The 144,179-nt window shown below is 44.5% G+C and overlaps 4 long non-coding RNA genes across 6 annotated transcripts in view; 1 reads left to right on the top strand and 3 right to left on the bottom strand.

Annotated features, from left to right (window-relative positions):
• Positions 1-30,196: 30,196 nt before the first annotated feature.
• LOC132207978 (uncharacterized) lies at positions 30,197-35,650 on the top strand. The gene is made up of 2 exons (XR_009444063.1): positions 30,197-32,809; positions 34,079-35,650. It is a non-coding gene; the product is annotated as an uncharacterized LOC132207978 (long non-coding RNA).
• Positions 35,651-35,946: 296 nt separating this feature from the next.
• LOC132207977 (uncharacterized) lies at positions 35,947-41,711 on the bottom strand. The gene is made up of 3 exons (XR_009444062.1): positions 41,630-41,711; positions 41,159-41,268; positions 35,947-38,148 (listed from the first exon to the last, which is right to left on the bottom strand). It is a non-coding gene; the product is annotated as an uncharacterized LOC132207977 (long non-coding RNA).
• An 18,989-nt stretch (positions 41,712-60,700) lies between these two features.
• LOC132207981 (uncharacterized) lies at positions 60,701-124,150 on the bottom strand. 3 transcript variants are annotated; one of them, XR_009444071.1, is made up of 5 exons: positions 123,963-124,150; positions 122,725-122,856; positions 115,353-115,564; positions 113,708-113,821; positions 60,701-61,649 (listed from the first exon to the last, which is right to left on the bottom strand). It is a non-coding gene; the product is annotated as an uncharacterized LOC132207981 (long non-coding RNA). The 3 variants fall into 3 exon arrangements; XR_009444069.1 differs by lacking the exon at positions 115,353-115,564 and having other exon boundaries at positions 123,963-124,136; XR_009444070.1 differs by lacking the exons at positions 60,701-61,649; positions 115,353-115,564 and adding an exon at positions 111,149-111,424 and having other exon boundaries at positions 123,963-124,138.
• A 16,204-nt stretch (positions 124,151-140,354) lies between these two features.
• Positions 140,355-144,179, bottom strand: part of LOC132207980 (uncharacterized) — a 13,379-nt gene continuing 9,554 nt past the window's right edge. The window contains exon 3 of the long non-coding RNA XR_009444068.1: positions 140,355-141,964. This is a non-coding gene — a long non-coding RNA (uncharacterized LOC132207980). The remainder of the gene's footprint in view (positions 141,965-144,179) is intronic.

The raw sequence follows: 144,179 nt of genomic DNA, 5'->3' as shown, positions 1-144,179 counted from the left end.
ACAGGCATTGGTGACACTACACCTAGAATATTGAGTGCAGTTTTGGTCTCCTTTTCTTAAGAAGCGTTCTCTTGCTCTCAATGGAGTGCAATGAAGGTTTACCAGGCCAACTGACATATGAGGCGATATTGACTAGGTTAGGATTGTTTTCGCTGAAGCTCAGATGAATGAGGGGCAATTTCATGCAGACATATAAATTTCTAACAGGACTGGACAGGATAATTGCAGGGAGGGTGTTCCTGATGGTAGGTGTGTTCAATCAGGGGCCACAGTCTGAGGATTCTCCTATGTCTTATGGTCTTATGACGTTAGATGCCTTCAAGGCAGAGATCAACAAATTATTGATTTCACAAGGAGTCAAGGACTGTGGGGAGAGTACAGGGAAGTGGAGTTGAAATGCCCATCAGCCATGATTTAAATGGCGGAGTGGACATGATGGGCCGAATGGCCTTACTTCTACTCCTATGTCTTATGGTCTTATGGATTCGGGGTAGACGGAGATGGGGAGACATTTCTTCACCCAAAAAGTCGTGAGCCTGCGGAATTCGTTGCCACTTGAAGTAGTTGATGCTAAAACATTGAACATATTCAAGAGGCAGCTAGATATAGCACTTGGCGTAAATGGCATGAAAGATTATGGGGAGAAAGCAGGATTAGGCTATTGATTGGAATGATCAGCCATGCTTGTGATGAATGGCGGGGCAAGCTCAAAGGGCTGAATGCCATCCTCACGCTCCTATCTTCTATGTTTCTATCTTCTGAATAGTTACAATTTATTTTGACTGAAGTAAGGTAATAAAATTAATTATGCGCCAAACATTTAATTGAAGATGACATCCTGTAATTAATCAAATGTGTTAGTTAGTCTCCAATTTGAAATAGATGATTCAACAATGACGCTTGCAAATTTGGCCTACAACAGTGAAAGACATGATGCATTTCCAAGTCAGAATGGTGTGTGGCTTGGAGGGGAAATTGTAGACACCGTTATTTCCTAACTATCTGGTGCCCTTGACTTTCTGGGTGATCAAATTATGGTTTTGGAATGTGCTGACTCAGCACCCTTGGTCAGTTGCTTTGCTGCATTAAGTTGATGGTGTTGTACGGCTGGTCCTGGGTACCAGGTGACAAAGTCCTTACTGCCAACCTGCAAACATACATACTAGGAAAAGTAGGCCATTCAGCCCCTTGAGCCTGCTCTGCCATTCAATAAGATCGTGTCTGTTCCTCTATTCTCCAAATAACCTTTGATTCCATTCACAAAAATCTCTGATCCCTACAGTTGACAATTCTAAGGTGACCTCAGATTACTTCTGCTTCACAGCGATGACTGTGATCAACATGGGATGATCAATGACATGGCTAAAGTTGTTTGTGGCCAGGAATTGAATCACACATTGTTGATCGCTGCATGGGTTTCACATGCAGGACACATGATTACAGATTTCTTTAACCCAGTCTCTGAGTGTCTGATTAGTGTAGTTTGACCCCAGAAGGCTCTCACATTACTCACTGAGCCTGTGTCCTCAGACATGAACAACCAGTTACTCTGCCCACTCCAAGTTTGGGAGAAACTGTTTCCTCAATTGCCGTTTGAGCCATATCTCAGCCCTTTAATCAAGATGATTCTCCCAAACCTTCATTCCTTTTTGTTCCTTGTGATACTGTCGACCCTATCAGTTCTGAGCTTCCACACATTCTCACCCAGTTCATTCTGTATGCTCCATATTGAAGTGGTGAACAGTTCTCTAAGTGATTCAGCAATGTGCCAGGAGGTGATGGGAGGCTCGTGCATTTCCAATGTCAACCTCAGAAGAAGGAAGATGCAGGAAATCACTGCTCATGGAGCATGAATCCTGAGATGTTGGGGAACGCTGCCGAGATGGAGGATGCAGAAGCAGGCGAGGATGACTAATTACCTGGTCAGACTTTCATGCTGGAAATCATCAGCACCAAGTTTCTCACTGTCACACGGGAGAATATCAAATTGCAAATAAATCAGGTGGGAATAGATAATAATGAGGTGTAAGTGCATGCAAACAGGAGTCTCACTACTTACCACCAAGCTCTTTGTCTCTGCTAAAATCTTGAGTGGAAAATTTGACTTTTCAGTCTTTGACATTGAGAATTTCATTTTTGAAGTCGCACCATATTTTCCCAACAGCTTTACAAAATGTTTGCTGAGGGACACATATGAGGTCTTGACGCTGAAAGTGACGGAAAGATTGGGTTTTGTTTTTAAGTGATCACAGGACCTTTGCTGGATACCAAGATGAAGGGAGACACTCCCTGGTCAACAGGAGTAACCGAAGTTTGGGGACAGAAAGAATCCAGAGTTTGAAAAGAGAAGAGGCCTAAACATGCAGCAGTCATCAACAGGACATCATTTATTCTCACCGTATCTTCCAGAAATTGAGGATACACTGTTTCAAATTACGTTCATACATTTTGATTCAATAGAGTACGTACGTTCCAGTCCAGATTTGGGATTAACAACATCAGCATAAATAAAACACAACTCAGCATGAACTCTGTTGAAATTAACAGCAGCAACAACACAATCCATCCCCTAAAGTCGCTTTTGAACTCACTGATACGTCTGTAAGTGACATGACTGAGTGAGTTGCTTCCCACTCATGAAGCAAATGAACACCCTCTTCCCCGATGTGTCTTCACTGGTGTCTCAGCAGTGTCCTCTGCTTTTACATTCAGAGTATATTCAGAACATTCAAAATGGCTGTTATCCATGTGAACAGGCTGATAGGAATTTAGGTCAGATTGGCAAGTGAATGCTTTCCTACACAGGGAGCACGGAAGCGGCCTCTCCCCAGTCTGAATCTAATGATATTTAATGAGGATCCTTGAGTGTCTAAATGACCTCCAGCAGTGAGAGCACAAAGCTGTTTCTTGGTGTGAAAAAGCTGGTGTTTGACCCAGTTTATCTTTTAAAGCTCTTCTCACAATCAGAGCAGTTAAACAGCCTCTCATCAATGTGAGACCTAAACCCCATCTCTTCTTCCACAACATTGATGACTGTATCAGCACTGCCTTGTGCTCCCACGAGGAGCTCAAACAGTTCATCCACTTCACCAGCACCTTACACCCCAAACTTAAGCTCATCTGGACCATCTCTGACACCTCTCTCTCCTTCCTGGGCCTCTCTGTTTTCATCTCTGGCAACCACCTGGAAACCGATTTCCATTTCAAGCCCACTGACTCCCACAGCTACCTAGAATATACCTCCTCCCACCCACCTTCCTACAAAAGCACCATCCCTAATTCCCAATTCCTTCGGCTCCTACGCTTCTGCTCCCAGGATGAGGCATTCCACTCCCGTACATCTCAGATGTCCTTGTTTTTCAAGGACCTCAACTTCCCCCCTTCAGTGGTGGAGAATGCCCTCGACCGTGTCTCCCTCATTTCCCGCAACTCATCCCTCACATCCCCTCCCGGCAATAACAATCAAAACAGAATCCCCCTCGTCCTCATGTACCACCCCACCAACCTCCAATCCAACGCATCATCCTCTGACACTTCCGCCATCAGCAATCTGACCCCACCACTGAAGACATATAATCCCTCCTTACCCTTATCTGCTTTCCAGAGGCACCGCTCTCTCCGGGACTGCCCTGTCCACTCCACACTCCCCCCAGCCCCGCCACACCCAGAACTTTTCCCTGCAACAGCAGGAAGTGCTACCCCTATCCTTACACTTCCCCCATCACCTCCATCCCAGGCCCAAAGAAGACTTTCCACCTCAATCAGATGTTCACCTGCACATCTGCCAATGTGGTATACTGGATCCGCTGTTCCCGTTGTGGCCTCCTCTACATTGGGGAAACCAAGCGGAGGCTTGGGGACTGCTTTGCAGAACACCTATGCTCGGTTCACACTAAACAACTGCACCTCCCAGTCGCGAACCATTTCAACTCCCCCTCCCATTCCTCAGATGATATGTCCATCCTGGGCCTCCTGCAGTGCCAGAACGATGCCACCCGAAGGTTGCAGGAACAGCACTTCATATTCCGCTTGGGAACCCAGCAACCCAATGGTATTAATGTGGATTTCACAAGCTTCAAAACCTCCCTTCCCCCTACTGCATCCCAAAACCAGCCCAGCTCTCTAACCTGTCCTTCCTCCCACCTATCCCCTCCTCCCACCTCACGACGCACCTCCATCTCCTACCTACTAACCTCATCCTGCCCCCTTGACCTGTCCGTCCTCCCCAGACTGACCTATCTCCTCCCTACCTCCCCACCTACATTCACCGCTACTGTCTCCATCCCGGCCTCTTTAACTATTTATTTCGGATCCCCCTTCCCCTCCCCCATTTCTGAAGAAGGGTCTAGATCCGAAATGTCAGCTTTCCTGCTCCTCTGATGCTGCTTGGCCTGCTGTGTTCATCCAGCTCTTTGCCTTGTTATCTCTCATCAATGTGAACCAGCTAGTGCCCCAACAGCTGGGACAGAGAATTAATCCCTTTCCCACTCACAGAGCAGGTTAATGGCTTCTCCCCAGTGTGACACCTTTGATGGGAATGTAACGTTGAATGTAATGTAAATCCCTTCCCAAACATGGGGCAGCGGAACAGCTTCTCCCTGGTGTGACTGAATGAGTGAATCTCCAATTGAGATGGGTAATTGAGTCCCTTCCCACATTTCCCACAATTCCACTGTTTCTCCATGGTGACCGTGTCCTTGTCTTTCTCCACGTTGAGCAATCAATTTAAACCTTGTCTACACACAGAACACATCTGAGTTCACTGACTGGAGCACTGTCATTCGGGAACTGAGACTGGATAAAGCTCTTTTCATCATCAGTTTACTGTCTCCCATTCATGTTGCATCTGTCCCAGTGCTTTCCCAGTTATTTCGTTTTCCACATTCCACAGATGATACACAGGTCCTGATAAATTGAGAAATCCTGTCAGATTTTGAAGTGATGATTGGCTTGATTTGCCATTTAGAAATTTTCCCCAAAAAGTCTCCTTCAGAAAGAAAAGCCTTCCTGCAGCCAGCACAAACTCCTGTTACACCCCTTCCTGACCAATAAATGTTACACACGGTTATTGAAAATGAAAATTAACATTTTTGAACCCTTCCTGTATACTCACTGTTGGTGAAGTATAATGTCTAACCCAGGCCCTTCTCTCACGTCACCCTGGTGCATACTGTGTGGTTACAGCAGAGGCAGAGACAGGCTGCTCATAAACCTGCTCCCCTTGCTCATGTCCTTTTGATCTCTATGTTATACATTTACCAAATATTGTTTTACCTTTAACAGTGTAGCAGAAACACAAACCTGCAGATTCACTTCCAGTCAGGAACAGGTCATTGATTTACGCTAATCTCTAATTTGAAGCACATTTCCAGCATTCACCGTTGTACTTCCCCTGACTCTAAACCCAGTTGGAATGAAATTCTGTTCCGTGTCTGGGAGCTGTGAGCCATGGAAGACAGTAGCTGGGACACATTTCTTACACACAGCAAGATTAACCCATACCGTGGCTTGGCTGTCAGTGAAGAGAGACGTGAAAGAGTAAAGTGCCATCTGACCCCCTCAGTGAGACCCTGAAGGATGTGTCCCGGCTGAAGCTCTGTTGCTGCCATTCGAATGCCCCCACTCGGCATTCTGCCCCCACCACCACCCCCCATCCCCACCCCCACAACCCTGAGATTGTCCTTTCTGAGCTCCAGGTGCTGTTCAACCCTCAGGACAAATACAACAAGGTACAGTGATGTATTTGAAGCAAAGCTGATTTATTTTACATTTCCCTAGAATGTTAAATTTTAGCCCAATTTGAGAGGTTATAAACATCGTCAGAAACAAACTCCAAATTTCAAAACGAAAGCATCAGAAAATTCCAGCGCAGACCAAGACCATTTTTAAAAATTTATTTGTGAGATGTGGGTATTGCTGACTGGCCAGTATTATTTGGCCCATCATGTTTGTGTTGGTTGAGACTGAAACACACAGGTTTGCAGCTTTCTGGATTCACCATTGAGAAGAGCAATTTCAGGCTGTGAACTCTGCCCCTATTTGTTTGCATTTCTTGTTTCAATTTGTTTCTGTGTCTTCGACACACCCGGCTCCAGGCACATCTTTTGTGGTTTTTTCTAGCCCTAACTCCATTCTTTGTGGCCATGAAAAACTAATAACATTTCTGCAATTTAATCTCTCCTGTCTTCCCCCGTGACAGACAGCCTTTTTGCCCCTCTCTCACCCCCACCTTGCTCAACACTTTTTACATTTCTACGTCCCAGCCCTCTGTGACCTCACTGTGCCCTCGGATCAGTGGCGCGAGTTTTGAATTCTCTTCCTCCAGAGAAAATCTGAAATCTTTGTGGCAGCAGCTTTCCCTAGATTTTATTTTTAAAACAAAAACAGTGAAATTGTTTCAACATTGAGTTTTTTTATCCTTCATTCACAAATTTGCGACATTATAGGTAAGCTGTGATCCTTTCAGAGTCCAAAAATGTGCAGGTTAGGTGGACTAGCCACGCTAGATTGTCCCCTAGTGTGCGGGTTCGGTGGTTGGGTTAACCCTGGTAAATGCTGAGTTATGGGAGTACAGGGTCAGTGCAGTGATGGGCCGAATGACCTTCTTCTGCACTGTAGGGATGTGATTCTAACCAGTTGTGATCATGGTCATGTTTTCCCCATGACAGCTCACACATCACCAGGTTCATTCAGCTCAGGCTGTCATGCTGCCTTCTTGTTTTTGTGGGTTTGTACTCAGACCTTTTATGGTTTACACAGTCTATTTGAGGATAAGAGTGAATTTGTAACTAGAGATTTCCCAACCAAAATCACTTGCAGATGAGGAAATATTTCTGCTGCTGGCATCACTCACAAGGATCGGGAAAATAAAGGTCATTCACAAATCTTACACAACGCAGGTTGTAATTACCAGGCCAGACTGAATAGCATAAAACTCTTTTCTAAAGAAAAGAGGAGGCCAAGAGTTAACCTGATACAAATTGGCAGCTTTGTCCCTGTGAAATGAAGTCATTGGATCTGAAACAAAAAATGGGAATCAGTTCTGAGGAAGAGCAACACGACCTGAAACTCTAAACATTAATTAATGTGCTGAAATATCCCTTTACCCAAATTCATCAATCAATCAAATTCATTCATTAATCAACTCATCCAGGATTTTCCCATTTCAGCAAATTACGGAAATGTGAACCTTAGGTCAGTAGTTGGGAAATTATTGGAGAAGATTCTTTGGGACAAAATTTACTTATTTTTGGAAAACATGTTCCGTGATTGTTGGACTAAAAAAGAGCAAAATGTGAACAGTTTTTGATATCACTTATGAATTACTTGACATTCACGTTACATATGTATAGAGTTAAAAAGTGTAATGTAATTATTTCAGTGAAATTAATGTGATCGTACAGTGAAAAAAATCATTAGAGTCTAACTACAATTAATGAGCTGAATAATATGTGATTATTTGTACCAGTTTTTGCATTGATAATTCAATCTTATTTGATACCTTTAATATTTTATGCTATTAAGTGTAACTCAACAACAAAGTAATGAAATGATGTCAGAAAAAGAGCTGTAGTTTCAGCTTTATGGACCTAAGGGATACTTGTACACAGAGCTGGATGATTGCACTGGAAACTGTTAAAATACATAATGTCTGTGTGGACATGAAAAATAATTTTCTTTGCAAGGTGTTCCTCACTCAGAATAATTAGAAATTTATAGTGATTATGAATCTACCATTTAAAAGATAGTTACTGTGATTGACCAAAAAAAATTATATTTTACTTAGAAAATTAGACTAAGCAATATACAGGTTGTAAATGTGTTTATTCAACAGAATATCTAGATTGTCCCAGGAACTAATTATACATACACAACTCATAATAGCTTGAAAAATACATAGAAACAGTGATTATTGAATTGAGAAAGACATGATAGTTGTATCGGGCAGTTCAAATGTCTAACTACATTGGCAACATGTTTATGGTGTTCAAACAGGCAGCATATTTGTCAAAGCAGCAGATTTTCATTTTGGGATGTGCGTCTCATTAACTAGAATCTGTTCTGTTCTCAGCGTAAGAAGCTGTTATTATTGTGTGCGATGGACTGTCACTAACAGTGTAATTTATCCGATCAGCTTTCCTTTGTCTGTAAATCAGGCGGCCAGTAAACTATACACCTGCTTTTCATAGTTGAAGGACAAAATCATGTCTGAGCGAGTAAGTCACAGATCACAAAGTTATTTCACTGAGAAAAATTTCGAGCATATCATCATCAGCATTTTCTGGTAAGATTTTCTGAACAGTTCTGATCTCTCGCTGTAAAACTGATGATATCTATGTTGCTTGTCAGTGAGGATTCAGCTCCTTTGTTCTGAGCTGTTTTTATACAGGTGGTTGTTTCATTAGGTATCTGCCAAGTTTACATTCTCCTTTGACTGTAATTCTGTGAGATTACCGATTCACACAATATTTTAATCTTAAGAAAGTAACGTTCAGTCACTGAATATTAAATAATTTTTGACTCTAACTGAGCAATGGACTTCTTTTCAGCTAATTATTCAATTTTCATTTTATGGCTGTATTAAATGTTGCAGAAACAAACTCTGGGCAGTGTTTCCATTCACTTGTGTTGGATTCACTAACCGCTACGTGGTCAGTCAGTTTCTGGCTGATGGATCAGTTTCTTTGCCCTATTGGATGATGGCCATTTGCTCAGTTTTCACTGGCTCGCCTTGGCCTCAGTCCATCAGCTGCTGAAACCCTCCACCTCGCATTTGTTCCCTTTCACCATGACAATTCCAAAACAGTCCAAGTTTGTCTTCCACATTCTCCCTTAATATACTCATGATCATCACAGATTCTACTGTCTATGTCCTTACAGGTCCTCTAAAATATCCACCACAATTTCACCGTGATCTTCATTATGTTCAATCTAAACATTCTTACAAAGTTTGGTTCGCTGCTTTCAGATCTAACCATGACCTCGCCCTATCTTATTTCTACAGTTTCACCCCTTCTCACAGTATCTGCACTTATCCAATTCTGGCTGCTGGAGAATTCCTGATATTATTTTCCGCACTCACTATTGGTGCATTTACCCTCAGCTGGCTTGGGTCTAAGCTGGGAAATTCTCTTCATCTGGTCTGTTGGACCTCTTTCCATCTTTTAGGCTCCTGGAAAACCTGCCTATTTGGTCAAGACTTTGGCTTCCATCATTTTAAATCTCCCTTTCCAGATCACAGTCCTGTGACCATGTGTAGACCATTCAGCCCTTCGAACCTGTTCCATCATTCAATACATTGATGACTGATCTGTTTGTGTTTGAAATACCATATTTACTTCAACGCAAATGAACGCTGACACTTCTGCCAAAGAACAATCTATTAACCCATGTGTTAAAAATATTCAATGACCCCACCTTCTGAGGTAGAGAGTTTCAAAATAGCACGGTCCTCTGAGAGGAAACAAACTTCCTCATCTCTGTCCTGAAAGGGTGAACCCAATTTTAAAACAGTGCCCTCTCGTTGAGGAATGACCCACCAGAGGAAACCCCTTTTCCACATCTACCTTGTCAGGACACCCCTCATTCTTCCAAACTCCAGTGAAAATAAAGCCAGCCTGTCCAACCAATCTGCATTTATTTATATCACGCCAAGTGTGAATGATGTTGAAGTGTTTTGTTGTCAGTTTTGCAGTGAAAATGTTGATTCACAATTCAATATGAGCCAGTTCTACCTGTTACCCACACTAGCTTAGCTGTCTGACTAGATTGTATTTGTTTTTGAGTTATCTTGTCAGGAAGGTCATGTATTAAAGTGACAAGGAGTGGGTGCTTATGTGACATTTTCTGCTTGATATAACATTTTAAATATAAGACTATAGCTTCTGTATTTGAGACTGTCATGTTGCTGTGTTCAACAGACTGTGTCTAATAGGATTGTGCTCCCTAGAACACAGATTTCCTTTGTCTACAAATTACACATGAAGTGACTTGAACACCTGGAAAAGTGATATGTTCCTTGCAATGTGATTTCCATGAATGCACTTTGTGGAACCTCCCAAAGCCAGAGGAACACAAGTGTGTGCAGATTTGTTTTCCTCACTGAAGGAAGCACACATTGGCATTCCTCCTCAGGGACTGAATCACTGACTATATTCCAGAAAATGAGTAGCAACGTTTGCAATATGAAGGGGATCGAAAAGATGTCGCAGAAACTGGATGGGTGGAGAAGTCAGCTAGAATGATACTAAAATAGAAACATCTACTGTGGATCCTCGAAATTAAAAAAAAAGACAGGGAGGGACCTAGCAAATCTGACAGCATCTGTGGAGAGAGAAACAGTAAGTTTTTTGTGTCTGATGTGACTCTCATTTCAAACAAACAGCATTATTAAACTGCTAATCAGGCTCCAGATGCTGAATGGTGTAATTCTGCCACTATCATGAAGGTTTATGTTGGAGAAGCAATCTCCCCATTTGTTGATTGTGGCACTGAAGTTGTGCCCTTGAAACAGAAAAGGCACTTTCTGTGTCTTGTTGATTCTGGGTAGAAATTAATGCCCATTGTGCATCACGGAGGCTGGAGAGAGTTCTGATACTTGAGAATATTCAATTCAAGATGCTATCTTTGGAAAACAAGAATGTTTTCACCAAGGTAGGGAATCACTGATCCTCACTGTCCATGGTGCAGAATGAGCCTAGAGATTTGTTTTTGTAACTAATACAGTCAGCTGTGGTATACTGTAGTGCTCTCAGTCCTGCCTTTCCTCACAACCCAGCTTCATGTTTCAGCCAGAGGATCGCAATGTAGAAATATTTCCTGCAGATGGGACAATCTAGGACAGATCCACATCCACATTTTCCCATAGGATGTGTTCCTGACTCGTGATGGAAATTAATGTAATATTTAGTTAGACTGAATTGCTGCAACAAGTAGAACTGCCAGAGATCTAGATTGTTGAAAGTGTTGCAAAGTTGGATAGAGTACTATTGGCCTGGAAAGCAGGATGTTAGAATTTTGTTTGTAAAATTTTGATGTTTGTTAAATGAGAAGGAGGAAAGAAGTGAGTGGTCCCTTTAAAAGATGATGTGTTTTTTTTCGGCTTGGAGATTTAAAGAAATAGTTCCGTGACCAGCTTGCTGGTTAGTAGGTTCAAAGAGCACTTGAATTTTAACATTTGTATCAAAAGGCTGCATAGTTAGCAGGCCAATCCGCAGTTTCATTTTGTTCTCAAGGCAACAGTTTTGATTTTAGCCAATTAATTTAAACCAGGGACTTAAATACCAAAACAAAAACAATTAAATTTAAATCTAATCATTTGACAAAATGGGATCAATTCTATTGTAAGAAATTGATATGTCACTAAGGGTGTAAAAGATGAGGGAAGTCAGGACAGCAAACTGCCACCTGTTCGAGTTAACGACAATCATCTCTAAAGAAAGATTCATTGGCTCTCACAGATTTCGAAAAGCCGTGGAGTAAGGGCCATCGAAAGCAAAGGTACCTACAGCACAACTAGTTAATGTTGCTGACACAAGAATTCCACAGAGAAGGCATTCCTGACAGAAGAATTCAGCGGAGAAGATACAGGACATTCCAGAAGATGTGACCTGCTGTAATTTTGAGAGACTAAGTTCTTTTTTTTATTTTGCTTTATATAAGTGGGACTTGAATTTATAATGACAGCATACTATTAGAATCTTATTTTATTCAGGAATAGTTAACAGTTAGAGGGGAAATGTTCAGTTTGTTGCTGGCTTACCTAGTTTGATCTCTGTTAGAATTATATAAATATATTGTTACTTGTTGATTACAGAGTGCATATAAGGGGTATATTTTGTTTGATCACTCCTTATTAACAGGTTAGGGTGAGAGGCAAGTTACACCACTTTTCACACTTCTTTTACCAGATTATAGGGTGAGGTGTGCTTCTCTTGGATGTTTCAGATTTAGTTATTGGGGGTGAGGCTGGTTCAATTTCACCTGCAAGAGGCACAACATCCTGATGGTGAGCAAGATGGGTTGCTCATTCCCTGGCACTGTGTCCCATCCAAGAACTCTCTCCTGAATCATACTGTGGCCTCTCCTAAACCAGATGGACAGCAGTGCGTCAACAAAGCAGACCACCATCACCTTCTTGATGGCAGGCAATGAAGGGGAATGACTACTGGCCCATTTATTGAGCCTCAGATTCCATGGAGCAACTTCAGACCCATTCTGTGGTTCTTTCCCTCACTCTCTCTTTGGCTGTATCTTCGAGGCTCCCTTTGTTCGTGTGTGTTTGTGTGTCTGTCCCTCTTCTCGTCCCCAGTATTCCACCAGGTCCTTCATGGGATCTGATTGGCCATCAGTCAGTGAGTGACCCCTTTGTCATCTGTAAGGTAGAGCTCACTTACAGTATTGTGAGGGTGGCACTTGCTGGATTGGGAGCCAGTGACAGTGTCGGAATGGGAATATCATTCGGAGTCACTGTGCTCTGGGTCTGGGAGTAAAGACTCAAGATGGGGACATTCCAGGCATGGACTCCTCTTGTCCCTTCATGGATAGTGGGTGCTGTTTGGGAAGAACATTTTGGAAGGAGATGCTGAATAGAAGGGCGGCACAATGGCTCAGTGGATAGCACTGCTGCCTCACAGTGCCAGGGACCTGGGTTTGATTCCAACCTTGGGCAACTGTCTGTGTGGAGTTGGCATGTTCTCCCTGTGGCTGCATGGGTTTCCTCCGGGTGCTCCAGTTTCCTCCCACATGCTGGCGAGGTTGATTGGCCAAGCTGAGTTGCCCATAGTGCTCAGGGATGTGTAGATTGAGTGGGTTGCAGGGAGATGTGTCTGGGTGAGGTGCTCTGAGGGTCAGAGTGGAGTTCTTGGGCCGAAGGGCCTGTTTCCATACTGTAAGAATATCTGAATTCTATGAAAACAGTGCTGAGTGATCTCTGATGGGAATATTGGAAATAATGCACAGCTCGGTCCCTCTGAACAGATGGTGGAGGGGTGGGGTTATAAAGGTGTTACACACAGTGTTAGTCTTATTCTCCATTTCTCCCCGTCTAAGGCTGTCATTGTCTTCATCCTACATTTGTGACACTGTCTCTATCTCGTGTTCTCGCTCTGTCCTTCTGTACTCTCTGTGCACCCGCCCATGCTCTCTGTCCCTGTGTGTTCCTGTGTATGCCTCTCCATAATCCCTAAATGCAGTTGTGAATCATTCTCGATCTCACTTAAGTGTGTGATGATCTCTCTCTATTCTTGCCTATCTGTGACTCTGTCACTGTTTCTATCTGTCTCTGTTTGTCTGTCGTTCCGAATGACTATCTGCATCTCTCTCTTTCTCTGTCACAGAGTCACATATAGATAAGGACAGAGAGAGAGATCATCACACATATAAAGTGAGATCGAGAAAGATTCACAACTGCATTTAGGGATTATGGAGACGCATACACAGGAACACACAGGGACAGAGAGCATGGGCGGGTGCACAGAGAATACAGAAGGACAGAGTGAGAACACGAGTTAGGGACAGTGTCACAAATGTAAGATGAAGACAATGACAGCCTTAGACAGGCAGAAATGGAGAATAAGACTAACACTATGTGTAACACCTTTATAACTCTACCCCTTCACCGTCTGTTCAGAGGGACAGAGCTGTGCATTATTTCCAATCCCATCAGAGATCGCTGAGCACTGTTTTCATAGAATTCAGATATTCCTATTGTATGGAAACAGGCCCTTCAGCCCAAGATCTCCACTCCGACCCTCAGAGCATCTCACTCAGGCACATCTCCCTGCAACCCACCTAATCTACACATCCCTGAACACTATGGACAACTTAGCTTGGCCAATCAACCTCGCCAGCATGTGGGAGGAAACTGGAGCACCTGGAGGAAACCCACGCAGCCACAGGGAGAACATGCCACCTCCACACAGACAGTGTCTCTTTCTCTCTCTGCCCCTATGTGTAGCTGTCTCTATCTCGAGTGTTGTGTCCAGCAGTGACTCTCTCTGTTTCTGTACCTGTGTCTATCTGTCACTCTTTGTCTGTCTCTCGCTCTGTCTACATGTGACGCTATCTCTCCCCACACTCCAGGGCCTGTGTCTGTGTTGGTTCTGATGTTAATCTGTGACTGTCTGTCTCTGTCCCAGTGCCTATCCTTGTCTCTGTCTCTCTTTGTCTATTTGTGAGTCTACATCTCTCTCTCTCTCTCTCTCTCTGTGTTTCTCCCATTTGCTATGTGCGTATCTCTCTCTCTCTATCCCTGGATCAGAGTCTTCCTCTCACCCTGTGACTATCTGTGTGTGTCTCTTCCTCCGTCACTACAAAAACGGTCTCATTGATATAACGATTACAAGTATAATCATCCTCTCTCTCTCTCTTTTCCTTCAGAGCAGAGGGTCAGATATGCGTTCCACAGCAACAACAATGGAAGCTACACTACAAAACTCAGTCCCAGCAACAATGTGACCTTCCCCCACCCCCTGCCCACTCCACCCAACCCGAGAATGACCAGTGCAACAGAAGCGCAGAGAAAGGACCCACCTCACAAATAAATGTGCCCCTGCAAGAGGCACAACATGCTGCCTGTGAACAAGATGGATCGCTCCTTTCCTGGCACTGTGCCCCATCCAGGAACTACCTCCTAAATCACACTGTGGCATTCCCTCAAATAGATGGACTGCACTGGCTCAGCAAAGCAGAGTGCCATCACCTTCTCGAGGGCAGGTGGGAAAGGGAAATGATAGCTGGCTCATCGAGTGTCTCTTAGATCCCATGGAGCAACTTCAGACCCGGTCTGTGATTCGCTCCCTCGCTCGCGCTCTTTGTCTTTGTGTGTATCTTTGAACCTCCCCTTGTCCTTGTGTGTTTCTCTCTCTCTCTCTCTTTCTCTCTCTCTCTGTCCCCCTCTTCCAGTGTCCAATATTCTTCCAGTTCCTTCATGGGATGTGAGTGGCCATTAGCCAGTGATTGAACCCTTTGCAGCCCATGCGGTGTAGCTCACCCACAGCATTGTGAGGGTGGCACTTCCTGGACTCAGACCAAGTGACAGTGTCAGAATGGGAATATCATTCGGGCCAGTGTGCACTGTGTCTGGGAGCAGAGATTGGAGATGGTCATGTTCCAGGCATGGACTGCTCTTGTCCAATCAGGAATAGTGGGTGCTGTTTTGGAAGACCATTTCTGGAAGGGGATGCTGAATAATCCAAAGTGATCTCTGTAGGTGCTTGGAAATGGAGCACAACTCTGTCTCTCTGAATTGATGGTGAAGGGTGTTGCTCTCATTCCCCATTTGTCCCTGTGTAAATCTGTCATTATCTTCACCTTACATTTATGACTCTTGCTCTCTATCTTGTGCTCTCTCTCTCTCTCTCTGTCCCTCTGTGAATCTTTTTGGTCTCTCTCTGACCCTGTGTGTTCCTGCACATTTCTCTCCATATCCCTGAATGCAGCTGTGAATCTGTCTCTGTCTCAGTTTATGTGTGATGATCTCTCTCTGTCACTGTGTCTATCAATTTCCCTCTGTTTCTGTATCTCTCTGTCTCTCACTCAATTGTTGTGTGTGTGTGTGTCTGTCTGTCTGTGTGTGTCTGTGCGTGTGTTTCACTCTTTCTGTCCCTATTTCTCTCTCTCTCTCTCACCACACCCCGCCCCCGCCTCCAAATATCTACATCTATCTCTCCCACCCTCACGACATTAACTCTCTAACTGTATACTTATCCTCTCTCCCTCTCTCCTTCAATGCAGAGGGTCAGGCATGAGTCCCACAGCAACAACAATAGGAGCAACATTCCAACACTTGTTCCCATTGACTATATGACCCCTCACCACCGAGAATGACCAGGGTGACAGAAGCACTTGGAGTTCATCTGCCACCCACCTGCATGTGTCCTGCAAGAGGCACGATGTCCTGGCTGTGATCAAGATGGTTGCTCCTTCCCTGGCACTGTGTCTCACCCAGGAACTCCTTCCTAACTCACGCTCTGGCCTTCCCTAAATCAGGTGGATTGCTTTGGGTCAGCGAAACCAACCACCATCGCCTTTCTGAGGGCAGGTAGTGAAGGGGAATGACAGCTGGCCCATCGAGTATCCCTCAGATCCCACAGAGCAACTTCAGACCAAATCTGTGCTAATTTCCCTGCTCTGTCTCTGGGTGTATCTTTGAGCCTCCCTTTGTTCCTGCATGCTTCTATTTCTCTCCTTCTTCCAGATTCTTCATGGGATATGAGTGTCTATCGGTCAGTGAGGGAACCCTCTGCAATCCATGTGGTGTAGCTCACCCACAGTATTGTGAAGATGGGATTCGAACCCAGTGACAGGGTCAGAACGGGGATATCATTTGAAGTCATTGTGCTCTGTGTCTGGAAGCAGACTTTGGACGTGGGGATGTTCCAGGCATGGACTGCTGTTGTCCATATGGGAATAGTGGTTCTGTTTTGGGAAATCATTTTTGGAAGGAGGTGCTGAATAACCCTGAATGATACTTGCAGAGGATGTTGCAAATGATGCATAGATCTGTCCTTCTGAACTGATGGTAAAGGGCTAGAGTCATTAAGGTTTTACACACTGTCTCTAATATTCTCCATCTTCCCCTGAGTAGAGCTGTCATTGTCTTCATCTTACGTTTGTTTCTTGTGCTCTCTGTCTCTCTCTCTCTCTCTCTCTGTCACTCCGTGTTCTTTGTGAATCTCTCGACAACTCTCTGTCCCTGTGTATTCCTGTAAATTTCTCTCTGTGGCCAGAATGTAGCTGTGTCTCATTTCATATCCGTCACAATTTCTCTGCCCCTGTGTCTATCTGTGACACTCCGTCTCCCCCGTGTCTATCTGTGACTCGCTCTCGCTGTGCCTCTGTGTCTGTTTGTCCCTCTCTCTCTCTCTCTCTCTCTCTCTCTCTCTCTCTCTCTGTGTCCCAGTGTCTCTCTCTCTGTCTCTCTCTCTTTATGTGTCCCGGTGTCTATTTCACTCTCTCTCTCTGTGTCCTGGTGTCGATCTGTCTCTCTCTCTCTCTCTCTCTCTCTCACTCTGTGTCCCAGAGTCTATGAGTCTCTCTCTCTCTCTGTGTCCTGGTGTCTGTCTGTCTGTCTGTCTCTCTCTTTCTGTCCCAGTGTCTATCTGTCTCTCTCTGTGTCCTGGTGTCTATCTATGACTCTCTCTGTCAAGCCTGTGTTGATCTGTGTGTGTGTGTTTCTATGTGTGCATGTCTATCTCTCTCTCTCTCTCTCTCTCTTCCTGAGTAGAGCTGTGTCTCTCTCTGTCCCTGTGTGCATTTGTGATCCTCAGTTTCTGACATGACCTGTGCTGTGTTTCTCTCTTTCTATCCCCATGTATACATTTCTCTTGTCTCTCTCACTACCGTGTCTCTGATTCTCTCTGCCCCAATGTTTATTTATTTTAATCACATCTGGGATGGAAACATTTCTGGCCAGGCCTGCATTTCTTGCCTATCACTGACTGTGCAGAGAGCTGTGGGCCTGGACTCCATGACAGGCCAAACCAGACAACGAGCATTACTGAATCAAGTGTTTTCTTTTTCCCAAACATTGACAATGGGTTCAACATCATTGTTGCATTCTCAGCTCTGAATTCTTTATTGAACTTAAATTCCACCCTCAGTCGTGGCTGGATTTGAACCTTGGTGCCCTGGACTTCGGCTGAGTTTGTGTGTGAGCAGTATTGATCATACGATGAGGCCTATTTCTCGGTCCTTTCGGATTTCATGGTTTGCCTCTTATGTACCTGTGTGTTTCTGTGACTGTCTCTGTCCCTGTGATTATAATGTTGTGATTGTGTTGAAGGATCTGCTGGAGACTGTGTGCTGAGAGTTCCCCTACGATTATCCAGGATTGCAGTAAATGAGGTCTTTCACTGGATTGAGGCTGCGCTTGTTATTCTGACTATTCCCCAGCATTCCTGAAAAGTGGGAACTGGGCACAGTGAGACTGTGGGGGAGATGCACTCAGACGGCGTAGCAGTGAGTCATTGGTAAGGTTTCTGCATCTGTGTCTCCTTGTCTTTGTGTCTTTCTCCTTCTCCAGTGTCCAATATTCTTCTACTTCCTTCATGGGATATGAGTGACAATCAGTCAGGATGTGAACCCTTCACAGTCCATGAGATGTAGCTCACCCACAGTGTTGTGAGGGTGGCACTTCATGGATTCAGACCCAGTGACAGCATTGCAATGGGAATATCGTTCGGAGTCAGTGTGCTCTGTGTCTGGGAGCAGAGAACGGGGATGTGCATGTTCCCAAAAGGGTGAAAGCAGTCAATCTTGGAATAGTGGGTGTTGTTGTGGAAGATCATTTTTGGGAGGAGATGCTGTATAATCCTGAGTGATCCCTGTAGGGACCTTTAAATGATGTACAACTCTGTCCCCCTGTACTCATGGTAAAGGAGAGAGAGTGTCTGTCTCAGTCTCCATTTCTCCTTGTGATAACAGTGTCATCGTTTTCATCTTAGCTTTGTCTCTTTCTCTATCTGTCTCATGCCGTTTCTCTGTGAATCTGTTTGTCTGTCTCTCTTTCTGTGAATAATCTCACTCCATGTTGCTGAATGTAGCTGCGATGTCTCTTTGTTCGGTTCATAAGTGTGATAATCTCTCTCTGCTCCATGTGTCTACCTGTGGTTCTGTTTGTGTCCCTATATATATCAGTAATCTCTCTATGTCCCTGTGAATATCTGTTTCTTTCATTCATGGATTCCCTACAGTGTGAAAACAGGCCATTCAGCCCAATAAGGCTGTACTATCCTTCAGAGCCTCCCACCAAAACACACACCCCCATAACCCACTTGTTATGTACATTGCTGAACAATTTAGCGTGGTCAATCCACTTACCCTGTACACCTTTGGACCGTGGAAGGAAAACTGAGCACCCGGAGGAAAGTCACACAGACTTGGAGACCATGTGCAAACTTCACACAGTCACCCAAGGATGGGAGAGAACTTGGGTCCCTGGTGCTGTGAGGCAGCAGTGCTAGCCACTGAGCCATGGTGCCTCTCTATCTATCTCTCTGACCCTGTTTCTATCTGGTTCTCTCGCTCTATCTGAGTCTGTGTCTATCTATGTCTCTCCCTCTCTCTCTCTCTCTCTCTCTTTCTCTCTTTCTCTCTCTCTCTCTCTCTCTCTCTCCATGCGTCTATCTGTGATTCTCTCTGCCCTGTCACTGTGTCTATTTGTGATTCTCTCTGTCACTGCACCTATCTGTGTCATCGTCTCTCTGTCTCTCTCAAAACCTATGAAAATTTGTGTCTCTCCCACCCTCGCTGTATAAATTGTCGAATTGCTGATACATTTACAAGTGTAATCATTCTCTGTCTCACCAGCTCTGTGTCTTTCTGTGTGTCTCTCTCTTTCTTTTTGTCCCTGTGAATATATGTGAGTGTGTGCGTGTGTGTATGTACAAGACTGTATGTGAGAGCGTCTGCACACACGAGAGTGTGTGTGATTGAGCGTAAGGGACTGTTTGAGAGTCTTCACTGTGGCAGGGGAAGAAACACAGGGGAAGACAGTTACTTAATGAAATTACAGGATGGAATCATTGACACAGACTTTGCAGTCCACTAGACACACTCACATACATGGTCTTTCTTTCTTATGCATGCACACACACAGAGCCTCTCTTTGGGTCTCTCTCTCACGCGCGCAAACACACAGAGACACACGTGTGCGCAGACACACAGAGACTCACACGTGCACAGACACAGAGACATGCGCACGCAGACACACAGAGACACGCGCGTGCGCAGACACACAGAGACACACGCGCACACGCACACGCTATTTACCTGGATGATGCTGATTATGGATGATTTGAGGGACAAAGAAAGGCTGGATATAGAACATAGAACATAGAACATAGAACATTACAGCACAGTACAGGCCCTTCAGCCCTCGATGTTGTGCCGACCTTTTTTTGTGAAAGAGAGAAGAAAGGGGTAATAAATAGCATAACATCCTCCATGGTTCTTCCATGGCATATGAGCATAGTGAGCAAGGCCAGCTACTGTTAAACATCTCTGATTGCTCTTTAAAAGGTAGCAATGAGCTGCTTTCTCAAACCACAGCAGTCTATCTGCTTTAGATGCACCCAGGGTCCTGCTAGGGAGGATGTTCAAAGGTGTTGACTCAGTGATGGAACAGTATTTCCGCATCAGGACAGTGAGTGAGTTGCAGGGGAACTTGCAAATAATGGTGCTCCAAAGTATCTGCTGCTCTCGTACTTGCTGGCAGAGATTGTAGATTTGGAAGGTACTGTCAAAAGGGCTTCATAGAACATAGAACGTAGAACATAGAACATTACAGCACAGTACAGGTCCTTCGGCCCTCGATGTAGTGCTGACCTGTCATACCAATCTGAAGCCCATCTAACCTACACTATTCCATGTAGGTCCATATGCTCGTCCAATGACGACTTAAATATACTTAAAGTTGGCGAATCTACTACCGTTGCAAGCAAAGAGTTCCATTCCCTTACTACTCTCTGAGTAAAGAAACTGCCTCTGACATCTGTCCAATATCTTTCACCCCTCAATTTAAAGCTATGCCCCCTCATGCTCGCCGTCACCATCCTAGGAAAAAGGTTCTCGCTATCCACCCTATCTAACTCTCTGACTATCTTGTATGTCTCAATTAACTCACCTCTCAATCTTCTTCTCTCTAACGAAAACAGCCTCAAGTCCCTCAGCCTTTCCTCATAAGACCTTCCCTTCATACGGATGTTTTTCACTGAAGCGTAGGAGCGTTAAAGGTGACCTGATAAGGAGTTTATAAAATAATGAGAGGTATGGATAGAGGTAATAGTAGCTGTCATTTCCCTAGGATGGGACATTTCAAGACTAGGGGACACAATTTTAAAGGTGAGAGGAGAAAGATTTAGATAAGACATGAGGGCAAAGTTTTTACACAGAGGGTGGTAGGTGTGTGGAATAAATATCCTGAGTAAGAGGTGTATGTGAGTACAATTATATCACTTAAAATACATTTGGGCCAGGGGCAGACAGATAAGACTAGTTTATTTTTTGATTATGTTCGGCATGCACTGGTTGGACCAAAGAATCTGTTTTTGTGCTGTCAGACTGTATGACATGCAGATACACACATGCACATATACACACACACACACACACACACACACACACACATGCACACACACACACGTGCACACACCCACAAACGCACATGCTCACAAGCACACGCTCACAGGCACATGCTCACACATGCACATGCACATACACATACACACACGCACACACACATACATACATGCGCACACACACACACACGCACGTGCACTCACACACACACAAACATGCATGCTCTCACACACACACACGTGCACACTTACACACACATGCACACATGTGAGCACCCGCACACACATGAGCACACATACACACATGCGTGGTCACACAACGTGCGTGCTCATACACACATGCATGTGCTCTCAAACACGTGCACATTCACATGCATGCGCACACTCACACACCTGCACGCTCACACACACATGCACACATGTACATGCACATACGTGCACACTCACACAAACTCACGCTCACACGTACATGCACAGACTTGCACGCTCACATACACACACACACACACACACACACACACACATGCGCGCGCGCTCACACACACACAACATGCTGACACCTTGAGCTCTGAACCTCACTGACTACACCCCCTGACAAAACCTGTATAAAGTGCTCCATGTTCTCCACAGTCCTGTGCTGGGGGCAAAGTGGGAGCAGAGACGGGAAAATGTGGGTGTTTGAGGGGCAGAGATATGATAAATGCTTTAAATTCTCAAACTCTACTGACATTTTCAGGAGGAGGAGAAGAAACAAAGCTTTGAAAGTCAAGTTTGAAATGGCTGCATGTAGTGCAGGCCAGGGAGAGACAGGGGCAGAAGAGAGAGAGAGTGAGAAAGAGATAACAAAGTGTGAAGCTGGATGAACACAGCAGGCTAAGCAGCATCTCAGGAGTTTGATTCTGGGAGCCACACTGACAGCAGGAAAATACTAAGAGATCCTCAGCAAATATCCCCATTATCTTTCTGTTCCTGTCTCTTGGGGTGTCTGCAGTCAGGCTCTTCGGTGCTATTATGAGACCAATGTTAAATATTTTCAAGCTGCACTGACAGAGATAACATGGCTTTAAAAAGGTTTCAAAGAACAAGGAATAGTAAAGCTTTGCTGCCCGAGAATTAACATCTCAATGGCCTGGAAAATCCAACAAAAGACTCCAATCCTGGGAATTACCATCTCTATCACACAGAGGCCTCCTTAATGAGCAGACTGAGTGACATTGCACTGCGTCCGAGGTGGAGTCTGAAAACCACTCACTGAGAAATGTGTCAGATTTATCCCGACACACTGAGAGTGAGCAGCTCTCCCTGTTTGATTGAGATTGTGTGTGTGTATGTGTGTTTATTAATATTTTAAACCTGTTATATTACCAGCTTATGATTTATTTGGTAGTTTGACGTTGCTATGATGTATTGTAATGCTGTGGAGGTGGGATAGTAGATAGGCCTGGCCTCTTGCTGTGTAATTTTGCTGCAAAATGCTCTAGCTCCCCCTTTCAACTAATCATTTCTCTTTTATCCCCAGGAATTTCTGATTGGGAAAGCTACAGTGTGAAGATCCAAAATGTCTGGGGCCAGGAAAGCTTTGAAAAAGAACAACTTCCAGAGGGGGAAAACATTGGCCTGATGCCTGTTCCCACTGCATCCCATGAGGGCCCCATATGAGTTGTGTCTCTGTCTGACCCTGAGGTTCAATGTGGGTTATGGAGGAGGGCAGCGTGATAAAATGTGACAGTGAGAGAAAGATTAGAAGAATTGAAAGAGCAGGACAAACAGGAGAGCCAGAGAGAGTATCAGAGATAATGGGAACTGCAGATGCTGGAGAATCCAAGATAATAAAATGTGAGGCTGGATGAACACAGCAGGCCAAGCAGCATCTCAGGAGCACAAAAGCTGACGTTTCGGGCCTAGACCCTTCATCAGAGAGGGGGATGAGGAGAGGGAACTAGAATAAATAGGGAGAGAGGGGGAGGCGGACCGAAGATGGAGCGAAAAGAAGATAGGTGGAGAGAGTGTAGGTGGCGAGGTAGGGAGGGGATATGTCAGTCCAGGGAAGACGGACAGGTCAAGGAGGTGGGATGAGGTTAGTAGGTAGATGGGGGTGCGGCTTGGGGTCGGAGGAAGGGATGGGTGAGAGGAAGAACAGGTTAGGGAGGCAGAGACAGGTTGGCCTGGTTTTGGGATGCAGTTCGTGGAGGGGAAGAGCTGGGCTGGTTGTGTGGTGCAGTGGGGGGAGGGGACGAACTGGGCTGGTTTAGGGATGCAGTGGGGGAAGGGGAGATTTTGAAACTGGTGAAGTCCACATTGATACCATTAGGCTGCAGGGTTCCCAGGCGGAATATGAGTTGCTGTTCCTGCAACCTTCGGGTGGCATCATTGTGGCACTGCAGGAGGCCCATGATGGACATGTCATCTAAAGAATGGGAGGGGGAGTGGAAATGGTTTGCGACTGGGAGGTGCAGTTGTTTGTTGCGAACTGAGCGGAGGTGTTCTGCAAAGCAGTCCCCAAGCCTCCACTTGGTTTCCCCAATGTAGAGGAAGCCGCACCGGGTACAGTGGATACAGTATACCACATTGGCAGATGTGCAGGTGAACCTCTGCTTAATGTGGAATGTCATCTTGGGGCCTGCGATAGGGGTGAGGGAGGAGGTGTGGGGGCAAGTGTAGCATTTCCTGCGGTTTCAGGGGAAGGTGCCGGGTGTGGTGGGGTTGGAGGGCAGTGCGGAGCGAACAAGGGAGTCATGGAGATGGTGGTCTCTCCGGAAAGCAGACAGGGGTGGGGATGGAAAAATGTCTTGGGTGGTGGGGTCGGATTGTAGATGGCTGAAGCGTTGGAGGATGATGCGTTGTATCCGGAGGTTGGTGGGGTGGTGTGTGAGAACGAGGGGGATCCTCTTTGGGCGGTTGTGGCGGGGGCGGGGTGTGAGGGATGTGTTGCGGGAAATACAGGAGACGCGGTCAAGGGCGTTCTCGATCACTGTGGGGGGAAAGTTGCGGTCCTTGAAGAACTTGGACATCTGGGATGTGCGGGAGTGGAATGTCTTATCGTGGGAGCGGATGCGGCGGAGGCGGAGGAATTGGGAATAGGGGATGGAATTTTTGCAGGAGGGTGGGTGGGAGGAGGTGTATTCTAGGTAGCTGTGGGAGTCGGTGGGCTTGAAATGGACATCAGTTACAAGCTGGTTGCCTGAGATGGAGACTGAGAGGTCCAGGAAGGTGAGGGATGTGCTGGAGATGGCCCAGGTGAACTGAAGGTTGGGGTGGAAGTTGTTGGTGAAGTGGATGAACTGTTCGAGCTCCTCTGGGGAGCAAGAGGCGGCCCCGATACAGTCATCAATGTACCGGCGGAAGAGGTGGGGTTTGGGGCCTGTGTAGGTGCGGAAGAGGGATTGTTCCACGTAACCTACAAAGAGGCAGGCATAGCTGGGGCCCATGCGGGTGCCCATGGCCACCCCCTTGGTCTGTAGAAAGTGGGAGGAGTCAAAAGAGAAGTTGTTGAGGGTGAGGACGAGTTCGGCTAGGCGGATGAGGGTGTCGGTGGAGGGGGACTGGTCGGGCCTGCGGGACAGGAAGAAGTGGAGAGCCTTGAGGCCATCTGCATGCGGAATGCAGGTGTATAGGGACTGGACGGAGAGAGCCAGGGAGAGTATTTCAGATTGTGAATTAACTGTAATGTCAGATTCTGGGGCCACAGGAAATAATTAAAATGAGCCAGCATCACAGAAGGGAAAAAAAATCAGATTATCTGGCTGCTGGTACACTGCTGCATGTGGGATCTTGCTGTGTATTAATTGTCCCAGTGCCATTGTTACAGGCTGTGACTGTTTTAATCAGGTAACCCACCATTTCAAAGCTTTACAAAGGGACTGGCATGGAAACTCAACTCATCACCCAATATGTTTGTGTTCAGATGTTGCCGAGAGATTGTCCGTGTGACAGAGAGGAAATCCCAGGATCTTGCTGCACTATCTCTGCTATGCCTTGCAACTCATGCTGTCTCTTTTTTTTCTCCAAAGGGGAAGCGTTTGGGGCCCATAAGGCATAGAACAAGGGCTTTCTCCAAAGGGGACATCATCTGAGGCTTATTGGACAGGCTGCACCCCGGGGTTTGAAGCTTGGGGTTAAAGTAATTGGGGCCTTGGGATTTGACATAAACATGTGTCAGGACTCCCCAAGGAGGAAATTAAAACTGTAAATGGGAAATCTCACAAAAGACTTGTTCTGATGTCAGAGTAATAATGTGAGAATGTGAAGTCGACATTGGGAGTGAGAGACAGACTTGCAACAGGGAGAGGGGCAGGAGAAAGGGGAGAGGGTGGGAGAAAGGGGAGAGATATTTGAGATTCTTAAGTATCCGTCATGGTAGTGCCTGGGGATACAGAAAACATTTTCCGTTTAACCAGTATTCCATCACAAAGATTGAGTTTATCTTGTTCTTGACACATTGCTGGCAGTGGGAGCTTGCTGTGCCTCATTGGCTGGCAGCAATGCGACTGTCTCGATAATCTCCTCCTTTTAACCTTGCCTCATTGGTCTGGGATTGAAATTTCCCTAAGTTTTCACCAATTCAATCAGAGCCTGGCATTGATAAGGGATGACTTGTGTGAATCAGAGACATCAAACCCTAGCCTCTTGCTGTGCGATTTCTTCAACAATGTCCTTCCTTTCCAGTTCCAGTAAATTTCCCCCTCTTGCTCTATCCATTTCTTTTGAAACCACAATGGGACAAGAAATCCTTTCCACGGACCCAGGTTTTCTCCACAGTGAGGACGGGTGGGGTTCAGGCATTGGCCAGAGGCCTGTTCAACAGGCTGCACACCGCGGGGCCCATGTGAGTTGTATTTGTTTATTAACTCAAGATTTGAATTCCTCTGGTGTACCCTGGTTTTCTTTTAAGAGCCTCCAGGTAACTTTTAAAACCTTTTGAATCCTGGGGTTAAAGAAAGAAGCCTGGGATTTGACACAAACATGTTAATTCTCCTCCAAGTGAGTGTCTGACAGACAGGATTCCCCACGGAGGAAATTAAAACCATAAATGTGAAACTCTCTCCTAAGACTCATTCTCACTTCAGAGTAATGTGTGATGTGTGGAGGCCAGGATGAAAAAAAATTGATAACCACATAACTAAAACATTATTTGGCCATTTTACTTCAATGCCCTGAGTATCTGCAAGGGCATCTCTGTCTTTCTCTCCATGTCTCCTCTCCTGAACCCCCTCCAGCTTCCTCTCATTGTCTTTTTTTTCAAACAAACAGAAACAGTGGGGGAGTTAGAAATAATTTGCAATAGAAAGTTTTTTTTTAGCAAAAAAACACAGATGTATACAAGAAGGGTGTGTGGAAGGGAGCGAGGTAATGGGGCAAGATATATTTTTGTATCTGTGCTGGGAAAGGGAGACAGGATCTGGGGGAGGAGGCATGTTGTTGGGGAGAGAACTGGGGTCTCCAATATCTCTTCACTGCCCAGCTCCAATCACTTTGTTCCAGAAAGTGCCATCCACCAAATTACATCTTGGGATGGAGGGGGTGTTTTTTGTCCCAAAGAAACTGATAGCCTCTTCCCTGAATGGAAATTGTGATTTCAACACATTTTGGAGCAGGAATCAATGACCTGCAGCATTACTGGCACAGAATGCTGGGAAACAGAGCCCCAGTTTAGAAAAACAGAATATCCTCAAATATCAATGTCACAGACTTTTTAAAAGATAAAGATTACAATGCTCAAGATTAAATCTGGGAGAGCGAGAGAAAAAGATCAGGGGAGGGAAGTGAGAGAGGAACAAAGACAGAACGATAAAAGAGTTAGAAGGGAGAGAGAGAACGGCACACAAAGAGGTGGGAAAGAGAGAGAGTGAGAGAGAGATATCAGAGGGGCAGGGGAGACGCAGAGAGAAAGAAAGAAATATGTTGAACTTCATAAATGGCAAGATTGGTCCCTCTTTGTCAGCCTGGAGCCAGAATTGAGCCCTTACCCAGCATCAGTGAGACACACAATCTGTCTGCAGTCACACTGCTGCTTGTGGGATCTTGCTGTGTGTCAAATTACCTGCAGTGTGGCCTACATTGCAACAAGATGCCCAGTGTCCAAATGTTGTTTACAGAGCCTTTGCTATTACATTTTCTTTGTCTCTCTGTCTCACTCCGTCCATCTCCTTCTCCACGCACCTTCCTCAGGCTGGGGTCTTCCTCCCTTTCTCTCTGACCATATTCTGGCTCTTTCTTTCTCTCTTACTTTATCTCTTCCCCCTTTCCCTCTCTCCATTGCCATTCCTCAGTTTAGGCCTTCCCCACTCCCACCACTCTGTCCAGACCGTCCCACCATTTTAGACAGTCAATGCCGCAGTGTGACAGGTCAGGGTTACTAAATGGCAGGGGTGACAACATTTCAGACACAGAGGTATAATTCAGAGACAGTGTTGGGGGGAAAGGGAGATGGAGACAGAGTGAAAAAGCTTAGAAAGGCGGGGATGGGAGTGAGTTCGGAGGGCAGTGGGAGTGGGGAGGTGGGGATGTATAGGAGGCGGGGAATAGATACAAGGGCTGGGGGAGGTGGGGGTGGGGTTTCCAGTCATTGAATATTTAAAATGCAGAGAAAATTGTTCACAACACCTGAGTAAGATGGCAGCCTGAGATAGACAGAATGAGACAGAGACAAGTCGGAGAGATACACAGACATGAGGGGAGGGGGATGACTGTCTCAGCCTTTGCAGCCTCTGGTTTCGAACTGTGTTTGTGATGTGTTTCTACTGGAATGCAGTGAGACTGTGTTGGGATCTTGCTGTGTGGTTGCTCGTTCATTCCAATTTTAGCCACTTCTGGGTGTTGTGTATGGGGATGGGGAGAGGGGAGGGCGGGGGGGGGGGGGGGGGGGGGGGGCAGATCAGGAATCCTAACCCTATGTGAAGCTTTGTGAGTCATATCTGTGTTTCAGATGGGGCCATGAGGCAGCAAGCAAAACATGGAAGGTACAGGCACCACTTGAATGAAGTGTATTGGCGAGCTGAAGGCAATAGGGGAGGGGAGGGGAGGGGTGAGCTGGATACTCCTGTCCATCCATCAAACTGCTTTCTCTTCTGCATTTCATCTTGGAATATCTGGGAGAAACTGTGCTGGGACATATTGTCATTTTAGTGGAGAGTTTGGGGTAGGATGGGGATGCCAGGATGTGGGAAAGGAAGAGTAGGATCCCACGACCTCCCCCAACTATCCCATGGCCCAATCCCACCTCTTGGCCCGTCTTGGCCTGTCTGCGAGGTTTGGGGGTGAATGGAGGGAACTGTTCCCATTGACTGGGACCTTATTCTGATATGTGGGAGGGGTGGGGGTGAGGGAGTGGGGGTCACTGCAGGCTCCGGGACAGGGGAAGGGCTCAGCGTTACAAGGGTGTAGAAACGGCAGGGTATGACATCCCACCCCCACTCTCTCTATGCCAGTGTTCAGAACGAGTTTAACCTTCTCCATCAACGTGTGGCCATTTTCACATTTTGCTCTTCGTGGGACCCTGCACAGCGAGGAGTGTGGGGGTGGGGTTGGGGTGAAGATGGGAGTGTTGGGGGGAAAAGGAATACAGCTGAACCAGGTAGAGGTGGGCATGTTTAGGGGGGCTAGGTACAAGATCTAGGGAGGTGGTGGTGAGTGGTTAACTCCCGTGTTCAGTCCGAGCCAGCTCCAAGTTGAAATGGGGGAGTGTAATATTTGCTGGCAGGCTCAGTGGGGGAGAGGCATGCTTTCACATTGCAGCCCGTGGAGGGGGTGGGCCGGGCTCCGACAAGGTGTTGAGGGAATCCCTCAGCGGTCCCACACACAGCTGCCGGCGGGATCTTACTGTGCACCACTGCAGCCTGTAGGTCACCCTCACATGTGATGCAATGCTGTCCACAGGGCCCTGGCCTGAGTCTGCTGATAGCCTGATAGTGAGTGTCGTGAGAGGGTGTGTTGTCCCTCTATCACCCCCACTACCTCAGCCGAGACCCACCCCACCTCCCATCACCCCCTCAACCTCCAAAATGTGACATTGACATTGCAAATACCCACGAGACACAGCGGGGAGATGGGAACACATGGCAAACGTGAGGCAGGAGAGGGCATTTCTATTGAAACATCGAGGAAATGGGGGGAGTGAGGGACATTGATCATTCTCGAGCAGGAGAAAGTCAACAGAGATGGATCCATGGATAGGGGCAGAGACAGAGACAGGGAGGGAGAGAGACAGGCGACTGGACACTTTGGAAGGTTCATCGTTAATATTTCATGTAGAAACAGCACCAATCCCAGGTGGAACGGGCATGGGGTTTGTGCCTGGTTAATGGGAGTGGCCAGAGGGGAGCATTGGTCATTTCTTCGTGTTTTTTTACCACATCGCCAGAGTGTCAGAGAACAAGCTGTGGGGGGGGACAGGTTAAACACTGAGTGGGGAGATGGAGATGGACAGAGACACAGGCTCCGGGGAGTGACTCCCCACCACTGAGTTTCTGCCCAGCCTCTCAGGAAATAAACCCTGGGGGCAGTCAGAAAGCATCTGCCCCTTGATCTCAGTTGAAATCTCTTCAATTTCTCTGGGTTTAAAACCAGGGGAAAGTGCTGATAAAATGGGGAAATGTTGGAGGTCAGTCAGTGGCGGGATTGCCTTTGTTTCTGTTTATTTTTATTTCCATTTAATTTGCTCAATTTCTGTCTGTCTGTTTTTCTCTCTCTCTTCCCCCACATCCCCTCCCAAAAAAACAGGGCACCTCTGTCTCTCTCTCTGTCTTTCTGTGCTGGGGCAGGCGGGGAGATATCTGACACTGAAGCTTGCAGACAGAGTAAGGCACACAGATTCTGGGATTGGGGGTGTGGGATGTGTGAGGGGGTGTGAATCCCAGCCCTGGAGTAAATATCTCTCCTGCCCTTCCCCTCAAACAGAAACACTGGGACAGCCCTGAGGCAGTTTGAGACATCTTCCTGTTCCCCGCTCTCTGGGTTTAAAATCAGGAGCTGTGCTGATGTTTGGGTGGGGAGGGCGGGGTGGGGTGGGGTGAGGAGAGTGTGAGACTGTGGGTGTTCAGGCATGTTCAGCAGTGGGATCTTGCTGTGCTGGGTGGGGAATGTCTCAGATTGCTGAAGCAGCAAGCGGTGAGATTTTGCTGTGCTTTCGGTGCTTTTTAAAAATTTTAATCCATTTTCATTTCTCTCTGTCTTACTTCCACCCCCAAGGAGATTTTATTCAGGAGCTGAAACTCGGGATGATGCAGAGTCAGAGAGAAGCAAATCATTCTGCAGTGAGGAATCGTCAGACAGGAGCTGGGACCAGAGAGAGAGAGACCGAGAGAATTATAATCAACCATCTCGTGTCCTTGTCGTTCAATTCCACACTCACATGCTCATGGGGGAATGAATTATGGGGCTCAGGCAGTCTCTGGAGTTTGGACCACAAGGGCGTGAGACCTGGGCTGGCGCTTGGGGGAGACAAAGGGACAAAAATGGGGCTGCTGCACAGTCTGATCCCACAGATTTTACTGCCTTCCTCTGCCTTCATACTCCCAGCTTCTTGTCTCTCTCACAGCTTTCTATAAATCCCCATCTCCCCTCCATCCTTCAAATCTCCCCCTATCTACTGCACACAGGCTGTTAAAAGCAGAACAGAGTGGGGATGAATTCACAGGTTGATGCTAGGGTAATAGAATGGGGATGGGTTCAGAGGGCAGTGCTAGGGTAACAGAATGAAGATGGGTTCACAGGCCAAGGCAAGGAAAACAGAGTGGGAATGCATCACTAGATCATTGCTAAAGCAACAGTGTGGGGCGGTGTTCAAAGGCCATAGCTGGTAGAACAGAGGCGGGGTGCGAGGAGAACAGAGGATGCATTCACAGGCTGCTGCACAGGGACATACTAAGGAAGGGTTCTCTGGCCTATGCTAGCACAACAGAATGGGGATGGGCTCACCGGCCATTCCTAGGTATAATAGTGTGGGAATGAGTTAACAGGCCATTTTCTATGAGAACAGTTTCAGCATACGTTCACACATCGCTGTTAGGAGAACAGAGTGTGGGATGGGTTTATAGTCTATGGCTAGAGTAACATTGTTAGGATGGGTTCATAGGCCATTGCAAGGAGAACACAGTGGGAGTGGGTTAACAGATCATTGCGAGGGGAACAAGATTAAGATGGGCTCACAGGCCATTGCTAGAGGAACAGAATGGGGATGGGATCATAGACTATTGCTATAAAACTAAATTGGGATTGGGTTCCCAAGTCACTGCTAGGAGAACAGTGTGGAGATGGTTGAACAGTCTGGTGCTAAGGCAAAAGCGTGAGGATTGGTTCACAGGCTGGTGCAAGTGATACAGTATTGATGGTTTCACAGACTGTTTCTAGCAGAGCAGATTGGGAATGGGGTCACAGGCAGTTGTCAGTGCAGCAGAGTGGAGGTGGTTTCACAGGCCGTTGCTAGGGGAAGAGAGTAGGGATTGGCTGACAGGCTGTTACTAAGAGAACAGAGGCAGGATCAGTTCACACGTTGTTGCTACGAGAACATTTTGTGGATGTTCAACAGGTTGTTGCTTGGGGTACATTGGAGATGTGGTCACAGTCTTTTGCAATGAAATTGGGGATGGGTATGAGCCTGTTTCAAGGGGATCAGAGTGGGGATGGATTCATAGGCCTTTCCAAGGGCAACCGTCTAAGGATCTGCTCATAGGCCTTGACTCGGGCAAGACAGTGGCAATGGGCTCACAGATTGTTGCTGGGGGAACAGATTGGGAATGTTTCACATGCTGTAGCTACAAGAAAAGACTGGTCGTGTGTTAATAAGTTGTTGCAAGAAGAAGGGAATGCAGACGTGTTCACAGGTCATTGGTAGAACAGTGGAGATGTGTTGACAGGCCATTGCTAGCTTAACAGAATGGTGATGGGCTTACAGGCTTTTGCTCTTGGAGAAGAGTGCGGATGGTACACAGGGAGAGAAAAAGTGTAGAACCGACACAGAGAGAGATCAACAGACAGACCGAGAGGGAAACAGAGGGATGCACAGATTGATTTGTTGTCACATGTACTGAAATACAGTAAAATGTTTTGTTTATGAGTGGTCCAGATCAGATCGGAGCCAGGCAGAGTCAGCATGGTTTACAAAAAGGAAGTCACGCTTGAGGAAAACGTTCAATTAAAAAAAACACTAGCCCAATCACTGTAACTCCTGGGAAACTCGGGCTGCAAATCACAGCACTCGGTCCCCACTGAAATCAACTGATTCACAACACCCCGATTTTGCATCTCTTTTTGCTTCTGGCCCTGTCTCACCTTCACCTCCCTCAGCCCAGCCAGATCCAATGTCAATTAGTGTTCAATGCCAATGCAGGCCAATGGCAAATCCAATGTTTACCTGGAAAGCGAGCTGGAGGAACATAAGACACAAGGTGTTACAATGTGATGGGGTTGTCGATGACAGGTTAGAGAGGCACAAGGATCTCATCTTTATGCTCCCATGTACTAGTTAGATGAATATGCTCAGTGCACATTACCCCTTCTACATTCATCAGTCTTGTGCTTGTGTTTAAGTTTTGAAAATGGCTTTGAATGTGAGACAAGTGGAGCTGTAACAATCCCGTGGTATTCAGCAGCAAAAAAAACCAATCAGGCTTTTCCAAAATGGGTATCTTCTGAGATCGTGAGCCACATGGAAGAATGAGAACTGTCTCACTGGGGCTCGCCATGTCTACTTTCAAAGTCTGCTCGAAGTGATCAGAAACTTTGCTGAATTTGTAAGTTTATCGAGAGTAGTGCTGGAATACAGGGAAATTGCAAAGTTTAGTCATTTGTTAAACAGAAGTTGCAAGAATATATCCAACTGTTACAGACAAGCCAATTTACTTTGGTTGCTTGGAAACTTGTAGACGCAACGGTGAAGGCAAAATGAAGAGTTACATGGGCAAAGATCAGTCAATTCATGGGAAGTTGCCATATATTTCTCCAGGAGACATGATGTTAGTTAACTTGCTGTTAATGACCTACGTTTTCTTTTCAACGTGTGAAATATGGGGTTGATCAGAGGAATACAGTTCATGTTTGTCCAAGACTTCCAGAAAGTATGTGATTCAATGTTATTGAGCTGACCCGTGAGCTTATGTATTTGGGGAAAATAACTACAATAACAATACATGTACAAAATTGGCTGAGAGAAAGGAAATACAACAGTGGCTTTGGATATTTTTTGGGATAGTTGAATGAATCTATTGAAATTCCCTCGGTGGCAATGTTGAGACCCTTGTGTTTTCCAAATCTATATTAATGCTCTAAACATAGGACTACAGGGAACAGGATCAATATTTGTGCATACGTTAGGATTTGGAAACAGAGAAAAATGTGAGCAGAATGGTACAAAGAAGAACAACACAGCAAAGGAACAGGTGCTTTGGGCCACCAAGACTGTGCTGATACATGATGCCTTTCGAAACTAAAAATCTTTTGTTTCTGTGCAATCCATATCACTCTATTCTCTGCCTATTCACCTATCTCTCATATCCACCTTTACCACCCCCTCTACTAGTGTATTCCAAGCACTTACAACCCACTGTCTAAACGCTTGCCTCTTACATCTCCTTTAAACATACACCCTTTTGCCTTAAACTTAGATCCCATAGTAATCGACATTTTCACCTGAGAAAATACTTCACTCTCCATTCAATCAATGCCTCTCGTAATTTTCTGGAAACTTGTGTAAAGTTAGTGGGGTGTGTGGATCAGAGGTGGATGAATTTCAATGTGGAGAAGTGTCAGGTCATACATTTTAATGGGATGAATGTACATCAGCAATATAAAATAAAGGGTACATCTCTAAAGGGGTTGCAAGGATAGAATGACCTGGGTATATATGTGCATAAGTAATTGAACATAGAAGGACAGATTAGAAGAGAACTTAATAGAATCTACAATATTATATTATTTAATTATTTATTAATTACATGGTTTATTAATTTACTTATTTTTTCTCAACGGCAATGACCTGGGTTTTGTTTCTCGGTTTCATTCAGGCACATTAGGATTGCAGCACGAGCAAGTGGCCAATTTCTGGTTGGGTGGATGGAGAAGCCTGATTCATTCATATGAAAACCTAGGATAGAAACTTATGGCCCTGAGGAGACGCTATCCTCAAATTGAGTGACTGCTGGCCACGCTGAGGGATATTGTACAGCAGGGAGAATAGTCAGTCATCCTGAGCTATGAAGAGGGGATGTTGTGAACATCTGTACTGGACTGATGGATGGATTTTTGAAACTCCTTTTATCAGAGCTCAGAGTGGCTGGTACACACAGCAAAACCCAAATCAATTGAAATGATTATCTCTTCTGAATGGCTCGCTCTGGCTGATGGAGATTGATTTTACAAACTAACTCATAGAATTTCCACGGAGTAACCTCAGTTACATCACCCGATTCCAAGGGATTTCCTTAATTTTGAAACTATTCTCTGACATGGAACTTTTGAAATCTTTCCAGCTACAGGTTCCAGCAGATTGTAATATTGTAATCAATAAGACTGTTTCAGGGCTAAATATTTTTTAATGAGTCATTAATAATTTAAGGATTTTATTGTTGTCCTGTGTTATTTGGGAGAGGTTCAATGTCTCTGCATCTGGAGTGACACCTTTGCTGTGGGATCTGAATCCATGTTCATCTATTGCTCTCTTTCACTGATGTTTGATGACTAGCATCGGAATGGTGGGCAGACGGCACACTCTGTGCTGTAAATCTGTATAACTCTGTCCATCTGTATGGTTTTATGACCCTTGCTTTCCTTGATCACCTCTCTGCCATTGTCGAACTTCCACTGCCTCCAATCCTGCATGTATTTTAGATTCTGTTTCAGGCTATACATTTACTGTGTCTTCTCCCACTGCCCATCCCCTCACTATGTGCGACTGGCTTACCAGCATGATGTTCCCACATTATCTTTCACAGGAATTGTTTCTTAAGTGCAACAGTTCACCTGTTTTCCACTTCGGAGACAATATTAACAATCACATTCTGCAGCATTCCTCACCTCCACCTAAAGGTTGGGAGATTTTGGCAAACAGCATTTTCTTTTGTCTCTTCACAATAGATAACGCATTAGCCACAGCCAACCAGTTTGTGCTTACAGTGCTCAAATATTAATAGTGCCCAATTAATATTAATAACACCTCCTTCAACTCAACCAGACAGGGGCCAGCCCTTCTTTAGTTGAGGTCTCCAGTGATGCTTTGAAAAATCAGAGTCAATCTGTCTGCGTGAAATTTAAACAAAGTTTGGTCATCATCTAACTGGTGCATTTTCCTTTGCAATGCCTTGACCAATCAGAGTCTATTATTCGCCCAGGTCAGTACAGTATAAAACGTTTGCTCCCTTTCCATTGGTGCTTATTGTGAATGAACCGAAGTGTGCAAGACAAAAAGCTTTGATGAAACTTGCCTTTTTTGCATACAGTTGGACATTATTGAACTGTTGTACATTGTTGTGGCTCGGCCTCTCTCACAATGCCACCACACAAGGCCTTATAGATGATTATGGAGGAACAATGTGTATTGTGGTTGATTAATTATTTCAATAAATAAAGAGAGGACAGAACTGTGAGCATCGGCCCCTTATAAAATGAGCTTTGTAAAGGGTAACATTGAGGAGCTAGGAAAGGGCAGGAGAGTTAAACAAATACTTTTCAACAATATTCACATTAGGGCATTCTTGCAACTTTAAAATACACAAATATAGTCAAGCAGCAAAAAGGGGAGGAAATAACCATAACAGGAGAAAACATACTGTGGTCAATGAAGTATTTCAAAAGATAAAAAGAGAAGAGAGCTGTGAACATCGGCCCCTTAGAGAATGAGATTTGTCAGTGATAATGAGGAGCCAGGAAAGAGCAGGGGAGTTAAACAAATAATTTTAATCAATCTTCACAGTAGGGAACACTTACAACATTACAAAAAAATTAAGTAGTTCAGCAGCACAAAAGGGGAGGAAAGAACCATAATATTGATCAGAAGAGAAAAAGTATTTGTGAAAATAATAACCATTGACAAAGAAAATAGTGGTCGGCCGTTTGGTCATTCAAACCTGCTCCAACATTTAACACGATCATGGCTGATCATCCATCTGTTCCTGCTTTCTCTCCATACTCTGATCCCTTTCACCCCAAGGATTATATCCAAATCCTTCTTAAATACATTCAATGTTTTGGCTTCAGGTGCTTTCTGTGGCAGATAATTCCAGAGGTGAGGAAATTTCTTCTTATCTCAGTCCTAAATAGCTTGTCGATGACAGGTTAAAGAGACACTAGGATCCCATCTTTATGCTCCCATGTATGCCCATATCCTAAAAGTCATGGTTCTGGACACCCTGTTTATTGAGAACAGCCTTCCTCTGTTTATCCTGTGTAGCCCTGTCAGAATTCTTTTGTTTCTATGAAAGACCACTCTTCTGAACTCGAGTGAATATAGTCCTAACTGATCCAGTCTTTCTTCACATGTCAGTCCTGTCATCCCAGGAATCATTCTGGTCAACCTTCATTGTACTCCCTTCACAGCCAAAGCATTCTTCCACAAGAATAATGAGACCAAAATTGCACACAAGAATCCAGCTATGGGCTCACTGAGACCTGTGGAATCACAGAAGGACGTTCCTGCTCCTGAATCTGAATCCTCTCGTTAAGAAGGCCAAAAGAAACTAACTTGTGCTTGGGACATTTGAAAACAAAGTGTAAGTTTTGTGTTAAATACAAAGCTAATTTATTTGCCTTTTACTCAGAAAATAAAAACCTATATTTTCAGGAAAGTCAATTTAACATCAGTAGAAACAGACAACAATGAAATGTGTTCATTACCGAACATAATTAATAGCAAAATGCAACCACTGTGGTTATTTGTGAATTCACTCATGTTTTTTTTGGGGGGGGGGGCAGCAGGGGGGGTTGTCGGGTGTTTGAGTGAATCCCTTCCCACATTCAATGCAGGCGAACGACCTCCCTCCAGTCTGAACATCACTGGCATACAATGAGGTGAAATGATCACCTGAACCCAGTTTGAAAGTGAAAGCACTGGAACGGTCTCTCACCTGTGTCAACACATTGATGGATCATCAATTGTTGAGGACTTTTAAAGCATTTTCTGCAATCTGAACATTCAAAGTTATTTCAATAATGTGAGCAAGTTCATGGAGGCTAATTGTTCAGAATCTTTATACCATTTCCCACATTCTCTGGTCAGAATGAACTTGCTCGTGTTTCAGCAGGTACAATGATCTGACGAATCTCTTCCTGCACATGAAGCAAGTGAACGGTATCTCCCCTGTGTGGATGCATTGGTGTACAGCGAGGTTACATATTCATCTGTACCCAGTCCCATCATGAGAGTATCTTATTGGGCTCTCAACAGTGTGAACATGTTGATGGGACATCAGTTCTCCAGAACATTTACAGCATTTCCTGCAGTCTGAACATTGAAAAAGGTCTCTCATTAGAATGAACTTTCTGGTGTTTCACCAGGTCAGATGAGTGAATGAAACACTTCCTACATATGGAATAGATGAACGGTCTCTCCCCAGTGTGAATGTGCTGGTGTATTGGGAGTTTAGATGATCGCTTGAACCGAGTCGCACAGTGAGAGCACCTGAATGGTTTCTCACTAATGTGAGATATTAGTTCTCTCGAACTTTTCTCGCAATTCCTAGAGTGTGGATATTTTAAAGGTCTCTCCCCAGTGTGAACGTGCCGGTGAGTCAGCAGATGGGATGAGTGAGTGAATCCTTTCGCACACTCAGAGGAGATGAACTGCCTCTCTCTTATATGAACTTGCTGGTGTGTCAGCAGACTGGATGATCAAATGAATCCCTTTCCACAGTCAGGGCTGGTGAACGGTCTCTCTCCAGTGTGACCACACTGATGACTTTCCAGGGAAGATGGATATTTGAATTCCTTCTCACAGTCCTCACGTTTCCATGGTTTCTCAGTGTGAACACTGGTTTTGGCTTCCATGATCAAAGCCTGATGATATTCAAGACATGATGAATTCAACATTTCGTTAGAATCTGCAGCGAGATTTGAGTTCACTGACTGCAAATGCTCCAACTTCCTGTAAAATGAATAACAGACAGTAAGAAGAAAATATGACCCACAGGGAAAAAGGCAGAACTTTAAAACTGGACTGAATACATCTGATCATTTGTGCAATAGACAGTGGACAATGCGACCATGAAAGCTCTTGGATTGTTATAACAATAGAACTGGTTCAGTATTGAGCTTCAGTGAAAGGAACTGGCTGCCAAATCTGGGGCTGCATAAAGGTGTTCTTTGTGGGAAAACTGAGAAATAGGGAGAGCATTAATGGAGATGGGCTTCATATGGGCAGCACGGTGGATCGGTCGTTAGCACTGCAGCCTCACAGCACCAGGGACCTGGGTTCGATTCCAGCCTTGAGCGACTGAGTTTGCACATTCTCCCTCTGTCTGTGTCGGTTTCCTCCCACAGTCAAAAGATGTGCAGGCTCGGTGGATTGGCCATGCTAAACTGCCCATAGTGTTCAGGGGGGTGTGGGTTATTGGGGGATGGGTCTGGATCTGGGTGGGATGCTTCAAGGGGCGGTGTGGACTTGTTGGACCGAAGGACCTGTTTCCACACTGTAGGTAATCTAATTCATCTGCCAGTAATTCTAACAACCTCCCAAACTCACCAGACAGAAACACAAGATCAGGTGGTGCATGGAAAAACCATCACTTCCAGGACTCTGAGCAGCAGATTCAGACTGGAAAAGATTATTGACTTGCTCAATATGTCAGAATGCATTTTATTAAAAATTAAACCTGCTGAAAAAATAGGGATTCTGACAGTCAGAGTTTATTTTAGCCTCTAGTTCAGTTAGAATGTAATACTTTGCCAATGATTTTCTGTATCATATAACCTACTCTGCAAATAACATCTTTCTTCAGGCTATTTTCAAGTTTTTGCAAGAAGAAAATAAATGATGAATCATTTGTACCTTACACATTTTAATTACTGTCCTCACTGCTTATGACGGGGACTGTACCACATAGTGAATAGAAAATACAGATTGGGCTATTATTCTGCAGAAAAAAAATCCATTCCGTTTGCAAGCTGCGCCATGACTTTCATTTTAGCTTCCCAACCCAGACAAAATCCTCTGTTAAGAACAAAGAACAACATAGCACAGGAACCAGCCCTTTAGCACTCCAAGCCTGTGCCTGCACATTCTAACCCTCCATGCTAAAAATGCCTTGATTCACAGGATCCGCATTCCTCTCTTCCCTTCCTGTTCATGTATTCAGCCAGGTGCTTCTTGACTGCTGCTGCTGCGTCTGCTTCCATTGCCTCCTGTGGCAACACATTTCAGGAACTCAGCAACCTTTGTGTGAAAAGCTTGCCTTGCTTATCTCTTTCACACATTCCCCCTGCAGCTTGAACTTGTGTCCTCTAGTAATTTATCCCTCTGCCCTGGGGGGAAAAAAGTCTCATACATTCCGCTCTATCCATGCCATTCACGATCTTATAAACTTCTCTCAGGCCACCCTCTCAACCTGCTGCGTCCCAGTGTAAACAAACCAAGTCTTTCCAACCTTTCTTCAATGCTGAACTCCCCCATAACCATGCAACATCCTGGGAAACCTATTCTATACCCTCTCCAAAGCATCCACATCCACATGTGGTGTCCAGAACTGAATGCAATATTCTAAGTGTGGCCTAACTAGAGTTCTACAAAGCAGCAGCATAACTTGCCTGTCCATATCGCCATTGCACCTTCCAATGAAGGCAGTCATCCCAAAGGCCTTTTATACTAAATTATCTACCTGCACCATCACTTTCAGTAGCCTGTGGACCTGCACACCCAGATCCTTCTGCATATCAATGTTCCTAAGAGTTCTGCCATTTACTCTATAATTTAAACCTGTACCTGACTTTCCAAATTACATCCCCTCATATCTGTCCAGATTAAACTACATGTCATCTTTCTGCCCATAACTCCAATTTATCTATACTCTGCTGTATCATCTGACAATCCTTCTCACTATCTGCAACTCTACCAACCTTTGTATTGTCCGCAAACTTATTGATTAGACCAGCCACGTGTTCTTCCAAGTTATTTATATAGACCAGAAACAGCAGAGGTCCCAGCACTGATTCCTGTGGAACACCACTAATCAAAACCCTCCATTCTGAAAAGTATCTTTCCACTGCTACACCCTGTCTTCGATGTAGCTATCTCTCCAGCTCATGTGACATCATCCTTTGTACCAGTTTGCCCTGATAGACTACTGCGCCATTCTAATGAAGCTCGCACGACTTGAACGCACAGCAGCTTTCTTTCAATTTGGCACTTTCCAATCTTCCAGATTGAATGTGGAATTCTGCAGTCCCTGAACCATCAAACAGTTATAAGGATCTGGAAAACTTGACCTGGAAATATGCTGGTACTGATGTCATGTTCAGTCTGTTACTGCTCGTCGTCAATTCCCCACTCAGTGGAAATAGTTTCTCTGTAACTCCGCTAACAGTCACTAATCATATTCCCAAGACTTTGATCAAAAATATTTCTTATTAATCAATTTCCAGGGATACCTCTCACAGAATGAAGTGATGTGTTTTAGCAGAAGGGATAGGTAGAGGCAATAACACAACACTAAAGAGTGTGCAGATTCTGAGGGATTCACATGCACAGATATTTGAAAGTAATAAATAGATTAATTCATCAAAGCAAATTTGATGTTAATTGATTTCAAAAAAATACTGAATCAGCATTTGAGAGAAAAATGCAAAGGTGCAGGGATAAAACAAGGGAATAGGACTGACTGGATTGCTCCAGACATTTGGCATGGGCTAAATGGTTTGCACTTTTTGATTTTTTTTAATATGGGCCTTCTTGTATTCCAAACCTACAGATTCAGTTATCAATCAGGTGAATCTGTGCTACATCCACTCCATAGTTGTTAGACCGTTCCTGACAGCAAGTCCGAGAACTAAAAACAGCTAATCAACTGTAATCTAACCACAGATAGTGTATCTCATTTTCTGATATCTCAAATCTTTTCCCACTGGCGCGCACACACACACACACATACATACATACATACCTGAAAGCTACCACATTCAGATGCTGATAACATTCAGATACTCATCAATCGAGTTACTCTTTCACTCTTTCTGAGGTTCAAGTCGGCCAAATTCCTCTGCTGACATTGATCTGTAAGAGTGTAAAATCCATCACGATCAATCCAGGACAGAGATTCAGAACAGAAAAAGAAAAGCATTTCTCTTGGTTTGAAGTTGCTGTTCGTAAATCCTGCTCGCCTTCCCCTCGCCCCGTTCCCAACAAGTAAAGGACATGCGCACTCTCCGGTTCCAGTTGGCCCCGGATAAAGATGGCGGGCTCACACGGCTCAGAAAACATTCGCGGCGCCCAGCCCTGCCTCGGCTAACAAAGGAATTCAGCAATTCCAGTCTATTCGTGACAAAACCGGGATCGGTATTTTTCAATTCAGTGACGGTGGCTACTGTCAGATTTTAAAAAGCCTCTCCGCCCACTTCGTGGAATACTCACTCACTCGATTTCTAATTTTCACCTTTCAAATCCTTATCGCGCCTGCTCCTCATTCGATTCCTCCGGCTCTCCTTTGCCTCCGGTACTGCGCATGTTTGAAACGCGTCAGATTGCGCGCGCACAAGTGGGCGTATACATTCAGAGATAATGGGGACTGCAGATGCTGGCGAACCTGAGATAACTCGTGTGGGTCTGAAACATCAGCTCTTGTGCTCCTCAGATGCTTCTTGGCCTGCTGTGTTCATCCAGCTTCACACTTTGTTACCTGGGCAAATGCATTCCCGCCCAGAATGCTGGGAAAAACACGCTGCCATTGAGCAGCAATATTGATATAACGAAGATATGAAGGAATATGCCAGGACGAAAGATGCAGGAATCCATTGATACAAGTGCATGGTCCCTGTCTGTCCTGGTTCTAATAAACAACAGAACAAAGAGATATGAACACACACTCAACGGATAAAGTGAACAAAATATACACCTTTCCTGTGTAGAATATTTGAATTTCGCCGCAAGTAGAATGCAATTATTGGTGATAAAATCATTTCAAATTTCAAAGCTGAACGATGTCAGGTAGGAAAACTAAATAAATCCGTTCTCACACTGAAGTGTGAAGAGTCTTCCTGTGCGGTGACTGTGCTGATATGTCAGTAGTTTAAGATGTTCAGGCAAGCGTGAAATGTTACACACGAGCTTCAGAAGAGACTGAGATGTCAATCACTTCCTGTCATGAGTTTCATTGCCTCAGCACTCTTTGAATAAACAAAAGCAGACTCAATCAACTCGAAATATTCAGCAACAGTTGAGAGAGAAATGCACTTTATATTACATGACTTCTCTGCATCAGTCCACAGAAAGGGAAAATTAACTCTTCTTCTCAAGCCAGAGACTTATCATCGAGACTGAATATTTCCAATATCTTCTTGTTTTATACTCAGTCAAAGAACTGATTTCTGAATTGCACAATCAATTCATTTGTGACTCGTATCTGTTTTTTCTGTGTCCACACATTAGTGGAAACATCTTCCGTGATTAGTCTGTCTGTCAGGCTCAGCACAGGAGTTAGATGACAGCTCCAAGAACAAATCAAGTCAGCACTTCTATCCTTTGTTTTAAGATGTTACTTTTCTTTTCTCTGCAAAGAGAAAGAGCGTCCAGAAATGCTGCTTGCCTTGTGGAGAGAGAAGATTTTGGAGACACAGTAAAGGAGTACAAGTCCAAAGAACTGGACACTATCGTGGCTTGGGCTAACAAGTGACAGGTATCATTTGCTCCATATAAATGGCAAGCAATGACATTCTCAAATAAGACAAAATATAATCACAATTCGTTGACATTCAATGGCATTACCGTCACTAAATGCCCCACTGTTAACATGCAGGTGGATTCCATTTACCAGAAACTCAACTAGACTTACCACAGATACACAGTGAATACAAGTGTAGGTCAAAACCGATGAAATACTGCCGTCAGTAACTCACCTGCTGACTTCCCAAAGCCTGTCCATCTTCCATAAAAGTGAAATGGAATAACTTCCCACTGGATGGGTGCAACTCCATTAAGACTGAAGAAGCTTGAGACCATCCAGGACAATGCAAACCACATCACTGGCACTACATCCATAAACATCCACTCCCTCCACCACCAACCTTCAGTTCCACCAATGGGTTTTGGGTCACCTGATACACAGGAAAACCAATGACCACCATTCCCCCTGCTGATCGCTCAGTATCCTGACTTGGAAATGTATCGCAATTCTTTCACAGTTGCTGTGTCAAAATTCTGGAATTCCCTCCCAAACAACATAGTGGGGCGAATTATAAAACTAAGACCGCTGCAGTTCAAGAAGCCATCTCACCACCACTCCCTCAAGGACAATAAGGGATGGGCAATAAATGCTGGCTAGCTACCAACATTCACATCCCACAAACAAATGAACAAAAAAAAATGGTGGGCTGCTATCTAAGATGGAGGAGGTAGTTTTTTTATATTAATGCTAAATATATTGATGGTCAACAAGAGAGTCAAAACGTTATTATGATAAATAGCTTGTGGAGTTGAAGCTACACTCAGTTCAGACATGATTTTATTTAATGACCAAGCAGGCGAGAGTGGCTAAATGGCACATATCTGCTCCTAGTGCTGACATGTACATGTATAGTCATATTGATGCTATTCACAGACATTCGGGTGTAAGCTCAAAAGATCAAAATTTAAGTAAAAGCTGAGACATTTGACTGAATGAAATGAGACGTCTGTTATCTGCTTGGGATGCTTTTCCTAAATGTGTCCCTGTTAAGCCAGTGTGGTATCAGGAAGAGACCGTGAAAACAAGAGATGGAGATCAATTTATTTTGAAAGGGGGAGAAAAAAGGAATGCACTTCCAGGCATTCTCCAGGTGATGGTGTTTCTCCTCATCTCAGTCCTAAAATATTTACCCCATATCCTTAAACTGTGGCCCCTTGTTCTGTAATTCCCCACCATTGGAACATCCTTCCTGTATCTAACTTGTCCAGTACTGTTTGGAATTTGGAGATTTCAATGTGATCCCCTCATTCTTCTATACTCCGGTGAATACAATTTTAACCGACTCAATCTCTCTTCATACGTTATTCCTACCATCCCAGGAGTCAAGTTGGTAAACACGTGCTGAACGCCGTCAAAAGGAAGAACACTTTTTTTCAGATAGGCATGCCAAAACTGTACACAATATAACAGGTGTGGACTTACTTAGGCCCTGTGTAACTGCAGCAAAGCATTCTTGTTCCTTTATTTGGATCCTCACTCTGTGAAGGCCAACAGATAATTTGTTTCCTTACTGCCTGCTGCACTTGTGCACTTACTGTCAGCAACTGGTGCGCAAGGATCCTCTGGTCTCATTGACACTCCCATGTGCCATTGAAACGATAATCTGCCTTGTTTTTTTATTGCTACAAACTAGATAAGCTTACATTTATCCAAATATAACGTAACCAATATTAATTTTCACTTACAAAGCTTCTCCAAATCACACTTCAACATGTATGCACCCAGCTTTGTGCCATCTAAAAAGTTTGAAAAATTATATTTAGTTTCCTCATCTAAATCAGCAACATACATTGTGAACAGCTGGGGTTCAAGAACAGATCCCTGTTATACCCCACTAGTTACTGTCTGACATTGTGAACAGCTGGGGTTCAAGAACAGACCCCTGTTATACCCCACTAGTTACTGTCTGACATTGTGAACAGGTGGGTTTCAAGAACAGATCCCTGTTATACCCCACTAGTTACTGTCTGACATTGTGAACAGCTGGGGTTCAAGAACAGACCCCTGTTATACCCCACTCGTTACTGTCTGACATTGTGAACAGCTGGGGTTCAAGAACAGACCCCTGTTATACCCCACTAGTTACTGTCTGACATTGTGAACAGCTGGGGTTCAAGAACAGACCCCTGTTATACCCCACTAGTTACTGTCTGACATTGTGAACAGCTGGGGTTCAAGAACAGACCCCTGTTATACCCCACTAGTTACTGTCTGACATTGTGAACAGCTGGGGTTCAAGAACAGACCCCTGTTATACCCCACTAGTTACTGTCTGCCATTGGGCAAAAGACACATTTACTTTGAATCCACGTTGACTACGTGCTGACCAGTTTCGTAACCAACTCATTACACTCACCCCAATCCCCTGCATTTCAACCGTACACATTAATCTCTAATCGCTTCTTCAAAGGTCTTCATAAAACCTAAGAAACACATCTACTGGGTCACCATGATCAACTCCACTTGTGACATCCTGAAAGGCAGTCATCAGATTTGTCAAGAATGATTTGCCTTTTGCAAATCTATGGAGACTGTTTGCTTCTGTTATTGTATTCTGCGTACTGTGCTCCAAAATTCTTGGCAATGGAATCGTGCATCTTCCATAAGATTTATCTCAAACTCACTGGTCCATAATTAAAGGGTTTTCCTCTTCCCTTTTAAATCATATGATTACAGTAACTACCCTGTAGTCTGGAGGGACTGTCAAAGTGTCAAAGAAATTGTGGAAGATAGCCAGCAATTCATCCATTATTTTGAAGACCCCTTCTTTAAGACAACTGGGAATGTATGAGCTTTTGATCCCATCAATTTGTCTAAAATCATTTCTTGTGCCATTATAAATTCCCCTGTTTCTGGCTGGAATAGACCTATATTAGTTACAACCAATCCTTTCCCCTTTATATACACACAGAGTGTTTCCAGTCAGTTGTTACATGCCTGCAAGTTTACTCTCATACTCAACTTCCCCTTTTTATTTAATCTCTTGGTCCCCCTTTGCTGACTTCTAACCCGTTCCCAATTCTGAGATCTATTTTTTTACTTGCCAATCTGAATGCCTGTTTTTGCATCTAACATTGACTTTAACTTGCCACTTACGCCATGGTTTGGCCGTTCTTTTCCTTGTCCTCTTGCAGCATACAGGAATGACATTTTTTGTCGTTCACTGATTCACTCTTTGAATGTTTGCCATTGTTGGAACACTATCATGTGAGAAACATTTCTCAATCCATTATACCCAACCTCATGAAGAATTCTGTTATTTTATGGTCATTCATCCCCAAATGGCCTTCCACGATGACATTGTCGATTCTTCATTTCTCATTGCTTAAATACTCCAATCGAAATGTTCTTTTCACTCGTTGGTTCCACAAACTATTCATCAAGAAAACCATCCTGTACACACTATACTAATGGCCCGTCCATGGTATTGTGGGTATTTTTATTCACCATATCTGTATGAAGATTAACATCTCTCACAACGATAGATATTGTTTTACCACATGCATCTCTGATTTCCTGCTTAAAGCCATCTCAAAATCATCACTACAGTTTGGTGCTCCATATAACACTCTACATGTAGATAATTGAGAAACAAGGAAATAAGAGTGTAATATAAATAAATAAATAAATATAAATAAGATTCTATACTGCATGAGTTAGTATCTTTCATCAATAAGATGTGCACGTCCACTTTAAACAGTAATACAATTGCATCACCGTTCGGGAACAGGATTACAATTACTCTGAACAAATTACACAACTTTGGAGACATCAACAAGACATACTACCAAAAAAAAAGTGAAGCCAGAGGGATCCAACACACCCCGATTCTATGGACACCCCAAGGTACACAAACCAGGGGTCCCTCTCGGACCCATTGTCCCACTATCAGGCACACCAACATATAGACTTGCCAATGAACTACAACAAATTGAAATACTTTGTGGGCACTGCTACCCACTCACATTCACTCATCCCAGGAATTCCTCAATATCATTAAGGACAGCAGGAGAGAAGATGATAAAGTAGGCAGGCAACCCAGGAGACCAACAACCTCAATAAAGAAACCAACATGAAACTACTAGATCTGTGCCTCACAACACACTTCACCTTCAATGACAACATATGCAAAAAAAAACAATCAGGACTGATTGCAGAAGCAGTAATGCAAAAGGTTAAAATGGACAGCACTCCCCACTGGTTTGAATTAATTGGCTGATTCCAGTTCGTTGCCAAAACATCAAAACAAGCCTAAGGTTTCCTATCACACAGTTAATTGATACACATTTCCGGTTTAGAACTGGCTGTGCATCATCAGCTACATGCAGGCACATTCTTTTCTCTCTGTGTATAATTCCCGAAGCTAAGAAAAGCACTTTACCTCTTAATGAGGCCATGCACTCTTGACCCATCCATTATTTTACAACAAATTCCAGATTCCAGCCTTCAAATTCACGATTTGAGTTGGTGAGCTTTCAGCTGTGATGAGTGAAAAAAAAATTCCACACTCTCTCCACTGTGGCTGCATTGGTGTTTTGACATTTTAGATGAATCTTCACAGACTCTTCCACACAGAGAGAAAACGTGGGCTTCTCCCCAGTACGAATGCTGTTTCTTCCTTCAGTGTTCAAAACCTTCTAACAATTTGGTTATGATAAAGACAGGGACTGTCAGATCTGGATATGGTTTCATCTGCATCTTAAATTGCAAACCAACCTTTCAAACAGAAAAGAAAAAGACAGGAGAAAACAAAAGAACACACACGGGTTGCGAAATTGAGAGAAATTAATCTGGCCATTTGTGAAGCCAAGACTTGGGGAAAAATTAAAATGTAAACTGTATGAGTACCATAAAAATCAGTCAGTATTTACACAAAACTACAGAGGTGGGAGATTCGGGAGCCAACGAGCTTTCTCCCCAAACAATTTGATCCCTTTACTCCTCAGAACTAAGAATAGATGTAGAAACAAAATGCTGTAAATACTCAGCAGTCCTGGCAGCATCTGAAATTGTCCTTTTCCGCCCATTAATAACCTTGAACTTCAGCCTCAAGTTCTGTAGTTGCCTCCTCAAATGTCTCCAACAGTCCCTCCTTTTCAAAATTCCCCTTCAAAAGCTGATACATGTAACAAAGTTCTTGATCATCAGCTTTATGTCTCTTGGTGGTAAATCCTGCGATATCATATGTCTGTGAAATTCCAGAGAGCATTTCGTTGTCCTGAGATTGCTACATAAATGTCAATTTTGTTGGGTAACTTATACACCTATCAGTGTTCGTTCATCATTACGGTGTGAGAATTCTCAGAAAGAATGCATATGGATGCTCATGGTTCACGTGGTCCGCTCTTACCTGCTCACAGACTCCCGGGGATTGACCATATTCCCTGGTCTCTTGCTCCTTAAACTTGTCCACATTCAAGAATGGAGTTTTATTAAAAAAAATAGCTAGTGGAGCAAAATGGAGTTAGAAGGATGCAGGGAGAAAAGTGTTTAGAAACGCTTACCAACACAGCTCCAGTAAGAGAGCCATGAGAGGAGGAGAAAGAGGAGCAGGGAAGATGCCTACACTTATATCACTCAAAACCTGTTCCTGGAACCACTTCAACCCCGCACAGCTGAGAGAGCCATTTGTCAGCTGGCAACTTCCTGAAGCTTGACCCAGTCCTGTTCAGGAGTGGGTCAGACCAAGATGAGCCTCTGTAACCAGTTAGGTGGGACGGAGGAGTGGGGGGGAATCGGTGTTGGATGATCTCCTGCCCTGTTTCTTATCCCAAATTGACCCTCCCTCACCATCCCGATGGCCCTGTAAACACAGACTGTAGATACCTGATGGGCCTTGGTGTGCAGACTCAGTCTGGGCATTTCTGGTGCAGAACAACAACAACTGTTCTGTCCTCATTCTCTGGATTGTTCCCATTTCTCCATTCCCAGTGAGTTATACATTATGCTGTTGCTCCCGCCCCCCCTACTTATTCTGGCCGCTCTTCTCCATTTCTGTGGTAGTCATGGAAACTTCAAAACTAGCAGCAAGTACAGACCACTCGTCCCTTCATGCCTGTTCTGCTCACCAGTATGATTATGGCTGATTGTCCAGGTCAGGAACCCCATATCCTTCGATTCCTTTGGCCTTCAGAACTATACCTAACTCCTCCTGGAAAACAGTGAGTGTATTCGACTCAGCCATGTCCTGTTGCAAACAATTTCACGCACTCGGCATTTTCTGAGTTAAAAGAAAATCTTCTCACCTCAGTCCAAATGGTTTTCATCTGGTCCTTTTCTTTCTGTTTTTTTCACTGATTGTCTTTACTTTGCATTCGGGGTTGCTAACGGCCTAGTCACGGCCTTCATCTGGACACTTCTTTTATCTCTTTACTTCTGCACCATCATCCCCTCTGATTTTGCAACGTGAACCCTTTTGTCAGTCAATAATTCCTGCTCTTCACCCACTCATTCATTTTGTTCACTGTCACCCTCCACTCCTTGCTCACTGGCCTGAACATTCACTCAGTTTCTGTTCCCACAGACGTGGCTGGATTCATGGTCCACATATCCAGAGCCACAAAAGGGACCCTTCGACCCATTGAGTCTGTCCCAATCAAAACACCAACAGACTAACTGCTGTAATCCCTTTTCCAGCACCTGACCCGCTTCCAATTCTTTGGCATTTCAGGTATATACCTGAATACTTCTTAAGTGTACTGAGGATTTCTGCACTTACCACACTTGCAGGCAATGGGTTCCAGATTCTCATTGCACTTCGGTGAAAAAAAGTCTCCCATTTTTGCTAAACTTTCAGTCCTTTACTTCAGTTCATGCCCCCAGTCATTGATGCCTCCAACAAGGGGAGCTATTCGTGCTGCCTCTTCTGTCTATGTCCCTCATCACTTTTACACATCTCAATTATGTCCCCTCTCACTTCTCTCTGCTCCAAAGAAACTAACCCCAAACTTTGCGGGCTGTGTGGTTCCCTGCTGATGGAGAGTGATTCGATTCTACCCTGCCAGACATTCTGGGGAGGAGGATCTGCCATTGCCAACAAATACTTCCTGCACACCCAAATCAACGCTGAGGTAGGCCATAGTCCCTCATTCGCTAGAGACCCCAAGTCTGCATCCTGTAAGTGGGAATGGGAGAAACGGCAAGAAAAATGGGGAACGAAATAAATCTAACACTTGCAGAGAACTGAAATCCATCAACCCGACCAATACAGGGCCAGACAGTTCAGAAACGCTCACCAATTCGAAATCCCAGGCTCAATATCCCCACAGGCCTGTCACTCACACCCGAATTCCCGCCCAGTTCAGAGCAAACCTCCATCTCACAGCTTCCAGATCCTTAATGCAGCCATGCCGAGGAGTGGGATAGTTCAAATTTAGTACCTCAATACCTCACTGAGATCTTCTTTCACTGACCCAATCATATACTTTTTTTCCCGTTGCTCCCTTCCTAGTGATTCCAACCTCCTGCAGTGGTCCCTGTCTCGCAGTTTAATGAAAGAAAATCCTCCCCATTCCTCTGGTGATCTTGTTGGAGTGGGGGGAGAGCTGCATCAGACTGTGTCCTGATTTGCTGATTGTCACTCAGATTCACGATTAGTCTTTCAGATTAAAACCATCGGCAGTGTTTTCCAGTTCTCTCATCCTAAAAATGGCCTAAATCATTTAATTTGTCTGTAATTGTTAGCCTCCTCAGAAACTGTGATTAATTTTCGAGCTCTTTCTCAGTTGGGAGATGATTCCGATGTCGTTGGAATGTAACCACCTCCCCGATTCGATCACAGTCCTTGGTAGTAATAGGAAATCCTCAGTAAACATAAATGGAAACTGTGTGGAGGGTAGAAGATAGATAGAGAACAGATATAATGCAAAATAATTTTTTAAAAAACTGGAGGAACTGTGCATGCTGTAAATCAGGAACAAAAAGAAAATGTTTCTGGAATAGTTCAGCAAGCCTGGCAGCATCTGTGAAGAAGAAAACCAAATCAGAGCTAACATTTTAGGTCCAGTGACCCTTCGCAAAAATCTAAAGAACTGCAGATGCCATAAATCAGGAACAAAAACAAGTTGCTGGAAAAGCTGACCAGGTTTGGCAGCCTCTGTGAAGAAGAGTCAGAGTAAACGTTCTGAGTCTGTTGACCAGAGAAAGGGTGAGTATGGATGGACAATGCTTTTCAAAATGTGAAATATCTAAGTGGCTTGGTATCGTGCTAATGAAGATCAACAGCATCCTGACTCGTGTGGAATTCTGGGTCAAAAATCAAGCTCTGACCAAAATACGAGCTGGAGCAGAACAGGTACTGTAATAAACTGAAACAATTTCATTTCTGACAAAGAGCCACTGAATTTGAAATTGTAACTTCTTTCTCTGTTCTGATGCTGCCACACCTCCAGCATTTCCCTGGCAATTTCCTTTTCTGTTCCAGCAAAACGCTTGCTCTGTTATTGATAATTGGCCAACACCTTCATAAATGCCTTTGGTTGGCGAGACACCTTCACCTGAATAATGCTGTAACGCTATCGATCCATTTTCTAGCTTAAGATGCAAATACCAATTCCTACTGGCTGATGGAAGCAGAAAAACCCACAATTCCAAAAGGCACAGAAACCGCTCTCAGTACAATAGTCGGCTTCCTGTGTGGGCAGCACATGCTCAAAGCGATTGCAAATCGTGCGGCTGGATCTGCAGAGAAGGTTATCAATCAATTAGCCCAACCAATGGGAGTGAAGGAGAGGCGGGACTGTATGGCCGCGCGGGAGCGGCTGGTCCTCCAACCAATGGGAGTGAACGAGTTGTGTTTTGAATGACAATCCAACAGCTTTCACGACAAATTTCACGACGACCAGCCCCACAAATATCGTTTCATTCAGCTCCATTTCACAACCTGCCCTTTGCTTTTGTGTGCTCTCTTGCATTCTATTTTCTAGTTTTTTAAATTAAATTTCAGATTAATAAGCTACAGACAATATTAGAGGAAGGCAGCACGGTGTTTCAATGTTTCGCCTTGCTACCTCAGACGGCCAGGGACCCGGCTTCGATTCCTGACTTGGCTGACCGTGTGGGTTGTCACACTCACCCCGTGTCTGCGTGGGTTCTTCCCACAGATCAAAAATGTGCAGGCCAGTGGATTGACCATGCTAAATTGAATATTAATCCCAGGAGTGTACAGGTTAGGTGGTTTAACCATGGGAAATGTAGGGCTATGTGAATGGGATAGGAGGTAGATCTGGGTCGGATGACTCTCGACGGGTTGGTGCAAATTTGATTGGCCAAATGACCTCTTTCTGCATTGTAAGGAATACATGATTGGATGTGCAGTTGGGAAACTCAACCCAAACAGCAGATCAGAATCTGACAGACAACCAATTCATAGAAACCTGAATATTCCTGGATTTTGAACATTAAAGGAAATATCACTGTTCACTTTGGAGAGAAGCTATACACATGTTCTACGTTTGGACAAGGATTCAGCCGATCAGAACATAAATGTACTGTTGACTCAGAGAAACCTGTGATATGAAGGAAGCATTGGATGGAGTGTCGTATCCAGGACCAAAATTTGAATGAGTGTGAAAATATTACATTGGTTGGAGTACTCCTGATCAAAAAAAGAGGATGATTGTGCTTATTGGAGTCCAATCATCTCAGCCCTAGGGCATCTCTGCAAGAATTCCTCAGGGTGGTGTCTTCAGCATCTCACGCCTTCAGCTGCATTATCAACGAGCTTGCCTTTTTCAGATGGTCAGAAATGGAGATATTCCCTGATGATTGTACAATATTCCAGGCTATTCAGTTTGCCTCAATCACTGAAATTGTCTATATCCATGTCGAGCAAGACTTTGACAAGATCGAGTCTTGGAATGATTACAGGCAATTGCCAGGCAACGGTCATCTGCAACAGGAATGAATCTAAGGAACTTGCAATGACAATCAAGGGAATTTTCATCATTGCGTCCTGCACGATCAACATTTTGGAGTTTTCTTTGGCCACATACTGAACGTAACCAGTCATATAAACTTTGTGACTACAATAGGTCAGAGGCTAGGAAATTTACAATGACTTCACAGTCCGCCCACCATCGACAAGGCATGTGTCAGCAATGTGATGGAATACTCCCCACTTGCCTGGATTAGTGCAGCTTCAAAAATACTAAGCAACTCAAATTCATCCTGCACAAAGCAGACCATAATCTTTGTCCATGAATCAAATTATTCAATAAGGGAATTAGTCTATTAGCTGCAAAGGAACAATGTACAGGTTTAGAGGCAGAGGCAGGAGAATGGTATTGGGTGAGATATTCTCTTTCTGAAGGCTAGTGCAGATAGTATGGTCAAATGGTTTCCTTGTGTGCTGCATCAATTATGTGAATCAAACTCCAATGACAACCTTCAACATTCTCTCCCTTCAACATTGGTGGAAAGTAGCAATAGTTTTGACCAAGACCAATATGCACTGAAGTAACTTCTCTAGGATCATTCAACACCACTTCCCGAAACCAAACTGCACTCAGTTGGTTTGGTTGTAGAGAGAACCGAATTCCCTGTGTCCTCCATCACTCCTCCCTTGGGAAGCAGTTACCTCAATGTCCCCACTCTGCTGCAGACCTTTTCCTTTTCCAAAAATATACTTTATTCTTAAAAAAAAGTCTTGTGTGTATGTATGTGTGTGCATATGTATATACACAGCAGCACATCAACCAAACATACATTACCCAACAAACGGAGACTAAAACTTTCACTAAACTAGTGACTGTGTGATATACAGCCCATTCAAATGATGCAACTTCAATTTATGTGAAGGTTGAGCCAGAAACTGATCTAATTTTCAGACTGCATTCACTTTTTATAAAGACTCAGACTTTAGTCAGGCTCTGAATTTGACAAATTTCCAACATTCATGTTGCATCTTCATACCTGATAATACATTTGATAAAATAGCGTGAAAAATTGGAATGTGAGTTTTTAGTAATTATGATTGTTGGATACCAATCATATTATTCACATTCTTTTTACTTTCTCTGTGAATTCTGAATTACAACTAACTTTACAAAAGCCATTTGAATTCCAAGGTGCCATACTGAAATTAACCAGAAACTCAAACTTTGAATCATGTTGATGTTTGGCACGAGGCTGTGGTGTGATATCACAAAATGGGACTCACTTGAATTTGTGTGGCATCAGGGAACACTAGTAAAACTGAAATGAATGATAATACAGGATTAAACTAACAAGTGGCTGGTCCATACTGGACATTAAAGATGAGGTTCGTAATTTTGAAGACCAATTGCCTGAGATAATTGCTTCAGATGAACCTAAGGGCAGTATAGTGAGGAAGGTGTTTGCTGCACTTGCTTCTATTTGTCATTGCCTTGAGTAGAAGACTTGGGAGGTCATGTTGTTGCTTCACAGCACATTGGTTAGTCCACTTTTGGAATACAGTGTGCACTTTTGTTCTCCCTGCTACAGGCAGGATATTGAAAGGGTTGAGAAAAAAAAAATTGCAATGATGTTGCCAGAGTGGCTAGGTTTAAGCTATAGGGAGAGGCTGAATAGCCTGGTTGGTGGGGTATGTTTGTCAGAGAGGCATCAAAGACTGAGGGGTGACCTTATCGAGGTCTATAAAATCATGAGGCGTATGGATACGGTAAATAAACAAGGTCTTTTCCATGGGGTGAGGGAGTACAAAACAAGAGTGTATACGCTAAAGGTGATGGGGAAAGAAATAAAAGGTACATATGGGGCAATTTTTCATGCAGAAGGTCTGAGCGTATGAAATGAGATAGCATGGGACATGGTAGAAGCTGAGGCAAGTACATTCAAAGGCATCGGGATGGGTACATAAGGAGTAAGGGTTTTGTTGTGGGCCAAATGGGGGTAGTTTAATTTAGGATATCTGATTGGCATGGATGGGCTGATTGAAGGGTGTGTGTCCATGCAGCACAACTCTATGTCTGCATCCAAACAAACCAAAGGCATTATTTACTTCACCCAACCTGTATTTACATGCATTCCAGGCACCAGGAGGGTCCACTACCTGAATGGACACCCATTTAACTTTAGCAGGTAGCCCTGTACAGTGGCTGTTGCCCACTGCACCTTGGCAGCAGTTCCCCCCAAGCTTTATTGAGTCCTCATCATGAAGTCCTAGACTTTGAATGTGCCAGTCTACAACGTTGTGTGGAGGTCAACACCCTCTTCTGGAACACCAGTAAGTACCAATCAGACCAAGACCTCTTTGCCAGAAATCAGTGACAATTTGTAAGGGCATGATACAGTACCTGTTATTAACACAAAAATAGAATTTGCTGGAAAACCTCAGCAGGTCTGACAACATCTGTAGAGAGAAATCATGCCTAAAGTTTCGGTTTGACTGACTTGTCCTCCGAACAGTATCCATCACATTGTTTCAGGCAGCAGACACCTCCTGTACAGCTGTGGCGTCTGTTGCAGTTTCTCTAAACTCCTCCGGCCTTAAGACCCAATGAGTTCCTGGCACCCCTCCAGGCACACTTGCTACAAACATTTTCCGAAACCCTATTCTAACACAACATTCACCATTTTCAGCTGTGGAGACTACAAGCTCTGGAATTCCCTCCTTAAATCTCTTAAAACTTCTTTAAGATAGACAATGTAAAATAAACCTTTTTATTCAATGCTTGAAACATTTTAGTTTGATAAATATCTGAAACTTTCCATAATAATGCAAATCGTTGCTGTTATTGGCTTACACTGAGAGGAACAGGATTATCACTCAAAGGCTTTACATTCTCGGACCATCATGGCCACAATCATTTTCAAACTGGAAACTTAATCTTGACAGCCCGTTTTCAGCATTCCCGTTGTTCTAACTGACTGCAGTGTTCCGAGTCTAGGAGCTGTGAACCATGGACGAGAGCAGCTGAGACACATTTCTTCCCGAACTCACAATGAACCATCACTCCTGAACAGAGATAATGGGAACTGCAGATGCTGGAGAATCCAAGATAACAAAGTGTGAAGCTGGATGAACACAGCAGCCAAGCAGCATCTTAGGAGCACAAAAGCTGACGTTTTGGGCCTAGACCCCTCACAGAGGGGGATGGGGAGACGGTTCTGAAATAAATAAAGAGGGGGAAGGCGGACCGAAGATGGATAGAGGAGAAGACAGGTGGAGAGGGGAAAGTGGAGGTGGGGAGGGGAGAGGTCGATCTGGAGAACAGGTCAAGGAGGCGGGATGAGGTTAGTAGATGTGAAATAGAGGTGCGGCTTGAGGTGGGAGGAGGGGATAGATGAGAGGAAGAACAGGTTAGGGAGGCGGGGACGAGCTGGGCTGGTTTTGGGATGCAGTGTGGGGAGAGGACGTGCTGGGCTGGTTTTGGGATGCAGTGGAGGAAGGGAAGATTTTGAAGCTTGTTGGGATGCAGGGTTCCCAAGCGGAATACCAAGCATCCCAAAAGCAGCCCAGCTCGTCCCCTCCCTACACTGAACCCCAAAACCAGCCCAGCCTGTCTCTGCCTCCCTAACCTGTTCTTCCTCTCACCCATCCCGTGCTCCCACCTCAAGCCACACCCCCATTTCCTACCTAGTAATCTCATCCCACCTCCTTGACCTGTCCGTCTTCCCTGGACTGACCTATCCCCTCCCCACCTGTACTCTCCTCTCCACCTATCTTCTTTTCTCTCCATCTTCAGTCCGCCTCCCTCTCGCTCCCTATTTATTCCACAACCCTCTCCCCATCCCCCTTTTCTGATGAAGGGTCTAGGCCCGAAACACCAGCTTTTGTGCTCCTGAGATGCTGTTTGGCCTGCTGCGTTCATCCAGCTCCACACTTTGTTACCCTCACTCCTGAAGCTGAGCTACAGCAGGGAAAACGGGAAACTCGAAACATTCTTCTCCCCTCCCCAAGCCCAGCGCACGTGTGATTGGCAGCGGGCTCGGCCAATAGAAAGGAAGGGGTGGGACTGGAGGACAGATCTGGTGCGGCGGGGTGGGGGCGTGCGACGACACGTGATCAATCTTAACCGAAACAACTGCGGATACTGTAAATCAGGAACAAAAACAGAAGTTACTGGAACAGCTCAACAGCTCTGGCCGCATCTGTGAAAAAAAAATCAGAGTTAACGTTTCGTGTCCGGTGACCCTTCCTCAGAACAGCAACGTTCCGGCCGGTGTTTGCACGCAGGCGCAGCGTCATTCTGACCGCCGTACGCTGGTGATTGCCGGTTTTGTCGGAGCTGGTAAAGGAACAAAGAATAAGCTATTTGGGAAACAGTGAAGGTTAGTGTGGTCTGGGAGACTTTATCACCGCTTCTGTACAACTGTAGATCCGAATTACAGCTTCTTGGTCATGCGTTTTCAGTAAACTGAAAAGGGCTGCAGGCTTCAGGCCGCGAGAGGCCCAGGTTACCGCCAGAATATTTATTGGCCCCAAAGCCCCGCGTGTTTCGGACAGAATGGTCCCTGCTTTGCACTGAGGACCTGGGGGTTGGAAGCGTTTTCTTTCTCAATGAACTACCACAGTAAATCTGTACTCCACAACTTAAAGGGCTCTCGTATCTTTTCTGACCAGAATTGGATGCAATGATTGACTGTGACCTCACCAGATCTTTATCAAGGTTCAGCATCTTTTCCGTGAGTGTGTTCTCATTACCTCTATTATTTCTTAAAGCCAGAGTCATAGAGCCTTCAGACCCTCTAGAAACAGACCCTTCAGTCCAAGCTGAACATAATCCCAAACTGAACTAGTTCCATCTGCCTGCTCCTGACCCTTCAAACTTTTCCCATTCATGTAGCTATCCAAATGCTTTTTCAATATTGTAATTATACTTGCATCCACCACACCCTTATGAAGTTCATTCCACACACAAACCACCCTTTGTGTTTTAAAAAAAAAGCCTCGTGACTTTTTTAAATGTTTCTCCTCTCACCTTAAAAATATGTCCCCTAGTTTTGAAATTCCCCACCTAAAAACAACTACCATCAACTTTATCTTTTGCTCTCATTATTTTATAAACTTCTATCAGATTGCCTTTCAACCTGCTACACTGCAATGAAGAAAGTTCCAGCCTATCTTTATAGTTGAATTGTTCCATGCCAGGCGACATCCTGGTAAGTGTTCAGAACAATGCACAGTTTGATAATATCCTTCCTATAACTGGACACAGTATTCCAGAAAAGGCCTCACCAATGTCCTGTACAACCTCAAGATAACATCCCAACTCTTTATACTCCAAGGACTGAGCAATGAAGGTAAGAATGCCAAATGCCTTTTAACCACCCTGTGGGTATATGTGATGCAATCTTTTAGAAAGAAATGTACCTGCACCCATAGGTCCCCTGTTCTCAAACACTACCTAAGGCCCTACCATTAATTGTATAAGTCCTGCCCTTGTTTGTTACACCAAAATTCAACGCCTCACATTTATTCAGATTGAATACAATATGGTTTTTTTTGAGCCCATTTGATCAAGATCCCTTTGTAATCTTAGGTAACCTTCTTCACTGTCTATTATGCCCCTATTTTGGTGTAACCCATAAACTTACGAACTGTACCTTCTATATTCTCATCCAAATCATTTATATAAAATGACAAAAGAGGATCCAGAATTGATCCTGCTGGAACCCTGCTGGTCACAGGCCCCCAGTCTGAAAAGCAACCCTCTGCCATTACTCTCTGGCTCCTGCTGTTAAGCACACACATGCACACAGACACACACCCTTTCTATTGTTCCTACATCACCTAAAACCTAGAACAGTGAGCTGCCGTTTTGTCCATCTCACAGACAAGTTTCTGTCATAGCTATGAGTTCATCAGCTTTAACTTTAAGACTCGTTGCATTGAAAAGAAAAGTTCTTCAGAGTTACTACATATTCTGATTCTCTCATCTTTCTTTTGTAATTGCTGTGCTCTCCTCACATTCAGAACGTTCCTCATCAATCCTTCTGTTTACGCTGCTACGTATAATTCCCCCACTCCCCATCTCTGTCAATATAAAGTCTCCTTTAATGGAATGAGCAAAGCTCCCTGCTGAGATCTTGATCCCTTTCCAGTTTACATTAGACCATTCTTTGTCTTTTCTACCCCGAAAGACATTCCAATTGTCCAAAAACCTGAATCCCTGAACAATTCACGAGATCTTCACCATCGATTTGTCTCCTTTAACCTTGTTCTCCCTACCTCGTTTGGCATTGGGAGTAAACAAGAAAGCACGACTCATCAAGTTTTTTCTTTAAATATTTTACCTAACTGATCAAATTCACTTTGTCGTGCTTTTAATCTTTTCCCTAAAAATGTCATTGCTATCAATGTGTACAATAATTTCTGGCCTCTCAATCTCACCTTTGACAAGAGATTTGACATGTTTCGAGACGTCCTTAATCTGAGCACAAGGCAATTAACAAACCATCCTAAATTTACACTCACTGCTATAGAATTTCCTGTTTAAGCCTCTGACAGGAGAGTCCCCTACAAAAATAATTCTATTAAATCTCCCGAAATTCTGCATAACATAAGAATCATTCCAAGTGTCGAAAAAGTGACTGGCCATTCCGTTTTCCTCAGAGAGACCACGTCCTTCAACAGTTCCAAAAGCTGAATATCTGGCAGAGGGATACCACTGGAGACATTCTTACTTATCCTAACAGTCACACATCTCTCCTAACAGTGCTGGGTCGTACAGCTGAACATATGTCGAACTCTGATGAAACTGCAGGTTCCATTAATGAAGCCCAAGATCCCACACAGTCTCCTCAATGCATTTTAGTTATGTTCTCTCTTCGATAAAGATTTGTACATAGTAACTCCCCGCTCCATGCACTTTGCGTCTGTGCCATTCAAATATATATTCCCCTTCCACGTTGTTTCCCTCAAGATGCATAAACTCACTGTGTGTTCTAAAGAAGAGATGTTTATTCAAAATATTAACTGTGGCTCCACTATTCCTGCCACTTGGAAAACAGGACAGTACAGCACCGGAAGAAGCCCTTTGGCCCACCACATCTGTTCTAATATTGATGCCACTCTGAAGTGATACAATCTGCCTGTACAGGATCTATATCCCTCTCTTCCCTGCCTGTTCATATGTCTGCCCAAGTGCCTCTTAAATGTCGTGATTGATCGTTTCTGCCTCTATCACCTCCCAAGAGAGTACATTGTGGCCGCCTATCACTTCCTGTATAAGAAACGTGCCTCATACAACTCTTTTTTTTTAAACTTTCCCCCTCTAACCTTAATCCATTTGCCCCTAGAATTTGTCATTTTCACCTGAGGAAAAAGGCTCAGTGTCCACTGTCTCCCTTTCAGGTCGCCCCTCAGCCCCTCGCTCTGTGTAATGATAACGATCCAAGTTTGTCCAAGCCAGGCAAAATCCTGGTAAACCTCTTCTGCAACCTTTCCGAAGCCTCCACCCTCTTCCTGTAATGTAGTGATCGAAACTGCACACATCACTCCAAAGGTGGCCGAATTACAACTTTCTATTCAGCCCCCTGACAGAAGAAAGCCAGCATGCCATAGTCCTCCTTTACCACTTTATGCATAGGTGTTGCCACTATCAGAGACCTATGGACTTGGACCTACAGATCCATCTGTATATCAGTGCTACTCAGGGTTCTTCCATTTATTGTTTACGCTCCCCTTGCAATTGGCCTCCCAGGATGCATCACCTCACAGTTACGTGTGCGTGTGTGTATGGTCTCAGGTCTGATCCTTGTGGGACAGCGCTAGCCCTGACCTCCAGTCAGAAAAACACACTCCACAACTGTTGACGGGTGAAATATCAAACAGGAGTCTTGTGTTCTGTGTTCAGCAGCATGAGCAACCTTTATGCGGAGCTCCTTAGCAATTCATTGTGGGAGATTTTCTGGTGCTGTCTCACTCCACCCAACCAAGTGTAACATTTTTATGCATTTCACATTACAGCAATGACACGCAATGTTATAATGTAATTGTTAGCCATATTTGCCTAAGCGATACATCCAGTCCAGTAAACGCATGGTTAATGGCTCTACAGAACTTGGTGCTCCCACAGTCTGTTGATGTTTAACTGTTTCCTTTATTATTTGCCTTTAGAATACCTGTTGTTAAATCACATTTCAATCCTGACAGTTTTGTACTCCTTCCCAAACATTTACCAGCTGCACCACATTAATTACGAATAACCTCAATGCTCCGTTATCACTGAGGGCTCTTCCAAATTTGGTTGGGCTTTATTTTCGCTGTTAACCCAAATTCATAAGATTAGAAATGATATTAATTTCTACTACTTATTGTAAGTTCTTTAAAATAAACTCTAACGTTACTACAGTTCTGTGACAGCTGACAGATTGGGAACAGCGGCTCTCTCACTTGACCTGAGAAATCAAACAAACAGTCTCTCTGAATTGCAGTTCCAGTTACACACTCCAGCACTCAGATGTGGCCAGTGAGTTTTGAATCAGTATTTAACTCATGGATAAATCTTTACTGCCTCTTCTCTAAACACTCTGCATCACTAATTTTCTTTACTTAGTGAGACAGCATCAATTTGAATTTCACTCTCATCTGTGGAATTCAATCTCTTCACAAATTTACCATGTCATTAAAAGAAACTTGTTTATATTCTTCAAATTTCTAGGCGCCATAACCGCATCTTCACTCTATTTTGTAATCTGTTTCTGCCACTTTTCCGTTGATCACTGGGTGGCCCTTCTGCAGTCCTAATTACTGCGTTTTTACAGCCATCTTTTGTCCCCGCTCCTGGCTCTGTAATGAGAAGGTTAAATTGTGAATTGTGTGCAGCACATGACTCTAGGAGTGATAGTGATAGAAATGGGCTTCGTGGCAGTATGGAAAGGGAAGGGGTGAAGCTGGCTGTGGCAGGCATGCAGCAGACTGAAATAAGAATGAGAGTGAATTGATTAATATGGACCCCAATAAGTATTACATATAATCAAGCCTGAATTATGGGCTTAGGACAAAGGCCAGTGAGGTTTGAATATGAATAATTCCCAAAGCGGGTGATGGCGGTGGCCACCAGCCTGTAAAGAACAGGAACCCAACACAACTTGCCATAAGGGTGAATGGTTGTGTTTGGACTTTGTATGTCTTCACTTGGGACCACTGCTTCCACTTTGGCCCCCACTTTTTCATATCTACAAGAGCGCATATCTCACTGTAATAATCACCTAGTAGGGGCTGACCCATCGTGGTCACAGTGGCACATGATGGGATAATACTTTCACCAGGACCTGATCTCCTGGATTAGGAATGCCAGCTCAGATGTTGCTATGCTCCCTTTCTAAATCTCTGATTCTCTGTCCGTCTCCAACTTCCCCTCACCGCTCATGCAGCTGTTTTGCCAGTTCTCTCTCAGATTGTTTCACCCTATTATTTCCATCGCACGTTTCCAGTTGTTCTCCTACCACACCCTCCCGCAGCTGAATAGCCTGTCTAGTCACAAATTCAAAAGGGGGTCAACCTCAGTTTCATTCGAATAGTGGGGTGTACTCTAAACCATCCTTGCCTTGTCTCTTTCAGGGTCTTAGACCAGTTTCCAGTGTTTGGTTAATTTGTTCGACGTGAACTTTGGGGCTGGTACGGGAGATGGAATCTCCATTTAGTACCTAACAGCACACGTACTGTTTAATTACTTTCCCTGTAAATGTGTCCCTTTTTGAGAATTTGCAGGGGAATGCTTCCACGCACCCAGTAAATCTCGGGTGAGGCGGCCATGTAAAATTACTGATAGCGTGCGGGGATGTGCAGGCTCAATCTGTTAACCATGGTAGTTGTGGGGTTACAGGGATAGGGTGGACTGGGTCCCTCTTCAAAGGGTCTGTGTGGACTTGATGGGCTGAATGACCCATCCCAAATGTCGGGATTCTACAATCTATGATCTAAGAAAAGACTGGATCAGCTGGGTTAGAGACCGGATCGACTGGGTGTGTACTCATTGGAATTTAGTAGAATGAGGAGGGTATGGCATAGAAACATAAAATTCTAATGAGCCTGGATGGGCTAGGCGTAGGAAGAGTATTCCGGATGATGTGGAAATCTCAAACTGGGGGTCACAGTCTAAGAATAAAGCCTTTGGGACTGAGATGCAGAGCAATCCCTTCACCAAGAATGTGAACCTGTGGAATTCTCTCCCACAGAAAGCTATTGGGGCAAATGAATTAGATATATTCGAGAGGGAGCTGGTTGTTTCCCCTTATGGCTTAAGGAAGGAAGGAGTATGGAGAGAGGGTAGGAATGTTATGCTGAGATTACACAATCAGTCATGATCATACTGAATGGTTGTGCAGGCTCAAAGGGTCAAATAGCCAACTCCTGCATCTACTTTTCTGTTTCTATATGTTTAGACATTCAGCATTTATTTTTCTGGGGTCGGGAACCCGTTGAATCCATCTGCAATTGTTCCCATTAGCCCCCTGGGTTATGGCTACTGTCTGCATTTAATCTTTTCCCTGACACTGTGTGCAGAGTCTTCGATAACACTTTATTATATCATCCCCTACTCCAGGCCACCACCAGCAATGAGGCATCTGATATTGCATTTTATACCACCCAGCATGGGCCAGCCGATGGTAATGTGGTGGCACTGTCTGATCCTATGTCTTCCTGATTCCATCTTGTCCTCTCATTGCCCCACCCTTTTCCCATTCACATTTCTCGTGTTGTGGGGCTGTTTCTTGAAATGTCTTCAAACTTACTTTTCTTCCTCCAGTAACTGCTGCCACTGCCACTTCCTCAAATATCTGTACTGTTTCAGTAAGTATTTTAGCTGCCTGACCCGCATACTCATTGCCCTGTTGTTGTGAGGTTTCTACTTTCCTGTGAGCTCTAATCTTCATTACTGCTGCTTCAGTCACAAAATTAGCTGCTTCCATCAACTCTTTAATCTGGTCTTCGTGCTGTATGTGGCCTCCAGACAAGGTGACGTACCCGCGCTGAGGCCAGGCCAATATATGGTCGTGAACTATACCAAAGTCATCAGGACTGTCTGTGTATATGTTGACTCTCTGGCTCCTGGCTGATGTCAGGGCTTTTAGTAGTTGTGCCAGTTCTGAACATTTTCCGCATAATTCCTACAATAATTAAACAACCCTCAAGTTTGCCTTTTTCCTTTCACGGTGTGTGACTGGGTAGTTGAAAATCGCATTCTTTTGTTTTTGCGGGACTATCCTGTGTCCCTACCTGACTGATATCCCAGACAAATCACTCCCTGTCATTCCAATTTGCTTTCTGTGGTTTAATTTTAAGCCCTGCCTGGCACATGTGACTCAATACTCTATTGAAGATCCAGATATGCTCTTTCTGACTGACTGAGGTGATGAGGTCTTGGTAAGATCAGTTTGGCTAATTCCGTGAACCATACGTCAGTGGAATATGGCTGGAATATTGTGGAATTGCCAGAACAACTGGGAACATGTGTGCTGTTTTCCTCAGAGTATTCTTATTCTGGGATTCCAGGTCCACAGGTACAGATCTGGACTGAGATAGTATCCTGTTGCGATTTCAGCCTGTTAAGTACAGTGTGCTTTTGCTACTGTAGGATACTGTTCAGAGACAGATGTGTTCAGGGAGGTATAATCAATAGGGAGGCAATCTGAGTCATCAGGCTTCAGTGAATTAGTTTGGGATGCTATAGTATCAGTGATAATGGGAACTGCAGATGCTGGAGAATCCAAGGTCACAAAATGTGAGGCTGGATGAACACAGCAGGCCAAGCAGCATCTCAGGAGCACAAAAGCTGACGTTTTGGGCCTAGACCCTTCTTCAGAGAGGGGGATGGGGTGAGGGTTCTGGAATAAATAGGGAGAGATGGGGAGGCGGACCGAAGATGGAGAGAAAAGAAGATAGGTCGACAGAGTTTAGGTAGGGAGGGGATAGGTCAGTCCAGGGAAGACGGACAGGTCAAGGAGGTGGGATGAGGTTAGTAGGTAGATGGGGGTGCGGCTTGGGGTGGGAGGAAGAGATGGGTGAGAGGAAGAACATGTTAGGGAGGCAGAGACAGGTTGGACTGGTTTTGGAATGCAGTGGGTGGAGGGGAAGAGCTGGGCTGGTTGTGCGGTGCAGTTGCGGGAGGGGACGAACTCGGCTGGTTTAGGGATGCGGTGGGGGAAGGGGAGATTTTGAAGCTGGTGGAGTCCATGTTGATACCATTGGGCTGCAGGGTTCCCAAGCGGAATATGAGTTGCTGTTCCTGCAACCTTCGGGTGGCATCATTGTGGCACTGCAGGAGGCCCATGATGGACATGTCATCTAAAGAATGGGAGGGGGAGTGGAAATGTTTGGTGACTGGAAGGTGCAGTTGTTTGTTGCGAACTGAGCGGAGGTGTTCTGCAAAGCGGTCCCCAAGCCTGCGCTTGGTTTCCCCAATGTAGAGGAAGCCACACCGGGTACAGTGGATGCAGTATACCACATTGGCAGATGATCCCCTGTTCTCAATTCCTCCGCCTCCACCGCATCTGCTCCCACGATAAGACATTCCACTCCCGCACATCCCAGATGTCCAAGTTCTTCAAGGACCGCAACTTATCCCCACAGTAATCGAGAACGCCCTTGACCGCGTCTCCCGTATTTCCTGCAACACATCCCTCACACCCCGCCCCCGCCACAACCGCCCAAAGAGGATCCCCCTCGTTCTCTCACACCACCCCACCAACCTCCGGATACAACGCATCATCCTCCGACACTTCCGCCATCTACAATCCGACCCCACCACCCAAGACATTTTTCCATCCCCACCCCATCTGCTTTCCGGAGAGACCACTCTCTCCGTGACTCCTTTGTTCGCTCCACACTGCCCTCCAACCCCACCACACCCGGCACCTTCCCCTGCAACCGCAGGAAATGCTACACTTGCCCCGACACCTCCTCCCTCACCCCTATCCCAGGCCCCAAGATGACATTCCACATTAAGCAGAGGTTCACCTGCACATCTGCCAATGTGGTATACTGCATCCACTGTACCCGGTGTGGCTTTCTCTACATTGGAGAAACCAAGCGGAGGCTTGGGGACCGCTTTGCAGAACACCTCCGCTCGGTTCGCAACAAACAACTGCACCTCCCAGTCGCCAACCTTTTCCACTCCCCCTCCCACTCTTTAGATGACATGTCCATCATGGGCCTCCTGCAGTGCCACAATGATGCCACCCGAAGGTTGCAGGAACAGCAACTCATATTCCGCTTGGGAACCCTGCAGCCTAATGGTATCAATGTGGACTTCACCAGCTTCAAAATCTCCCCTTCCCCCAACGCATCCCAAAACCAGCCCAATTCGTCCCCTCCCCCCACTGCACCACACAACCAGCCCAGCTCTTCCCCTCCACCCACTGCATCCCAAAACCAGTCCAACCTGTCTCTGCCTCCCCAACCTGTTCTTCCTCTCAGCCATCCCTTCCTCCCACCCCAAGCCGCACCCCCATCTAACTACAAACCTCATCCCACCTCCTTGACCTGTCCGTCTTCCCTGGACTGACCTATCACCTCCCTAGCTCCCCACCTATACTCTCTCCACCTATCTTCTTTTCTCTCCACCTTCGGTCCGCCTCCCCATCTCTCCCTATTTATTCCAGAACCCTCACCCCATGCCCCTCTCTGATGAAGGGTAAGGCCCGAAACGTCAGCTTTTGTGCTCCTGAGATGCTGCTTGGCCTGCTGTGTTCATCCAGCCTGACATTTTATTATCTTAGTTTGGGATGCTGTCGGTCTGACAATTACCTGCTTCGGCCAATTGTTCATGATCACAATTGCTGCCTCCTCAGCCCCAGCTTTGATGGGGTATTGTTTTTGTGGTGGAATGAGAGGGCCCTTGATCTTTTCCAGGGTTTACAGATAATAACCCATGTTCCTGCTTGTGATTGGGTCCCAAGTGTAACTTCCCAGATTGCCTGACTGTCCCAGTCTCCCTACAGTGTCGCTACTCTGGAGATGCAGCCTTCTTTTTCCTCCTTCCCATGTCCTGCTTGGAGGGTCCCCCGTCGTAGTTCGGGAATCTACAACGTGAGATGCTCCTCATTGTTTTCAGAAATCAACCCCCAGAATGTCACGTTCCCAATCTGCATCTGAAAAGGTTCACTTCATCTATCACTGAGTCATCGAGATGTGCCGCATGGAAATGGACCCTTCAGTCCAAGTCTTCTATGCCGAGCAAACATCCTAAATTCATTCAGTCCCATGTGCCAGCATTTGGCCCACATCACTTTAAACCGTTCTTGTTCATATACCCATCCAGATGACTTTTAAATGTTGTAATTCTACTTTCATCGACTGCTTCCTCTGGCAGCTCATTACATACATACACCACCCTCTGTGTGAAAACATTGCTCCTTTAAATCCCTTTTAACTCTTTTCCTCTCATCTTAAACCGATACCCTCCGGTTTTGGACTCCCAACCCTGGGAAAAAGATCTTGACCATTCACCCCAATCCATGCCCATCATGACATAGAAGCCTCTGTAAGCACTGACTCCCCACCTCTTTTCTCCCCCCCTCCTCGTGCCCCCCAGCCCCAGCCGACAACATTGCAGGGAAAATAGCCCCAACCTATTCAGCTTCTCCCTTCTGATCAAACCCACCAATCATGGCAACGTCCTTGTAAATATTTTCTGAACCTTTCAAGTTTCACAACATCCTTCCTGTAACAATGAGATCAGAATTCAATGCACTATTCTAAAAGTGGCCTAAGCAATGCCCAATATGTCTGCACCGTGACACACTAACTCCTAGATTCAAGACTCTGACCTATGAAGGCACACGTACCAAATGCCTTCCTCCCTCCCTTGTCGACCTGCAACTCCACTTTCAAGAAACTATGAACTTGCACTCCAAGATCTCTTTGTGCAGCAACACTCCCAGGGACTTCCCATTAAATCCATAACTTCTGCACTGATTTGCCTTCCTAAAATGCAACACCTCACATTAATCTAAATTAACCTCCATCTGCCACTCCTCAGCTTATTGGCCCATGTGGTAAGGATGTGATTGTACTCTGGAGATCACCTCCTTCACTATTCACTACACCACTGCTTTTGATGTTATCTGCAAACTTTACCTCCTATATTCACATGCAAATCATTTGCGTAAATGACAATAAACAACGTCCTTTTGTCCGTCACTGTCTGTCCAAGGTTTAACTTTGATCCACAACGGTGCCATAGGCACTGCCTTCTCACACTTCCAGGTCATCCCACACATTGTTGTCCCTCTGCCCATAAATGGGTGTTTTGTCATCCAACCCATTTGAGTCAGTGTTATCGTCCTTCCCTTCCTATAACAACCATCTTGACCTTTTGCTTTAAGCCCTCGTGTAAGAGCTGCCACCTTTGCTTGTTCCCATTTCTCATTGGTCATATTTCTGATGGAGGCTGTCAGAGTTACAGCTGCCTTCTCATATTGACATATTTTTCTTGTCTATTCCACCAGGGTCTCTGCTCTGGTTTTAGGGCGCCCAGGTCTTAACCCTTCCTGATCATCTTCATGATCAGTTTCTTTTTGCAATCCAATACAATTTGTAACAACCACCCCTCGAGGCCTTTTTTTTTTGTTGTTGTCCTTAGATAGGGCCCATTCAGAATCCGTTTTGGCCACCTTGGGCTTATGCTTCCCCTCGTGCCCCACTTTTCCACCACGATGTCCTGCTGTGCGGTTCAACCCCTCCCAGGTGTGGATGAGGTCTGTCAATTGTCCACTGAATTCAGCACAGCTCCCTTCTCCCTCATTGTTCTTATTATATTGCCAAGAGCGATTCTGGGGTTTACTGTCTGCCTAAAGTGTGGTAAATATTGAAGATACTTACGTGATTAGGATCCACAGCTGATCACTGACTGGTTTAATATTCTGCTCACAGAGCAGAATGTTGGAGGAGAAATATAAAAGAGGGGCCGAGAGACAATTAGTCGATATTCATGGTGCCTGTTAAACTGTACAGTGAAATATATTTACTTTGATTCATGGATTTGATAATAATGAAACATATTCTGTGATTATTAGAATACAGAAGAACAAAGTGTGACATTTTAAACTTCACTTAATAATAACTTGACATTCATTTTATATATCTACAGAGCTGAAAGTAGACTGATTATTAAAGTGATATTAATGTGATCACAGCAAAAAAAATCATTAGGAGCTAACAATAATTAACAAAATAAGCAATATGATTATTTGCACTAATTCTTGTATTGAAAATCCAGCCTTGTTTAATGTTTCTAAAATACTACGCTAGTCATTGTAATTCAAGAATACAGTAACAATGATGTCAATTAAAAAGAAGACTTTAATTTTAGCTTCACTGTGATAATGGACCAATGCAATAATTGGATGACTGCACTGTAAACTGTAAAGATATATAATATCGGCTCTGAGAAAAATAATTTGGTTTACAAGGTGTTCTGTACTCGGAATAATTAGAAATTAATTGTGATTATGAATTAGCCATTTAAAAGATCATTACTGTAATTGGCTAAAAATATTTACATTTTGCTAAGATAATCGGACCAAGGAGCATACAGGTTGAAAATGTGTTTATTCAACAGAATACACAAGAGAGAGTTTTCCCCAGGAACTAATTGTAAATACACAGCTCAAAGTAGCTTGAAAAATATATAGAAGCCAAATGATCATTGAATTGAAAAAGATTACATAGTTATAACTGACAGTTTAAAAGTCCAAGTATTTTGGCTACATGTTCATGTTGTTCATAGAGGCAACATGTGGATCAAAGTTAAACCTGGATGGACAGTCGGGGACAAAAGGATGCTGCTTTTTGTCATTTACATCAATGGTTTGACTGTGAATGTCGGAGGTAGGTTTGCAGATGACATCAGAATAAGTGGCAGATTTTCATGTTGGGATTCTTGTCTGTTTAACTATAATCTGTTCTGTTCTCAGTGTAAGAGGCTCTTCTTGTGCATGATGGGCTGTCACTAACAGTGTAATTTACCCGAGAGTCCTGGGATCAGGTTTCCTTTGCCTGCAAATCAGGCGGCCAGTAAACTATGCACCGGCTTTTCTTTGGCGCAGCAGAGATTCATTTCTCAGTGAATAAGTGTTCGATCATAAAGTTATTTCACTCAGAATGGTTTCTAGCACACACCATCCACCAGTGTATCTGGAAAGTTTTTTTTTCTGAACAATTCCAATCTCTACCTGTCGATCTGATGGTACTTGTCAGTTTTATGAGAATTCAACCCTTTGTTGCTGAGCTATTTTTGTAAATGATTCGGTAAATCTATTGCTTCACTGTGGAGTCTGAAGTCGTTATGAGCCGGTTTCACCAGTTCGCCACACTAACTTACCCCGTCTGTCTGTATTGTACTTTTTTAGCATTATCTTATCAGCAAATTCTTTCATTAAAGTGACGAGGAGTGATTTTTTTTTTTACGTGACTTTTTTTTTCTGTTTAGCATTTTGATTTAAAACATAAGACAATGGTTTGTATTTGTGAGGGGGTGATATTGCTGTGTGCAACAGCCTGTCATTTATGGGATTACGTTCCCTAGAACACAGTGTTCTTTTGTCTCCAAATTACACATGATGTTACTGGAGCACCTGGAAAAAGGATGTGTTCATTGCAGTGTGAATTCCATCAATGTACTTTGTAGAACCTTCTGAAGCCAGAGATACACAAATGTGTGTAGATTTGTTTTCCACACTTAAGGAAGCAATCATTAGCATTTGAGTGATTGTAACACAGGGGCACCAGACTCATTCTTGCAACTGGAGATTATAATGAGGTGCGACTGAGTAGGCTAAATCTGGATATCCTGTATTGCATGTGAATAAAGAGGTGTTCTGTTTGCACTGTATGTTATTACCAAAGACAGTGACAGGATACATGTTGGCAGCTATCTTTGCTGATAGGAATGTAACGTTATGGATCAGTCTGAAAGTGGTAGAACAGCCTGAGTGCCTGAGATAAGCAGAAATATCTTCACTCAAATACCTGTGAATCTGTGATCATGTCCACCTCAAGAAGTGAATCTGACCACATTCCAAAAAATGGTTTGCAATGTTTGTGATGCTAAGGGGATCAAAACACGTTGCAAAAACTGGATGAGTGCTGAGAAGTCAACAGTGATGTGACTCACATGAAGTGTGGATGCTGGCAAATTGAAACAAAACAGAAAATGCTGCAGAAACCTCGCCAATCTGGCAGCACATGTGGAGAGAGAAACAGAGTTCAGGTTTCAGGTCTGATGTGATTCTCCTTTGGAACAAACAATGTTAAACTGCAGGATAATAAAATGTGAGGCTGGATGAACACAGCAGGCCCAGCAGCATCTCAGGAGCACAAAAGCTGACGTTTTGGGCCTAGACCCTTCATCAGAGAGGGTCTAGGCCCAAAACGTCAGCTTTTGTGCTCCTGAGATGCTGCTGGGCCTGCTGTGTTCATCCAGCCTCACATTTTATTATCTTGGATTCTCCAAATCTGCAGTTCCCATTATCAATGTTAAACTGCAAGTCAGGCTCCAGGTGTGAAATAATGTAAATCTGACTCAGTCTCTGAAGAAGGGTCGAGGTCCGAACCGTCAGCCTTCCTGCTCATCTGATGCTGCTTGGCCTGCTGTGTTCATCCAGGTCTACACCTTGTTATCTCTATCTCCTGAAGTTCTTTTTCAGAGAAGCAATCTTCCCGTTTGTTTGATTGTGGCACTGAGAGTGCACTACTGAAACAGAAAAGACGCTTTCTGTGTCTCGGTGATGTCTGGGTATAGTGTCTGTTGTTCATTGCTGAGACTGGACGGGAGTTCTGATACACTGGAATCTTCAATTGAAAATTCTGTTTTTTTTTTGTTGAAGATCAGGAAGGCTTTCTCCTACGCAGGGAATCAGGGCACGATCACTGATCTTCGCTGACCATGACAGGACTCAAACCTAGAGGCTATTTTTTGTGATTAACACAGTCAGATGTGCTCGACCGTACTCAAACAGTCCTGTCTTTCCCCACGCCCCAGCTTCATGATTCTGAGTAAGAGGATCTCAATGTAGACACATTCCCTATATATGGGACAAACCGGCATAGATCCACTATCCACATTTTCCCTCAGAACACATTCCTGACAAAATATTTAGTTATAGTGAAGGTTAGACTGCTTGAAGTGTCGTCACTGTTCTCACAGAAGTAATTGAACTGTGTTGTCTCGATAGTTCATTTTAATCATTTATGGATGTGCCTGTAGTTTTCATTTCAAGTGGGATCTAGAATGTATCAGTCCTTAGAGGTGTTTCTGAGGAAACATGTCACTGTTTTCAGGGAGCTCCTTGGGAAATGTATCAGTGTTTTCTCGGGGTGGGGGGGCGGTGCGGGGGGGGAGAATGTCAGTGTTTATGGGGACGATCAAAATGTGCCTGTGGAAAGGTGTCAGTGTTTATTGAGAACCTCCGGTGAGTGTATGATTATTTACAGAGTGTCTGTGGGGAATGAGTATCGGATTCTGGTTTGCAGAACTTTCCTGATGTCTAAGCGGCTCCCAAACCTGTGATTCTGAACACTAGATTTATTTATGGGGATGTGAATGAGGAGACTTTAGACAAGTATTTAAGGGCAAAGGAATCTCTCTTTATTTAGTAGCATAAAGGTAATTAGAATTTAAGAAATGGGTATCTCAGTAAATTCTATGAAGTTAATACAATACACTATGGAAAGAGACCACCACTATTAGACATTATTTACTGACACACAGAAAACAAGCATTTACACTGTCTGCCTGAATTGCTCCCAATAGGGTCCCAATGCACTGCCACCGATGTTGGAATTTGGGATCTCAGGGTTTCTGCTCCCATCCCAGAATGTGATTTTTCAAGTCCCAGTGGTCCCTCTGGATTACCACACCTAGAGCCTGGATGAAGACTTGGGACTGTGTGGGTTTGTACGTTTGGGTTGAGTCGGCTGATGCGCAAAGGTGTGTTTTGGTGAGTAGCCATTTCTGTTCACCTTTTGGGTTCTCACCTCAGGTTGTGACTGAGGACTCGTGGCTTCGGTGAAGTCAATGATTGCTTGTGCTGGTCAGTGTCTGGTTTGGATGGCCTGGGTCAGGTTTTTGCTGATGGTGTTCTCAGTTCAGAAAGTTTGGATCCCGTGTTCGGAAGCTCTTTGTTCAGTTTCCTCCTCCCATAAGATCGGGGCTGGCAGTTATACTGACTGAGAGTCCCATTAACTTCACACCAGATTTGTAGTTTTCACTCTGCTCTTGATGTTCTTTTCTGAGGTTAATTAGCTTTCCGATGGTTAGAGCGTGTGTGAATGGATTGGAATGTCAAGTATCTCTGTAGGCTCCGTACTATCTGTGCTGCATAGCCCGAGGTGTAAAAGCTGTCTTGGATCAGTTCCTTTTGGATCAGGGTCTGTTGGTTTCGGTTAATTGTCCTTTAAGTGAGGAGGTGCAACATGGGATTCCAGGCCGAACAATAATTTTCTGAAGAAGGGTCTAGGCCCGAAACGTCAGTTTTCCTGCTCCTTTAATGCTGCTTGGCCTGCTGTGTTCATCCAGCTCCACACCCTGTTATCTCAATAAACCCACACAGCAATCTCCGTTCCCAGGCATGATTATTGTGTTGTGTCTTTCTCGCAGATTCAGTCCAACTGTCTCTTTGAAAAGTTTGGAAGTCTAGGATTCTGCCCAGAAACGCAGGATTGGTCGAAATGTTTTACTGTTGTCGATTTTTAAACTGGGTCCTGCTTGAATCAGCACTTGTGCAGGTTTCCCAGTGAGTGTGTCAATATTCACAGTGAGCCTGTGGTTAATGAGTCAATATCTATAGAATTTTTCCAGTGATTGTGTGGGGTGCTATTTACAGAATGATCACTTGGAACTATCTCAGTACCCCAGGGAGTTGCTGGGGAGTTTGTCCTCACTGCAGTGAGTGAAAGGTATTTAAGGTATCCTTGGGGAGTGTGACAGTATTGGCAGTGTGTCTGGGGTATTCATTCAATATATACAGTGGGTCCAGAGGGACTTTGTCATTATTTACTTGGGGGTCCCTGGTAGTGTATCACTATTTACAGCGGGGGTGTTCGGGGAGATTCTGATGTTAATACAGTATCCCTGGGGAGTGCGTCAGTATTTACAGGGAATCGTGACAGCATTTTGATGGATCCCATGCAGAGGAGATTGAGGGGTAACCCGACAGGTTTAAAAGTCCTGAGCGGTATTGATAAAGTGAATGGCAGATTGCAATTCAAGAGGGTGGGGATTTCAAGGCTGGGTCATACTTACCAGGGGAGAGGAGAAAGATTTTAATAAATGCATGGAATTTTATTTTTGTTTACACAGGGTTCATGTACGGGATGGCCTTCCGGAGGAAGTACTGGGTGCGGGTACAGTTACAGCATTTAAAAGGCAGTTGGGTAAGTACATGAATAAGAAATATTCAGAGGGGCACGTCCCACATTCCTGTGCTTGGTCACAGTTCAGTTTGGGTTTATGGTTGGCATGGACTGGTTGGACTGAAGGATCTGATTCTAGGCAATATGGTTCTGTATCTCTAAAAGCAGTATCCTCAGGGAAGTCAGGATGAGTGTGTTAATATTTACAGGGGTTCCAGAGGGGATGCATCAGTATTTACAGCATGTCCTGGGAGGATTTTCAGCATTTCCTGGGTGTTTCTGGGGAGGGCCTTAATATTTAAAGGGCATTCCTGAGAAGTGTGACGGACTTTTACAGGAAATCCCAGGAGAGTGCATCAATATTTACAACAAATCCATTGGGAGTGTGTTAACAATTTCTGGGAACCTGACTGGGAGTGTTTCAGTATCTACAGGAGGGACTGGGGAGTGAGTAATGTTGACAGGGAATTTGTGCACGATGTGTTAGTATGTTGAGGGGTCTCTGGGCAGTATATCAGTATCTGCAGCGAATCCAAAGGGAACGTGTCAATAATTACTGGGTGTTCCAGATGGAATACAACAGTCTGTACAGTGCGTCTCCAGGGAAGTCTGTCAGCATTTACAGCCGGTCTAGGGTGACTCTGGTGATAACGTGGTGTGAGGCTGGATGAACACAGCAGGCCCAGCTGCATCCGAGGAGCAGGAAAGCTTGACATTTCAGGTTGGGACCCTTCTTCTGATGTTGTTTACTTGAGTTCAGTGGGACTGTCAGTATTTACAGGCGATCTTTGTGTGCGTGTCAGTATTTTAAAAAGTGTTCCAATGTAATGAGGTAGAGTTCACAAGGAATCACCAAGAAGGGTGTCAGTTTGTAGAGGCTTCTCATAAGGAAATTGTTAGTATTTGCCAGGATTCTCACAGGGTGTATTTCACAGAATGTTGTTGACAGTGTGTCATCGTTTACATAAGATGGTGTCCATGTTTACATGGGTCCGGTGGTGGTGTGTCTGCGTAATAGGCTTCCACAGAGAGACCACAGTGAGTCTCCAGTGACTGACGGTAATTTTCAGGTGTGTCCAAGGACAGTTTCAGGAATTTGTGCCTTTGGGAGTGTGTTCATAATTATAAAGGATTTGTGGGGTAATGAGTCAGTGTGTATAGAGATTCCCCAGTGAGCGTGTTCGTATTTACACAGTGGGTGCAGGTGCAGCAGGGGTTGAAGAAGGCAAATGGTATGTTGGCCTTAATAGGGAGAGGATTCGGGGAGATCTTGCTGTATTTGTGCAGGGCCGTTGTGAGACTGTATCTGGAGTACGATGTACAGTTTTGGCTTCTGTTATCTGAAGAAGGATGTCCTGACCATAGAGGCAATGCTTACCAGACTGATACCAGGTTGGACTGACACATGAAGAGACGTTGGATTGATTAGGAGAGTATTCAATGTTTATGAAAATGAGGGTGGATCTCATGAAAATGTACAAAATTCTGACAGGTCTAGACATAATAACAGTAAGAGCAATATTCCCGATGACTAAAGAATCTGGAAGCAGGGCTTACAGTCTGAGGACACAGGATAGGCCACTTAGAACTGAAATGAGGAAAAATGTCTTTGCCAGAGATTTATTTTTCACTCATTCATGGGATGAAGACGTCTCTGGCTAGGCAGCATTTATTGCTCGTCCCTAATTGCCCAGAGGGCAGTTAAGAGTCAACCACTTTGTTGTGGCTTGGAATCACATGTAGGCCAGCACAAGTAAGGATGGCAGTGTCCTTCCCTGAAGGACATTAATGAACCTGATGGGTTTTGTCAATAATCAACACTGGATTCATGGTCATCATTAAACCCCAAATTCCAGGTATTTGTTGAATTCAAATTCCACCCTGTGCCATGGTGGGATTTGAATCCAGGTCCCCAGAACCTATATTCACCAGAATATTATCTGGCTCTGTTGTTTAATAGTTCAGTAATAATGCCACTGGGCCATTGCCTCTGTGTCTGTGGAATTCACTGCCACAGAAAGTGGTTGAGGCCAAACCATTCAATGTTTCCAAGAAGAAGTTTAATCGAATTACGGGAATAAAGAGAGCACATGATATTAGGGAGTCAGCTGGATCAGAGGCCCGAGTTCGAGAACCAGCCATGGTCATAGTTATTGGTAGCACAAGTTTGAGTGGGCAGATATCTTCTACTTTTACTCCTTATTCATATTTATGTTCTTACGTATGTTAAGGGGCCCCAGTGAGCAGGCCAGGATGTTAAAGGGACCATGGGGAATGTGTTAGTATTTACGGTGGGGTCCCATGGTGTCCTGGGGATTGCATCAGTTTTTACTGTGGGTCTCAGCGAGTGTGTTGGTGTTTCCAGTGGGTTCCAGGGGTCCTGGGGATTGCATCAGTATTTATGGCGGGTCCCAGGGGATGCATCGGTCTTTCATGGGTATGTACAGAGTGTAGCACCATACTGGATGAACTGAAGCTGCTTCCACTTTTACAAGGGTCTCAGCTCGTGGTAGGCGGGTGTAGTGTGTGACTTTAAAAAGGTTATTTTGTCATTTATTTTTTGAAGATTGCTTGTAAAGGCAGAAGTGGGAAGTGTTTCAGGGGTTTTAGGAGGCCTTTAGGTTTTTTGTTTTAAAAGAAACTTAACAATGAAAGAGGAGTGGCCAGTTCAGGCTCTCTAGTTATATTTCAGCTGGAGCAGCCATGAGGTTTGTGCGTCCAGAAGGTTTGCAAGCTTCAGTAAATAATTCCTAACTGGCTTTCTCGGAAATCTCTCTCTGGATGTTGTTCCCTTCTGCCTTTAAGAATCTGTGTTTGAAATTACCTTTTAGCCAACGGGTGTGTTTATGGGATGTGACAAGATTGGAGCAGTTAATTTGTAATAGTTACTGTATTGGGTGTGTTAGGCTTTCCGATATTTTGTTATTCTAAATTCCACTTTCTTCTGTTCATGTTTTAATTGTCGTGTTTAAATAAATTTGTTTTGCTTCAAACCAAGTGCATCATACCTGGAACACCCACATGACATCTGCCTCTTAAAATAAGAAAGTTAGGGTCGAAAGGTAAGTGTGGAGTTGGAAGAACACAGCAGGCCAGGCAACATCAGAGGAGCAGAAAAGTTGGCATTTCAGGTTGGAATAATGGGAACTGCAAATGCTGGGGAATCCAAGATAACCAAGTGTGGGGCTGGATGAACATAGCAGGCCAAGCAGCATCTTAGGAGCACAAAAGCTGACGTTTTGGGCCTCGACCCTTCATCAGAAATGGCCCCTTTTCTGATGAAGTTTCTCGGCCTGAAACGTCAGCTTTTGTGCTCCTAAGATGCTGCTTGGCCTGCTATGTTCATCCAGCCCCACACTTGGTTATCCTTCTGACTATCTCAAAATTAGGGTTTCGGCTCCTTTGTTAAAATCTTGTGAGGAAATTCCCGCCTGGCCCATAACAGATTGGGCGCTCTTGCCACAATAATTCTACAATTCCACTTTGGGTTTCGGGTTAATTGACTCCAGGGTGGTGAGTGGTTGTTGTCAGTGTCTTTTGGTTCGGGTGTTGCATTCCCTTGGTTTAAACAGGGGGTGCCTTGTGTAGGAATGGCTCTTTCAGTCATCACTCAGATTTCTGGGGGTGGAAGCAGTGACTTTGGGGTCTTTGCAAAAAGTGACCACGGCAAAGCTGTTGGAATTGGCAGACAGGCTGGAGTTGGGGTTACCCTCGTCTGTGAGGAAAGGGAAGGGACTGACAACACTCTTTGGAAATGGCTAGGATTCAGTTGCAGATGAAGCAGCTTGGACAGGAAAAAGAACTCAAACAGCCTGGATTCTGGTTAAAAGCAGAGGAAGGAGGAAAGAAAAGAATCACCCTAGCAGATAATGTGGATAGTCAAAATCTCTTTCTCCAGTGAAAAAAATGTCAAATACTTGGGTGCCCGGCATGGAGGAAATTTCAAATGAGATCTGTGGGGCGCATGAATGAAGTTGTGTGGGATTGAGACAAATGCAATAAACAGGCAGAGGATCGAGGGATATGGACAATGTGCAGGCAGATGGCATTAGTTTAGAATAACATTGTGGTAGGCACAGCCGTGGTAGCCTGAAGGGCCTGGTGCTGAGCTATACCGTTTTATTTTTAATGCCGTTGGGGAAAAGAAACACTAAGAATCTCAAATATTTCATTATATTTCTCCCTCCTTCTTCTAAATGACAATGCGACAAGCTCAGACGACTTAACCTGTCTTCGTTAGAAAATCCCTCCATTCCCAAGATAAGCCCAGTGAACCTTATCTGGCCTGTCGCTAATTCAAGGATATCTTTCCAAAGGGCTGTCATACTGTTCATAATATTCTTGGTATAGTTTGACACAACTTATTTATTTTAGCAAGGACTCCCTATTTTTAAACTTCATTCCCTTTTTAATAATTGTCAGAATTTGATTTGCCTTCTCTATGACCTGCTGAACCTGTAAGCGCCCTTTTTCAGATTGATACTTATAAATTCCCGAAAAGCTTTGTGCAGTCAGTCTGAAGCCAACACTGAGCCTGACAGTAAGTTAGAAATGTACTGGACTGTATTTGTAAAGAATATGACAATAAACAATAATTGCACCCTTTGAAACAACAGAAGATACATGAGTTTATGAAAGGGAATTTTTTGATGATCCTGTTCGATTGCATTTTTTTAGGTGTAGCTATCAATTGCAGAATAAGTAAGGGGAGGGAGGGGATTGGCATTAGGGAGATATGGTTAACTTGAATTTTCAAAATCATTTTGACGAGTTTGAACAGGGGCTGGAGAGCATGTAGGGACTGAATAGGGCCTCTTGACGATCAACAAAGCCATTATATGTGGGATAACTAGAGATGGATACAATCCTAAACAAGTATTCCACTTCAGTATTTACTGTGTAGAAAAATATAGCACCTCAGGAACTTGGTGAAATAAATTGTGATCACAAGAAAAGAGTCCACAATTGAGAGCATGAGGTGTTAGGAGTCTTAAAATGCACAAAGGCAGATAAATCCTCAGGCCTTGATCAGGTTTATCCCAGGACATTGTGGAAGGCTAGGTAAGAAATTGTGAGCTGCTCCAGCAAGATATTTATATCATCAACAGCCATGGTGAGATGTCAGAAGACTGGAGGGTGGGTAATGTTGTTGCATCACTCAAGGGGCTGCAAGGCAAAGCCTGGAAACTACAAACCAGTGACACTGACGTCAGTGGTGGGTAGTTTGTTGGGGGAGATCCTGAGAGACTGGCTCTTCGTGCATTTGGAAAGGCAAGGATTGATTAGGGCTCGTCAGCACGGCTTTGTGTGTGGAAAATCATGGCTCAGAAAGTTGATTGATTTTGCTTTGAGGAGGTAGCCAGGAGATAGATGAAGGCAGAGTGGTACTTGGTTCTCAGCAAGTTTAGATCACATGGCGTCCTATGAAAGCTTGCCAGTTGTGTACAAGATTGGCTTGACAGTGGGTGCTGGCAGAGATTTGTTCTTCCTGGAGGCCTATGCGTGTGCCACCAGGTTCGGTTATGTTATGTGTCATTTATATTGATGATTTGAATGAGAATATAGGAGTCATGTTTAGTAAGTTTGTGGGTGACAGTAAAATTGGTGGTATCATGGACAGCGAAGGAGGTTATCTAAGAATTCAGTGAGATCATGATCTATCACGTTGATTGGATGAGGAATAGCAGATGGAGATTGAGGTGGATAAATGTGAAGTGTTGAATCTTGCAAAAACAAACCAGTGCAGAACACAAACAGCTAATGTTCAGGCCCTAGACGGTGTTGTCAAGCAGGGAGACTTAGGGGCACGGATACATAGTTCCCTGAAAGCGGTGTCACAGATAGATGGGGTGATGAAGGTGACATTTGGCATGCTTGCTTTCATTGGCCAGAGCATTGGGAATAGGAGATTGGGATGTCGTGCTGTGGCTGTACAGGATATCCATGAGGTCACCATAAAAGCATTCTTAATTATCAGGAAACACTTAACTGGTTCACTTGTGTCCTTTAGTGAAGGTCATCTGACATTCTTAGCTGCTCCAGCTGACATGTGATTTCAGACCCACAGCAACATGGCTGACTCTGAGCTGTGCTGTGGCAGTTAGTGTTGGGCTATGATTGCTCGACCAGCTGGTGACATCCTCATGCCATGAATGATTTAAATAAAAGTACATATTTCCCTCCCTACCTCTACAGACACCTCCAGATCTGCAATTCCTCCTGGATTTGTAACATTGTTCAGGCCCTTGCCACTTTCCGTAACACACTCATCACCTCCAGCACCTTCAACTTTCCCTGTTCCTATCATCTCAATAAATCCCGACAATGTTTCATGTTCCTAATACATTCCTCTGCTAGTAAATCCCTTTAATACCTGCGTCCATACTTTGGTAATAAAATGTGAGGCTGGATGAACACAGCAGGCCAAGCAGCATCTCAGGAGCACAAAAGCTGACGTTTCGGGCTAGGCCCGAAATGTCAGCTTTTGTGCTCCTGAGATGCTGCTTGGCCTGCTGTGTTCATCCAGCCTCACATTTTATTATCTTGGAATTCTCCAGCATCTGCAGTTCCCATTATCTCCATACTTTGGTAGCTGTCTTTTGCTGAACAGTCTCTTTCTTCTGATTTTGTTCTTTTTTTTTGTCGTCTTCTGGGGCTCTTTCAATTGAATATATTCCTTTACACCCTGAGTGAGACACAGCTAGGAATTTCTTGCTGAGCTTTTGTCAATGGAATGCCCTTTTTGTTGGATATTTTACAATGTTCTTTCAAATGTTTCCACTGTTCATTTGCATTTCAGTTAGTTTACTCTGTCTACACTGGTCACTTCCCCTCTCAATGTCATACAGTTGGCTTTGTTTCTGTTTAATTGTTGCTTGTTCTTTGTCTGGTCACATTAAAACTTCATTATACCTTTGAATTCCACTTTTTTCATAATTTCCCTTTGGATCTCTGTGTGACATGACTCATTTATTCAGCTTCATCACACAAGAGTCGACCTGGGATAGTTCCGTCCCTAGCCAATTGCACAACATGTTATTCAAAGAAACACTGACAAAAATATTCTCCAAGCTCCTTTTCGAATGCCACCATTTTATTGCACATACTTTGAACATTCCAAAAAGTAACATTATCATGTACTTTATACTACAAGTTCCTGTCACAAACTGATGTATGGTTTCTGTGAAGCTCTGTGCTTCCTGTCCCTTTCTGCTTGTCTTCAGCCACATCACCATGCTGTTCCAATCACATTTTCTGTTTGGATTTGGACATCTCCTTTCCCCTGAACCCTGTCCCTGCATCCTCTCTGTCAGTTTAAAGCTCTCTCCACAAACATTATAACATGATTGGCCAGGACACTGGTCCCAGCACGGTTCCAGTTATTATTTATTCACTCACGAAATGTGGGTGTCTCTGGCTGGCCAACGTTTATTACCCACCCCGAGCTACCCTTGAACTGAATGGCTTGCTGTGCCATTTCAGTGGGTAGTTGTGAGTCAACCATGTTCCTGTGGGTCTGAAGTCACATGTAGGCCTGACCAAGTGAGGGTGGCAGATTTTCTCCCCTAATTACAGTCAGACTCAATCACACGTCATCATGGGAGGCCTACTTTCAGCTTTGAGATACTGTACCTTCCAAAGACGACAGAGGAAGTTCACAGTTATCAATCCAGGCCTGTGCTGTCTTTGTGAGGATCAGCCCAACAGAAGTGAAAGCAAATCTCCCACGATAGGACGGTAATGCTGTCTCTGATTTTCCTGTTCTGTGCTTTCCCTCCATGACTGTGTCTGTGTCATGTCTTGTGGACCAGTGTCTTCAATCATTCTAACTCCTATTTCTGTCACCACCTCTCCTCTCTGCAATGCCTCCATAAATTTGAAACATATTCCAATCCTGACCACCATCCTGATCTCTGTAAATTGCTTCAGTCTGTGCAATATGCCTTATCTCGGGAATCTCCTCCTCCAGTAACTGGAGTCATCGAGTTGTGAAGCATGGAAAGAGACCCTTTGGCCCAACTCGTCCATGCTGACCGGGTTTCCCAAACTGAACAAGTCACATTTGTCTGCGTTGAGCCTGCATCCTTACAAACCTTTCCTGTCTGTGTACCTGCCCCAATGTCTCTTCACTGTTGTGATTGTACTTACCTCCAACACCTCCTCTGGCACCTCGTTCCATATTTGCACGACTCTGTGTGGGAAACGTTACCCCTCGGGTCTGTTTTAAAACTTTCCACTCTCACTTCAAGCCGATACTCTGTACTTTTGGACTCCCCTACCCTGGGAGCAAAGACCTTGTCTATTCACCATTTATATGCAGTTCAGGCATTCATGAACCTCTAAAATGTCACTCCACAGCCTCTCTGCTTGAGGGTCATATCTGTGCTCGGGTTCCCACAATTTCAGCCCTGGTTTCCTCAATGTCCTCCGATACACTTCTTCAAGCTTTTCTTGACCTCCAACAGCACTCTTCTGTCGTTTGGACTCTTTTCAATGCATCGCTCTTTATTTCCCTGAATTTACTAGTCCTTCTGTCTAGATAAGGCAGAGGGTGGTGGGCGCCTGGAACGTGTTGCCAGCGGAGGTGGTGGACGCAGACACGTTAGCACCTTTTAAGATATATTTGGACAGGTACATGGATGGGCAGGAAGCAAATGGACACAGACCGTTAGAAAATAGATGACAGGTTAGACAGAGGATGCAGGCTTGGAGGGCCGAAGGGCCTGTTCCTGTGCTGTAGGTTTCTTTGTTTGTTTGTTTGTTTCTGCACAGTAAGTACTGATGAGAAACTGTTTAGAATCTCAAACACCTTGCTTCTCCATATCTTTTCTGGGACCTGTGCACTTTATGAATGATTTGAGTGAGTAAGTGGAAGTGTGGGTCAGTCAGTCTCTCGATGATACGAAGGTTGGTGGAGTTGTGGACAGCATCGAGGGCTGTTGGAGGTTGTAACAGGACGTTGACAGGATTCAGAGCTGGAGAAAGAAGTAGCAGATGGGCTTCAATCCAGAAAAGTACAAACTGATTCATTTTTAAGGTCGAATTTGAATGCAGAGTGCAGAATGCAGGCCAAATGGCAGGATTCCTGGCAGTGTGGGGGCATAGAGGGATCTTGGGGTCCACGTCCATAGATTCCCCCAAAGTGGCTACCCAAGTTGATAAGGTTGTAAAGGTGGCATATAGAGTGTTGGCTTTAATTGAGCTTAAGAGCCGTGACGTTATGCTGCAGGTCGATAAAACTCTGGTTAGATCACACTTGGAATGTGGTGTTCAGTTCCGGTCACCTCATCAGTTGAAAGGTGTAGAAGCTTCAGAGAGGGTGCAGAAGAGAATTCGGCATTCTGCCTGGACTGGGGGCCAGGTCTCCTGAGGAAGGATTGATGGAGCTAGGGCTTTTTTCATTGGCGTGAAGAAGGATGAGAGTTGACTTGAAAGAAGTGTGCAAGATGATGAAAGGCAAGAGAGAGAATGGATAGTCAGAGACATTTTCCCAAGGCAGAAATGACTATTATGAGGGGGCATGATTTTAACGTGATTGGAGGAAGGTACAGGGGGTGATGTCAGAGGTAGATTCTTCACACAGAGTGTGGTGGGCGTGTACAATGCGCTGTTGGCAATGGTCGTGGAGTCAGATAATTTAGAGACTGTTCGGCAACTCTTGGATAGACACATGGAGGATTGTAAAATGAAACGTATGCAGGGTAGATTGATCTTAGTTGGATAACAGGTTGGCACAACATTGTTATCTCGTGTCCTGTTTTTGCCCTCCGGATTTCCTTCATAAAGTGTATTTCTAAACTTACATACTCCTCAAGGGATGCGTTGATCCAGTTGTGTCCCCTCTTTCTTGACCAGAGCCTCTCTATCACCAGTCATCCAGTGTTTCCTATTACTGTCAGCATTGCCCATCACACGAACAAGAACATGCTGGCCCTGATCTCTCGTTTTATCTCACTTTTTAAACGCTTCCAACTTGCCAGATGTCCTTTTTATCTGTCAACAGCCTCCCCAATCATCTTTTGAAAATTCCTATCAAATACCATTAAGATTGGTCTAACCCCAGCTTATAACTTTAACTTGTGAACCAGACCAATCGTTTTCCATAGCTATTTTCAAATTGATAAAATTGTGGTCAGTTTCCAAAGTGTTTCCCTAATAACACCACAGTCCTTGCCCGACCGTGTTTCACACGTGCAGGTCAGGTTTGGTCCCTTCTCCAATCGGGCCATCTCCATATTGTTTGAGAGAGTTTTCTTGAACACACTTAACAAATTCCTCCCATCGAAGCGCTTCACACTTTGGCAGTACCAGTCTAGGTCTGGAAAATTCAGAATCCCTGACCATTTCACCCTTATTATTCTCAGAATTATCTAAGATCTCTCAATATATTTGCTCCTCAATTTCTCACCGACTGTTGGGGGCCTGTAGGACAATTGCACCAAAGTGATCACCCGTTCTAATTTTTCTGTTTTGCTAGTATAACTGCACTGGGCAAACCCTAGAAATATTCTCTAAGCACAGCCATCATGTTTTCCTGATTCCTCCTATCTTGTCTCCTCTTCTATCCTTCCTGTAGCGCCTGCCCCCTGCAGCATTGAGCTGCTTGTCCTTTCTTTCCCTCAGCTGTGTTTCTGTAAGATGTTTGATATCCCAGTCATATGCCCCCATCCATGCCCTTAGTTGATCTGCCTTGCCTGTCAGGTCCATTGTGTTGATCTAAATGCAGTTTAATTCATCAATTTTCCCTCATATCCTGCCCTGCTCTTCCCTACCTTGTCTATTTAAATTGTTTTGCTGAACTTCTGTGCCAGCCTCTCTTTTGCCTCACTGCTCTTTAGGCTCCCACACCCCTGACAGGCTGGTTTAAATACTTTCAATGCCTCAAACTATTCACCTTGCCAGAACATGTGATCCCCGCACCCCGTACAGGTGCTTTCACCCCCTGCCCCGACACCGTCTCTGTGCTGACACCTTCAGTGATCTCTGGACTTTTGTGCCAAGGTCCTTTTTTTGTTTTTTCAGTATTCTGTGTGTACCTACTGCCCATTATGTATGTCCTTCACTGAGCATACCTCCCACAGTGTATTACCTCATGCTTCTTAGAAGTAATGTCCATCCACCATTACTGTGCTCAGTTTATCAGTTGATCAATATCAGACTGTAGTGAGAGACCATTCACCTCACTATGGACAACACCCCCAACTTTTGTCTGAACACGTTCTAGATCCTCAGCATCCTAACTGAAATCCACAGCTACAACATGTTTCTCCTTTGTGAGCACAGATGAGAAGTGTTCATTCAAGACCTCACTTACTTCTGACTCTATGGCAATTTGCCCCTTTGGTTTCTAACAGGCTCCACTCTCCTTGGTAATTCTCTTCCTCTAAGTATACATATAAAACACCTTGTGGCTTTTCTCCTGAACAGTACCTGCCAAAGACATTTCATGGCCATAGTTTGCTCTCCAATTTTAAGGACCTCCTTTTGTAAACTATAATTTTGAAGGGCTTTACCCTTTTTCGTTGTGCTATATTTTCTTTATGAAACTCATGATATTGCTGCCTTTGTCGTTCATGCTCATTCATCCTCAAGTCATTCATTCATGGAACACAGTGATCCTGGATTCTCATTGTATCTCTTGAAAATAGTCTCACTTTCCAAAATAGAATCACTGCAAGCAGTTCCTCCCCCAGTCTATACGTGCCAGCTCCTGCCTCGTGTGTGATAATGTCGAGTGATAGAAGTGGTGTAATGATAGGTTGTTTTCCTCAAATTTAGACACTTCTGCACTATCCTTTTCGCTTTCCATAATGACATTCAAACTTGGAGTTATTATCTCTATCCCCAAAAAATTGGAGGTAGGAGGAAACTTTGTTTGACTTTTCAGATCCATTTTAACAGAGTCCCACTGAAGAACCAAATCAGCATATTTGACCACATGGACTTGGAAGTGATGTGCTGGCATGCGTTGAGAATTGTTTACCAGACAGAAAAGCACATGCTAATGAATTGTTGATTTGTGAATTTGCAGGTTGTACTTTGTGAATTTGAGGAAGGATTCATGTTTCGGTTCCAGCTATTCGTAATCGCTCGATCAATGAGATGTACAGATCAAAACTAATGTTTCTGTGTTTATTGATGGCCAAACCATAGATGGGATTGTGAGCTGTGCAGAGAATGCAAAGAGGATGAAGGGAGACATGAATTGTCTGAGTTTTGGCACACATTCATGCATGTGATGTGGACATAAGTGGCTTGGCAAACATTTACTTCCCATCTCTAATTGCCTGGAGAAGGTGGTGGTGCTTCTGAGCAATGTTAACTTTGATTTCTTTTCACATGTTGAGCTTTTCCAGCAACTTCTGTTTTTATTTGTGAGCTGCCTTGATTGACCCACTGCAATCCGTTGGCAGTGCAGACAGCCACAGGCGCTGGGAGGAAGGAGCATGGCTTGGAGGAGCACTTGGAAATACTGCTCATGTCGTACACCTGTTGTTTTTCTTCCAGGCTGTTTGTGGTCTTGTGAAAAGCTGCAGCTGCTGAACCTTGTAGCTTGTAGCCACTGCTGTCACAGTGTGTTATGCGTGAAGTGAGTAAATATCATTCCAAACATGAGGCTGCTTTGTGCTGGTTAGTGTCAAGCTCAGTGAGTATTGTTGGAGCTGCATTCACCCAGGCAGGAGGAGAATATTCTTTGACATTGATGACCTGTGCAATGTAGATGGGCAGCATACATTCTATGAAATGTTGTTGTTTCTAAAATTCCTTTTCGTTGCAAAATATCAGTCCTGTGTTTGGGAAGATTTATTTTATCCTGTGAATGATGAATGGCCAGTTCTGTACACGGAGCAGTCTGTTATTTTCTTGTTGATTGTGAGTGCCCAGGTCTCTGCTTGTTCGGTTGTGATTGTTTTCATTCTGTGGACTGCCAGCAGTTGTTCAAGTGTGAAGTGTTACTTTTTTTTGATAGAAGTATTTGGAGAGCAAACAGTTCATTTCCTAGCAGAACAAGTTTTTTTTAGTGCTGTACACTGATTTTTCGCTCTTGTGTGTCTGCAGACTGCATATGGTCAGTCCTGCGAGAGGACTTGTTTCCAACCTGTGGGCTGCCATTGGTCAGTCCTGTGTTGTAAACTGCTATTGTGTGTATCCGAGCCTTTGGCATTGATACTTAACTCGTCATTGTCTACAGGAATAGTGCCAGATGACTGGAGGATAGCAAATGTGGTTCCCCAGTTCAAGAAGGGGAGTCGAGACAACCCTGGTAATTATAGACCAGTGAGCCTCACCTCAGTTGTTGGTAAAGTGTTGGAAAAGGTTATAAGGGATATGATTTATAATCATCTAGAAAAGAATAAATTGATTAGGGATAGTCAGCACGGTTTTGTGAAGGGAAGGTCGTGCCTCACGAACCTTATTGAGTTCTTTTGAGAAGGTGACCCAACAGCTAGATGAGAGTAAACCGGTTGATGTGGTGTAAATGGCTTTCAGCAAGGCGTTCGATAAGGTTCCCCACAATAGGCTATTGTACAAAATGCGGAGGAATGGAATTGTGGGAGATATCGCAGTTTGGATCAGAAATTGGCTTGCTGAAAGAAGCCAGAGGGTGGTAGTTGATGGGAAATGTTCATCCTGGAGACCAGTTACTAGTGGTGTACCTCAAGGGTCGGTGTTGGGTCCACTGCTGTTTGTCATTTTTATAAATGACCTGGATTAGGGCGTAGAAGGATGGGTTCGTAAATTTGCAGACAACACTAAGGTCGGTGGAGTTGTGGATAGTGACGAAGGATGCTGCAGGTTGCAGAGAGACATAGATAAGTGGCAGAGCTTGGCTGAGAGGTGGCAAATGGACTTTAATGCAGACAAATGTGAGGTGATGTACTTTGGTAGGAGTAACCGGAAGGCAAAGTACAGGGCTAATGGTAAGATTCAGAGTAGTGTAGATGAGCAGAGAGATCTCGGTGTCCATGTGCACAGATCCTTGAAAGTTGCCACCCAGGTTGACAGGGCTGTTAAGAAGGCATACAGTGTTTTAGCTTTTATTAATAGGGGGATCGAGTTCCGGAACCAAGAGGTTATGGTGAAGCTGTACAAAACTTTGGTGCGGCCGCACTTGGAGTATTGTGTACAGTTCTGGTCATCGCATTATAAGAAGGATGTGAAAGCTTTGGAAAGGGTGCAGAGGAGATTTCCTAGGATGTTGCCTGGTCTGGAGGGAAGGTCTTACGGGGAAAGGCTGAGGGACTTGAGGCTGTTTTCATTATAGAGAAGAAGGTTGAGAGGTGACCTAATTGAAACATAAAATAATCGGAGGGTTAGATAGCGTGAATAGGGAGAGCATTTTTCCTAGGATGGTGATGGCGAGCACGAGGAGGCATAGCTTTAAATTGAGGGGTAAAAGATATCGGACAGATGCCAGAGGTAGTTTCTTATCTCAGAGTAGTAAGGGAATGGAACGCTTTGCCTACAATGGTAGTACATTCGCCAACTTTCGGTACATTTAAGTCGTCATTGGATAAGCATATGGACGTACATGGAATAGTGTAAGTTAGATGGGCTTGAGATCGGTATGACAGGTCGGCACAACATCGAGGTCCGAAGGGCCTGTACTGTGCTGTTATGTTCTATACAACTGCACCGAGGCCGGTATGCCATTACTAAGTCACCCTTTATTCACTCCTGCACAGAACTTTGCCTGTGCCCAGCCAGCTCTCAGTCATTCTCCAGCACTCAGGAGATTATAAAAGTGCTGGTTTCTTTTTGCTATCTTTTTTCTTTTTTTTAATTTCTTTTTTCCTTCTTTGTTTGTTTTCCCCAACACTGCAGAAGTGTGGAGTGGATTCACACCAACAAATTGTGTTTCACTAATTGTGTCTAGGGTTTGGGTTTAATCCCTGGATTTTGAATGGTTAGGTGGATCAATTGAGCTGGTTCTCAACCGGTGACCTGAGAATGGTCAATACTGTCTGGGAAGCTTTTATTTATCTTGCGGACTGTAAGCAGGTAGTTTTGTGTATGGCATTGGTTAATCCTACACATTGTAAATGGTCAGTTCTGCCTGTAGAGCTTGATTTTATTCTGTGGACTGTGGTCATTTCTGTTTGAAGGCTGCAATTGACCTTGTGGACTCTGGTCAGTTGTGTGTGCAGAGCTGGTTTTAATTTCTCTGCGGGGAACTGAGTTTATTCTTTGTTTTTTTTAATGGCTAGACATGTCTCTGTGTGTGTGCATCTGTATGTCTCTCATTTCTGAAGAGCTCAATTCTCTACACAGATGCTGCCAACCTACGTACTTTGTGCACCAACTTCTGTTCTGTTTCAGATCTTCAGATTTCACAGTTCTTTGTTTAATTTTAAAGCTTTAATTTCACCTGTTAGGGTATAGGGCATACAACAGTCATGAACCAGAACAGGTCCTTCAGCCTATCATTTCTGCGATGACCATGATACTATTTGAAAATAATGCTATCTGGCTGCACATAATCCATATTCCGCTCTTCCCTGCCCATTGATGTATCTGTCCAAATGTCTCTTAAACATTACTCTCATCTCTGCTTTGACCAAATACCCTGGCAATCTGTTCCAGGCACTTACTCACCTCTATAAAAACTCTCATGTCTGCTTTAAACTTTCCCCTCTCAGCCTAAACTTATGACCGTTGTATTTGATATTTTTCACCTGAGGGAAAAGACTCCGATTATTCACTATCCTTGCTTCTCAGTTTTATATATTTCGACAAGTTGCCCGCTCAGCCACTGACCCTCAAGCAGAAACAATCCAAGTCTATCCACCCTGTTCTTTCCGCTCATACACTCTCACCCATTTAACATCTCGTTCAGCTCTTCTTCCCTCCTCTTTAAATCCTCCCCATCCTTTCACGCCTGCGTCTCGGTAATTCTGTGTGGACTGCTGGTTCATATGTTGTGAATTACAAATTGTGCATGATCTGTGGGGAGCTTTTATTTATCCTGTGGACTTCAAATGGTCGATTTTTATGATCTAATTTTCATCAAATGAATTGTAAATAGTCAGTGTTGTGTGGAGAGCAGGTTTTATGCTGTGGAGTTTGGAGTAGTAAGATCACACACAACTGTCATGAATGTGGAGCTGATCTTTATTGTGATTATTCATACGTGTGTCTTTGTGTGCTCGGTGAATGTTCCATTTTTGCATATATGTTGGCACCTCCTCCTCAAATAACAAACACACCCTCATTACTGTGACTTCATCCAGTCCCCACAGCATTCCTTATGTCTGTAAATGACAGAAGCCCTAACATCATCCTGTTGTGACATCTCCTCACAATATCGAACCTGTTTCATCGCCACCTGCCCTGTTGGCCTCTGGTATATCTCATACCGCTTTGACAGTTTCCATTTTTGAAGCCTGTTATGGATTACACAACGTGCTTTGCAGTTGTAATGGTCTCCATGTTCTGTAACACTCCATATCACCTCAACCAACTCCATTATGGGGTCGGCCACAGTCTAGTGATAATACCACTGGGCTGTTCATCCAGAGACATAGATAATGTTCTGGGGACCTGGGCAGATTGTGGAATTAGAATTCAATAAAAATAATCATGAATGGTATGTCCGTTGTTGATCATCTTTTTGTAAAAGAAAAAGTAATCTCAACTCAATGACGAATGCCCTTTGGGGAACAGCATCTGAACAGGCCTGGCCGACATGTGACTGCAGATCCATAACAAAATGGCTGACTCTTAACTCAAAAGTGCAATAGGCACTGAATACTGGCCCATCCAGTGATAGCCGAGTCCCAGGAATGAAGAAATAAAAGGGTGTATTTCCCTCCACAACCTTTGCAAACAGTGCAGCAATTCGTACTAGGTTTGTGACATTGTTCAGGCCAATGCCACACTCTGCAACGCTCTCACTACCTTCAACACTCCTTGATCCTGTCATCTCATGGAACCCCAACAATGATTCCACTTCCTACCATGTTCCTCCTGCGAAGAGACCCCTTACAATCTGTTTAACACCGACTTCTATACTTTGGTAGTCTGCTGTCATTTTTTGAACCACATTGTTCCTCTTCAGAATTTTAGGGTATTTTTTGGTTGTCTTCTCAGCCTGTATTAATTGCATCTGATCATTTACTCCGAGTGACATGCACATAGGAATTTCTTGCTGAGATTTTGCCTGTTTCAGTGGAATATCTTTTTAATATTTTACACTGTTCCTTCAAATGTGTTTCTGTGTTCATTTGCGGCCATACATTACAGTCTCTTTACACTGTTTAACTTGGCCGGTTCTCTCCCCCCCCCCCCCCCCCCACCCGCCACAAAACTCATGTAATTGGCCTTGTTTCTTTTTGTTTGTAATTTGTATGATCACTTCAAAACTTCATACTTCCTTTGAATTCCACTTTTTCACTATTTCCCTGAGGATCTCTCGGTGTGACATTACTCATTTGCTCAACTTCATGATACAGCGGACGATCTGGGACAGCTACGTCCCTAGCCTGTTGCACAACGTGTTATTCAAAGGAACGCTGACACAAACAATCTCCGAGCTCCCCTTCGAATGACACTATCTTACTGCATATACTTGCCCTTCCCAAAAGGAACATTGTGAGGTACATTTTACCAACATTCCCCAACACATACCAATTCACAAATGTACAGTTTTGTTGCTTCCTATCCCGATCTGCTTGTCTTCACCAACATCACCGTGCTGCTGTAATTCTTCAGCTTTTGCTTTGGTCTGGGAATCTCCTTTCACCTGACCCCAGTCTCAGCATCCTCTCTGTCAGTTTACAGGCCTGTCCATAAATCTGCCGACTTGATTGACCAGGACAGTGGTTCCAGTTATTATTTATTCACTCATGAGATGTGCGTGTCTCTGCCTGGAGAGCACTTATTACACAGCCTAAACTGCTTTGAACTGAATGAAATGGCACAGCAAGCCAGAAGGTAGTTGAGAATCTGCCACATCCCTGTGGGTCTGACCTGACCAAGTGAGAATGGCAGACTTCTTTCCCTAATTACTGAGCCAAACTCGTTCACTACTGTCATGGGAGGCCTACTTTAAGCATTTTTGTAGTATGCCTTCCAAAGATAGCATAGGAAGTTCAGTTATCATTGCAGGCCTGTGCTGTCTTTGTGAGGATCAACATAAAAGTGAAAGCAAATTTCCAACAAGAGGGCGGTAATGCTGCCTCTGATCTTTCTGCTCTGTGTTCCTCCTCTATGACTGTGTCTATGTGGTCAAATGTAGACTCTTGTGGACCAGAGTCTTCAACTGTACCAACTCCACTAACTGCTCCTATTTCTGTGACCACCTCCCCGCTCGACAGTCCCTCCATACATTTGAAATATACTCCAATCCTGACTACTATCCCTATCTCTATAACTTGCTTCAATGTCTGCAACTTGTCTCGTCTTAGTCGTCTCTTTCTCCAGTAATTGGAGTCATAGAATTTTGCAGCACAGAAACAGACTATGTGACCCAATTCATCCATAAGTGCCAGGTTTCCTGAATGGAATAAGTCACATTTGCCTGAGTTTGGCCCATATCCTTTCAAAACTTTGCTGTCTATGTACCTGCCCCATTATCTTTTCAATGTTGTAGCTTTCTCTGGCAGCTCGTTCCATATATGCACCATTCACTGTGTGGCAAATGTTACCCCTCATGTCTCCTTAAACCTTTCCCCTCTCAACTCAAACCTATGGCCTCTAGTTTTGGGCGCCCTTACCCTGGGGGAGAGATGTTGGCTATTCATCTTATTGATGCTCCTCAGGCATTAATTAACTTGTAAATGGTCACCCCACAACCTCCTGTGCTTGAGTGAAATATCTGTGCTCGGGGTCCAACAGATTCGTCCCTGGTTCCCCAAAAGACATCAGGTACACTTGATCAAGCTTTTTAAGACATTAACATCACTGTTCTGTCGTGTAGACTCTTTTCAGGATATTACTCTTTATTTACCTGAATTTACTAGTTTGTCCCCACAGTGAGTACTGATATGAAATACTGTTTAGCGTCTCACCCATCTCCTGTGGTTGCCCATGTTGGTGGCCTCTTTGATCTGTACAAATCCCCATTTTCTGCCCAGTCGCTCTTTTGCCCTTAATATCCTTATTGAATTTCTTCGGATTCTCCTTAACCTTATCGGCCAAAGTTATCTCATACCCCATCTTTGCTCTCCCGATTTCCTTCATAAAGTTTATCCCTACACTCCCATAGTCCTCAAGGGATTCATTTGATCCAGCAGTGTCCCATTTTTCTTGATCAGAGCCTCTATATCACAAGTCATTCAGAGTTTCCTACTTCTGTCAGCATCGTCCATCACACTAACAGGAATATGCCGGCTCTGACCTCTCATTTTTGAAAGCTTCCAACTTGCCAGATGCCCCTGCAAAAAGCCTCCCCAACCGTCTTTTGAAAATTCCCGTCAAATACCATCATAATTGCTCTTGACCTACTTTATAACTTTATTTTGTGCACCAGGCCAATCTTTTTCCATTGCTGTTTTCAAACTAATAAAATTGTGATCTCTTTGCCAAAGTGCTGCCACAATACCACATCAGTCCCTTGCCCAACCTTGTTTCTCATGCGGAGGTCTGATTTTGCCCCTTCTTCAGTCGGGCTATCTAAGTATTGTTTGAGGGAGTTATTTTTAAACACACTTAACAAATTCCACCCACTGAAAGCACATAACACTGTGTGGTATCAGTCTCAATTTGGAAAATTATAATCCCCTACCATTACACCCCCATTGTTCTGATAGATAGCTCAGACCTCTGAACATATTTGCTCTTCAATTTCACACCAATTGTTGGGTTGTCCAATTATACCAAAGCAATTGCCCACTCTTATTTCTCAGTTCCACAAAAATAGTTTTGCTGGGCAAACCCCTGGAATATTCTCTCTAAACGCTGCCATCATGTTTCTCCAATTCAAAAATACCTCTTCCCCTCCTAACTTGCCTCCCCTTCGAACCTTCCTGTGGTGTCTGTACCCTGGTACATTGAGCTGCTCGCCTTTTCTTTCCCTCAGCTGTTATTTTTCTGTAATACGTTAGCTGTCCCAATCCCATGTCCTCATCCATTCTCTGAGTTTATCTGCCTTTCCTGTCAAGTCCATTGCATGGAAATAAGTACAGTTCAATTAATCACTTTTACTTCATTTCTTGCCATGCTTTTGCCTGTCTTGTCTATTTAAATTGCTGTCTTCAACGTCTTTGCCCGTCTCTGCTGTTTCGGGTCCAACACCCCTCCTAGGCTGGATAGATCCTTTCGGGTACCTCTACTAATTCACCTTGTGAGGACGTGGCCCCAGTTCATGTGTCTTCACCACCCTGTCACGCTGTGTACCAAGGTCCTTTTTGTTTCTCAGTACTCTGCCTGTACCTACTGTTCATTATGTATGTCCTTCACTTGCCATACCTCGCACAGTGTATTATTTCAAACTTATTAGAAATAAGTTCCATCTGCCATTGCGCTGCTCAGTTTATCAGCTGATCAATATCAGACGTTTGTCTGAGACCATCCACCTCACGATGGACAGCGCGTCCAACTTTTGTCATCTACAGCCCTACTGATGATACCATCTACTTTCACAACAAAGACATTAATGTACAGAATAAACAGTAGTGGGCCTTGCAGCGATCCCTGCAGTCTGCTGATGGTCAAAGGCTGTCAATCACAAAAAAATACTCTCCACCAGTGTAGGATCTATTTTTGCCGACTTGTCTCAATCTCATGGGTTCCTACCTTTTGAATCAGCCTTCCATGTGAAACATTGTCAAAGGCTTCACTGATTTTCATTCAAACCATTCCATTTGCACTGACCTCATCAATATTTTTCGGCAAAATTTGAAAGAACTCAACTGAATTCATCAGACAGGATCTCTCTTGAAGAAATCTCTGCTGATGAGCCCAATGATTCCTTCCTTTGCAAGTGTTGATTTGTCCTTTCCCTCAGAATTTCTTCCAGTAATTTTGTTGCGACCGATGTCAGGCTATCTTTTCTGCAATTACTTGGCCAATCTTTGCTCCCCTTCTTGAACAAATTAAACACATTAACTATCCTCCAGTCATTCAGCACGACACTGGTGGCCACTAAGCGATTAAATATATCTGCAAGGCCTCTGCAATCTCCTTTCTTGCCTCTTATAGTAGCCTGGGATAAATTTTAATGGGCGCTGGTAATTTATCCACCAGTATGCTTGAAAAGCATTTAATTCTTGCTCCTTATTAATTGGAACATGTTGGAGATCCTCACCATCCTGAGCCACAACAATGCCACCTGAAGGCGGCAGGGACAGTACCTCATATTTTGCTTGGGAGCCCCGCAGCCCAATGGTCTCAGTGTGGACTTTGCAAGCTTAAAAATCTCCCCACCTCTGACCTCATCCCAAAACCAGCGAAGCTTGTCCCCTCTTCCTTGACCTCTCCGTCCCTTCTCCCAACTTCCTGCTCCTCCAACCTCACTGACCACTCCCCACTCCCACCTCCTACCTACCAGCCACATCCACGCCTCTGTGACCTGTCGATCTTCCCACAACTGACCGTCCCCATCCCAACTCCCTGCCGACACTCACCTTGACTGGCTCCAGATCTGCCTCCATGGCCTGTCCATCTCCTCTCCACTAATCTGCTTTTTTAGCCATCCACCACCACCACCTCCCCCCAATTTATTTCAGAATCCCATTCCTCTCCCCCCCCCCCCCCTTTTTCTGAAGAAGGTTCCAGACTCGAAACGCCAGCTTTCCTGTTCCTATGATGCTCCCTGGCCTGCTGTGTTCATCGAGCCCTACACCTTGTTATTTTATCAAGCATTCTCATTGTATCACTTTATAACAGTTCCACTTTCCGAATATAGACTCAAATGCAAGTAGTTCCTCCCCACATCTATATGTGCCAGGTCCTGTCTAATGAAAGTGATAATGCCTAATGGTAGAGGTAATCTAATAATAAGCTGCATTCCTCAAATTTAGACACTTAACTTCAGTACTAAATTGTCATTTTCCATTATGACATCCAAACGTAGAATTATTATATCTATCTCCTAAAAAATGATGGTAGGAGGAAACTTTATTTGCTTTTTCAGATGTATATTAAAGGTTCCCACTGGAAAAGCAAATTAATAAATTTGGACCACGTGGACTTGGAGGTGATGTGCTGGCATGTGTTGAAAATTGTTTAACAGATGGGAAAGCATGTGCTTATAATTTTGTTGATTTGTGTGTTTGCAGGCTGTACCTTTTGAGTTAGAGGAAGGATTCATGTTTGGGCTCCAGCTATTCACAGTATCTATCAATCAGTTCGACGCACAGATCAAATAAAATTTTTCCATGTTTGTTAATGGCATAAACATAGATGGGATTGTGAGTTGCATAGAGAATACAAAGATGTTGAAGGGACATGAATTGTCCGAGTTTCATCACATTTCTTCAGTCGCTAATGGCGTCCATTTCTGTTTTGGATCCTATTTTCTGTGTACAATGCACCATTCCATAAAACATTCCCTGTTTTTTGTAAAGCACCCCCATCCTATAAGCATCCTTACCCCTGCAAACTGCTCCAGCCCTCCTAACCTCCAACAATGAACTCATGCAGCTCCTACATCTCTGTCTTGATGTGAACTCCTCTTAGTTCTAAGGTCCTGTCTACGTATGAAATCTCATCCACTGAGCACAGCCCTCCCAATCTTGACATCTATTGACGTCTGTGTAATCTCCTCTACTCCTGACAACCCTTCCTATTTGTATTACCACATTCAGATCATATGCTTTTTAGCTCCCTGAAACCCCTTCTTGTGATTGCAACCCTCCGTATTTATGTAAAATTCTCACGTGCACAAAATCATCCTGATCTCAGTCACCTCCATTTACCTCCGATGCTGTTCTCGGGATGTTTCAGAGATAGGAATGTTATAGAACCTGGACATGTTCCAGAGAAAGGGACATTTGCAGACATGGGAGAATAGTGCAAATGTAGGAAAAGGTGGGATCCTGCAGAATGTTAGAGATTGGGGGATGTTTATTACCTGTAGGATGGTACCAAGGTAGAAAGGGTGTGGAGTGAGAAGGAGGTTACTTTTTGTATCATGGATTTTCCTGATTGCATCATGAAATTGTAAAACAAAATGGTTTGTATCTGCAAATGCAATTGTGAGATCTTGCTGAGCTGATATTGAGGCTGATTACTTAAATGTCTGAGCACCGCCTCAGATTCCCAGGCTGGGAGATGTGAGCTGTGATGTAAATCTATTTGCCCAGTCTGTCTGTGTATCTGACACTCATCTGGTACAGCTCTAGTCAGAAAGCACTCTGCATGCGTCAGGTGATCCCCACATCGACAGGACTGGCCAGAACTCCCCTCATCAACGCATTCATTTGGACTTTTTTTTTGATGTTACTTTGAAGTAGCAGTTTTGTGAGCTACAAAGAATTGTTCTCCAATGGGACAGAATGAAAAATGTAGTCTAAAATTTTGGCAAAGATCAATAGCTCGGGTTGTGGATAAGACTGTTGACTTGCTCACCGAGCTGGCTTGTATTTGTTCAGGCGTTCTGTCAGCGTGCCTGGAGACAGCCTTTGAAGCGATGTTATTCTACTCCGCTGGGAATTTATGCTGTCCGGTCCATTATGGTGAGTACTGTCATTTTCAGTTGTGATCTGTGTGGGTTTGTAAATAGGGTCCAATTCTATATATTTGTTGATTGAAGTATGGATGGAGAATCATGCCTCCAGGAATTCCCATGCATGTCTGTGTTTGGCGTGGGCTACTGTGGCCACTTAGCCTCAGTTAAATTGACGGCCTTCATTGTCTCAATGCACAGATATTGAGGAGAATTCATTGTGCCATTTTGCTGCTAGCTGATGTTCACATATTCTGATGGCTAATTTCCTTTCGGTCTGTCCAATGCCATGTTTTATGGTAGTTGTGGCATGGTATTATGTTTTGGAATAGACAACAAGACTGGATCTAAATTTGCTCACTGAGCTGGAAGGTTCATTTTCACAAGTTTCGTCGCTTTTTTTATTTGAAAAAAATGTACTTTATTCATAAGATGTACAAAAAAAACATATTTATACACCTAGGTAATAAAATGTGAGGCTGAATGAACACAGCAGGCCCAGCAGCATCTCAGGAGCACAAAAGCTGACGTTTCGGGCCTAGATCCTTCATTAGAGAGGGGGATGGGGTGAGGATTCTGGAATAAATAGGGAGAGAGGGGGAGGCAGACCGAGATGGAGAGAAAAGAAGATAGGTGGAAAGAGTATAGGTCGGGAGGGGATAGGTCAGTCCAGGGAAGACGGACAAGTCAAGGAGGTGGGATGAGGTTAGTAGGTAGGAGATGGAGGTGCGGCTTGGGGTGGGAGGAAGGGATGGCTGAGAGGAAGAACAGGTTAGGGAGGCAGAGACAGGTTGGACTGGTTTTGGGATGCAGTGGGTGGAAGGGAAGAGCTGGGCTGGAGGTGTGGTGCAGTCGGGGGAGGGGACGAACTGGGCTGGTTTCGGGATGCGATGGGGGAAGGGGAGATTTTGAAGCTGGTGAAGTCCATATTGATACCATGAGGCTGCAGGGTTCCCAAGCGGAATATGAGTTGCTGTTCCTTCAACCTTCGGGTGGCATCATTGTGGCACTGCAGGAGGCCCATGATGGACATGTCATTATAAAGAATGGGAGGAGGAGTGGAAATGGTTTGCGACTGGGAGGTGCAGTTGTTTTTTTGCGAACTGAGCGGAGGTGTTCCGCAAAGCGGTCCCCAAGCCTCCGCTTGGTTTCCCCAATGCAGAGGAAGCCACACCGGGTGCAGTTGATGCAGTATACCACATTGGCAGATGTGCAGGTGAACCTCTGCTTAATGTGGAATGTCATCTTGGGCCCTGGGATAGGGGTGAAGGAGGAGGTGTGGGGGCAAGTGTAGCATTTCCTGCGGTTGCAGGGGAAGGTGCCGGGTGTGGTGGGGTTGGAGGGCATTGTGGAACGAACAAGGGAGTCATGGAGAGAGTGGTCTCTCAGGAAAGCAGACGGGTGGGGATGGAAAAATGTCTTGGGTGGTGGGATCGGATTGTAGATGGCGGAAGTGCCGGAGGATGATGCGTTGTATCCGGAGGTTGGTGGGGTGGTGTGTGAGAACGAGGGGGATCCTCTTTGGGCAGTTGTTGCGGGAGCGGGGTGTGAGGGATGTGTTGCGGGAGACGCGGTCAAGGGCGTTCTCGATCACTGTGGGGAAAGTTGCGGTCCTTGAAGAACTTGGACATCTGGGATGTGCGGGAGTGGAATGCCTTATCGTGGGAGCAGATGCGGCGGAGGCGGAGGAATTGGGAATAGGGGATGGAATTTTTGCAGGAGGGTGGGTGGGAGGAGGTGTATTCTAGGTAGCTGTTTTCTTGAAATGGATATCAGTTACAAGCTGGTTGCCTGAGATGGAGACTGAGAGATCCAGGAAGGTGAGGGATGTGCTGGAGATGGCCCAGGTGAACTGAAGGTTGGGGTCGAAGGTGTTGGTGAAGTGGATCAACTGTTCGAGCTTCTCTGGGGAGCAAGAGGCGGGCCGATACAGTCATCAATGTAACGGACGAAGAGGTGGGGTTTGGGGCCTGTGTAGGTGCAGAAGACGGACTGTTCCACTTAACCTCCAAAGAGGCAGGCATAGCTGTGGCCCATGCGGGTGCCCATGGCCACCATATTTATACACCTACCCAGTCATGCAAGCCGCACCGGGTTACCCAGGTGGTACGTACTCCAAATAAAGGAAGAAAAAACAAAACAAAGAAGAAAAAAAACAAAGCAAAGAAAATACCCCGGCAGTCGTCACCCCGCATGGTCCCAGTTGCCCCCCTGACCAGTTGTGGAAGGCGCCAGCTGGGCACAGTTACCAGATAGGGCCCTTTTTTCTATTCTGGACGAGGGGCTTCATACGGTGGTCTTTCCCCACCGTGCCTTGGCAGCGGCTGCCCCAGGCTTTAGTGCGTCCCTCAGCACGTAGTCCTGGACCTTGGAGTGCGCCAGTCTGCAACTTTCGGTCGGGGTCAGTTCTTTCAGCTGACATACCAGCAAGTTGCAGGCAGACCAAAGAGCGTCTTTCACCACATTGATGGTCCTCCAGGCGCTGTTGATGTCGGTCTCGGTGTCCGTCCCGGGAAACAGCCCTTAGAGCACGGAGTCCCACGTCACGGAGCTGCTCGGAATGAACCTCGACAAATACCACTGCATCCCCCTACAGACCTCCTGTGCATAGGCACACTCCAGAAGGAGGTGATAGACAGTCTTGTCGCCCCCGCAGCCACCTCGAGGGCAGCGCGCAGTGGCGCAGAGATTCTGGGCATGCATTAAGGATCTCACTGGCAGATCCCCTCTCACCGCCAGCCAAACAATGTCCTTGTGCTTGTTTGAAAGTTCTGGCGATGAGGCATTCTGCCAAATGACTTTGGCAGTCTGCGTGGGGACCCACACGACGGGATCCACCCTCTCCTTTTCCCGAAGGGTCTCGAGGATACTACGTGCTGACCACTGCCTGACAGCCTTGTAGTCAAAAAGGTGTATCCTTTCAAAAATTTCTCTACGAACGACAGGTGGTAGAGGACGGTCCAACTACTTGGAGTGTTCTGCGGCAATGAGGCCATGCCCATCCTTTGCCACACCGAGGACGGACAGGTAGAACCTCAGTAAGGAGTGACACTTGGCGTTTGCGTACTGAGGATCTACGCACAGCTTGATGCAGCCGCACACAAAAGGTAGCCATCACGGTGAGGGTTCGCGTTTGGTACACCCTTTCTCCCCATTTTCCAGGTCTTTGTACATGGTGTCCCTGCGGACCCGGTCCATCCTCGACACCCAAATGAAGTGGAAGATGGCCCGGGTGACCACAGCGGCACAGGTCCAGGGAATAGGCCAGGCTTGCGCCACATACAACAGTACCAAAAGCCCCTCGCACCTGACAACCAGGTTCTTATCATTTTTGGAGAGGGACCGGAACGTCCACCTGCCCAGTTTCTGCTTCAGTTTGGTGATACAATCCTCCCAATTCTTAGTGCACGCCCCAGCTCCACCAAACCAAACACCCAGCACCTTCAGGTAGTCTGTCCCTACGGTTAAGGGGATGAAAGAGTGGTCATCCTAGTTCCTGAAGAACATGGCCTCGCTCTTACCCCGATTGACTTTGGCCGCAGATTTCCAACAACCTACTCACCGACAGACGATCGATGCAGAAGACGGTGACATGGTCCATGTACAGGGAGGTCTTGACCTGAAGGCCTCCGCAGCCTGGGATAGTCACGTCCTTCAGGCTCACGTCCTTCCTGATGGATGCGGCGAAGGGCTCCACACAGCACACGAACAAGGCAGGAGAGAGCGGACAGCCCTGCCTGACTCCAGATCTGACGGGAAAACTGTCCGATTCCCACCTGTTGATCGAGACTGCACTAATGATGTTGGTGTAGAGCAGCCAGATCCAATTGTGGATGCCCTCCCCGAATCCCAATTTGGAGAGGACGTCCCTCATGTAAGCCTGAGAGACCCTGTCGAAGGCCTTCTCCTGGTCCAGGCTGACGAGGCAGGTGTCCACCCGCCTGTCCTGCACGTAGGCGATTGTATCTCCGATGAACGCGAGGCTCTCAGCGCTCTTCCTGCCCGGCACAGCACAGGTTGCGTCAGGGTGAATCAGCAACTCCAGGACAGACCTGACCCGGTTGGCTATGACCTTGGCCAGGATTTTGTAGTCCACGTTCAATAGTGAAATGGGACGCCAATTCTTAATTTCTTCCCTCTCCCCCTTCCTCTTGTAAATGAGGGTGATGATGCCCTTCCTCATGGACTTGCACGTTTCCCCTGCCTGAAGCGCACAATCGTACAGCTCCAGCAGGTTCTGGCCGACCAGGTCCCACGGAGCGGAATACAGCTCCACTGGTAAGCCGTTGCTCCCGGGAGTCTTATTCCTCTCAAAGGACTTGAGGGCTCTGCTCAGCTCGTCCAGGGATAACTGCCGGTCCAGCCACTCCCGCGTGCCGCCGTCTAAGACCTCCGTGATAGATTACAGGAGCAAGTCGGAGGCTGTGCTGGCCGTGGACTTCGCGTCACGCAGTCTGGCATAGAAGGATCTGCTGATCCTCAAAATGTCAGGCCAAGACGACGTCACCGAGCCATCGGTCTCCTTCAGCCGGCTGAGCACAGAGCTCTTTGTGCACCCCCTGAAAGAAGAAACGTGAGCACATCTCGTCCTGCTCCACGGAGCGGACCCTGGACCGGAATATTAACCTGGAGGCCTCCGTGGCAAAGGGGGAGGCTTGCTGGCCCCTCACCTTGCAGACGTCCTCCGTGACATTGACCCCCATCGACTGCAGAAGGAGCGGGTTCTGCGTCCTTTTCTGGAGTCGCGACAGCTTTCCCCGCCTTTCTCTCACCTTCCGAACACCCTTGAGCACAAAGAACCTCTTGATGGTCTCCTCCACCTTATCCCACCAGTTGCCCGGACACTCAAAGAGGGGTTTCACGGTTCTCCAACCGGCGTACTCCCTCTTAAGCTCCTCAACGTTCTCTGTCGTCAACAGAGTTGTGTTGATGTTCCACGCCCCATTGCCGGCCTGCTGGTCGCCCAGTATGTGACACTCGGCTAGCAGGAGGCAGTGGTCAGAGAAGAACACCGGCTCGATGCCAGTGGACCTGACCGAGGAACGCTCGTGACACAAAGAGGAAGTCTACCCTTGAGCGGATAGACCCGTCTGTCCGCGACCAGGTGTATCTCCGCTGTGCTCCATCTGCAGGGGTGCCGAAGACGTCGGAGCTTGGCGTCCTTCACAGCAGGAATCTGGACGTGGCGTCTAGTTTACTCTCCCCACCCACTGTCCCCACGCTGGATCTTCCATCTGCATCAATGATGCAGTTGAAGTCTCCACCTAGAATGACTGGCCTAGACTTAGCCAGCAGGGGTGGAAGCTGCTGCAGGACGGCCAACCTCTCACTCTGGACCCGCTGGGGCCCTCCAGCGCGCCTTCCTCCTCGGCTTCCGGACCGTTGTCCACTCCCCTGGGTCACCTGTCGCCGCCTCCATCGACTCCGGGTTGTCGGAGGGGTGGGGCGGAGAAAGTGGAACATGCAGGGGCGCTTTGCTTGCCTCGGTTCCATCCTGTGGGGCTGGTCCCTCCTGCGCAGTAGGACAAAGGTCCTTGCATGGGCCTGGTGCATGCCTCTCCTACGGGGGCGGCGGGGACTTGCCCCGCATTGCCCCTGCTAGCGACCTGGACGTAGGTGGTCCCCCGCCGCGGTCATGGCCTGCAGATGTAGCCTGCTTCCCTACAAAGGTTGCAGCTTTTTTTCCTTTGGGCAATCCTTTGCAAGGGGTCCCTCCTCCTTGCAGTTCCATCAGATGGTGACTTTGCAGTCGGCCGCCACGTGACCTGACCTACCACAGGCATGGCAGACTTTGGGTTGCCCTGCGAAAGTCAGGTAGTCCTTGCTCCCGCCAATCGCGAAGCTGGCTGATGGATGTATGATGTTCCCGTCCATGCTCATCCTCAGCATCACCCTGACCTGCCTCTTACTTGTCCAGATCCCAAAGGGGTCCAGGATGTTGGTTAGGTCCCCTTCCACCTTCACGTACCTTCCAAGGAAGACCAGGACATCAGCTGCTGGCACATACGGATTGTACATGTGTACAGTCACGATATGGCTCCTCGGCGCAGGCATCACAAACAGTAGGACAGCGGTCAATGCAGAGTGGGGGCCCCTCACCTCCTTTCTCCTTGAAAACCTCCAGGAAGCGCTCGCAGAGCTTGGCATTCCTGAAGGTTACATGGTTAAAAACCTCCTCCAGGGAAATCCTGCAGGCAGTAAATGTCTGCAGCAGCAAACCCACAACTGTCCAAAAGAACCCGCTTCACACAGAAGATGCAGTCCACACCTTCATCCACCTTCTTCACGGAAACATGGATGGTGTTCCGGACCCCCTGACCTGGGGCCCGAGCACTTGCTGCAGCCATCGTTGCAGGTTTGCTGCTCCCCTGAACCAGCGTTAGGCCAAAACCAGCATTAAGATGCACCGATTGTGCACCCTTGCAATCAACCTGACAACTTCCTTCCACCTCCAACACACTCGCTCTAACCTTATCTTAGTCCACAATTATAAGAACAGGTAAAAACACACCCTTGATCTTAGCCAAAAAAAGGCAAGAAGCAATGCCATTGTAATACTGGAATATCTTAGATCCCAGTTACCTTCCATATTTTCCATCAGCCTGAGTGAGTGCAAAGATTTGTAAATCACTGCTGACAGTTTTTACTGTTGTTCCTGTACTCCTGGGTTTCCGAAGCGGGGGAAACCGATAGTCAGTTTACACCAGTACTTTTTCAAGACCTTTTTCGATAAAAATCTCTTCGCAATGAGTGTAGATCATTGGAAATGTACCAATCAGATCAGGTGGGGCATGTCACTAACAAGCCTCATCAACCAGCTCCCTGCCTAGCAGAGGGTCAGTGAGATTGCAGCAACAATCGGTACAGAACCGCACACTCAGAGAATGTCCCAGCACAGAGGAAGGTGCTTCAGCCTGTCACTGTCTGCATCAGCTGTCTGTGTGGGCAACTTCACCAATCCCACCCACCATGCTCTTACCGATGCCCTATTAAATCTCTCATCATTCAACTCTCTCCTGAGTGTCACGAATGATTCTGCTTCCAGCACCCTCTCAGGCAGTGCACAGCCGGCAGGAACCACTCGCTGAAGACATTGGGTCTATCTCCCTCGATTAAATATGACGCTTTGTTGCAAAAAAGGCAAATCACCACCCCCTCCCTCCAAACCGATCCCACCCCATCTGTTTCTTTGGAATGTGCAACTGCCTGCAGTGTCAATGTGCCTGCAGTTGCTGAAAGGGTCTGATTTTGTGCTGTTCTATTTTGCACACTAAACAAACTGAACTGTTAGCAATGCAAAAAATGCCTGCCTCTTCCCAAATCAAATCAAATACTTGAAACAAATTCTAATTCTGATCAAGTAATATCACTGTCAGGAAGTACTGGGTCACAATTATAAATAGATTTTCTTAGACTAATCCATCTTATCTGGAATATATTGAACTCTGGTTCCCAAGCCACTCCAACATCCCTAACATCACTCCCATCCCTTCATGGATGGTGGATATGAAATTCAGTACATTGAATAAGTCACAAATGGTTTGGCTTCGACTCCAAACATTCCAATTACAATCTGCTAATTTAGAATTGCAAATTAAGATCCAAGAGCTGTAGAGATATAAAGGATGGAAACAGACTGAATGCTGCAACTTGTCAATTCGAACCAGATATCCAAAATAATTTTAGTTCCACTTGCCAGTATTTGTCTCATATCCCTCTGTCCCCTTCCTATTCATTTCCCAATCCTGATGCTGTTTAAGAGCTGGGATTGTACCACCTCCTCCATACATGCAGCATTCTCTACATGTAAAACTGTCCCTCAGGTCCCTTTTAAACCTTGCACCTCTCAACTTAAACCCATGCTCTCAGGTTTGGATTCCTTTCCCTAAGGAAAAGATATTGCCAATTCACCCCATCCAAGCCCCTCATGATTTTATTAACCTCTGTAAGGTCACGCGTCAGCCTATGACGTACCAGGGAATCAGTCCCGGCCTATTCAGCCTCCTCTCCCAGTAGCTCGAACCATTCAATCCATGTCCCATACTTGTAAATCTTTTTTTTCTCTGAAACCTTTCAGTTCAACAACTTCCCTGTAGCAGGGATATTATAACTGAGTGCAGTATCTGTACATCTGCATTGGAACGTCCAAACTCCGATAGTCAATACATTGATCAATAAAAGCCAGCATGCCAAATGCCTTCTTTGCCACCCTGTCTAACTGTGGCTCCGCTTTCAAGGAACTATGCATCTGCACCCCAATGTCTCTGTTTGGTGACACTCCCCAAGGCCCTACCATTAACTTATAAGTCCTGCCCTAGTTTGCCTTACGAATTCGCAACACCTCACATTTATCTAAACTAAACTCTATCTGCCACTCCTCGGCCCATTGGCCCATCTGATCAAGGTCGCGTTGTACTCTGCGATAACATTCCTCACTGTCCACAACAACATGAATTTTGGGGCCATCTGCAAACTTACTAACCATCCCTCCTATGCTTCCATCTAAATGATTTATATAAAATTATGGATAAGCAGTGTCCCAGCACTGATTCTTGTGACAAACCACAGGTCACAGGTCTCCAGTCCGATATATAACACTCTACGATCACTCTGTGCCTCCTGCCTTCAAGCCAGTCTTGGAACCAAACCACTAGCTTCCACTGTATTCCATGTGATCTAACCAGTCTACCATGAGGAACCTTTTCACACACCTTTCTGAAGTGCATCCAAACAATGTTTACCCTCTCTGCCTTCATCAATCTTCTTAGTCACCTCTGCAAAATACTCAAGTTAGTGGGACGTGATTTACATCACACCAACACCAGAGTCAGATAACTGAGAACAGCACGTGAAGCAAAATATGTACATGAGATAACAAAGCATGGAGCTGGATGAACACAGCAGGCCAAAAAGCCCACCGCCTCCACAGCCAGCAGCCCCAGAGGAGACAGCCACGCTGAACCCTGCCGAGTTTTCACCGTCACCCCTAGACCTCCCACTGACTGAGGTCAAATGGTCAGTCCTCAGTCAGGGACTCACCTTTATCCCCCTCTACACACACATCAACGAATACCAAACATGTTTGGACATCGAGCAGTTTTTCCGTTGCCTTCACCGCTCCACCTATCTTCTCCACTCTCCCTCTTTGATCCGCCTCTCCCTTTTTATTTCCGAATCCTCTCCCCATTCCCCTTTTCTGATGAAGGGACTAGGCCCGAAACGTCAGGGTTTGTGCTCCTAATCTGCTGCTTGCCCTGCTGTGTTCATCCAGCTCCACACTTTGTTATCTCAGATTCTCTAGCATCTGCAGTTCCCATTATCTCTGATACAAAATGTGTACATTACTGGTTAAAAATACTGAAATAAATTCATTGTCTTCAACTTTAAAACCAAATGCTGGAGTCTGCAGCTCAAAAGGCATCAGAACCATTGGGGTCAGAGGAAACCCACAGTTCATGAAATGCCCATGAATTGGGGTGATGTCACTAAGCAATTGCCCGTGTGTGATAACATCACCCACTTGAACACAGAGCATTCGCGTCTGCACAAACGGGTGGTGTGCACCAAGGATGTGAGGGTCTGTGGAGTGATTGAAAGGAGATTGATCAGAATGATTCAGGAACTGAGGGATATTAGTTGTAAGGTCAGGTTGGAGAAACTGAAGCTTTTCTGCATAAAGCGAAGGAGACTGAGGTGATCTTTGACAAAGGTGTCTAGGTTTATGATAGATTTAGATCAGGTAGGTAAAGAGCAGCTGTTCCTCTTCACTGATCGTAAAATTATTAGAAACAGAGATTTAAGATATTGGGCAATAGTTACTGGGAGATGAAAGGAAGTAACTTAATGTTACTTTTATTTTTCTCAATACTGACATTCAAAGACCAATATTATCCAGTGATGAATGATTAAAGAATCAAGTGGCACGCTTAGATCTTGCTGTATCTAAGCAAGTTTCTGATCTGCAAATCCTTTTCTAACGCTCTGAAGCTCTGGAATTCATTTCCTTCATCTGCCCAAACACTGTACTGCAAAGTAAAAACCTTGCTCCTTATTGAAACATGCAGGTTTTTTGGAGAATTAACGGTTTGGTTGCAGAAAGGTTGGTTCCGTTCTAGGACAGTCTAGGACCAGAATATCTCATGTCAGAGTGGGGTTTCATATTTAAACCAGACATGAGGAAGAAATTTTCTCTCAGACAGTTGTGAATTGGTGGAATTCTTTGCAGCAGAGGTTTGTTGTGGCTGGGCCAATAAGTATATTTAAGGCTGAGATTGACAGATCTTTAAGCAATAAAAGTATCAAGGATTATGGGGAAAGGCAACAAAGTGCAGATCAGACAGGATCTCATTGAATGGCAGAGCAGAGGTGATGGTCTGAATGGTCTCTTTCTGTTTGTAAACTCAATGGTCTTGAAATGAGGCTGCAAAACTCTCCGCAGTAAAATGTGCAAAATGAAAATTGCATGGAACCCCTCAGAAAGCTGAACCAAGGTGAGACATGGAAAGGGCAACACACAAATGATTGTCAATGTGGGTGATTGATCCGGAGTGATCTGTGTACCAGGGTAAACAGGAAAACTGGTCTTCAGCTCTCACGCTGAACTCGGCTCAAAGTTTTGGCAAAGATTTATAGCTCAGTTTGTGGGTGAGTTGTTGACTTGTTCGCCGAGCTGGCTTGTTCTTGTTCAGATGGTTCATCACCATGCTACATGACATCATCAGTAGAGCCTCCGTTGAAACAATGTTTTTCTCCTCCACTTGGAATTTATACTGTTTGCTCTGTTATGGTGAGGAGTGTCATTTCTGGTTTTGATCTGTGTGGGTTTGTAAATGGGGTCCAATTCTTTATGTTTGACGATTGCATGACGGATGGAGAACAATGCCTCGAGGAATTCCTGTGTGTGTCTATGTTTGGCTTCGGCTACTATGGTTATCTTGTCCCAGTTGAACTGATGGCCTTCATTGTCTGCGTGTCTCAATATTGAGGAGAGTTTGTCATTCCGTTTTGCTGCTGGTTGAAGTTTTTGAATTCCGATGTCTAGTTTTATTCTTGTCTGTCCGATGTAATGTTTACAGTTGTAATTGCATGGTATTTTGTAAACTGCATTGGTTCTGCATGTTGTGGGAATGGGATCTTTAATTCTTGTACGTGTTTGTCATTGAGCGGCTGTGGGTGTGTCTGGCCACCATGACTCTCAGTGGTCTGAGGGGTCTTGTTGTCACTTCTAATATATTCTTGATGTATGACAGTGTGGCCAGTGTGTGAGGCCGTACTGTGTCCTTCTATTGTTGTCTGTTTCACATCAGCAACCTCACCAAAATTCCCTCGCACAAGGTACTGCTGCAGAAGACCAGATAATCCCAGTTCCCAGGCCTGGAATCAGAGCCGCAGTGGCCCAGATACGAGGATACAACGGGAAATGGGGAATGGCAATGAGCGCTCTGGGCTACTTTGTGGTTCCTATCACACAATCGGTGAGCGTGCGGTCCTTCTGTGATGGTACAGAGGTGCGTAAAATGCCAAGGCTGTGAACTTGAACCTCACCCAGAGCTGCTTTTATTAACATGGAGCAGGGAATATTAGGTCATCAGGCTGTGGGAAATATCACAGAGCGATGTTGGTATGAACAGAATTTGTAAAAAGACTAGCTTCTTTTGTTGGATCTTGAACTGTTCTGGATGTGAGTTTGCTCGCTGAGCTGGAAGGTTATTTTTCAGACGTTGCGTCATCATTCTAGGTAACATCATCAGTGAGCCTCCGATGAAGCACTGGCGTTATGTCCCGCGTTCTATTTATCCGGTTAGGTTTCCTTGGGTTGGTGATGTCATTTCCTGTTCTTTTTCTCAGGGGATGGTAGATTGATTTGGAGCCAATGTGTTTGTTGATGGAGTTCCGGTTGGAATGCCATGCCTCTAGGAATTCTTGTGCGTGTCTCTGTTTGGCTTGCCCTAGGATGGATGTGTTGTCCCAATCAAAGTGGTGTCCTTCCTTATCTGTATGTAAGGATACGAATGATAGTGGGTCATGTCGTTTTGTGGCTAGTTGATGTTCATGTATCCTGGTGGCTAGCTTTCTGCCAGTTTGTCCAATGTAGTGTTTGTCACAGTTCTTGCAAGGTATTTTGTAGATGACGTTTGTTTTGTTTGTTGTCTGTTTAGGGTCTTTTAAGTTCATTAGCTGCTGTTTTAGTGTGCTGGTGGGTTTGTGGGCTGCCCTGATGCCAAGAGGTCCGAGTAGTCTGGCAGTCATTTCGGAAATGTCTTTGATGTAGGGGAGCGTGGTTATGGTTTCTGAGCCCGTTTTGCCTGTTTGTTTGGGTTTATTGCTGCGGAATCGGCAGACTGTGTTCATAGGGTTCCCATTCTTTTTGAATACGCTGTATAGGTGATTTTCTTCTGCTCTGCGCTGCAGTGTGTGGTGGCTCGTTTGAATAATGTTCTAATGCAGCTTTGTGACATTGTGTGTAAGTTAATCATACATTGGTGTGTGTGAGTCTGTGTGTGTTTGTGTGTGTGTTTGTGTGTGTGTGTGTGCGCACTGCCATTCGAAAGCAAGAAGGAAGTCAAATGTGTTCCAGTTGAGTTACCTGGCAGGGCGTGGTGTAAAGGGAGCATGCTGGGCCCATTACCCAGAAGGTCACTGGATTGAAACCATTCTCTGCTGTCGTCACCAACAAATTGATGTTTGTTAGCAGCTAAGTTAATTTTGCTCACATTGTCTCTGCATCAGCTTCTTGCTCTCAGTAACCACTTCAATCTACATTAAACCACATTTATCCTGACATGGACACACATTGTAAATGTTGCAAACATGCATCAGCTGGTACTTTTTCCTTTCACTCAATCCCTTTCTCAACAAGAACCAACACCGGTGTGATGGTCCAAATGGCCTTCTCCTGTTCTGTCACTCTGGGATGATCTGAACAGTGAACATTATCCTCTACAGTAAGGCAATACAGCGGAGAGATAGCAGTGCAGTGGTGATAATCCCTGGGGACTGAGACACAGCAGCTGCTGGAGTTTGAATTCAATGAATAAAATCTGGAAAGTAAACCTGAATTTCAGGAATAGAGGCCGTGACTTTAATTTCCTGAAATCCCATTCATTCATGTCACTTTGGAAGGGAAGTCCTTGCCTGGTCAGACATACAAGTGTCTTGAGGCCCACAACAACATGGTTGATCCCTATCTGCCCTCTGACATCAGTTCAAGGTAAATTAGGGATGAACAACAAATGCTGTCCTGACCAGCAATACCCACATTCTATGGGAGAATAAGGAAGAACAAAAACACATTCACAACAAGAAAAAAAAAATAGGCCTTCTCTCTGCATTGACTTGAATTCACCTGATCGCCCAATCTGGACAAAGACAAGGACACGCACAGCACAGAGAAACCAGGGAACTGCATTTACGTATCGACAGGCCAGACAATTGACTGAAGGCTTGTCCACACAGACCACCTGTATGGTTTCTCTTCACTGTGAATGACACTTGTTCCTTAAATGTTCAAAGCTCCTGAGAATGAAGTGAATCTGACAGTTCTTGATCCAAAGTTTGAGTTGAGCAGCCTGTCAGTAAATACTTCCTTTCCAATTCCCTGGAAAAATAAATTTACAACAGTTAAAAGTAGAATGAAAGCTGCTAGATTGTCACCTGGATCATTAGAAACTGCAGATGCTGTAGATCAGGAGTGAAAAATAATTTGCTAGTAAAGCTCAGCAGGTCTGGCAACATCTGTGAATGAAAAAAACAGGTTAATGTTTCAGGTCTGATGATCCTTTCTGAAGTTCAGAGGAAGGGTCACCGAACTCAAAACATTAACTCTGTTCTTTCCTTCACAGATGTTGTCAGTCCTGCTGAGCTATTTCACTTGGATCATTTGATATCTTTGAAAGGACAGAAGATGAAAAATACAGGACAAATCAGGCTGTGGGAACTGGCTGCAGAGCCAATCATTATTTGTGCAGAGCCAGAGTGGGAGGTTTCAGTGAGACCACAACAATGCTGTCGGTGTAACAATACAAACCGTACACCTATCTGACCATAACCTGTGTCACTCTGTAACTGGATACGTGTAAATGACCGAGGCTTGCTGAAAATGCATTCCTGTAAGCAAGTCGGAATTCATGGTCCTCCTTTCGATAATTAATTCCCCTTTTGCACTGGTGGGATTTGTATTTGGAGTACTGTGTTCAGTTCTGGTCACCCGACTTAAAGAAGGTTGTTATGAAACATTTCAGGGAAGATTCAATGGACTAATATCTGGAATGATCTAGAGGAAAATACAGGCTCGGCCTGTATTGTCTGGAGTTTAGAAAAGAAAGAGGAGACTAAATTGAAACATGAAAGATCCTGAGGGGACCTGACCAGATGCATGGTGAAAACATGGTCCCTCTTGTGGAAGGATCTAGAACTGAGGGTCATTGTTGAAAGGTAAGGGTGAGTCCATTTGAAATAGTGAGGAACATTTATTTTCTCTGAGGGCTGAGAATCTTTGTGACTCCCTTCGTAAAAAGGTAGTGGATGCAGCATCTATTTTTTTTTAAAGGCAGAGACAGATTCTTGTTGACCAAGACAATGAAAGATATTCTGAGATATATAGGCACATAGAGCAGAGGTTGAAATTAGATCAGCAGTGATTTTATTGAGTCGCAGAGCAGGCTCGAGGGGCCGAGTGACCCACACTTGTTCCTCATTCCTACGTTTGAATAAACCGCAGGACAAAGAAGCTCAAGTCTTGTCTGATTACTGTGGGTGAGGAGGGTGTTTGTGCTCCCACTTCACTCACCCAGTGGATTAGTTCCTCTCTACACCCCGACCAGCTTCAATTTACATTTGAAAAGTTTTAATCACATCAGCTGTCATCCTTCCAACTTACAGGGAATACATCATTCCTGGTGAGATGATGCATTTTAATAGGAGTAGAGAACACACAAATTAGGAATCAGTTATCCATTCTGCCTCTCGAGCTTCAAAAAGGTCAAAGTTGATCTATTTAGTCTTCAATTCAACCTTCCCACTTGGCCTCGATAGTTTTTTTTTAAACAAAATCCTGTGGGCATTGCTGGCTGTGTTTAATTGTCATTAAGAAGGTGGCAGTGTTCTGTGTCCATGAACCACTGTAGCCCATGAATGGTAGGTGGACGCATAATGCTCTGAGGGAGAGAATTCAGGATTTTGACCCAGCAATACATTTCCAAGTCAGGATGGTGAGTGGTGTAGAGGGAATTCACGTCCAACGCAGAGTCTACAGCACGGAAAAAGGCTCCACTGGCTCTGGCTGATCTTGACACTACCTTCCAAGTGCACTGTTATTCCATCTTTTATAGCTGACCCGAAAATATTTTTTCAACTATCAATTTTATGCACATTCCCTGTTTTCTTTCTCACTCCCTTCTTACATATTAGGGTTACATTAGCGATCCTCCAATCCATAAAAACTGAGTCTAGAGAATTTGGAGGAAAACCATTTGTGAATCTGCTATTTCTACAGCCACTTCCTAAGGTACTTTGAGATGAAGGTTATCAGTGTCTGGGGATTTATCTGCCTGTTATCCCATTAGTTGTCCCAATATCATTTTCCTACTAATACTGATTCCACCTTCCTATTAGACCCTGTGATCCCCCTTAATTTTGGGACGTTATTTGTATCCTCCTTATTGAAAACGTCAGACATATCTAATTGGTCTGCAATCACTTTGCACCCCATTATAAATTCCTTGTTTCTGCTTGTAAGGAGACCCTATATTCTTCTTGACCAGTCTTTCACTGCCAATCTTCAACTAAGAGTTTAATGATGATCATGAAACCGTTGTTGATCGTCAGGAAAAACCCATCTGGCTCACTAATATCCTTCAGGGAAAGGAACTGTTATCCTTACCTGGTTTGGTCTGTGAGTGCCTCCAGCCGTACAGCAATGCAGCTGACACTTGATAGCCCTCTGTGCAATCACAGATGGGCAATAAATTCTGGCCAAGCCAGCAAAGTCCATGTCCTGTAAATGAATATAAAACAACATTTTATTGGGTGTATGGTCCCTGCAAGCATGCACTCATGTTCTGTTTTGTCACTCTGATTGAATCCCTTTGTTTCCCTTTGCAGAAATCTAAACTGCTCCCAATCCTGTTGTCAGTTGTTTTATTGGCCTAATTGTGTATGCTGCTTCCTTAAATTTAATACCTGTTCATTTCCATTTCTGTGCTGTGGTTTGATCATGTTTCCCATTTTGTTATTATGCCAGGCTGCGATGAATAACTTCCACAGCTTGTCATTGTCCTCTTTCAATGTTTGTCATTACCCATTTCCCATCATCCATTTAAACACTGATTCACCATTTATCACAACTAGCTCGTGTCTCATACCATTTTAACTTCTTTCATTTAATTACAGGACCTGAGTCTCAGAAACTACAATATCACTCTCCAGCTTTGTGAAGAATTCTATCCTATTGTGGTCACTCATCCTTAAGGGCCCATACTCAACTGCATTGTCAATTATTCCATCCTCATTGTACAAAACCCATCTGCTTCTTCAACATGTTGATTCATAAAATTGTACCATATAGACACTAAAGATTCCTCCTGCACTGTACTGTTACAAAGTGCAGGACCCCCACAGCTACCTAGAATACACCTCCCCCCCACCCACGCTCCTGCAAAAAATTCCATCCCCTATTCCCAATTCCTCCGCCTCCGTTGCATCTGCTCCCACGATAAGACATTCCACTCCCGCACATCCCATGATCACTCTCCAGCTTTGTGAAGAATTCTATCCTATTGTGGTCACTCATCCAACCTTAAGGGCCCATACTCAACTGGATTGTCAATTATTCCATCCTCATTGTACAAAACCCATCTGCTTCTTCAACATGTTGATTCATAAAATTGTACCGTATAGACACTAAGGATTCCTCCTGCACTGTACTGGTACAGTGTGATTTGGGCAATTTATAAGTAGGTTGCAGTCACCTGTAATTAAAGCCATAACTTTATGCCTTGTATCTCTCAATTCCACCCTAATGCCTTCCCCAATATTACTGCAGCTTGGGGTCCATATGCAGCACTAAGGTCATTTTCTGTCCATTGGTGTTTCTCAGCTCAACCCAAACAGACTCTACTTCACTACACCCTATATCCTGGCTCACATGAGTTTCCTGTTTTAATCAGCAGCTCCTGACAAATCCTTTACCATCTTTCCTGCCCAGTCCATCTTCCTCAGACAACCCACTGATTGCAGGTTTCAATCTTGTAAACCTCCTCTGAGACACTTTGAATAAAAGAACGGAAGGCCAAAACCTGATACGGTATTTGAGATTTGGTCTGACCCCTTCCTTGTACAAATGAAGCAGAACATCTTTTAATTGATTATTACTTGTTGTCATAACAAGGGAGATGGCCTCGTGGCTTTCTGGATTTCAGAGAGATCTTGATCAATTGGAGCAATGGGCTGATAAATGGCAGATTGAATTTTATCTGCATAAATGTTTGTTTTACCACAACACAATACTTCACAAAGGCAGGACTTACACAATTAATGGTTGGGCTCTCGGTAGTGTTGCAGAACAGAAAAAAACCTCGGGTTTCAGGTACATCATTCTTTGAAATTTGCATCACAGGTAGACAGGGTGGTTAAGAAGGCGTTTAGCACACTTGTCTTCATTGCTCAGGTCTGAGTACAGGACTTGGGAAGTTATGTTGGCTAGTCCTCTTCGGTCGGACTGTGTGCTGCTCTGGTCGTCCTGTTATGGGAAGATTATTATTAAACTGGAGTGGGTTTGGTCAAAATTACCAGGATATTGCTGGGAATGGAGGGTTTGAGTTATAAAAATACGCTGGATTGGCTGGGACTTCTTTCACTGGAAGCTAAGGGGTTGAGAGATGGCCTTATATAGGTTAATAAAATAATGAGAGACACAGATAAGGAATAGCAAAGGTATTTTCCCTCAGGTGGGGGGTTTCAAAACCAGGGGCATTTTTTTAAGATGAGGGGAGAAAGATTTAAAAAGGACATGACGGACAACTTTTTGTTTTACACAGAGTGCTCAGTGTGGTGGATGTGGGTACAGTTACAATGTTCAAAAAACATTCAGATAAGTACATGAATTTGAAAGGTTGAGTGCGAATATGGGCCAAACGCAGGAAGATGGAACTAGTTTAGTTTGGGAACATGGTCGGCATGAACTAGTTGTATCGATGGGCCTGTTTCCATGCTGTATGACCCTCTGATAACATTCTATATCTGCACACTAACTCTGAAACTCAATTTCTTAATTTAAATTCTTCTGCACTTCAGAATTCCATTTAATGAATATTTTGCTCCATTCATTTTGGTAGGAAGAATTTTTCCACTTCATCCAACTCCTGCAAGATATTTTTCCTGTAATAATGTTCCAGATTTCAGAGGAAAGATCGAAAGGGGGGCAAAACAGGTGAGGGAGTAGCTTTTATTAATAAGGAAAACATTGCTGCTATCACCAGAAGAGATATTTTAGAAACACCATCCAATGAAAACATATGTTGAAATTAGAAATAAAAAGGAACGATCATCTCATGGGATTGTACCATAGGCTTCCTAATAGTCAGAGGGAAATTGAGGAACAAATGTGCCGAGAGATCTCAGATAGGTGTAAGAATAATAAGATTATAATAGTTAGTGATCTACAGTTTCCAAACATTTAAATGGGTTGACAGAGTGTTAAAGATTTGGATGGTGAGTAATTTGTGAAATGTGTTCAATAAAGTTTTCTTTACCAATAAATCAATGTTCCTATGAAAATAAAAAGCTTTTCTTGGTTAATAAGGCACAGCAAGTGACTGAAGTGGCAGAACAGAGAAACTTTGAATCTTGTGATAGTAATTCTATCAGTTTTAAAACAGTTGTTGAAAAGGATGTGTCTTCCAGAAAAAAATTACAAGTTTTCAATTGGAGGAAGGCAAATTTTAATGATATAAGACAAGAACTTTCAAAAGTTCCGAGGAAGGATCAACTGACCCGAAATGTTAACTCTGATTTTTCCTCACAGATGCTGGCAGACTTGGTAAGCTGTTCCAGCAACTTCTGTTCTTGTAACTTTCAAAAGGTATCAGGAGTAGACTGCAGGTATAAGGATGTCTGATAAGTGGGAGGCTTTCAAAAGTGTGATAATTCAGAGTCATTATGTCCCTTTTCGAGTGAAAGGTACAGCTGGTAGGATTAGAGAACAATGGGTGAAAAAGATACTCAGGTTTCAGTCAAGAAAATAATAATAATAAATTATTAGATGCAAACAACTTGGCTCAAATGAATATCTTGAACAGTGTAAATAGTGTTAGGGGAATTCTTAAACAGGACGTCAGGACGGCAAAAAAGCAACTTGAAACTGCCATGGTAAATAAGCTTCAGAATAATTCAGAGTTTTTGCAAGTGCATTTAGAGGAAGAGAGCACCGAGAGAGCAAGCAGGGCTCCATAAAGTTGAAAAAGGTCAACTTTGTGTTGAACCACAGGAGGAGAGAGGGATCGTAAAGGAATATATTGCATCAGTTTTTACTGTTGAGAAAGAAATGGAGGCTAGACAAGTCAGGAGTAGAAATATTTTGGTTTGAAAACAGTTCACCGAGATGGGGGAGATTTTAATGAATTTCTTCTCAGTGTTTATTAAGTAGAGAATCATGGATGCTAAGGAAAAAAAGGGAAGTAAGTGGGGATGTTCTGGACCATCGCGGAGGTGTTTACAGCCTTAAAGCACTTTAAGGTTGATAAATCCACTGGACCTGATGAAGTCCAGCTTCGGACACTGCGGGAGGCTGCGGAAGAAATTGCAGAGATTTTTGCTTCATCTTTTGCCATTGCTGAAATTCCAGAAGACTGGAAGGTGCCTAGTGTTGTCTCATTGTTTAAGAAAGGTAGCAAAAACCAGCCAGGGGACTACAGTCCATTGAACTAGTGGTAGACACGGCATTGAAGAAGATATTCAGAGAGTGGGTGCACAAATGCTTGGATATTCAAGGTCTGATTTGGGATAGTCATCATGGCTTTGTGCACAAGAATCATGTCTGACAAATCTATTCATGCTTTTCGAAGAGGTAAGCAAGAGGATTGATGAGAGTAAGGCAGAGAATGCTGTCTATGTGGACTTTAGTCAGGCCTTTAACAAGGACCTGTACAGCAGGCTAGTCATGAAGGTTCGGTTGTGCGGGATCCAGGGAGAGCTAGCTCATGTTTTCGATGGTAGGAATAAGAGCCTGATGGCTGAAGGTTGGTTCTTGGACGGGAGTCCTGTGGCTCATGGTGTAACACGGGTCAGTACTGGGACCTTTGTTATTTTTCACTTTCATAAACGATCTGGATGTGAATGTACACAGCATGATTAGTAAGTTTGCGGATGATACAACATTAAGAGGTATCACTGATTGCAGTGAAAGTTATCAAAAATTACAGCGGGAAGTGGGCTGAGGATTGCCAAATGAAATTCAATACAGCTAAGTGTGAGGTGTTGGCCTTTGGAAAGTTCAACCGAGGTCAGAGCCATACAGTGAATCGTAAGTTCTGAGGAGTATTGTGGGACAGAGACACTGAGGAGTACAAGTACATAGTTGGTTGAAAGCAGCATCACAGGTAGACAGGGTGGTGAGCAAAGCATTTAGCAGGCCGGCCTTCTTCGGTCAAGGCAGTGCTTATAAGAGTTGGGACATTAAAGATGTACAAGTCATTGGAGAGGCCACATTTGCAGTGCGGTGCACAGTTTTGGTCATACTGTTACAGGAAAGGCATAGCTAAACTGGAAAATGTGCAAAGAGGAGTTACAAGGATGTTGCTAGGAATAGTAGGCCTGGGTTCTGAGGAGAGGTTGGCCAGGATTGGATTTTATTCCTTGGAATGTAGGAGAATGAGAGCTGACCTTACTGAGGTGGATAAAATCATGAGGGGCTTAGATAGGAAGAATGCATGTAGTCTTTTTCCCAGGGATGGGGAATGGGAAACTGGAGTGTACAGATTTAAGGTGAGAGGGGGCAGATTTAAGGAGGATGCGAGGAGCAACTTCTTCACATAGAGAGTGGTGCATATTTGGAACGGGCTGCCAGAGAAAGTGGTTGAGACAGGCTCAAAAAGAACAATTAAAAAAAAAACATTTGGGCAGGTACATAGATGGAAAGTGTTTGTAGGGGGACGTGGACCAAATGCAGGCAATTAGAACTTGTTGAGTGGGCAACAGAGTCAGCATGGACCAGTTTGGGCCGAAGGGCCTGTTTCCGTGCTGTGTTACACTCTGACTTTAAACCTTTAGGTCCTGCTCTAGTGCATCAAACCATGTTGTGGGAAGTTAAAGAGAAAACATGGGGCCCCCTTGCAGAAATATTTGTATCATCTATAATTACGAGTGAGGTGCCAGATCACTGGAGAGTGGCTAAAATTGTGCCTTCGTTTAAGGGACATAAGGAGAAGCCTGGGAACTATCGAGCTGAGAGTCTGACTTCGGTTTTGGGTATGTAGTTGAAGGTAATTGTGAAATGTAGGATTTATGTATTTGGAGAGATAGGAATGATTAGTTGATTGATTTTCTTGGAGAAGTAACAAAGAAGATAATTGAGGGCGGAGTGGTGGAAGTAGTTTATATTGAGAAGACTAAATCCTTTGACAATGTTCCACAAGGAGGACTAATTAGTAAAGTTAGATCATATGGGACTCGGGGGGAGCTTGTCAACTGGATACAAATATGGCTTAGTGACAGGACACAGACACTGGTGGTGGAGGGTTGTTTATCAGACCGGAGGCCTGTTCCCAGAGGTGTTGCACAGGGTTCAGTGCTCGCTCTAATTTTGTTTGACTTTATATAAAAAAGCGATTTAGATGAGAATAGTGGAGACATGGTCAGTAAGTTTGCAGATGACACCAGAATAAGCAGGATAGTGGACAGCGAAGTAGGCTGTCCAAGATTACAAAGAGATCTTGATTTATAGGGTCAACAGGCTGAAGAATGGCAGGTGGTGTTTAATTTGGATAAAGGCGAGTTATTTCATTTTGGTAAAACAAACAAGATCAGGACGTAGACAATTAAACGTAGGGTCTTGGGGTTAGTGTTGTCGAACAGAGAGACCTCAGGGTTCAGGCCCTTAATTCTGTGAGGTTGGCATCACATGTAGAAAGGGTGGTTAAGTCGGTGTTTAGCCTGCTTGCCTTCACTGCTCAGATCTTTTGTGTATAGGAGTTGGGATGTGATGTTGAAGTTGTGCAGAACATCAGTGAGGCCTCTTCTGGAATAATGTGTCTACTTCGGATCTCCTGTCATACGAAGAATATCATCATGCTTGGAAGGGTTCAGAAAAAAATTATCAGGATGTTGCCAGGAATGGAGGCTTTGAGTCCTAAGGAGAGGCTTGATCGCTTGGGATCTTTTTCCACTGCAGTCTAAGAATTGGAGGCGTGGACTTATATGTTTATAAAATCATGAAGAGTACAGATAAGGTGAATGGAAGTTCCCTTTTCATTCACGTGAGGTATTTCAAGACTAGGGGGCTGGAGAAAACCAGCTGAAACGTTCACTCTCTATGTATGAAGTTGGACAGTCCCTTTTGCCAAACTATTTGACGAAGGGCCAAACAGATGGAGACTATGTGATGCTTCTCGTGGTTGGATTAACTTTCTACTCTGGGTGGCTTCATGCCACACTTACAGTCCATAGTTTACCAGTACTGGAGGGTATGAGTTATGAGGAGAGACTAGGATTTCACTTGAAAATAGGAGGTTGAGGGATGACTTTAGAGAGGTTTATAAAATCATGAGGGGTATAATGTGTACAGCAAGGGTCTTCTCCCTTGTAGAGGGGAGTCCAAACTGGAGGGTATATTTTTAAAGGGAGCGGAGAAAGATTTAAAGGTAGACAAGTGGGAGCTCTTTCAAACAGAAGGTTGTTTCTATGTGGAATGAACCGCCAACGGAAGTGGCAGATGTAGGTACACTTCCAATATTTAAAAGACATTTATACAGGTACATGAATATGAAAGGTTGAGAGGGATATGGACCAAACACAAGCAAGTGGGACTCGTTCAGTTTGGGAAACTGGTCGGCATGGACAAGTTGGAACGAAGGAGGCTGCAGAACTCAAATAATTTTTGACATTTTGGAAACAGTTCATGTTGCAGGAGAGGAAGAGTTAAATGTCTTGGAAATATGAAGATGGATAAATCTTCAGCACCTGATCTAATGTATCCCAAGACATTATGGGAAGGGAAGAAATTGCAAAAATGTTGGTATCATCTATAAATATGGGTGAGGCGCCAGATGGCCAGAAATGGCTAATATTATGCCTTTGTTTTAGAAGGGATGTCGGGAGAAGCCTGAGAATTATAGACCTTAATGTAACACTGGAAGACAGTAACAGAATTAGAGTCAGTATGGATTTATGAAAGGGAAGTCATGCTGGACAAAACTGCTGGAAAGTTTCATTTGGAGTTGAAAATCCAGTGGATGATGCTCATGTGCGCTTTGAGAAGGCGTTCAAAAGGTCCCACAGAAGAGATTAGCAAATAAAGTTAAAGCATATGAGATCTGATTGCTTCTGTGTGCCAGCCAGTGACCAGTGTGATAGTGTAGGGGTCAGTGATGGACGCCAGGTACTCACATCGTCTATTAGCTATTTAAATGAGAAAACTTGAATATCGTATCTGCAAGCTTGTAGGATTAGGACAGTGATCTGTGAGGAAGATGCAAGCATGCTTCAGTGTGACTTGGAGTTGAGTGAGTGGGGCAAAAATGCAAGGCAGATGAAATATAATGTGGATAAGTTCAAGACTATCCAGTTGGATTACAAAACTAGGAAAACACAAGTCACTGACAGTAAGCATGCAGGTGCAACGGGGGGCAAAGAGGGCTAATGGTATTTTGACCCTCAGAGTGACAGCATTTGAGTACAGGAGCAGGGATGTCTTGCTGAAATTGTACAGGATCTTAGTGAGACCACACCTGGGATGGTATGTGCAAATTTGGAATTCTTATCTGGAGAAGGATGTTCTGTCTATGGACGCTATTCACAAAGTTGATGAGACTGATTCCTGGAATGGCAAGACTTACGTATAAGTCCAGCACTGATTGGTTAGGATGAAATTCACGGGAGTTTAGATTAGATTAGATTCCCTACAGTGTGGAAACAGTCCTTCGGCCCAACAAGTCCACACCACCCCTTGAAGTATCGCACACAGACCCATCCCCCTCCAACCCACGTACCCCCGAACACTACGGGCAATTTAGCATGGCCAATCCACCTAGCCTACACATCTTTTGACTGTGGGAGGAAACCGGAGCACCCAGAGGAAACCCACGCAGACACAGGGAGCATGTGTAAACTCCACAGACAGTTGCCCGAGGCTGGAATCGAACCTGGGTCCCTGGTGCGGTGAGGCTGCCGTGCTAACCACGGAGCCACCGTGCCGCCCTAGTTTAGAAGGATGAGGAAAGATTTCACAGAAGCCAATAACATTCTAACAAGCCTAAATTCAGGACGGATGTTGTCAATGACCAGGGAGTCAGATCTTAGGGGCATGGGCTAAGCTGTTAACGGCTGAAATGAGGAAACCTTTTTTAAAAAAAACAGAGACTGGTGACCCTGTGAAATTTGCTGCCACAGAAAGCAGTTAAGGCCAAACACTGATGCTGATGATGATGACGACGACGACGATATTATAGTTGTGAGGGCTTAAGGGATCAAAGGGTATGACTATCACGTGGGAAGAGGCTGAGTAGAATGATCAGCCATGATCAAAGTGACTATCGGAGAAGGATCAAAAGCTACAATGGCCTGCAACTGTTCCTATTTTCTATGTTTCTAATATGGTGAAGGTGGAATAAGAACAAAATGATTACAACTGACACAAATATCAGCACAACCTTATCACCACTGGATGAAAATCCTATAACTCCTTACCAAATTGCAACATGGGAGCTACGTCACCACATGGATCGCAGCAGTTCAAGAAGGTGCAGCGTGATTTTGGAAGCTTCTGGAGTGGCTGCTCTGTCTCTCATTTTCAATCCAGTTTTCAAGTTGTTGAATGCCCTGAGAAAAGCAACATAGTATGTCAGAAATATCTTTGGACGTTTGCTGATACTGGGGGACCTGTGGGGTGGGACAGTGGCTGGGGGTACAGGAGGGGGTAAAGTTGGGGAAGAGGGACAATGAGAGAAACAACTGGCTGGATTTTGTGTTGGGGTGATGGGCGAAGAATAACCCCAATATGCAAACCACACAGCCACACCCTGTGCAGCTCTCTCCCTCCACTCTGGTCTTTCTCTGAGCCTCTGCCACACCAGCAGTCAGCTCAGCAAAGATGTGCATGAAGACGGACACTTTTCCATCAGTCTCAGGCACGAGGACAAGCATATTGCAAACAGTCTTCAGTGTACACAGCAATGATTTAAATCATTAGCTTTTGATACCAGCCCCATTCACACCAAAGACAGTCACAAGATAAATTAAAAAAAAACAAAACTGACCACATTACATAAGCAGTTTCCATGATGCACTGTTTCACATGGACAGAGGATTGTCAAATCTTTACCCTGTCACATCAGCAGATAAATACCTTTTCTCAGAAAGCCCCTGTTGTAAAGTCCTTCTGTTTGACCATGTTCCCTCCCAGACTTGCTGGCACCTGTTCTCAGATGCTGACCTTATTAATGGCCAAGAGTCTACACAGTTTTTGAATAAGAAACATCCAGCAATTAACTTTCAGGCCTGGCCTCAGAAACCAATAATTGATTTTGTATTTTTTAAGCACAACTGCTGCTCACAGCCCAGACGTCACCGTTCAACTCACAGGTTCAAGCCAAAATGACTTTTAAAAACTCAGCGAGGGTGCTAACACAGGTCACAGTGGAAAGACCTCTAACCAATGAGTGCACATTGGAGTTCTGCTTTACTGAGAACACCTCTCATTGCTGTAATCACATTCTGAAGTGGCTTGACAGGGTAAAACCTGACAGGGCTTTCCCTCTCACAGGACAGTCTGGGCCTGTTTCAGGGAGGAAGCCTGAGGCTCTCTGCAATCTACACGCAGCACCAGAAGACCCCTGTTTGAGACTTGAGACCTAAACTGAGCTGTCATGCAGCCCTCTTACTCGAATACAGCACCGAAGCTGCCCTCCCCTTCAACCTGTACTCACCGCTTGTGGCTCTCATGGAGGACCATTTCATTCCGGATATCCCTCCCAATACGCATGCTCCATAGCTGACCAAAACATCTAACGACCAATAACAAGCAAGAGGCGGAACAGGAAGAAGGCCCCGGATGTGCTTGTTCTCCAACCAATCAGAGGACGAGGCCACAATTCTGGGGGCGGGTCCCCGGATCCGAAACGTTAAACTCTGCCTGATCCTTCACAGATGCTGCAGACAGGCTGAGCTTTTCCACCAAAACAAAGTGAGGGGCTGGATGGACGCAGCAGGACAAGCAGCATCTCAGGGGCACAAAAGCTGGTGTTTCGGGCAGTTTTAATGCAGTTCCCATGATCTCTGAGCTTTTCCAACAGAGATGGTAGGAACTGCAGATGTTGGAGGATCTGAGATAACAAGGTGTGGGGCTGGATGGACACAGCAGGCCAAGCAGCATCAGAGGAGCAGGAAGGCCAACGTTTGGGGCCTAGACCCTTCATCAGATGTTGGGGAGGGGAAGGGGGCTTAAATAAATCGGGCGAGATGGGGAGGTGGATAGACGTTGGAGAGAGGAGAAGATAGATGGAGGGGAGACAGACAAGTTAAAGGGGCGGGGATGGAGCCAGGAAAGGTGAGTGTAGGTAGGGAGTTAGGGAGGTGATAGGTCAGTCCATAGAGGACAGACAGGTCAAGGGGCGGGATGAGGTTAGGAGGTAGGAAATGGGGTGGGTGGAAGGGATAGGTTGGGGCAAGAACAGGTTTAGTGAGGTGGGGACAATCTGGGCTGGTTTTGGGATGCGGTAGGGTAGGAAGATCTTGAAGCTTGTGAAGTCCTCATTGATACCATTGGGCTGCAGGTTTCCCAATATGAGTTGCTGTTCCTGCATCCTTCAGGTGGAATCGTTGTGGCACTGCAGGAGGCCCAGGATGGACATGTCGTCGAAGGAATGGGAGGGGGGTTTGAAATGTTTTGCGACTGGGAGGTGCAGTTGTTGAGTGTGAAGCCAGCATAGGTGTTCTGCACAGTGGTCCCCAAACCGCCACTTGGTTTCCGCGATGTAGAGGGTGACACAACGGGAACAGCGGATGCAGTATACCGCAATAACAGATGTGGGGTCTGGGATGGGGGGGACAGGGGAGGTATAGGTGCACGTGTAGCTCTTCCTGCGGTTGCAGGGAAAAGTGCCGAGTGTGGTGGGGCTGGAGGGGAGTGTGGAGCAGGCAAGGGAGTCATGGAGAGAGTGGTCCCTCCAGAAAGCAGATAAGGGTGGGGAGGGAAAAATGTCTTTCATGGTGGGGTTGGATTGCAGATGGCTGAAGTGTCGAAGGATGATGCGTTGGATTGGAGGTTGGTGGGGTGGTACGTGAGGAGGAGGGGGATTCTGTTTTGGTTGTTATTGCGGGGAGGGGGTGTGAGGGATGAGTTGTGGGAAATGCAGGAGACATGGTTGAGGGCGTTCTCGATCACTGAGAGAGGTGGTTGTGGTCCTTGAAAAATGAAGACATCTGAGATGCACAGTGGTGGAATGCCTCGTCCTGGGAGCAGATGTGGCGGAATTGGGAATAGAGGATGGCATTTTTGCAGGAAGGTAGGTGGGAGGAGGTGTATTCTAGGTAGCTGTTGGAGTTGGTGAGCTTGAAATGGATATCGATTTCTAGGTGGTTGCTGAAGATGGAGATAGAGAGGCCAAGGAAGGAGAGAGAGGTATTAGAAATTGTCCACGTGAACTTAAAGTTGGGGTGGAAGGTGTTGGTGAAGTGGATGAACTGTTTGAGCTCTTCCTGGAAGCATGAGGCGGCGTTGATACAGTCGTCAATGTAACAGAGGAAGAAAAGGGATTTAGGGCCAGTGTAGGTACGGAAGCGGGATTGTTCCACGTAACCTACAAAGAGGGCGGCATAGCTTGGGCCCAAGCGGTTACCCATGGTCATCCCCTTCATCTGTAGGAAGTTGGAGGAATTGAAAGAGAAGTTGTCGAGTGTGAGGTCGAGTTTGGCTAAGCAGATGAGAGTGTTAGTGGAGGGGGTCTGGTCAGGCCTGTGGGACAGGAAGAAGCAGAGGTCCTTTAGGCCATCTGTATGGGGAATGCAGGTGCACAGGGACTGGGTGTCCATGGTAAGAATGAGGTTTTGGGGACCAGGGAATTGTAAGTTCTGGAAGAGGTGGAGAGTGTGGGTGGTGCCACGGATGCAGGTAGGGAGTTCCTGGACAAAGGAGGAGAAAATGAAGTCCAGATAGGTGGAGATGAGTTCGGTGGGGCAGGAGCTGGCGGAGAGAATGGGTCAACCAGGGCAGGCAGGTTTGTGGATTTTGGGATGGAGATGGAAGTGGGCAGTTTGGGGTTGGGGAATGATGAGGTTGGAGGCTGTGGGTGGGAGGTCATCTGAGTTGATGAGGTTGTGGATGGTTTGGGAGACGATGGTTTGGTGATCGGGCGTGGGGTCATGATCAAGGAGACAGTAGGAGGTGGTGTAGGAGTGTCGGCATACAGCCTCAGCGATGTAGAGGTCAGTGCACCATACTACAACTACGCCTCCCTTGTCCTTGGGTTTTGTGGTGAGGTTGGGATTGGAGCAGAGGTCTGCACGTTCTGCAGGGGAGAGGTTGGAGTGAGTGGGAGGGGCGGAGAGGTCGAGGCGATTGATGTCATGACGGCAGTTAATGATGAAGCGGTTGAGGGAGGGTCGGGGGTCTTGGGATGGTGTGCAGGAGGGGTGGGTGCGTTGGAGGAGGGAGAAGGGGCCAGTAGAGGGAGGGTTAGGCTCACGACTGAAGAAGTAAGCGTGGAGGCGGATGCGGTGGAAAAACTACTCAGCGTCCAAGCATGAGCGGTTCTCGTTGAATTGTGGGTGGAGGGGGACAAAGGTGAGCCCTTTACTGAGGACTGACCGTTCGTCCTCAGTAAGGGGGGTAGTAAGGAAGGGAAGGTGTAGACTTGGCAGGGCTCAGTTTTTCTGTTTCCTCTGGAGCTGCTGGCTGTGGAGGCGGTGGGCAGAGTTGCTTCGGCAATGGCGGGTGGAGTTGCGTCAGCGTCAGCAGTGGGCAGAATTACGTACGGTGGCAGTGGGTGGAGTTGCATCGGCGGTGGGCGGAGCATGGTAAGAGGTGGCAGCCGCGGTGACGGTAGGTGTGTCCTCAGTGTCTATGGTGTTGGACTCGGAAATGGAGGCAGTGGCATTCACTGTCCTGGAAACGGTGTATCCGGCGGCGGAGGATGTGACATCTTTCCTGGTGGCTCCGACAGTGGCCACATGGCCAATGGTGGCGGGCACATTGTGGGGGAGTTCCTGGGTAGGGTTGGCGATTTGGGTGGTGGAGGAAGCCCGTTTTGGATGGTAGGCACCAGTAAGTTTACTGTACTTATGGTTTTTTGTGTCCACTAAAGCTGAGTAGAATTGTGAGTTCAGGTTGTGGATCCTACGAAGAATAAAAGAAAACAGAGCTCCTTTGCAGGTCTGAGAGAGGGAGGCTCTGAGCTGGGGAAGGCTGGATTGCAGTGCCTGGAGATGCCGGCGCATTGTTGCGAGTGTGTGTTTCAGGAGGCACAGGGAGAAACACTTCTGAAATGTCTTAATGTACTGAACGCTTCTGAAGTTCTGGATGTAGACATTGTCACGTTCGGGGTCAAATTGGGAAGGCTTGAATGTGGACTGTAGTCCAACGGGGATGATCTGGTTCCATAGGCAGGGACGCAGAAAGGTGATGTGGCAGTAGTACCTGGTTTGTTCAGGATGTGGTCGAGCAGTTTCAAGGCTGAAGAGGGAAGTTTTTGGAAGCTTTTCCAGGGTAATGGTGAGACTGCATTGAGAGCACTGTGGGCACGATGAAATCAGAAGCTATCCAGAGATGATTGGCTGAACTGATTCCTGTGAGAAATATTTATCTTCAGAGGAAATCATAACCAGACTGGCCCTGGATTTATTGGACTTTAGGCGAATGACACATGGTCTTGTTTAAACCCAAAATATTCTGAGCAGTCTTTTCAAGTTGAATGCTGAAACAATATTTCCATTTGTGAACAGTGGATGGACTGTAAAATGGAGAATATCTCAGTTAGACAATGGTGACTTATTTCTTTTACCCTTTCAAAGGATTGTGTGCTTATGGAAGTCTTTCCAGAGAGAGATGGAGGATAAAAAATTGAATATTCTTAAGGGAGAGGCAGAAAGATTCTTGACTAAGAATGGCACACTAATGTTATAAGGGGTGGAGAGGAATGTTTATTTGAGGCCACATCCAGGTCTTTCAAGAACTCATGGCATGGCAGACTGGGTTTGATTTTTCTGATCACTTACTTCTGATCCAAGTTTGTACGTCTATTGTCTTCATAAACTGGAAAATAAGGAAAGAATTCATGTGGCCACGAAGGCTCTCCCTTTCAGAACAATGGGTACAACTTCCAAATCCGATTTTTAAACAGCACTATGAAAATATTCGGGAAAGTTTCATGGTTTTCCAGAAAGAACAGAGGAATAGAACAAAGTTAAATTCTCATTAAAACTGCTTTAGTAAACAGATTGGGCTGAATATATGTCTTTAATAGAACAGATTACTTTTATTTGTTCTGGTGAGATGAGTTTCATTGACAAGAGCAGCATTTATTGCCTCTGTCTAATTCCCATTCAGAATATGATGATGAAACCCAGGGACACTAACAGATATGTTTCATGGAGAAGTACAGGATTCTGAGCAAGTGACAGTGAATGGACAATGATATATATCCAAACCAGGATGCTGTGTGGCCTTGGACAGCGTAATCCTCAACATTTGATGCTCACAACATATGGAAATTGTAAGACTGTATTTTCTGTTTTCAAAAATTAAGGTCAGAGAGTCATTCAGTTGACAAACAGGACCTTCAGCTCAGCATGTCTATTCCAGTCAAACAAACAAAACTGCATTAATCACACTTACCTAGAAGTCTACAGCCACTAGGCTCTGGCATTTTGAATGCTCCTCCAGCTGCTTCTCAAATGCTGAGTTATCTAAATTATCTGTGACCTGAGATTTTGCTTTTTTCTTTCACTTTATGCTTGAACTGCGTTTTGCAAATATATCCCACAACATCAAAGACAGTGATTAGCTCGATAGATCATTACAAATGTCTACATTGTTTTATAATCTTCGGGAAAATCAGACTTTCTTTTGAATTCATTTGGGATTTTAATGTAGCTAGATCAGCCCTAATTGACCTTGAAAACTTCCAGCCCGAATTTCACCAAATTGGAAATGTCGTGGACACTTAAAAAGGTTACTTCAGAGTACAATGGGATCTTGTTCAGATGGGACACTGGGCCACGAGGTGGTAGATAGAGTTTATTTTGAATAAATGTGATGTGCTGTGTTTTGGAATTCAAATTAGGGCAGGACTTGTACTCTAAATGGTAAGCCCTTGGAGAGTATTGCTGGAAAACGTGTCCTGTTAGTGGGCGCATAGTTCCATGAAAGTGGATTCAGAGGCAGCTAGGATAGTGAAGAAAGAATTTGGTACAACTTGCTTTTATTGGCCAGTACATTGTGTATCGTAGTAGGGAGGTCCTGTTGCAGCTGTACACTAGTTAGGCCACTTTTGGAATATTGCATGCAATTCTCTCTCCCTGTTATCGGAAGGATGTTGTGAAACTTGAAAGGGTTCAGAGAAGATTTATAACGGTGTTGCCAGGGTTGGAAGGTTTTAGCTGCAGGGGGCAACTGAATAAACTTTTTCCTGGAGATTCGGAGGCTGAGGGGTGACCTTACTGATGTTTGTAAAGTCAGGAGGGGAATAGATAGGGCATCCAGACAAGGTGTTTTCACTGGGGTCGGGAAGTCTAAAATTACACGGTGTGGGTTTAAGGTAAGCTGGAAAATATTGAGAAGGGACGTCAGGGGTAACTTTTTCACACAGAGGGTGGTGTGAGTGTGTGTGGAATGAGTTGCAAGGGGAAGTGCTAGATTTTGGTACAATTACAACATTTGAAAGGATGGGTATGTGATTCGAAAGGGTTTAGAGGGATATGGGCCAAATGGTGGCAAATGGGAGAAGATTTATTTGGAATATGTAGTTGGCACGGACGAGGTGAAACTGAAGCCTCTGTTTCCGTTCTTCACAACTTTCTGACTCTATGATTTGGTGAATTTCTGATGAATAGTTACATGCAGGATATTTGTTTCTGGAAGTTGATTATTTCATTGAATATCAAGGGAGGGCTTTTGGTTTGCCTCCTGTTGGAGATAATTCCTGCCAGACAGCACTGAAGGACTACTCTTGTTAGCCATTCATCAGCTAAACCTGAATGGTGCCCACATCTTTTGGAATAACGACACAGATGACTGCAGTAACTGAGGACCATGAAATGGTGCTGAGGACTCGGTTTCAGTACAGTTGGGTTGCTGATGTTTTAATCTCCTGTCAATATGTTCTGTTAGTTTGTGAGCATTCACAATCCTGGCTCAAACAGAAACAGTCTCTTTGACAATGCATATTCGAGTGACACAAACATGGAACCGGATCATGGAAACAGCACTGGAAGGGAGTGGAGGTTAAGAACTGGCAGGAAAACAAATACATCATCAAAATGTGCATTTGGGAACAAGGAGTTTATTGTTCTTTTGAGGAATGACAACATAACAGCTAAAATACATTATTCTAATGAAGGGAAAGCTGTATCCATTTTATTAGCTTCATTAAAATAACGGTGATTAACAGCTGGAATAATCTGGCACTGACCATTTGAAAAAAGCTGGATGTTTTCAGAGACAGCTGGGCAGTCCCAGGTTGAGTGAGTGCTGATACTTTATGAGAGATGCGGTTTTGAAAAAAACTTTCTGAACACAGTTGATGGAACAGACAAACAAGTGCCATTGGCTAGTACTTTGGAATATATCAGGCCTTTCATGGCTGCTACCACATAGAATCAGACAATTGAGAAAAATCTCATTGAGACTGCACTACCAGGTGATCCAAATGCTTTTTATAGTTTGGCATGTTACCTGCCTCAGCTATCCTCCTAAGCAGTACATTTCAGACACCAAATAGCCTCGTCACAAATAGGACAAACATCACCTGACAGAATTGCAAGTCTATACTGAAAATTCTTCGGAATTTTGTGAGGACAGTGAGCACAGTGTTCTGTACTTTCACTCTTTATTGTTTCAGCTGGTGTTCCAATATCATTTGAAGTGAGATCAGAGTAACTTCCCATGCCGCCCATGCTACTTCACTCATTATGGCATCATGGACCCGAAGTAAAAACGTGATCAATGCAAATTGGAGACAATCCTGCACAATCTTGGAACCCCTTATAAACAGTTCTGTGTGTACTTCTGCACCACTTGGATTGGAAGCGTTTCAGGAAGGCAGCTTCATGTTACGTTCTCTAGAGCTCTTGATGAAAAATAAACATTGTCCTTGCTCGTGCCTGCTAAAATGCATGGATGAGTGTGTCTTATTAAGAATATCAAGATACTTTATGGTTTCAAAGTTGAGTCTAAAGTCTTGGAAGGTAAGACTTTGCCAAATGAGTATAAGCCCAGCAACATCAGGAGCATGGCATGACATTGTGGTAAGGATCCTCATCGTTTTCAATCAGAGGACTGACCATGCGATATCAGTGGCACTGAGTTCAATCCATTCTTGGCAATTTATCTCAATGCGACATGGCATCAATATTAGGGATCTTTAATGCGGAAACTTTGCAATGACTCATTTAATGATCATTCACAAATACTTGAAGGTCAACTCAAATGGCAGCTTTATTGTTCTGATCCAGATCAGACAAATTGTGACAGTCCAAAAGAAAGAAAAGAAATTCTGGAATGTAACTTATCCAGTCCAGCAGCATCTGTAATATGACTTTTTCAGAACAGGTTCATAACAGACTAGATATGTTAACTCAAAGTCTGTCTCCAGATGTTGCCTCATCTCCACCAATTTCTGTTTCTGTTTCAAATTTCCATAATCTCCAGCATTTTGCTTTTCTGGACTGGCCCAGCTTGGTCGGATTTTGACAATATCATCCATTCCTGTTTCCATTAGCGTTATTCTGCCGATTACACCCATCATGCCCCAGTGTCTGTTTCTTCTTTTAAGTTCCAAAAAAATGCGAATATCATCCTAAATGCATGAATATCTGGAAATCAATTTTGATTAAAAGTAATTTTAGAGGTGGCTGCACTTCATGAGACAACAGAAATAGATGACTCATGACAGCACAATCCGTGCCCTTCACTGAAAGCATCTCCCCTCAGGCTCTGAAAACTTTTCATACAAATCTCAGAATATTTACAGCAAAGCTGTGGTCACTCAGCCCATCATCTCTGTACCGGCTGGGGATGAACTGTATTCCTACTATTATTATTCTGTCATCTCGAGATACACCTAACATTTTGAAATCTTGATCTGCTTTTAATTTTGAATATCCTGGGGATACCCCATGATTAAAAAGTGTATACATAATACGTAATTTCCTACATCACATTTAAAGTTATCATACTATGATCATATTGTTGTTTGGCACTCCATCTCCCAAGTATAACGTATTGACTTGCTCTGCTTTGCATTTCATTCTGTCTGTCAGAATAAGTGCTAGTTAAATACTGGTGACATTGGGATATTACTGTCTTCCGCTCCAGTCACTACAGCCACTGCCACCATTCCACTCGTCTCTGAACCAATGTCACATTCATTTTGTCCCTGACTATTTCGTCCATGATGTTTAATGACAATGTCATTGTACACGCTGCATTTGATTTTAGTTTTGGTCAATTGAATCAAGAAATGTAAATGTTAGTGTGTTAAAGCACATAAACTGCAATGAAGAACTTTGCATGTTGAAGATACATTGTTGTTTTATTACAGCAGCGAGAAAACCACACTTACTCTGCAAGGTCAGCCCGACTATGCCCAGCGATTATTTTTTGTTGTGGTTGGCTGTGTCAGAGTAATCAGCACAGTAATAACATTTTGATTGTGTTCTTTTTTGGAGGGGGAGGGTGTTGGTGCAGGTGGTTACAGCATTGCACATGGACAACAGGGCAGAGCCATTTAGCCTGAAAAATGAAAACATCCATCATTCTCCCCCACGACAGACGTCATTAGAGCAATAGCTAATGGTATATAAGACCTACAGCCAACGATGTTAACGTGCAATCCAGTCCAGTTTTAATTGTGAACTGAAGATTCACTGAAGGTGTATTGAAAGGCGTTATCTGGAACTGTTTGTTCGGTGACTGTGATTGATGTCAGTCTCCACAGATTCGAACTGTGTCACAGGAGGCTTTCCCTCTCCTATTACTAAGGGGCTCCATTCAGTGTGTTATCCCACAGTACAAGTGAGACATCAGCAAACACACTAACAGGGATCAGCAGCTGCAGAGAGAGGGGGCGGAGAGATCAGAATCTGAGAACAATAGACTGGAATGTTACAACAATGGATCAGAATCTGAGAACAATAGACTGGGATGTTACAACAATGGATCAGAATCTGAGAACAATAGACTGGAATGTTACAACAATGAATCAGAATCTGAGAACAATAGACTGGAATGTTACAACAATGGATCAGAATCTGAGAACAATAGACTGGAATGTTACAACAATGGATCAGAATCTGAGAACAATAGACTGGGATGTTACAACAATGGATCAGAATCTGAGAACAATAGACTGGGATGTTACAACAATGGATCAGAATCTGAGAACAATAGACTGGGATGTTACAACAATGGATCAGAATCTGAGAACAATAGACTGGAATGTTACAACAATGGGCAGGAGTTTATCCTCGGGTCTTTACTATCTTACTAACTATAGGTCGACATTACCAGAGCGGATACTTGGTGTACTGTGGGTTATTCAAGTTGGTTACTATCCCATTCTCGCTATTGTTGGTGTTCCTGGTAAGTCTCTCTATCTCTGTCCAGTCATTACTTCCACAAAGTATATTCAACTTTATTGTTGTTTCTGTTGCCGACATTTGGAAAAGATGGAATCTATTATCTTCAGTTTAACTAAAACCTCACTTCATTGTTCATGAATTTCAGACTCATCCTTCAAAGGCATCTGAGAAGAAGACTTGTTCACATCATTGAGGGCCTTTATTGATTTATGTTTCGCTATTGTCTCCATCGCCAAACCTGTCCAACACCAGCTCCATAATGTCCCCACTCTCCCCCTCTGCCTCTGTACTGTTACTGAATAAACCATTATCTATGACGTGGTAAAATTCAGACTTGATAGTTCCAGCTCATTTCTGACCTGTCTTCCAAGTTACAATTAATTTGATCACACCCTTGTTCTTGTTTCTGAAGTAATCAACGATAGGAACATCATGTCAGATCAATTAAGTCACTCAGCAGGTAATTCCAGAGACACAGGTTATTACTCTAAAGATATTGTTTCAAATCACACCACAGTTGGTGGTAGAACTTAAATTCTAATGATAAGAATTGTAACGAAAGTGAATTTCAGTAATAACAACCATAAAATCAGCAGCATTTTGACTAAAAAACCGATCTCATTCCACTGATCTCCTCTGATAAAGAAATCTAACGTTTTACTGGTCTGGATTAAGTGTGAATTCAAACCCATAACAATGTGTTTGGCTCCAAACTGCCTTGTGGAATGGTCACAGTTAAAGGTAATTGACGATGGTTCACATGTTGCTGCTATCGCGACTGTGATACAGAAAATTGTGCAATTACATTGTCCACTGCTTCTATGAAGAGCAGACTCATTAATATTTCAGGCCACTGCGACTGTGTAGAGATATGTCTATTTATCAGCCAGGAAAATAAACTAAGGAGAGAAAGGCATTTCCAACAGTGGGAGAGTACACAATGTATGCATCAGGGAGAGGGCAGTACTGACAAAGAGCATCAAGTGAACTGGTTTCATTCTAGAACTTACTCAGAGATAGTAGGAACTGCTGATACTGGAATATGAGATTAGGTATAGAGCTGGATGAACACAGGAGGCCAGACAGCACCAGAGAAGCAGGAAAGCTGATGTTTCGGGTCTGGGCGCTTCATCCAGCTCTTCACATTGTTATCTCATTCTAGAACTTTCTTTGCAGCAGTGGGTGACTTATCCATCATGTGCCAGAGTGCCGACCTCCAATATATTCACAACATGACAAACGCCAGCCCTGCCTGGTGTAGTGAATGTGATGTTCTGTTTCCATGAAGGGAGGAACAGAAACTCTTCCAGAAATAGCAGGGAACATGGTGAATAGTGAAAATGAGGAACTGTGGGAAATTCAAATCAATTTTTTCCTGAGATAACTTGCTTCATTGTTCATTACATCACCAATTTTAGTGTCATCTGCAAACTTACCAACTATACCTCCTGTTTTAAAAGTGAAATCATTATAGAATGACAAAAACAATGGCCCATTACTGGTCGTTGTAGGACACCATTGGCCGCAGGTTTGCATTTCGAAAAGCACTCTGTCACTGTGCTTTGTCTTCTTCCTTTAAGCTAATTTTTATTCAAATTGTTCGTTCTCCCTGTATTCCATGTGATGTGACATTGCTAACCAGTCCACCATGTGGAACCTTGTTGAATGCCTGACTGAAACCTATATAGACAACATCTAACACTCTGCCTCCATCAATCCTTCTCATCATTTCTTCAAATTTAATCAAGTTATTGAGACACAATTTCCCAGCGCAAAGCCATGCTGACAGTCCTCAATCAGCCCTTCCCTTTCCAAATACATGTAAATCCTGTCCTGAAAATCCCCTCCAACAATATGCCCATCACTGATGTCATCCTCACCAGTCTACAGTTCCCTATCTTTCCCTGATCACCTTTCTTAAATAGTGGGACCATGATAGCCAACTTTCAGCCTTCCATCACATCATCGGTGGCTATCGATGATACAAATATCTCAGCAAGGTGCCCATAAGTCAGTTCCCTAGGTTCCCATAAATGCTGAGGATATATTTGATCAGATCCTGATGATTTATTCATCTTTATACATTTTAAGGGGCCAGCACCACTACCTCCGTAACGTGGACACTTCTTGCTGTTTATTTCCCCGAGTTCCCTCAGGTTCGTATGCTTTGAACAGAAAGCACAGATACAATTTGTTCATTTTAGTAACTCACTCATCTCCTGCGGTTCCACACATAGGCAACCTTGCTGATTTTTAAGGGGCCCCATTCTCTCCTTATATACTCTTTTCTCCAAAATGTATTTGCATAAATCCTTTGACTTCTCCTTAACCCTATTTACTGAAACTCTCTCATGACCACTTTTTGCCCTCATGATTCCCTTCTTAAGTATACTCCAACTTTCCTTCGTCTCCTGTAGGGATGCATGCAATCCCCGCTGTCGATACCTGATACATGCCTCCTTCTTTTTCTTGATCCGAAACTCAATTTCTCGAGTCATCCAGCATTCCCTACACCTATCAGCCTTGCCTTTCATCCTAACCAAGTGTACTGTCGCTGGAATTTCGTTATAAATTTGTGACGATTTCCCATTGCAAGCCATCCCTTTACTTGCGAATATCATTCATATCAACTTTTGACAGTTCACGGCTAATATCGTTCAAAATGACCTTGCTGAAGTTTAGAACTTTAGCTTTTAGGTCAGGTCAATTCTTTTTCATACTTATTTTAAAATGAATAAAATTATGGATTTTCTTTGCCCCAGAGTGCTACCCCACTGACAACTCGGTTACTTTCCCTGCCTTATTCCCCAAGAGTACGTCTAATTCATTCTTTAACCTTCTCTTGGAGGTAAATCCACATGCTGAACAAAAAAAATTCATGAACATACACAGAAGAACCCTCCTTCTATCTGATTCTTTCACACTATGGCAAGCTCAGTCTATTTTTGGAAAGTTAAAATCCCCTACCGTGGCCACCTTATTATTTTAACACATAACTATCATATCCTAACAAATTTGCTTCTCAGTTGAACTACTGACTGTTTATTTTTGTGGTGGGGAGTACAATTCCTACAATGTGGTCAACTCTTTCTTATTTCTCAATTGCACCCAAATAACTTCATTGATCATACTCATAGGAATATCCTCCCTAAGTACAGCCAGAATGTTATCCCAAATCAAAAATGTCATCGCCCTTCTTCCCCACCTCCTTTGCAACGTTTTCGACCTGTCTGACAGCAGCTATCTGCTTGAACGTTAAGCTGCCATGACTGTCCATCCAGGAGCCACATTTCTGATAGCTATGTTATCCCAGTCTCAAGTCACTAACCGTGCCGAGTTAAGCTGCAATACTATCAGGCCACGTGCATTGATATAAATGCAGTTTAACTTATCATACCTACCTCATTCTCTGCTTTGCTCCAGCCTGCTTTGCCTACTTGACTTGCTTTTTTAAAAAAAAAACTACTGCAACAGACTCAGACTGCTCCCTTTTCTCACAATGTCACTTGATCCCTCCAGCATATCCATCTGCACCAACCCTGCATCCCACCCTCACCATCTTACCAGTTTAAATCCTCCTGGATGGCTAGAACAATTCTCAATGCCAGAATATTAGGCCACTTCCCATTCAACTGCAATCCATCCTCTTTGTAAAGTTCACTTCAACCCGGAAGAGATTCCAAATATCCAGAAATGTGTATCCTTTCCCCCATATCAGCTCCTCAGCCCCGAGTCCATCTGCTCGATCTTCTCTATTCCAAACCTCACTAGTTCGTGTCACCAGAAGTAATCCAGGTATTACTGTACTCAGCAACCAACTTTCATACATCCTTCCCTAATTTCCCATGTGCTACCCTCAAAATCTCATCCATTTTCTCGTCCTATGTTGTTAGTTCCAAAGTGTACAACAATCTCCTGTTCGTCTGTCGAGCCATTGAGAATATTATTTACCCTGTCCAAGACATCCTTAACCCTCGCACTCTGTAGGCAACACACTATCCTGCTGTCTTGCTGTTGGCTGCAGAAACGTCTGCCTGGGTTTCTGCCTTGACAGTTCCCTGAAATCAATCACTTGGAACCTGATGTAATCCTCATTACAGTAGAGACAGTATGGCTACCAGAAACTTGGCTCTGAGTGCTATATGCCTCCGAGAGTCTGTCACGCCCGAATTCCCCAAAACAGCATAATCGTTTGAGATTGAGATGGCTACAGGAGACTCCTGCATTGCCTGTCAACCCATCCTACATTTCCTACAAGTAACCCATCAACCTCACTGCATCTGCAGTATTTCCACCCCCGGAACAGATATTCATCACATTCCCTCGCTCCTGTAAATTCCTCTTTGCCTCCAGCTACTGCTGTAACTGATCCATGCGATCTGATATGATTCATAGAACATTACAGTGCAGTACAGAACCTTCAGCCCTCGATGTTGCACCGTCCTGTGAAAACAAACCGAAGCCCATCTAACCTACACTATTCCGTTATCATCCACTGTCCCTCCTAACCATCAGCAAGTGACATTAAAGTAACCGTTCTGAGAGAGAGTCACCGGACTCGAAACATTAACTCTGTTTTCTCCTTCACAGATCCTGCCAGAGCTGCTGAGTTTTTCCAGTGACTTTGTTTTTGTTCTGACGTTAAAGTCACATGTGTGTACCATGAGCAATGGCACCAGGAGAAACCACATGGAGCAGTCTGTGCATTCTCTGCTTCATTGGTTTGTCATGCTGGAGCATCAATGACATCCTTCTGTTTCTGTTTATGTGGCTTGAGGGTCGGAATGGCCGGCTCCTGGTCCCAGGGACAAGGTTCAAGGACCTGATCGGATGACCCCGGTACCTGTTTAACAGCTCGATGTGCTGTCGAGACTCCTTGCCTTCATGTGTAATAGGCAGGAGAGAGTGAATGGGCTGTGCCCCTTATTTCCCAATAGTTTTGATGAGCTAAATGGCTTCATCCCCTTCCTTTGAAACCAGCTTGAAGAGCTGGAAAAACTGCTCCATTATTACCGTGGACATGAGCAGTGTATAACTTTGTACTGTTACATGAATATTACCGACACTTCAACAGCATAAGCTTGACTGTTGTCATCCCACACATGTACACAGACTGCTTCGGGGGGCTGAAAGATGGCAATTTTTCTCTGAATATTGCGTGATACAGGGAACAGCCAAGGTCATTTTTTCTCAGGTGAGGGTGTGCAAAAATAGAGTGCATAGAGATATTGAAAGACGGAGGAGATTTTAAAGAGACCTGAAGGGTAACTGTTGCATGCAGAGGGTGCTGTGTGTAAGCAATAAGCTGCCAGAGGAAGTGGTTGAGGCTGGTACAGTCACAACATTTAAAAAGCACCACGATGGATACATGAATAGGAAGGGTTTAGAGGGTTATGGGCCTAATGCTAGCAAATGGAAATACATCAGTTTGGAAATTCTGGTCAGCATGGACGGGTTGGACCAAAGGGTCTGTTCCTGAACTGTATGACTCTGTGGCTCGACAAGACTTTCCTTCCAGGAATGGGTAACATGAAATAAATTTGATAAGCTTCTGAAGCAATTGCATTTTGTTTTCAGTTTCGGGAATTGTAACTGCTCGGAATATATCGGGAGTGGTCTTAGTAAAGCCCAGTACAGGTGTAGTATAACAATCCAATGATTATAGAGATAGGTTTTGCATAAAACAGCACCATTCCATATACTTTCTTAATCAGTGGCTACATGCGCAGACTAAAATTATAGGATTCATGTGCCAGGACTCACAGATACATCAGCACCACCATGTTCTGCAATCGCTTTCATGTACTTTACTGTTATATTATCCTTCCATCATAGCACAGACTTCCCCATAACCATATTCAGCCTGGAGTCAGGTCACTAGTGGTGTGCCTCAAGGATCTGTTTTGGGACCACTGCTGTTTGTCATTTTGATAAATGACTTGGCCGCCAGCATAGGTGGATGGGTGAGTAAGATGACACTAAAGTCGGTGGAGTGGTGGACAGTGTGGAAGAATGTTGCAGGTTGCAGGGAGACTTGGATAAACTGCAGAATTTGGCTGAAACTTGGCAAATGGAGTTTAATACGGATAAATGCGAGGTGATTCATTTTCAGACGTTTCGTCACCATTCTAGGTAACATCATCAGTGATGATGTTACCTAGAATGGTGACGAAATGTCTGAAAACAAACCTTCCAGCTCAGCGAGCAAACTCACATCCAGAACCTCAACCTGAGCTACAAATCTTCTCAAAACTCTTGAGGTGATTCACTTTGGGAGGAATAATAGGAAGGCAGAAGACTGGGTCATTGGAAAACAAATATTGGTAGTGTGGATGTGCAGAGGGATCTTGGTGTCCATCTACATAGACCCCTGAAAGTTGCCACCCAGGTTGATAGTGCTGTCAAGGCGGCTTACGGTGTGTTAGGTTTTATTGGTAGAGGGATTGAGTTCCGGAGCTGTGATGTTGTCAAGTTCGTTTTCGGAGACCCTCATGGACTTACTGCAATAACAAGACACTGGCCTGTTTAGAAAAACACAAATCCTTTTATAACCAGCTAAGTGCAAGCTGTGGAGAATTACTGTACTCAACCCAGCACAGAGTGCACAGTCTCAAGTAATTCTCCCCGAGCAGCGGACAGTCCCCGCTTTTTATAGTTTACAAAAGACATGATACATAAAACGATTTCACAACTTACAGTGACATGATACATAAAACAATTACTACAACAGACAAAAACAGGATACCAAACAGTTATTCCATCAACAATATAAAAGACCAGGATATAGTATCGATTGCTAGTGAAGCAGCTGCTAATGGCAGGAGGCGATTTCGAATTGTTGGCCGGGACAGATTCTGATTTCAAGTTGCCAGTGTGTCTGACTAGAACAAAGTCAGTGCCCTGGTCCCTTTGTCAGCGATAGAAGTTACATGCTTCAGAGGTTTCACACCTTTACAAAACTTCCCCAGCTAACCCTATTGAAACAGTTTGATTCGGATTTTAATTCAGTCAGGAATCTTAAGACAGTGTCTGCAGACCGATGTGTGAGAAGAAAAGGAGTTACAAAAGCTTTACACTGAATTCCTAACTGGGCAGGAAGCTTCAGGGTAGTGCCTGCATATCAATGTGTAGGTGGATAAGAGTTTACTTCTATAAATTAAAGTCTCTGTGCAGGAATCAAATGCAGACAAAAGATTTTAATTTATAGAAGTATATAAATGAATGGGATGTTTTCACATTCACATGCCTCAGACAGTTTAACTGAAGGTCCATAACAGCGAAACATCAACAGTTACTTAGGGCTCTGAAACTATCTGTATAACAGTCATGTAAATATTACTCGCCCAGCTGTGAGCTGATAGTGGGGTAGAGAAGCTCTGAAGATAGTATGGAAGTGGCAGTCCTGTTGAAATTAGAGGACTCAGAACTTTGTCAGAAACTGAACAGCATCCTGTTTTGTTGTAAGAACTTACATATACATTTATTTTATATCAATGTTACATGCAACCCTTCTGACGTGAAAATGCCTTAATATGCTGTTTCTGAGTAGCTGTAAATGGAAGTGTCTCCGAGCTCGGCTGATAGACCTCTTCCGCGTGTATGTGGTACAAGTTTGAATAAACTCACCTTGTTTCAATCCAGTGAGGTCTGAAGACACAATGTTTTTTAAAAACCAGCTATCCATGGAAGAATAATATTCTCTGGTTCCTATTGAACTTAACTTTGTCATGATTCCTTAATACAATGCTCTGTCAAATGGAGCCTTAAGATAGTGGATAGTCACTCTCACATTTGGAATTCAGCTGTTTGGTCCATGTTTGCACCAAGAATGTAGGGAGGAGAGGAGATGAGTGGCCCTTGCTTAACTCAAACTGAGATCCATCACTATGATATTACAAAGCAAGTGCTGCTTGATGTCATTGTTGTCACCCTGTTTTGACTGCATTTACGTACTGACAGGCCAGACAACTGACTGAAGGCTTGTCCACACAGACCACATGTATGGTTTCTCTTCACTGTAAACGATGCTTGTTCCTTCCATGTTCAAAGCTCCTGAGAATTACGTGTCCCTGGCAGTTTTTGATCCCGTGTTTGAGTTGAGCTGCCTGTCAGTAAATGTTCCCTTTCAAATTTCCTGGAAAATAAATTTAATACAGTAAAAGTAGAATGAAAGCTGCCGGATTGTCACCTGGCTCACAAGAAACTGCGGGGTGTTGCAAGTCAGGAATGAAAATAAAAGTTGCTGGAAAAGCTCAGCAGGACTGACAACATCTGTGAATGAAAAAAAACAGAGTGAATGTTTCAGGTCTGGTGACCCTTTCTCAAGTTGAGAGTAAGGGTCACCAGACACGAAACAGAAATTCTGTTTTTTTTTCCTTCACGATGTTGTCAGTCTTGTTGAGCTATTCCACTTGGATCATTTGATATCTTTGAAAGGACAGAAGATGAAAAATACAGGACAAATCAGGCTGTGGGAACTGGCTGCAGAGCCAATCATTATTTGTGCAGAGCCAGAGTGGGAGGTTTGAGTGAGACCACAACAATGCTGTCGGTGTAACAATACAAACCGTACACCTATCTGACCATAACCTGTGTCACTCTGTAACTGGATACGTGTAAATGACCGAGGCTTGCTGAAAATGCATTCCTGTAAGCAAGTCGGAATTCATGGTCCTCCTTTCGATAATTAATTCCCCTTTTGCACTGGTGAGATTTGCATTTTGAGTACTTGTGTTCAGTTCTGGTCACCCAACTTAAAGAAGGTTATGAAACATTTCGGGGCAAATTCAGTGGACTAATACCTGGAATGAGTGGATTGCCTTAAAAGAAAATCTAGAGGAAAATCGAGACAGGCTCGCCTGTGTCCTCTGGAGGTGAGAAAAGAAAGAGGAGACTAAATTGGAACATGAAAGTTCCTGAGGGGACCTGACCAGATGCATGGTGAAAACGTGGTCCCTCTTCTGGAAGGATCTAGAACTGAGGGTCATTGTTTAAAGGTAAGGGTGAGTCCATTTGAAATAGTGAGGAACATTTCTTTTCTCTCAGAGGGCTGAGAACCTTTGTGACTCCCTTCGTCAAAAGGCAGTGGATGCAGATTCTTGCTGACCAAGACGATGAAAGATATTCTGAGATATGCAGGCACATAGAGCTGAGGTTGAAATTAGATCAGCAGTGATTTTATAGAGTCGCAGAGCAGGGTCGAGGGGCCGAGTGGCCTACACTTGTTCCTCATTCCTTTGTTTGAATAAACCGCAAGACAAAGAAACTCGAGTCTTGTCTGATTACTGTGGGTGAGGGGGTTCAGGGTTTGTATTCCCACTTCACTCACCCAGTGGATTAGTTCCTCTCTACACCCCAAACAGCTTCAATTAACATTGGAAAAAATTTAATCACATCAGCCGTCATCCTTCTAACTTACAGGGAAAACATCATTCCTAGTGGGATGATGCATTTTAAATCGGAGTAGAGAACACACAAATTAGGAATCAGAGTTGTCCATTCTGTCCCTCGAGCCTCAAGAAGGTCAAAGCTGATCTATTTACGCTTCGATTCCACATTCCCACTTGGCCTTAATAATTAAAAAAAAACACCCTGTGGGCATTGCTGGCTGAGTTTAGTTGTCATGGAGAAGGTGGCAGTGATCTGCCTGCATAAACCACAGTAGCCCATGAGTGGTAGGTGGACACAATGCTGTTAGGCAGAGAATTCAGGATTTTGAACCAGCAGTACTGAAGGTGTAGCAATACATTTCCAAGTCAGGATGGTGAGTGGCGTGGAGGGAATTCACGCCCAACACAGTCTACAGCACGGAAAAAGGCTCTTCTGGCTCTGTCTGCCCTTGACACTATCTTCCAAGGACTCTGTTATTCCATCTTTTATAGCTGACCCTAACATATTTTTCCAACCAACAATTTTATGCAAATTCCCTGTTTTCTTTCTGACTACCTTCTTACATACTGGGGTTACATTAGCAATCCTCCAATCCATAAAAAACTGACGGTGTATAGAATTTGGAGGATAACCACTTGTGCATCTATTATTTCTACAGCCACTTCCTAAGGTACTTTGAGATGAAGGTTATCAGTCTCTGGAGATTTATCTGCCTGTTATCCCATTAGTTTTTCCAATATCATTTTCCTACTAATACTGATTCCACCTTCCTATTAGACCCTGAGATCCCCTTAATTTTGGGACATTATTTGTATCCTCCTTCTTGAAAACCTCAGTTATATTTAATTGGTCTGCCATCACTTTGCACCCCATTATAAATTCATTGTTTCTGCTTGTAAGGAGAGCCCATATTCTTCGTGACCAGTCTTTCACTACCAATCTTCAACGAAGAGTTTAAT

Source organism: Stegostoma tigrinum, unplaced genomic scaffold (genome assembly GCF_030684315.1).
Source record: "Stegostoma tigrinum isolate sSteTig4 unplaced genomic scaffold, sSteTig4.hap1 scaffold_236, whole genome shotgun sequence".
In the NCBI taxonomy this organism is placed as follows: Eukaryota; Metazoa; Chordata; class Chondrichthyes; order Orectolobiformes; family Stegostomatidae; genus Stegostoma; species Stegostoma tigrinum.
Note: the sequence above shows the minus strand (reverse complement) of the source record. Positions and strands in the feature narration are given on the sequence as shown.